Source organism: Salminus brasiliensis, chromosome 20 (genome assembly GCF_030463535.1).
Source record: "Salminus brasiliensis chromosome 20, fSalBra1.hap2, whole genome shotgun sequence".
Classification (NCBI taxonomy): domain Eukaryota; kingdom Metazoa; phylum Chordata; class Actinopteri; order Characiformes; family Bryconidae; genus Salminus; species Salminus brasiliensis.
The window spans coordinates 12,050,304-12,192,829 of NC_132897.1; the positions used below are offsets into that span (position 1 = coordinate 12,050,304).

The window sequence follows — 142,526 nt, forward strand, 5'->3', positions numbered from 1 at the left end:
TCAATTATGTAAAAAAATTGACCTGATGGCAACAGTGACGTAACTACAATCTAATGGACCATCTTTGACAATTAACTCCAATAAATGAAAATATGTCATTTGCATGTTTATATGCTATTGGGTAACGCTTTAGTATGGGGGCATTATAAAGCACTTGTAAACCTCTCATTAGGCCTGAACAGGCCAGTGGCTGCTAATTACTACCTTTGTTAAACAGTAGCTTGCGTAAATTGCATTTTCCTGAGCACATTTATTTGTGTTTTATATAGTCCTCAAGACCACAAATTCTCAGAGTATTTTCTTGAACCCAGTCGAGTGCACGACCTCCTTCATTTAGGCTTTCATTTAGTTCTTTTTTTCCATGACAGCACAGCACTGTAAACTCAATTACATCTTAAACCTATAGCAGCTACAGAGTCGTGTGCTGTGTGCTCCTGTGTTAGTCAGCATGGCCCTTTACTTCGTGCCTCTAACAGTGTGTACAAAACACACTCCTATGACATGTAACTCACAGGTATCTGGTGGGAAAAGCCTCACAGAATCACTCTCCTCTGGTAAAAAGCAAGCTAGCCTTAGCCCAACTTTGTACTGTGAAATATTTTTTGTTATAATATACCAAAATGGACACTAAAATGTTATCTAATGAGCAGCCTGCTAGTTAGCTGCCTGCTAATTAGTGATTACTAACTTGTTAAAGCAACACTATGTGTAGCATTGTGACCTTAGAAAAACAGCTTTAAAATTATTACTGACCTGTAATAAGGAGAATAGTGTTGCCGTCGTTGCTATTCAGGGCTCCGGATGGGTTCTAAATGCACAATGTAACTTTGGAGAAGCAGGCAGGACAACGCTCGTGAGAACTGTGTAACGATTCGTAACCCGAGTCAAGTAAAATTTGGTAATATTACACTACAGCCTCTCCTTCAATGAGGGTTCAGTATCTCTCAGCTCATCTAGAAAATTGTGTCCTTCAGTACAAATTACACTTCCCGACTATAGTGGGAGCCCTGAGCAAGAAGTACCAATTCTCCATAGTGTTGCTTTAAGGCTAAATAAGGGCTTCCAAACAGGGTTGTATATTGCCATCGTATGCAAGTGTTACATTATATGACTACATCTTAAAGCAGCATGATGTGAGAATTGGTATCTTTTGCTCCTGAGCTCTCCCTACAGTTACAGAGCTCACTTTTACCCCACTGATTGTGGGGATTGTGCCACCCCCTCATGAATTGCTGTACTCATGCATTTGTTGATAAGAGATACAAAACCAGCATCTGAAGTGAAAGAAGCTGTACTGAAGCTGCAGAGTAATAGTACAGTATTTTACACGAACATGTCTCGGGTCTTGTGCTGCGTTACCAAAGTTGAATAGTGCAACTTGGAAATGCTGCAAAATGTTGCTTTAACAAGGTTGTTGCTGTAATGTTGGCTAAACTACATTCGTAAGTCATGGTAGCTACTCATGTCATGAGTTATGGGTGTAACATGAGATAATTACGGAAACTCCACAGTCCACAGTGCTCATACTGTTTGTGGTTGTGGTGATTGGAACCATACATTAAAAAAATGTAAGGTCTCTGAAAGCTACAGCACAGAAAACTATGAAAATAAATGAAGGGTAGGCCATTTAAGGCAAAAATAGTCCACAAATCTTTAAATATTTTGGACTTGCTAATTTATATTACTAATACAACATTACTAATACAAGAACCATTGTGCAGTGCTTAATTTATAGTGTACATTTCTCTACAATAAACAATTTCACACCAAACCACTTTCAGTGGTACAATTGATTTTATCTACATGTCAACAAAATTTTAAAACACTGGTGGAATTTCCCTTTAAAGGGCTTAGTCATTACAGCACCCCACCCCTCTTACCACAGACCCCAATGTTATTATTCCACTTGTCCAGCAGGTGGTTAAGGACACTGGATACTGACCCTATATCATTATATTATTATAATATATGCTACTATCCACTTTTTTACTAACATGGCCGTCTCAGCAGGCCTGTTGTGGTGAATTCTTTTGCAGGAAGAAAGCGAGAGGCGCTCTTATAGACGCAGGCCGATAACATCGGTACACTTTCCAAGCAGTCAACTCCAGTCATTGTCCCAGGTAATTGAGTCTTGCTTCATGCTTGTTATCTGCTAAGCTTGACCAGTCAGGAGGCATTTGAGCTCAGAAAGGGGGGGGGTTGGGTGGAGGTGGGGGGTTGAACAGCAGGGGTCAGTTCCCATGCAAAATCAATAGGTCACAGTCAGGCAGTCTGGGCCGAAACCCTTCACCTTTAACATACCCCTACCATTCTGCAAAGGCAATGCTAATTTCTCCCACATATTGTGTGAAAAGTCTCAGGCAACGTGGCTTGGGAAAGAAACCTGTTCTTAAACTGAACGGCTACTATATATTAGTTTATACTTTATTTATATATATATATATATATATATATATATATATATATATATATATATATATATATATATATATATATATATATAATGTATATATTAGTTCATACTTTATTTTAAAATACATCATTTTAAAATGGGAATATTTTAGATATATAAGTTATGAGTTTAATTTTGTTCTAAAACTATTAGATTACACATATATTAATATGTAATATCCACAAACATATATATATGGGTGTAGAGGGGTATAAAGCCCCCCAGCATTGAGCTGTGTTCTCTGCAATGATGGTGCTCAGTCCAATACTTTTGGGATGAATTAGGGAGATGGAGATGAGATGGGGTTGTGATCATCCAACATCCTTACCTCACTAATGCTCATGGTAGAGACAGAGACAGCAGGAGATACTCTTTTTTTAATAACCTTGATTTTGTGAAAAAAAAACAATGAATGAGCAGGTGTCCCAATAATTTTGTCCATATCGTGCATGCTGTTTTTAACACATAACCCAAAAAGGTTGTATGCTATTAGGCCTTATTAGCCTTTCAGTGTTTGTGATTCTGTATCTGTCGACGTTTCTGTTAACCAACGCGAGGTTATCAAACCTCCACACAGCCTCTGGTATCCTTTACCACATGCCAACTTTCCACAGGCAACTGTTTTTTACCTAGTCTACTCTCTCTCTCCCTCTCTCTCTCTCAAACTGTGCATACGCCTATGCTGGGAAGAAAGACTCAACTCTTTCCCACGGTCCTAGAGCACGTGGTTTAAAATTGGATCCCGGCTGACCCACCCTCGCTATTGAAACGTCACTGAAACTCGACCACTGAGATCCTGTCACCCTGCCAGAGATTTTTTAAGGCATTTGAATGAAGCCTATTGAAACAGGAGGGAAGAGAGCACGATAAATTCAAAGAAAGTGCAGGATCTGCATACGAGTTTAGTCAAGTTTCTTTTTTTGCTTTAGATTTTTTTTTCGCAGGAAAGATTTTTTTTAAAGACATTATATTTCACAGCAGATTTTTATTTAAGGGATTAAAAGTGGGGTAAAGAAAGGGTTGAGAGTGAAGGCTGAGACTGAGAAATTGTATCTTATTGATTCTCCCAATGATATTATGTGAGTTGAGGATTTGGGAATGAAGTGAGGTGGTGATCATCCAACAGTCTGACCTCACTAACATGCAACTCGCTGAATGCAATTAAATCCTCAGAGCAATGCTCCAAACTCTAGTAGGGAACCTTCCTTGGACAGAGGAGACAGTTCCTCCAGCATATAGTGTATGTAAATAACCTGTGTTCCGATTGGCTGCCCTGTATTGTACCTCATTCTGAACAGTGGTAGGCTGAATAGGCTGATATATTGTGTCGAAGTGTGTTGGTTTTCGTGACATCACTGTATCAACAAATTTACATTAGCTGTTTTTGAAGCTTATTTTTCACCTATGGACTCTATAAACTGGGGAATTATTCATATGTTTTATACAGAAACACGTTTCCATACTAGATCAAACTCTTGCATTTTAAAAATTAGGAAAATTCCATATAAAACAAGAACCTAAAAGGTAACATAAAAAATCTGCATCTCAATAAAAGTTTGGGGAAATTCTTAATCTTAATTTACTCCTGAACTTGTTGACAGTTTTTTTTATTTTTTTTATTTTTTTACAAATTCTTCCACTAAAAGGGCCCATGTTACACATTTTCTTTTTTTTATCATTTGTTTTCGTTTTATATTGGGTCTGTTTGCATTCTGTTTGTATAGGTTAATTTATCATAAATAAATTAATTTGTCACTGCTAATCATTTATTTTTACACAGCCTCTCTTTATCCCTTACCATTAAACAAGCTGTTTTTGTTACTGTACCTTTAAGACTGATTTATGTAAATGACCTCTGTTGTTGCTGCCCTACATTGTGCCTCTTTTTAAAAAGCAATCTGGGCCCAGAAACTCCTTAGAATGGGTAAGGCTGTTGTAGGGTGAATAGGTGGAAATATGTAAATCAGGTGGTTTTTGTGACATTGCAAAACAATGCATTCAAAACCAGGCTGAAGTGACTCAAATCAGATTTTTTTGCATCTGATTTTTTCAGGGCTGTGTGGACATGTCAAATCCAATATTTTCCAGATCAGATTTGAGTCACTTTCATATATGGTCCTACACCGGATATGTATTCAATTTGTGTGAATGTGGCATGAATGAAACGGTCAGATCGGACTTGGCTATCTGGATGGTTCATGCTAATAAATGTAAGTGAGCTCTATCTGTCCATAATATGAACAAATCTGTCCCTGAAATGGCACCCATGCGCACACTGATTCATTTATGCCTAAGTCAACTGCCAGTACTGGCTGAATACTGCAGCACTAAGCGCATGTGTACTAGCAAAACAATGCATGAAATCCAATCTGACCGTTCAAATTCATGTTGGATTCCCACAAATACACAGATACGTATCTGATCTAGGACCACATATGAAAGTGACTGAAATCTGATTTGAAAAGATTTTGACATGTCCACACATGCCCTGAAAAAAAATCAGATGTGTCACATTGAAAGTTTAAAATTGAAACAATATTCACGCACTTTCAACCTTTTTATTTACCGTAAAAACAAGGAAGTGTCCGTTTTAATTGATATGGGCTCTTCAATGTGGCGTGCAAATTCCACTTCCGTTTTCTTAACGTTTTTGCTTTTGCCCTCACTTTTGTGTGAGACTGCATTGCTAACATACTGCACTCCACTGCTCTATATGTAGTCTATGTCTTTCCGACCTGTAGTGTGGTCTGTAAACACAGGCCATGTGTTTCGGTTGCACTGAAGCCCTGGAGGAACGTTCCACTGTGTTCTTGTATGTGGTTGGGACGGCTGTTCTCTTGATCTTCTTGATTTATGTGAGAAGAACTGAGCAAAGCCCATTCCTAATTAAGTTCTCATCTTTATGCTTTAAGTCTCTGTGTGTGTTCTTCTGCAGTGCGTGGATCCATATCGCTAATGAAGCAGTTGCCTCCTTAGCTCCTCCACTAGCCTACTTTGAGCTTCTCTCATTGTGCCAAATTAAGTCTGCGGGCCGAAACAAACCCAGCGTGCAGTAGCCCAGTTCCCATGGCGACGCTGGATTCTGTGTCACTTTATGAGAGCTCCCACTGTTGCCAAAAAGACGTGGCCAGCGACTTGCCACCAACACCAGAGCCAAACAAATGGACTTGCTGCTTAACACAAATGCTCCGGGTGCAGTTTTCTGAAACAGGCCGTAGAGTGCATCTGTAAAAGGGAAGCTTGCATTTTGTTCTTATTTTTGTTTTCTATAGCTGAAACCGTGAATATAAAAAGGGAAGTGGGTGTGTAAAGAAACGTGGAACCTGCAAAATCTCAAACAGAAATGGAGCAATAACCCCTGTGCAACCGCCCCGCCGCACAACCCAAAGGGTGTTGAGAAACTGGTGGCACTTATGAAAACTGGCCCACCGTGCAAAGCTTCGGACCTCGAATCCTTATTCCTTAACTCGTCTGAGACTTGTTTCTACCATTACACACATACATACACACACAATCATACAAACAAGCCTTGTATTGATTTGCTTTTTGGATTATTCTAGAGAAACATGTGATGTGGTCTAGTCTACCGCGCTCTTTCTGCAGGCTATAAAAAACCTCTAATTTGGTTAAAAAAAAAAAATCTTGTGAGAACGAATGGAATAAAATTCCAGGAAACCAAAATGCATATCCAAAAAGCTTCATGGCCCAACATAATTAGTTTTTTTTTTTTTGACTAAAATTAGCTGTGTTTGTTCCCATTTCAAAAAGTCAAAGTCCAAAATCTTAACTTCAAGGCCCTTTTGGCTTGCAGTGGGAACTTATTGAACTATTCCCTTTGGACCAAGAAAAAACACAGAAATAAACTGTATCCCTGTCAGAACTGCATGTTATAAGAGCTCTTTGCAAAATATGGTCTAATTATAACCGCTAAACACAACAATTAAACCATTTAGGAATTACTTAGGAATTAGTCATTATTAAGATAAGATAAGATAAGATAAGATAGTCCTTTATTAGTCCCGCAGTGGGGAAATTCACAGTGTAACAGCAGAAAGGGATAGCAGGACACTCAGTTACAAAAATTTAGATAAATAAATAATTTACACTATATACACACAATATAGATAAGACTTAAAAAAGCAATAAACAATATTATTTACAGCAAAAGACTCTTAATTGCACATGGGGGTGGGATATTACACATAGTATTCCCTGAACATGAACATGTGTGTGTAGTTAAGTGTGTGTGTATGTGGTCCGCTGGGAGCAGTGTTGGTTGTGTAGTCTGACGGCAGCAGGAAGGAAGGACCTGCGATACCGCTCCTTCACACACTTGGGGTGAAGCAGCCTGTCGCTAAAGGAGCTGCCCAGTGCTGCCCAGTGCTGCCAGAGTCTCATGCATGGGGTGGGAGCTGTTCTCCAGCATGGATGCCAGCTTAGTTGTCATCCTCCTGTCTCCCACCACCTGCACTGGGTCTAAGAAGCACCCCAGGACAGAGCCGGCCCTCTTTATGAGTTTGTCCAGTCTCTTCTTATCTGCCGTCGAGATGCTACTGCCCCAGCAGACCACTCCATAAAAGATGGCAGATGCCACCACTGTGTCGAAGAACGTCCTCAGGAGCGCTCCCTGCACTCCAAAGGACCTCAATCTCATTATTATTTTCATAGCCCCTCCATTTTCACAGGTTTAAAAGTAATCGGACAAACAAATGATTATAACATAATCATTTTAATACATGGATTCAAATCTTTTGCTCCTGTACTGTGAATCAGTTTTGCAGCATTTGACAGAATCTGAGCAGATTACCGCTCCATACACTCCACAATTCATCCTGCTACTTCTATCAACAGTCATAAAACACCAGGGACCCACTTCCATTGACGGCCATACACATCCATGCCATTACAGTGCCTCCACCATGTTTGACAGATGATATGGTACACTTCAGATCAGGAACCCTTCCTTTCCTTCTCCACACTCCTTCACCATACTTTCTGGATTCCAGAATTGATCAGGTTTATAAAGACATTTTCTAGCAGTCTAATCTGGCCTTTTTGTTCTATAGTGTTACCAGTGGTTCACATCTTAAAGTAAACCTTAATGATGGTCTCCATCACTTGCATCATCACCTCTTCGCATATTAAGAGTGACCAGCTACCAAGGGCAAATTCAACCCTTGCAATAAACTCCTTAATCTCCATTTAGCTCCTTAATTTCTCACGAAATAATGAGGGAACAGACCATTGCCTGGTCATGAAACCGCTTATCAGTTAATTGTCCAATTACTTTTGAGCATGTGAAAGTGAAGGGATTGTGTAAAACATGGTGCCACTGTCTAAATACTGATGGACCTGACTGTGTGTGTGGACACTGACCGATTCTAAATTACAGCTGCTATGAAAAACATACTCTCCTGTATCGAAACAGGGTGAATCTGGAGAAATAATTGACAAAATATATCATAGATGTTAGCCTAAATATGTCAAAACTGTCTCACTGTCGTTGCAGTGAGAATACGAGACCACCAAAAGCATGTTCGAGACCACCAGAAGCATGTTATATATAAACTACAACTATATACAACATTGAACTAGTTGATCTACATAACAAGTCAGTGTTTAAGATGTTAGAGGGAACCTTGACTGTTAAAACCTTACAACATGTAGACCTCAGGACATCTGCAACACATTTCTGTGGACTCTAGGCATCAAAATCACCCAATCATTACCTTTTCTGATTTTCTTCTGCGCGATGTGGCTCTCATTGTTTACAGTTGTTTACTCATTGTAATTGTCAAACTAAGCCCACTGTGTAGATGATGCTTTTTAGCCTGGCTAGCTCACACTGTGAGTTTCAGTTGGGTCCATAAGTGATCCATCCTGCCCCGGCTTAGTTTCTGCCCTGCTCTCTGCTACATCACATGTTAATAGCACAGTAATAGGACGCAATTAGTTTTTTGTTTTTTTTTTACTTTTAATTAAGACAAATATGTTCCTTTACTTTTAAACGTGTAATAAGTGTAATATGTTCACATCATTTAGTAAAATACGTAAAAAAAAAATTATAATAAATTAATATTTCTTTTTTTTTTTTTACAGTTCTCTGCGGTCCGGACAGGCCACGCCCCTCTATTCCTGCCCATTGTTATTGAGAGGAGCGGAGTGGACTAGAGGAGGAGCACAGCTTCGAGCACACACACACGCGCGCGCACACACACACACACACATTCACACACGCTGCAGCTCCCAGTGGTCAACAGCAGCTCGTGGGAACCACCAAGGTAACTCACACACACACTCTGTAACCGTTTCTTTCTTTCAACCAAGGCTCACTACACTTAGTCTGGAGACCGTAGCTGACCCCACCTCAGCTTCACCCATCAGCTCTAACCCTCTCCTTCTTCCTATCTTTTACCTGAAACAGCTCGAGCCCGGGAAAGGACGCTGTGGAGAGCACGTGAACGCGCACGCACGCACGCACACACGCACTCACGCGAGGACAAGCGCCCACGTACGAAAGTGCTTCTTGATCCATTCGACCCCCAAAATTAGCCTTCGGCTATCCGCGACCACTCGACCACCTTCCCCAACGTGGATTACGGTATCCCTCAGTTTTTTTTGGCTTCGGTTAAAAACGCACCCCTCCGTTTTAGCACGAAGCACGGTGGTCTGGAGGAGGAGGAGGAGGCTGAAGACCAGCCAGCCACCCCGCTGCAGGCATGAGTCAGGCGGACGCGGGCCAGAGGGTCTTCCAGGAGGCGCTGCGCAAGGGCGACACGGAGGGGCTGCGCTCGCTGCTGCAGGGCATGAGCAGCTGCGAGTTCAACGTCAACTCGTTCGGGCCCGAGGGCCAGACGGCGCTGCACCAGTCCGTCATCGACGGCAACCTCGAGCTCGTCAAGCTGCTCGTGAAGTTCGGCGCCGACGTGCGCCTGGCCAACCGCGACGGCTGGAGCGCGCTGCACATCGCAGCCTTCGGGGGCCACCAAGACATCGCGCTCTACCTCATCACGAGGGCCAAGTACTCGTCGAGCGCGCTCTGACTGCTTGGGCGCGCGGACCCCTCGCTGTCGGACCACCGGTGTGCCAAAGTAAGAATTGTGAGAGTTGTAAGAGGGACGGCTTGTTGGCTGGAGCGCTCCAGAAGAAGACTGAAGCAGCGTATAGAAACACATTCACGTAATGATGGGTTGGTACAGTGTTAACATCTGGCCAACGATCAAGAACCTATTTCTACAGATTGCCCAAGAAAACCTTCTGAAGATACTGCACACAGTGTTGGGTCGGTACCGTGTCAGTGCCACCAAACCATATAGGGACGATATCGGAAACTACCCAATAATACCTTCTGAAGATACTTTACATTGTGTTGGGTTGGTACAGTGTCAAAGATGATTGCCAGCAACCCGCAGGGTCTACACTGCAGATCACTCCTGCAGGTTAGCTTCTGAACATACTGCAGATAATACTGGGTGGGTTGGTACAGTGTGAAAAGATGAGCAACAGTCTATATATGACGAATGTAGTGCATGATTGTAGTTTTCCCTAGATGACCTTCGAAACATCCTGCAGATGGTGTTGGATTGGTACAGTGTAAAAGCTGACTATCCATAGGGTTTGTATTAATAATGTAATCGAGATCATGGCGACTGCCTTCTGGAAATAATACACATAGGGTTGGGTTGTGAATTGTCCGTAAACAATGCTTTGTCAGTTCAGCCTAAAATTGTTCTTTACCCACTACCAACAAATCAAACCCATTGGCTCTGTATATTTAGCTTTATACGAACTTGAAGGTTGCCCAAGATTACTTTCTGAAAAGGTTGGTGCATCAAAAGTTGGCCAGCAATACAAAGCGTCTGTGTTGGAATTTTCCCAAGCCTAAAGATACCTTCAGTGTTTGGGTGGTAGACAAGTTTACCAGCAAACCGTTGTAGATTGCCCTAGACAACCTTCTGAATACTGCAGACAGTATTGGCTTAGTACAAAATCAAAGTGTCCAACAATCTATAGGCCCTATATTGAAGATCCAGGATTACTTTCTGAAGATACTATAGATGGGGTGACGGGGTGGTAGGCTGTCAGAAGATTACCATCAGATTATCAGGTCTGTTTTGGTAAATGCCCTTGACCACCTTCTGAAAAAGTGTTGGCTTGGTACAAAATCAAAATATTGCCAACAAACCATATTGTCTGTATTGATGAATTTCCAAGACTATCTTCTGAAGATACTGCAGATGATGTTGAGGTGGTAGAGTTTCAAAAGATGGCCAGTAAGCCATAGAATTTCTTTTTTTGATTACTCAAGGCTGCCTGCTGAAGTGACTGCAGATGGTGTTGGCATCACCATCTGAACATCTAAAGGCTGAGTTTATCATAATGTCAAATAATGGCCAAGAACCCACTACTCTATGTGCTGACCATAATCAGTGCATGGTTGTTTTGAGGTGTCTCTAGATTACCATCTGCATTAGACTCATATATGATGCATATGAAGCATTCATGGTGATGACTTTGCCAGGACGTTTACCTCAAGATTGGTGTGAAATTGTTGACACAGTCAAAGATCAGGATCTCCAGCACTATATGTATTAGTTCCAGACCTTCCGATGAGCTGCATGCTGCGAATGGGTGTTTCGAATGGAAACCTTAGCTTGTAAAACACCACCAGTTAAGAGAGTTACCGCTGAGTTACCACTTTGCCTGCCACATGTTTTTATGTGAACAACTTTATTGTCTTTTAAAAAGAATGTTCACACAATTTCCTTCTGAGCAAACGTTCAAACGGCTCACCACTGGCCAACCAGGAATGTGGGTCACACTTTAGCTGTTTGTGAGACAATGGCTGGTTTTTGTAAGACCATGCCAGTCACTGTTATTATTTTAAGCTGTAGTCATTTCAAAATCCAGGCTGCTCACTCCAAATCACACGAGTTCCAACCTTTTCAAAGAAGTTGAGTAAATTCACAGTGCAATCATGATGTATTACAAATGCTTGTACAGTGCGCTGCATAGGCCTGTATTCCCCAGTCTGACTGCCAATGCTGGAAAACGTCATGATTGTACACTGATGATGTATCATTCAAAGCCAGTGTAGAAATATGCATCATTTATACTTGAGAATGTTTGAAATATTGCACTGATGGCTGTTTTATGAACAGTTGGTGTCCAACCAACTTTTAAAGATACTATTTTTTCTAAATGGAAAGAAATATCATATTGTATGGAAGCTCCATGGTAGGCTAGACTTCTCTCACTTTCTGCAAAGGCATTTAAATGTCTGTCTGTCTTTTTTATTATTTTTATTTTAGACTTTTGTAAAAGCGCTTTACTTGATGTTCCTCCATGCATAACGTCAAACACTGTTGTCACAGACAAGTACACACAGACAAGTTGGTTTAATACTCAACACTGAAAAACCAATGTCCAATTCTGTTCATGGGTGAACATTCAAGTAAAGTGTTCAGAAAATCTTGGAGCACTTCCTCATAGAAGTCCCATCCTCCTCTTTTTAAGGGGGATGTTACATGGTAAAATCAGTGTAACGAGCGGTTACACGATGCACGAGTCTTTACTTGATAATGCCATAACATTTATGACATGAGAGTAAAAATACCTTCTTTGGTTGAGATAAATGTCAAATGACTGTGATTTTATTGGACCAACTTTTGAAATCGTATTTTCTTCAAAGAGAAGTTCAGAAAAGGGACCAAACCACTGGTCTCTCGTTGTCATGCTTTGTGAATTGTTGATCTGTTTTTGTTGTCATTGTTTTATATCTGTTTAGCAGGTCTTTTTGAATGTTTTAAATGTTATATGTGGTCATATTTTGAAATATATTACATGCTGTATTTTGTATCTTTGTACAAAAGCCTTTTTAAATATTAAATTCTGCAGTTTTAACAGAATTATGAGTTCAGTAAGTGTATGGGATGCTTAATAATGGTATGCTGCAAAGCTAATTTACCACAGTTAACAGTTAAAAAAAAAATGTGTCCATACATTACACAATACACAATGTTCTCCTTACTCTAAACACAGTTGGTCAGTCTAGCCATGCTTGGTGTCAAGCAATTTCTGTGACTTCTGTTATTTTAGTGTCTTGACTTCACCGCAGAAGAGTAAAAAAAATCAAGAATCAAACTTTAGACAGCAGTCGTACCCAGGCTGACCAACTGTGACTGGGGTAAAGTTCCCAGCCATTCCCATTTTAAGCTACACTGAAGTTTATATAGATTTATATAGATTATATAGATCATAATGTTGCTAATATATTATTTACCTTCATTTGTGTTCAAGCCATTGCATTAGCATCTGGCTAAGTGGTGTCTCTGCTAACACCCAGCCATTTAAAACTGGTTGTGATGTTGTTATATCTGGTTATATTGTTTAATTATCTAAGCTCAAATTGAGGGGCATGCACTAAAGCACTCCAATCAGAAAATATGGAGTTTTCTCTTTGTGTAAAGCCATAACTGCAGTCCCTAGTCTGGTGACACATTTCGGTTGATTTGACAGTGAAAATAGCCTTTATATTAGTGTATAGTCAACAGACAATGACAGAATTGTAAAACTAGCCACACAACTTTGTGGGGATATGCCTGTTGGTCACAAAAGTGAGCCAGGACTGTTTTAATGGTAATTATTAAAGCTAATTCAAACGTAAACATAGGTAACATAGATAACCTTACAATAAAAGGTGTGTTTGATATGCTGTTAGGGACATTAAGCAAAGTCTTTTTTACTCCATCCTCCATTCACTACATCCTGCTTTGATACCAGTGAGTCTAGATATGGAAATTCAAATACTGCAGAACGCTAAAATGTTGGCTTACGTTTCCTTATAACATTTTTTTGTTTGTTTGTTTGTTTGTTTTTGCACATGAGTGGTGTCTGTATAACACCTGTCTAACCAGTACATGCCTCAGCTTCTTTGCTTGGCTTGCAGTTGGTGAGATTTAAAAAGAGATTGCCATGACTCACTTCTGATCAGCATTTGAGAGCGACAGCTTGTGAAATGTCCCATGAAACAGTTCCTGGAAAAAAGTGAGGTTTTGTTGAGTACATTTACACTTGGGAATTACCAGGAGCAACAACAAGGCTGTACAGGCCACACACCCCTGAACAGTTCAGGTGCTGTAAAGGGTTCTCTGGAGCGATGCCACAGAAGAACCACTGTTGGTTCATTAACACACTAAACCCAAGGTTTATTATTCGGTTATTAGTCCTAATGCAGAAGCCATTAGGAATGATTTGAAGAATTTTGTAATGCACACTTGGCATCCCACAGGGTTCCGTTTTAGGGTTCAGGAGGTTGATGCTAATTGTGGCAGTAATGTGGTTGTAAAAGTGAAGAACTGAAGTGTTTAAGGAGTTAAATAATCTTTCATTGGATGGTGCTTCAATATAACATTAAGGTTCTAGATACTTTAAGCAAACATGGTCTCTTTTTGTCTCTGTGTACAAGCATTATTTATAGGTTTCTATACAGAAATATCTACTAATGGTTTGCCACCAATATGAAGAACCCAGTAACCAGGCAAGAAACCACTGAATTATCCACAATGTTCTTTGAGTTAACGGAACCATTGTAAAATAAAGAATTCTTGAGGAATGTTTTTAATGAGTGTATCATTTAAAGCAGGGGTTCCCAAACATTTTGGCCCCACTTTGGGAAGCCCTGATTTAAAGAACCCTATATCCAGACTAGAGACCATTTGGAAACATACTGGAATAGTATCTGTTGTTTTAACAAGCATGGAAAGCATTGCACACTTTAAACCAAACGTTCCAAAAAGGGTTCTTTGGAGCAGTACCATGATAGAAATGACTGGTTTCATTAACTCCTTTAACACTGCAAGGCTTATTACACACGAAGGCCTACTCTTAACTACAGGGACTTCTGTAGAAACCGGTGGGGCTATTTTTTGGTAACAGAAGTTATGTTGTAATAACACTTTCGGCCCATCGGCCGGTCATTGGCTGTTTAAGGGGTTAAAAACCTTTGGATGGATCATACTTTAGTTTTCAGCCATTTAAAGTAGGGGTGGCCATAATTTTTGTCATGAGGGGCCAAATTAAAACGTGCCCTGAGGGCCAAAAAATGACCAGGAAAAGGTCAGGAAAGTTTGACATGGAGTTTTTTTTTTAAATAAAGATAAATTAAAGGCAAATTGAGGTATTTTACTACACTGTGTGTTTCTTACTAAAACACTCCAAAAATGCAAAAGTAAGAGAAAAGGAAGAATTTAATATGTTTAAATTGTTCTGTTCTTTGATTAAATGACTCTTTATATACACAGACAATCTCTTGTAGATGGTTCTTTATAGAACCTTTTGGAAAATGGTTCTAAGTAGTACCAAAAATGTTTCCACTGTTGTAATGAGACTATATAGATCCCCATTTGCTTAGAATATGCCTTTCTGTCAGGCTAAATCAAGTGTCCTGACAGGCCGGCTTTGGCCTGCGGTCCACATTTTGGACAGCCCTGATTTAAAGGCTTTTCCTGAACCATGTATCCAATAACCTTTTAAGAGTGACCAGTATATGACCAGTTTCAACAGCACACAACAACCACTTTTTGGTTTCCCCAAGAGCCTTTTTGAGCATGGTTCATTTTTGTCAGTGAGGCTAAGATTAAGAACCACAGGGCAACCTTTATTGATTAAGAGTGCAGGTCCAAAAAACTGAAGCTTCAAATAGCTACATAACGATACACAAACTTTTGCCTACTATGGCTTAAGTGATTCTCAGCGCTGTTTTTTTTTTTTTAAACCACAGCTGTTTTTCAAGCCACCAACAAAGAGTTTTTGTGTTCAACACCCCTATACCCCCCGAGCCCAACCACCCCACCCAACGCAACCCCACCCCAACATACAGTGCATTTTCTACAACCAAATTTTTTAAACGCAAATCAGTCTCTCTCATAACTCTAACCTTTGGTCCCCTGCATTGACAGAAGGGGCAGAGACGGAGGGAGACGGAGGGAGAGAGACAGGTGGCCAGGCCAATCCTCACATGCCCTCTGCTCTTCTAGTTTTTTTTTTTTTTTTTTTTTTTTGCTTCCTTTCTTTCACTATTTCGCTTCGTTTTGCGTGCTCTAGCTCGCAGTGACAAGCCGGCCCATTCACTCCTTCATTCTCCTCCTCTCTCTCTCTCGCTTTTGTTCGGCCAGCCTGGCTCTCCGCTCTCCCTATTCAAGTTCCAGACGGCCCACCATTGACGGGAGCCCCTGCCCAAGTCACACTGCCCTACCCTAACCCCCCCTCTACACACACATACACACACACACACACACACACACATACGCATACTAGCACATAGACAGCTCTGCAGCTGCTATGGTAATGAGAGAGGGAGACGAGAGAGAGGTAGAAGGCTGCAGAGAGAAGAGAAGGAGGGGTCGGGGGGGTTAGAAGAGAAAAAAAAAGAGAGGGGGGATCCTTCTCATGCAACTCAATAACCAGTGGCCCCAGTTTTTTTTTTTTTTTTTTTACAAATGGAAAATCCCTCTACCCCATGCACACCTCCTTTTCTTTTCCCCTCCTGTCGGCTTCCCACCCTTCTCTCCCCCCACCCTTCGTTTCGCCTCCGCACCTCCTCTCCTGACCTCCCCTTTCTCATTGAAATCCATTTTACTCTGAACCCTGAAAAATGCATGTTCAAAGGTGTGTAAAGCATCCCGGCGCAGTGCTCCAAGCCTGAGAAAATCACGTGTTTATGTGTTTACAGGCCCTTCACGCAAAAGTGGAGTTTTGTGCTTGGGCCCGGCGACCTGAAGGTTTAAAAGTGACCCTCGCTTTACCATCTGTTGAGCGTCCTGTTGTATGATTCAATATTTTGAATCCCCCCATGCGCACACACACACACACACATGAGCAGAGCATGAAAATTAGCTAGCAGTGAATGAGTACCATTTAACTAAACCACAAAGTTGTTCCTTACTTACAGACTAGTCTCTGTCTGTCTCGTCTGTCGAGAAGACGAAAAGCTTCCACAGACAAAAATGTGTATAATATAATAATAACCTGCACACTGGATTCTAAAATAACCATCTTTCATAACTGATGATACAACCTCAGAAGAAGAACTAAGGTCCTATGTACTCGAGGTACTAGGTACTAAACTTTAAAAACAATTGTGTGTGTAAAAGCGCTTCACTGGGGTGGTACCCTTAATGGTACCTTTACTTAGGGAACCTATTCTGTTGTGTCTCTTAGCTTTAAGTGTTTTTAAGTTCTTAGTGTCATGATGACCAATAGAAATACTCCAAAATAATAACCTGGATTTAAATATTTTTACATAGATTTTCTTTGAAAGTACAGTGTTGTAACAATTTCAGGAGAAATAAAAAAAAGAGGAAAAACATCTTAATAAAAAGTCTAAATGATAGAAGAAGATTTAGGATCTTTTTAATTGGTCCATTCATTGGGAGTTGCTAACACAATGTCAAGAGCTGCTGACATGAATGTACTGGACACCCTCTAGACTCTACAGGGTTACCCTTAAAAGCGATCCTGGGTGCTAAAGGTGTATAGTTAAATAGTTCATGACTGTATTCAGAACATTGTTGATTAGGAAGCCTAAAAGGTACAATTCATTCACCCCATATTTTGCTCTTTGTTTGAATTTGAATGCCTTATAAATATATTAAAATGTTGATCACAAAAAATAACTGCTGACATTTTTAACTGCCATGAATAAACCTGAAAAAAGATCAAAAGAATCATCTGTTGACAGAGTGAAGCTCTTTGCGTTTTCAATGAAAAGGTATCTAAAACATAAAGAGGAACACTTAAAGTGGGGAACCGACACATGCATATGGATGTGTGTGTGCGTGTGTGCATGTGTGCATGCATGGGAGCTGGAGGATGGGGTGAAGCAGGGGCCTGTGCTGGCAGACGGTGATGGGGCCCCATGCAGTCTCTGCTGTACAGCTATTCGTCTTACGTCTGTGCACGGTGACCTGCAGGATCATGTGACATCTGCCCGCCTGCCAGATCTAGAAAAGAGATGCAGGAGCGTCCATATGGAGCCCCTGGCTCTCCAAATACTGAGACATAGCTGGGCCTATGTGTGTGCGTGCGTGGTTGCGTGTGTCTGTTTGATTAATAAGTGCAGACACACAGTGTGGAGTTAAACATCTGTGAGCTAACAGGTGGAAGGGCCGTGACCTCAGAGCCACATTTCACACACTGAGGATGCTCCAGAGCACGCGATTTCAGTTCGCCTCTTTCTGTTTGCTTGAACCCGCCCCGAGATGTGTGTCTTATAGCATGGGAAGCGTGTATGTGACCGGTCAAGGTTGTGAATGAGCTTCATGCTGCGTATTTTAGTAATTGTGATGACGCACGTTTGGATTCAGCCTTGAACTTGAACACATTTGAATGTAACATCCAGTGTTCCCTCAATAAACCCCCTTATGGCGACACAGATACACCCCCTAACCCAGATCTCTGGCCGAATACATATATCCACACATGTACATAGACACACACATGCATATATCCATGCATATTTTAAGACTGGCTGCATGCATACGAGCCACTGATCTCTCAAGGACAGGCATAACATTTTCTTAGCGGCGGTGAGACCAACCCATAGGATATGTCTCTGTTTCAAAGATAGGTCTAAGGAAGAGTCGTCATTAAGTAATAATAGGTCTGTTTATTAATAATAACAGCAATAAACAATTCTGTAACCAAGCAATGTGGTTTGTTACCAGTTGGCAATGGTTGCCAAGCAACATAACAGTCCAAGATTATTCCATGAACAGCGTACTGTCTGTTTATTCACAATTTGCTCCCTAATTTAATCATCTCCAATCCTGAAGTCCCATTATCAAACTGTGCTAGCACCTCAATGCACTTGGAGGTGAATGTGAAATGCTAGTTCTGTTGCATTAAAGAACAGTTGTTTAGGACTGCGCTGAGTGACAGTGGAAAGAGGTGACCACCCAGACAGAGTGAGGTCAGCTGTGCAGTTTTTTAAATCATATATAGTCATAGGTCTGTTTCTAAGTTAAAATAAGTTCCTCTTTAGAAAACAAACTTGAAAATGGCGTCTTTGCTGCACATTTTATAAAAACAAACACGTGCCATGTGCCATAACCCTTGTATATGACATGTATTACATGAAATACATACACAGTCCTTCTGCAAAAACTAAAACAAGCAATAAACTATTATTCTACTAAGCAATAGAGTTTGTTACCAGTAGGCAACAGTTGCCAAACAACAAAACTGCCAAAGATTATTCCATGAATAGTTTGTACCCCTTTTTTTTTTTATCCCCGGTTTAGTTCTTTTCCAAATCCTTAACTTGACGTCCCACTATCACATGCTGCTAGGAGGAGAATGTAAAATGTTAGTCCTGTTGCATTAAATAACAGATGACCTCGCTGAGTGTTGGTTGAAAGAAAGAACCACCCAGAGAGAGCGAGGTCAATTGCGCTATTCTTAAGATCAGATCAAAGGTTTGAACAGCCCTGTTAAAATGACATGATTTGTTGACTTTCAGAATCAAAACAAGTTAATAATCCTCTACAAATGTGAATATGGTGTCCTTACTGCACATTTTGGACTGTAATTTATTTTACAGTTCAAAAGAGCAAACAGTAAATGTGCCATAATCTTGCATATGCTACATTTCACATTAAATAATTAAACAGGAATTGTGCAATAAAGTAAAACAAGCTAGAAACTATTCTTCTACCCAGCAATGGGGTTTGTTACCAGCAGGCAACAGTTGCCAAAGATTATTCCATCTTTTAGTTCTAATTTTCTTCTCAGTTTACCCCTAACCGCATGCTTTCTTTATCTGCGTTGTATTATGTGGTCACATTCACATATGTATATGATACAGTAGTACCGGGCTGATTAGTGGATACATTATATTGATAGAAATAATAGGCCTAACCCTCACAAATGAGACTAAATAAGATGTTCTGAAACCTTTTAACTGAGCATTTATCAGCTTCATTCCACCACTATGTTGTCTCTGTGGTGTCTATATTAAAAATTCGATATTAAAATTCACATTGGCTTTATTTTTAACTTGACTGTGGGGTTATGTTAAAGAGACTTTTGACGCAACACTCAACACAAAGTGAGTGAAGTGATCACACAGATACTTGGTCTCAAATCTGTCTAAAAATAAAGCCATTTACAGATTTTAGAGTGTGTGTGTGTGTGCATGGCTGCTTGCTCACGCATGAACATATGTATGTATGTATATGCTAGCACGTAATTATGGAGGATAAAGGCACAGTTGTACTATGTGAAACTTTGGGCTTTGGGAGTGCTTTTCTCTTTGGCTGGTTTGGCTGAATGGAGCCATTCACAAGGCCCTAACCGCATGCTTTCTTTATCTGCATTGTTATGCCCCCTCCCCTTCACCCACTGCTGCATAATGGCACTCCGTAATGGGTGTAGGGTTTTGGAAGGGGGTGGGGGGTGGTTGGAGGGGCAGCCTGGAGGGTAGGAGGGGGGGAGCAGAGGGAGTATTTGGGTGAAAGTGAAGAGCAGGGTGGGGGTGGAGGGGACACAAAAAGGGGCAAAGAGGGGGTATAGGATAGCCTAACAAACCAAAAGTTCCTCATCCACCAACCCATCCTTTGTTCACGTTTACAGGGCCAGTCAAAAGTTTGGACACACCTAACTGGATGTATGCTTCTCCTAAGCTTAAAGACATCTGATGTGCTTAAATGCTTTGAACGTTTAACTGCAAACAGTTCATTTGATCCTCCAAAGCAACACATGGTTTTTAAGCACTTCTTAGTAGTCAGGAATATTTCAGCATCTAGTTATTTTCCCCAGGCCTGGTGGAAAAGCAAACCAGGTGGCTCTTCCTGAAGCTCCTTGAAAGAAAGATACAGAGTGTGTAAAGCTGTATCAAGGCAATGGTGGGCTGTTCCAAAGAACATCAACTATAAGATCTAATATGAAGATGTTTACCACTTTACACTTTACACACTTTGCATAAATCCATCAAGAGGTTCCAGAAGACACGTCATCCAGCGTTTCTTCTGAAATCAAAGGTATTAACAGGGAGTTTGTCCCCCTTCATGCAGTAACAGCCTCTATTCTTCTGGAAAGGCTTCACACAAGATGCAAGAGCACTGATGTGTGGATGTAATTGCATTCAACCAGGAGAGCATCAGTTAGGTCAGGCAGTGATGTTGGACGATTCATTGGATGATTAGTTCTGATCTCCAGCCAGAACCCAGAAATCCAGCTCTCCCCCAAAAGTATTGGATGGACTTCCATCACACCAGCAAACACAGTTCCTTTCCTTTAAAGCCCGATGCTGTTAAGGAATACACCCCTTTAGGCAAGCCTAGGCCCTGGGCATGGTGACCTTCAGCTCTTTTTTGGCTGCTCCAGAACATCCCATTTCATTGGTTGCTTTTCAATGGAGATTATACTGTACAAGCTTTATCTGTGCACAACTAAACACCTGCAGCGGCAGTAGGGTCACCCTAAAGTAGCTGATTTTCTCTTATTAGTACAAATATCTGTCCAAACATATGACTTGTATTGTATCTTCCTTGGAAGGTAGGTAGCTGGTGCAGAGATGCTAAGATGATAATGGTGAAGTCAACTTTCTGTAGATCAGGGCAAAACCCTGAGATACGTGCTCTGTGTACCCCTGAAATATAAGGTAAAGGTGCACGTATTTGTCACTGTACAGTGTACAGCGAAATGTGTCCTCCGCATTTAACCCATCTGGTAGTGAACACACACTCACACACACACATATGTGTTAGGGGCAGTGAGTACACACACACACCCAGAGCGGTGGGCAGCCAACTCCAGCGCCCGGGGAGCAGAGAGGGTAAAGGGCCTTGCTCAAGGGCCCAACAGTGGCAGCTTGCCGAGCCCGGGAATCGAACCCACAACCCTGTTATCGACAGCCCGGAGCTCTAACCGCTGAGCCACCACTGCCCAGAATATACACCAGGCCTCAAATGATGAAGCTGATTTTGCCTTGGATTTTTAGCATTCACAATTGTGTCCTGTGACCTCAAGAGGTTCTATAGATCTCCATTAAGCTCAGGACCCTGGTTTGATTGCATGGCTACAGGTTCAGAGTATAAAGAACATCTTGAGTAATAGTACTTGAGCAATGTTACCTGTGGTTACATAGCAGCTGCACCCCCCATAGCTGTCTTGAGGATGGTGCAATGTCGTTGGTAGTATTGACGCAACAGTGTGTGTAACCATATGTGTGTGTCACTTTCAGAAGTGGTTTGAAGAATTACCAGAGTGGTTTCATTAAAACGTCCATGTGTTCATTTGTGATTGCGACTGATCTTCTGAAATATTTCTACATATTAAAACACAAGTGTATTTACAAAACCTATTAAGAGCTCTAATCAAGTTCCTCTTGAGTTAGAAAAGCCAACAGTAATACAAAAAACATTCTTTATTTCTGGACATTTCTTCATGCATATTTAAGATGCATGCATCGCTCCAAGTCTCTGAAGCTTTATGATAGAGGCTGTTAAAATAACAGTGCAGTCACTAAAACCTACAAAGGGTGCAGTATGTTAGTAAACTCAGCCCCAGGCCTGGGAAGGACCTCTTGCAGTATAAAGCTTCAACAACTCCTCAAGGGCAATTTAGTCAAGTTTCGTACTGTTGTCAGGTTCTGGACAGAAAGTAGCCTCTGTGTTGGAACAAGACGCTCTAGCTCCCTCTAGTGGCTAATAATAAACCCATAATCATATTAATGAAAGCAAAGCAGCCCTGCTAATAACTGTGGGCCAGTGAGTTAAAGGTTTTATGTGAAAGAGAATGGGAGAAGGGTTAATGAGTTAATGAATAAGTGTTCCACGACAGTTATTATGTTTTTAACACTGTATGGACAAAAGCATTTGGACACCTGCTCATTCATTCTTCCCATTCTTCCCTTTTCTACTGAAAATGAGTTGATCCTGCTTTTGTTGAAGTAACTGTCTCTACTGTCCAGGGAAGGCTTTCTACTAGATTGTGGAGCATTGCTGTGAGACTCAGAGTGTTACTAAGGTCAGGATGTTGGATGATGACCACCCTGCCTCATCCCCCAACTTATCCCCGAGAAGGAGAACTGTATATAGTACAGTACTGTATACCATCATTCCAGAGACCACCGTTCCACTGCTCTGGTCGGAATTTCCAAATAGTGTAAAATGTCGATCTAGAGTATGGATCTTTACAGCTTTTAACACATTAGTAATAATTACTTTACCAACCTTCTCACCACAATACCTGCTCTACATGTACCTGTATCTACACAACCACTGCTCAAACTGCTTGAGAGAGAGAGAGACAGACAGAGAGAGAGAGTTTGACTGCAAAATGACTAAATGTAAAATATCACTGTGTTGCAAAAACCTCCAAAACTTTTACAAAACACAAGAGAAACAAAAACCTTCTTAACTTTTAATGGAAGTCAATGTAAGATTTTTTATTCCAAGTAATATTGGAACATTTATACTGGTCCATTTATTGTGGAAATCTACCACAACATACAGTCAAATGTTGTCAGAAAGATTAATAAAAAAGAGCACAAATACAAGGTTTTAGAACAGTGGCAAAATGCACAAATGGTCCAATTTTTTTTTAACTGCCCAAATCAATAATCAGATCAATCACTCAGTTACACACAGTCGCACATGGTTATAGCCTGTTGCTCTGACCAGGAGGACTGAAAAGTGTCCATTTTATGTATGTTATGCATATTGTCATGAAAATGAAAACTGAAAGGAGGTGATTTGGCCATATAGGCTGTTGGGTTTATCTACTGGTCTTGGAAAATGTATTCATGTAGTTAATACCCACCACCACAACATCCTCTTTTTATTCAAACTAAATATGATCAGCTGGACAGAAACACCTGTGGATGTTTTCAGATCTGAAGCAAGATGTTAATATGAGGGGGACAGTTTTAGTGGTCTTTCGGGAAATGAATTAAATAAAGGGTGGGCTTTGGCTTTCATGCCATACTGTACATGTCTTTCCATCCATCCATCTATCTGCCCATCTATTTTCAATACTAATATTAAGCACACATTCAGCCCCTCGTGACCAGTCAAGTGGATGTGTTTGCAAGTGGCAATTTACTGGTTTTGTACAACCCAGATCTATTTATTAATAACTATAAAAATAATAGTAATATATTTACATGTGCATGTTGTTAATAGGTCTGCAGGTCTTCTGTATGCGATGGGTTAATTGTCTCTTTAGTGTTTGTGGGTGTGTTATAGTGCTGTCTACTGGGGTCCAGTGTTTTGAGTGAGGTACGTTAGGGGTACACATCAGACATGCTTCAAGTGCTTTCAGTGGAATTTGGCACACTTTCACTCTAGCATGCTTTTTAGGATTTGGGAGTGTAGAGGGGTCTTGTATATGCTTTATTCATACACATACACCATGTGGATATTAGAATTGGGACACACATCTTAATCATTGAATTCAGGTGTTTCATTCATTCAGTCTCACTGACACGTGTGTATAAAATCAAGCATCTAGCCATGCAGTCTGCCTTTACACACATTAATGAAAGAATGGTGGTTCTGAAGAGCTCACTGAACTGAGCCATAAACTGTGAGTGGTATTATTGGAAAGTGGAGGTGTTCAGGAATCACAGCAACTGAATATATCTATTTACATTAGTTCAAAAAAGTACAGTAAAGATGTAAAGTACAGTATGCTCACTTGTGATCACATCTACGCTACAGTTATTAGACACCCTCATGCATTAAATGTACTTAAAAAGGTGGACTGCGCCATATTGCCGAGCATCAACAGACGATGTTACAACAGCGCCATCTTGCGGCCGCCCTGCTGTTCCCTCATTACCGGCCTCGCTGCGAGTTCTCTGATTAACGGCTTCTAGTCGTTGCTAGGTTACATCTTTCGGCGCGCCGTTATCGGAAATTGACACAGGAGACCTCTCAACCAATCAGACTGCGAGGTCCGGACTACCTGTAGCACACCGTTAAAACCACCTCACTAACATTGTGTACGTCCCAGTTCTACCGCCAAAACAGCTGAGACTCGTTAATAATTCCTTTCATTAAAAGTATTACCTTACTGAAAATATTGGACATGCTACTATCTGACCTTTACTTTAGATTAAAACTGCATAAAAAGAAGAGATTAGAGTTAAACAGGTTTCCCTTCCTAAATCATTCCATCAAGTTAATAAATACTTCCATTAATTTAATAAATAGTTCCCTCAATTTAACAATTTGTTCTCTTAATGTAATAAATCGTTCCCTCAGTTTAATCATTTGTTCCCTAACTAAACCATTACCTGTACTAAACCATTAATTAACCTCCATTTAAAACATTGTTCCTTTAAATTTAATAAATTGTTCCCTCAATTTAATCATTTGTTCCCTACATTGACTAAACCATTGCCTCTATTTAATACATTATTCCCCCAATTTAATAAATTGTTCCTTCAATTTAATCAATTGTTCCTTAAATTTACTAAACCATTACCTCCATTTAATACATTGTTACCCCAACTTTATCAAATAATTTAATATATCGTCCCCTCAATGTAATAAATCGTTTCCTCAATTCTGGCTAATTATTTAATACATTGTCCCCTCAATGTAATAAGTCATTCTCTTAATTTTAGCAAATTATTTAGTACATTGTTCCCTCAATTTAATAAGTCATTCTCTTAATTTTAGCAAATTATTTAGTACATTGTTCCCTCAATTTAATAAGTCATTCTCTTAATTTTAGCAAATTATTTAGTACATTGTTCCCTCAATTTAATAAGTCGTTCCCATGTTTGTAGCTAATTATTTAACTTTTATTAGCTTTTTGTAGCTTTTATTATTTTATTGTTTATCTAAACTGAGGGAATGATTTATTATTAAAACTTTTTTACATGGAGCAATTAATTAAATCTAGGGAACGCTTCACATCTCTAAATATTAAATTATATTAAATATAATACCCTGATGCTTTAGGGGCTCTGTGTCGTAGGCATGTTATCCAGCAATCAGTCATTTATTTCCGTGATATTTGATCAGTTTACGCAGTTTTTAAGGGTACTTTTATTTCTCGAGTCATTATTGGAGTATGTGTTCAGGCCACTCTCCCCACACTGCAGATATTTTGTATAGCCTACAGGTGGTAGTGTGGACCGTGCCTAAAGGTCTGCTTCATGTGTCCGCCCATACAGCCCTAAGTGTGGCCGCCGGATCCCCATCGTGTGTCGGACTGAAGCGCTAGCAGTGGCGCGGTAACCTGCGCAGCTCTCGAGACGGCCACGGGGACATTAACAGTGCTTGCTGGAAATGAATAACTGCAGCTTCCTCGCCGCAGTAGAAAAGGTCTCGCCTGAAATCGTGTTGTGAGGGCGAGCGTTGACTGAGTTGGGAACTGTCTGTCTGTCGCTCGCTCGCTCGCTCGCTGCTGGCGAATCAGTGAGTTAGCTAGCTATTAGCATGTTGAGCTAAAGCCAGCTCGCTGTTACTTTGCTTGACGAGCGGTTCTTTGAGAGACAGAGGTTAGCCAGCATTAAAGTTCGTTTTCGGGCCAGCGTCTGACATCTCGGCGTGCTCGACTTGGCGACCACGCAGTTAGGTTAGGGGGCAACTGTAGTCCGAGCTGTCACGTTTATCTAACGCAGTATCCAGCCTGTAACCCGTTTAATCGGCGAGTTCGGACTGACTGTCAGATTTGCGGAGCGTAGCTAAAGGTGAACGCCAGAACTGACTGGCTACCCAGCTAGCTAGCTAGCCAGCAGCTAAGTCACCACACAGTGTTTGAGCAGGCTGTCTCTCCTCGGCAACTCAGATGTCACGAAGGTGGCAGGTACGAGCACAGTTGGACTACGAGTCAACATTTCAGTCTGGAAGTTCGTGGTGTTGAGGTGCGCTGGGCAGCACAGCGAGCAAGTTGGCTAGCCCTGCTAGCTGGCTGGCTAGCTTAGCGACGGCAGACGACCAAGTAAGTTTGCAGCTCTGTCTGACTCTGACTGTTTTGTCTTTGCCAGCTTCCACCTCGTTCATATTACTGCTGACCTCAGACCTTTTTTAGCTTGCTGGCTGCTTGATAAGACATATCGCATGTAGCTAGCTATCCTTCTTTTCCTATTTAGCTAGCTAGCTATGTAAATATCTGTGTTTAAGAAGCTACCGTAAAGAGACACTGTGCTGTGGATCATAGCAGATGAAACTGGAGCTGGATGCATTAATAAAAAAAGAATTGCCATGATGTGAAATTTCTGCCTAAATATATTAGCTAGTGGTCTTTAGGTATCTTACAAGTTCAGAAATGTGTAGCTAGCTATGAAAATCTGGCTCTCCGAGGCTCTCTGTCCGCTAGCTGTCAGGACCTAGCTAACGTTTGTTGTCCATGCGAACTTTATACATGACATGAAGGCCTCGGACCTTCTCTGCGGTTCAGTCTGTGTAGAGGCTTGCACTGTGTAGCAGTTAGCTGGTTGTCTGTTGGAAAATACAGTGTTTAGCTCGTTAATCTAGATATCTGCCACCCTAATGCAGACACGCAGTATTTTAGGTCTGTTGTTTTGAAAGTCTCCCCTAGCGGAAACGAGGCGTAGCCCTGCTGGAGCTCACAAGAGTGGCTTGGCTTTAAGAAAAAGGAGCTCATGTAGTTCTTGAATGAATTGAAATCTCATACATGATCAAATGACCTCAACCTTGGTGTGCTGGTCAGTGTATTTCTGTTCAGATCAGCTCAACTTAGGCCTGGACGTGTGGCAGCAATGGAGCTGTCTTAGGTTTTAGTTTTTGCTTAGAAAAAATATTTATAAAACTTGTGAAATAATATTAATATTAAGAATGAAATTCTTAATAATAATCATTCATCTGTTTGTGATTTGCTTTGCTGCATGTTTGTATGTTGTAGCAGTGCATTAATCCATGTCTCCGTCTCAGTCACGTCTGATTCGATTGAACTGCAAAGCCAGCCTTATATTGCATTGGTGTAAAATGCAAGAGTTAGGTTGCACCTTTTAATGATGTATGAGATTAGCTGACCATGAACACACTGCACTCCTCAAGTCAGGGCTTGATGTTTTGGTACATCTACAGTTGTCATGTCATTGTAATATTGGACTGTCAATGATTTCTTTGAACTGTTCCTTTTCTATGTCAGGATAAAGGTTCTTCTCTTTATAAAGGGGGGGGGGCGTGGTGTGCAAGTTATTATTTATTTGTTTATTTATTTTCCTCGGAAATAACACCAGGTCAATAATATACATACACACCAAATATTTGGTTAACTGCTCCTTGGCAAGTGGCACCTTGACTAGATGCTTTTGGTAGCCAACCAACAAGCTTCATTCAGAATTCAGGTTGGATGTTTGATCACTCGTCTTGGCAGAATTGGTAGAGTTCGGTTAAATTTGTTGGTGTTCTGCAAAAGACTAAACTTTCAATCAGAGTCCACATATTTTTGACCGAGTTGAGATCAGGACTTCGGGAAGATCAATCTAAAAGTTTAACGTTAGCCTGCTTTATCCATTCCACAAGCACCTCTGATGTGCGTTTGGGGTCATTGTCCAAGTTTCAACAGTCTAGCTAAAGAAGGATTGTGAGGTAGACTTCCTTGGAACAGCCTCAGACCATGATGCTACCACCGCCATGCTTAACAGTTGGTACAGTGTTTATTGTTGAGTGACGTTGAGTGGTTCCAGTTAAAATTTGCTACTTGGAACCAACTAGCAAAAACCAAAAATCCAACTTTTCAGAAATCCTTGGTTTGACTGCAGACAGTGACACTGCTGTTCATTGGTGGTTCTTGGGTTGTTTTTGACCATCTGAACAAATTTCCTCTCAGCTGATATTTGTTCCTGTAGGCTTTCAGATTAGGTACAGTTAATAAAATGCAAAAACATTTTTCTGTTGTTGTCCAGCCTCACCTGTATGATCTGCTCTTCAGGAGTACAGTTACTTTATCAAATATTGTTTTTAAATATGAGTTAAATCTAAACTTCTGACTGATGTCAGGAACTTCTTTTTAAAGCAGTTGTGTCCAAAACAAATCTGAAAAAAATTATCTAAAAAGAGTTGGATGTTGGGTGTTTAGGCTTTAGGCATAATAATGATCAATATAATAATAATAATAATAATAATAATAATAGTAGTAATAATAATGAAGTGTAAAAAAGTAGTAAGTATAAATAAGTGAAAGTGTCCTCACAGTCAGATCACTAAACGTGTTGGGTACATCTGAACAACTACTGGCCTTGTTGGCTGAGAGATCAGAGTTGGTGTGGTTAGTGTCTATAACCACCGAGAAGAGTTTGCTGTGGTAAGAAAGATCTCATTGACCCAAAGTGAGTTATTCACAAACGCTTGCTGAATTTGACAACAGTGGCGGAGGGCAGCCATCTTTCCTTCAGCACTTTGCACAGTGCCTGTAACGTCTGGCTTGTTTGGAGAGGCAGTTTGCAGTCTGCAGAGTGCATTTAAAGTTTGGAAGGGTTTGGGCCCTCTCTGACCCAGTTAGCCTGTAATTGAACTCTGATTAAAGCTACTAAAGCTCCTCATCACTGCTAATCTGTAATGGCATATTTTGTTCCGTTTGTTTTGCAGCTTTGATGTTTATTATTTACGTCATGCTCTTGTGCATTTTACTCACCCAGGACACATTCTCCAAGCCTCCTGCCCTCCCTTTTTTTCCTCGCTTCTAAATAACGTCTCGTGCTCTGCCTGGTAATTACATTACGAGCCAATGACCTGTGGCGGCTTTTTTGTTATTTATACTATTCGTTCTCGAGAGAGTGGATTGTTTTATCTTTGCTCCCAAAGGCCAAATGAATGTTTCAGCTGGTCTTCAGCAGCGTTGTTAGGAGCTGCTAGTATCAAGGCCCTTCAGGCGGTGTCAGGAGTTTGTGACTACACCACGGAGGTGTCTCGTCACTAAAAGAAATTGAAGCAGAACTAAGGACGTGCACAGATGGTTTGGTGCTCAGTCAGCCGTTTTTTCTGTAACTTTTAATGGCATGTATCTCAAGAATTATTGACAAATAGAGCTGTTTAATTGCGCCATTTCAAAACATTGAATCAGACTAAACCAACAAAGCATCAGTGGAAATTTTGCGGTTGACTTCAGAGTACACTGCTTCTGGTAACTTATCACACTCTTCTTTGTGGTGAGCGTCGTCACAGTTGAAGGGAAACCCAGATAAAGAATGAGTAATGTTGTGGCGAGAAGAATATGGACACTGATCTGAAAAAGGGTAATTGGTGCAAGTCTGGCTTTTCATGAACACTAAATAACATAATTTTTATTTATTTATTTATTTAATTTTTTTAAAGAAATATTTCTTTTAAATCCATCATCCTGGACTAATGCTACTCTGCACCTTTTAACAGTGTTTTTTACACCTACAGTTGGTTTGCTCTGGCCTGATCAGTTAACACATTTGTGAACTTGGAGAGTTTCCCCCACTTGGGTTTTTTCCCCCCCACACAGAGAAAAAAAAAGTCAAGTGCACCAAAAGGCCTCACAGAAAAACACTTGAGACGGTTCTCTTTGCTTATTGGTCAGACCTGTCTGGGGCGGGAACAAGAAAGGACCTTCTTCCTGTATTTACTGTGTTCTGGACTAGAGCATATTTCTGTGCAGTTTAACATGGAGCAACGGCAGGTTAACACTGGCTGTGGGAGCCGTTTAGCTCAAACTTGCGGAGTACACCTGATAGTTGAGTAGAATCCAGGTTCTCAAATCACGTTCTCATGGTCACTTGAGAGCGGACCAAGACCACCCCTTCTTAAGGGTCTCGATGCAGTTACTTTGGTCTGCATTTGAGTGCAGTGACTGTGTTCACACCTGCCTAATTAATAACCCTTTTTTGTAAATAGAAGTCTTAACATTCTTTACACTCGCAGAGCTTTTAGAAAAATAGTTCATTGGGTCGGGTGGTTTCCTTTTCTCCTCCACAGTTTGATACTGTCAATTAACCCACCCGGTTGTACCTCCCCCTGCCACCAGCAATGCTCTCGATACTAGGAAATTAAAGATCTTAACACACGTCTCTTCCGATACATGCAGAGCCAGCCTCTTTGTTGCTGATGTCACCAAGGCCTTGAAGGGTGTATGTGTACATCTGCAGTGGATTTACTATATCCATTAATTAAAATATACATTTCTTAATCAAGGAAAGACAATTCTAAGGTTTTAAATCATCCATACTGCCTGCAACTATGTTCGAATGCAGTCTGCACTTCAACACATTGGACAAAGAGCCCAAGTGTAAATGGAGAAGGTAAATTGCCTGTGAATTTACAGTGGGCGTGTTGATGATATCATTATGTCGGTAGCCTCGTTTCACACCTTTAATGAAAACACTTGTATTTCAACAGTGTACTTTTTGCGTTCTGCCGTGCTTCCTGCATACCCCTTGCCTAAACCACACAGAATATTTCCTGTAGTGAGAACGCGTCTGACATGGAAAATATTCAGCTGTATGCTACATGTGTGAAAAGGTAACTCTGGATAATGCCCAGGACTGATTCCCCAGACATTTTCTGGAGTTCATATATGAAAACGGTTGTTCTTTGTTTTGCTCCTCTATAGTCTCCTCTCCTCTCATCTCCTCTTAACACCAGGACATCTGTTTAGCTGGTTGAACATCTACTCTGCTGTGATTTGCAAGAATAGGAAAATAACAAAAAACTTTTTTTACTAATGGTGTTTATAATTGATCTTTTTACCTTTTTCAGTTTTGAAGTGGTGCAGTCATATGTACAACTATTTGTTTGGCCAAAATAACAAGTGTATAAAAATGTATGTGTTTTTATTGTTTTTCATTATTATGTAATATTTAATGTATTTTTAAATATTAGTCGTAAATAAAAAAAAAACTGAATTGTGGTAAAATGAGACTTTATGCCACCTTGATCTGTTTTCTACAGAACTGTTAATATAGCTACCACTGTGTCCCTCTCTCTCTCCCTCTCTCTCTCTTTACAGGTGAATGTTGCCTTTTGACCCCCAGCCACTTATGTGTCTGTAACAGACATGGAGTTAGCGGCTTGCCCCCCAGCACACCAGAATGGTGACGTTCATCGGCAAGAGCGTGTCCCGAAGCCGTCAACCACTGCTCTGAAGATTCAACTCTACCACAGCAGCCAAAGTGAGGCTGAATGCACCCCCCTCTGTTATCCACCAGGGGAGTATGTGGCTGAACAGTTGGCCATCGACGCAGCCAAGGAGTGTGGTGAGTCATTGGCGGAGGCTGAAGCCGAGAGGAATTGGACGATCAGAGATCAATACGTTTCTAAAAATAACAGAACAGCTGATTGGCTGATGGCAGTCTAGTGGCAAACATTCAGAATTAATATTTGAAAGTGTTGAAAGTAACGAAGCACAGTAAATGTTTCATTGCTCATTTCATTTAAGAGGAGCAGGAAAAACTGCTTTATTTATAATCATGGTCTTTCTCCACATCATGATTAGCCTGGTTTTTGGAGAGTGTCCCAGTAGGCATTGCAGTTTGGAATCGTGCTGTTCATGTCGTTCAAAGTGCTTCTCTGCTTGTACAGCGTAAGGAAATTGGACTGAATGGTCACCAATCGAATTGCAGCATGCCAAAGTAAACCAATCGCAACCCTGAAAAGACTGCACTGTCCAGCTATTTTGTGGCCTTGCAATTAGTGGATCAGTTATTGACAATAGAAAAAGGACATTGGCACCCATCCATCATCTGGCTCCAATGTTGGTTGAAGGCAGTGGCATTAACCTGTCAGTCTACCTCTATTTACTGTCCATCAACATAAACATGTGGCACGTCAGCCAGTCGTTCATCACAAAGTGGGAGATGGATGACTGACGATCACTGACACACAGAACTACTGTTCATATGTTAGAATTGAGTGACTGTCACTATGAAGTAGTACTACTGCGAATCTGCAGTCTAATCAATTAATCTACACTTGACCAAATTTCAACAACTTTTCTTGTTGTTTACTAACAAAGCCTCTGTAGCTAGTCAAACATAAAACATGGTATTTTCAGCAAACCCTTATGCACAGTCAGTCTTTCATAATTTAAAAAGTGAAAAGTTTGGTTACCTTATAGAATCAGGACGTAGTAAGAAAAATCACAGCTTGCAGATACTTTTTGTAGCCAGCTAAAAGTGTTTCAGTTCTTGTAGTGGAATTGTATCCCACTGTTCTAAATAGAATGCCCTTTATTTTAGGAATGGTGTATTTTGATGCATCAGCTTGTTTAAGGTCTATTCAGTAATTTGCTATGGTGTTTAGTGAGGACCGTGTGGACCATTATAAAAGCTCCAGTTTTTGTCTATTCGGGTAGTAAATGGTGGATTTGAGGTATGTTTTGAATCCTTAACCTGTTGTAGAACCCATACTTGTTTCAGCTTTAGTCTTTTAAAACATGGTTGTAACTGCCTCCAGGAGTTTGTGGAATCTATTCCTTCCTCAACCCAATGCCTCTGGCAACAACACAACATGAGTTCTATGAGTTTTCTGAGTCTTCCAGATCTCATCCTGACCTCCATGGTTCTCCTGATCAACTGTTTCTTAACATTCCAAACTGTAGGATCTGCAATATGCTATACCTGAAAACGTCCAACTTCCAGCTTCTCTAAAAATGTGGCTATTTGAATAGCTTAAAATTGTTAAAAACAGACCCAAGAATGAACCGTCCTAAGGAACAGTCTCATGTGCACTCTCTACAAAGATGGCTTCGGTGTGTAGTTAGAAAACGATGAAACTGTCAGTCCAGTTTCTAAGAGTTAAGAGTTGGACATGAATATAGAAATAACACCTCAGCCTTTTAAGCTTGAGTGGATGCAGTGTGACCAGTATTGGACAAAATTCTGTTATGTAATTTGATCTGTTTTATTAATGTGTTCTCCTCTTGTTCCATCTTTGACAGGGGTGTCGCCAGTCTACTTTAGCCTGTTCAGCCTTTACAGAGAGAGCGACCAGATCTGGTTATCACCCAATCACGTCCTTCAGTTGGACGAATCGGCCAAAGAGAATTTGATCTTCAGAATTAGGTATTATAACACTTTGTCAGAATCAGCACTGTCTGTAAATGTCTGTAAATTGTTTTGTCTTATGCAGATACATGATTAATCTGTTTAGAAAACAAACTGGCCTGCATCCTGTTGTGTAAATAAATCAGGGTATTTCGGAAATTTCGGTATTTAATTTTCACATTTTATCCTTTTGTGTTTCACTTGACAATCTCTTTGGAAGATTACGCTGTTATTGTTTGATCCTTTTTTTCCCTGTAACAATGCCTGCAAATCTCTGTTAACATAAAACAGATATTTGTTAATGCTTTCACTATTTTTCGCAACACTAAGTTTCAATGTTTGTCAAAGTGCTGTCCTTGGTCTGAAGTAGGGGTTGACGATTATAGTAAAAAAAAAAAATAATAATAATCATAGTATTTGTACTTTCAGTATTTTCAATATTTGTAGAAAAGCATGTTGTGTTACGATAATAAAATTGATCACAATATGATAAAATCTTGCCATAATGTCCAATGTTTAGATATTGTCTTAAATTATTGACTGACTGTTCTTTTGCAAACTGATGTTAATCACATTACATTTGAAGGGATAATTATATGTTGCAGGTGGCAATTACATATACCGCTTTATGTGAAAGAGCCACAGTTATGTCTTTTATATACAGCCTCTTTCACCCTGTTGTTCACAGGTACTATTTTCCTGGCTGGTATAGCTGTGAAGCCTCTCGAGCTTACCGATGTGGTGTTACAAAGGGATCTGAGAGTCCTGTCCTTGATGACCATGTTATGGCTTATCTTTTTGCCCAGGTAGGGCCACTTTGCAGTTATGTTCAACATATAGGTCTGTTGTTCCATATTTCATATCTGGTCTGTTCTGTAATTAGCATAGTAAATAATGGGCTGATCTTAAATGTGAAGGGGATTCTTTTTTTTCACAGGCGAAACAAGGCTTTTAAAACCACTAACGCAAATCCCTAAAATGTTTTCTTTGAGATGCATTAGTAGCTAAGGTAACTGATTAGTTTAATACACACTGTTCCATTTTTTTCAACTCAGATCCTCATTTTTCACTGAGAAAAAAACTAAAATGCATTTAAATAAAATAATACAATTATAATGTCCCAATACTGAAAACAACAGGATCCACCAGAAGTAAATGGTCCAACATGTATTGATATTAATAATGCACTCTCTGTCCAAGATTGGAGTAAAATGCATATTGTGCAGAAATAAGCATGGAAAATGATGCAATCTGTGCAAATGTCTTTTTCTTTTTTTTTTTAACAAGCAGCAAAAAAGAATGACATGTTTGACTATATATTTTATTTGATTAAAAATCAACTAGCAGTTACAAACAGAGCTAAAATAACTACATACTAATTAAGTAAAAATGTTAAATGGAGGACCTGTGGTGTAAAATCACATTTACATTTTATGGCATTTAGCAGACGCTCTTATCCAGAGCGACATACAAGGTTATTCATATGACAGAGGTATATACAGAGGACTCTTATTGGTGTAGCGCAGCATAGTCACCCAGACAGGGAATCGAACCCTGGTCTCCCACATGGTGTTGTAACTCAGTAACTGTTGGCTTTCAGACTCGAAGTCCCCAACTTTAAGCTGTGTATAGTTGCTTTGACATTCTTCCAACTGCGGTGATTCAGAGACTCATCAGTGCTGTTTGAAGCATGCTTGGAAAGTTGAGGAGGCAGGCTTACCAAAAACAGGCTGATCCTCAGCAAGCTTACAGACGTGCTAGTGTCATAGTCCCTGCTATCTACCCAGACTGATGTTGCTGATGCATGATGGGGACAGTTCTGTTGCTTTGGATAAGTGGATAAGAGAACAAATATTAAAGCTCCTCTTTTTAGGGTTGGTTGGTTTAAAAATGTTCAGTTAATATACAGATACCAAGATCTTTATTTTGATAGAAAACAAATTGAGAGTTGATGTGGCTTAAATGAGTACAAATGAGTGTTGGGTGTCAGAAGTGAGTATATTTGGCTGGCTGCAATGGACTGCAGACAAGAAGTGCTAATTGAGTGCTGACGTAAATGTTTAAAAAAATGTTAGCTGTTGGCTCACAAGTAAGATTATTAAAAAATTTTTAATGACAATTCATTGAGAATTAGCACTAGTACATGAAGTACTTTGGTCGGTACTCTAGTCCTTATTTTAGTAGAGATCTGTACCTGAGAGCCTCTTTCAAAGTTTTGACTGCTTGTTGTACATGTAATGGGTTTAAGGCATTGATCTTCGTTATCATAATGCTCGCCAGGTATTGGACGTCTTGCATTAATGGCCTTTATTTACAAAACAAAACACCAATAACGGAAACCCACACTGGCTGACTCCAGTGAGAGGGTTGTCTTCTTTGGCGGCTGCTTTGTTCTCCGCCAGTATTTTGGAATGTGCTGTTTACCCTAAGGAAGGAAAGTTGATGTTGAGTTTTTCACCTTAGAAATGAACCCTTTCAGAGACAGTGTTTTTAAACATGTGCATTTTGGAAACAGTGTGTAAATCACTCAATTAAATAAACTCAAAAACATTGTTTGATTTATTGTCATTTGACCTTTTATCTTGGCTTTTTAAACAGAATCTAGAAACCCTTTACTTCATAGCTTTATAGGGATTTCATAATGCATACATAAACACTGACTAATGAATTAAAAAATTAGTACTTGATATTTATATATAAGCTTATAGAATATATACAGTCATGTGAACAACAAAGTACACCTTCTTTAAATTCTTTGATTTCACTTATCAGGACATGATATAAAATTATCTGGTCATTAGCAGGTCTTAATATTAGGTAAATACAACCTCAGTTGAAAATCTTCCCAGGAGTGGACGTCCCAGCAAATTCACCCCAAGGTCCGATTTGTACAATGCTCAGAGAAATTGCAAAAACCCCAAAAGCTACATCTTTGACTCTACAGCCCTTAGCTAACATGTTCAAGAAATTTACAACAGTTAAAAAGCAGTGGTGGAACCTTAAAAGGGCTGTGCATAACAAATGCCAACAAAACTTCAGTGAACTGAAAGCATGCTATACTGTAGAGTGGGCCAAAATTCCTCCAGACTGACAGAGCTGGAAAACAAGCCCGAAATGTATTGTTGTTTATTATTAATATTTATTCTTATTAATATGTTTATTCACATATTTTAAAGTCCAGTATAAGTGTCCAATCTTATCTCAGGCTTTATCCCAAGCTACCTGTTTTGCATGTTTGGCCAAAGATCAGAGATCACAGAGAACTCCTAGAGCACATGCATTTTGACACACTGTTTCAGCTGTTACAGAGTTTCCTGTGGGGTAGACATCTGCTGTCATGCCTGCTCGCTACATCACTCGCTGAAACTGGCCCACTAACTAGCCTACGCACAGTCCTGTGGGCTTTCTGTGCTCGTCTGTGCCTGTTCAAGATGTTTAGATGTAATCAGGGGAGCCAGTAACTTTGAGTAAAATGAGCTGCATAGCATGGCTGCTCACAAAAGCTCTATGAGCAGCTGTGATTTTGAAGTTTAACGTGGGGGACTGTCCTGTGGAGTTCACGCTGGGTTAAAGAAGGTTAGAATTAAGCTGCATTGTGCCAGAGAATGAACTCGGTTTGAACTGCTCGGATTAGGTGGAACCTGGGAATGAGCCACTGTGTGATTCCAGTCTCGCATAGCCAGATGCTGTCGTCTTGCCATTTGAAACGTTTGGTTATTTCTGCAAAGCTGTATGCAGATGTGCAAACCCTGTCAATTTGCTGGAAAATGTTGTTTTTTTGCTCTTGCACCAAAACCTACTTCCTAAATATGACCGGAAGCAACTGTAACTCCTCATCAGTTTCCCAGGAAAGTAGCTTAGACCTCAAGTGTACAACCATACAGCTAGTTGATTGTAAGGTTAGGCTAAGCTTTTACCATCACACAGTCTGACAGCAAGCTCAGATAAAGTGACTGTAGGTGTTAAAACCAATTGGATACCACAATATTCCAATTCCAAAGTACAGTTTTCTGGAAACTACATGTTGTTTTGAGACTCGAGGCATCTGGTGTAAAGACGGTTTGTGTGACCTCTGTTCTATTTCTGCAAATCAAGCGTGAAAACCCTAAATTCAGAACGTTCCTCCCTCTGATTATATAATTGCCGATCGTGATCTTGCCAGGTAACAGTATCCCAGGACCCTGCAGGGAAGGTTAGTGCGCCTGTGTCGCCAGCAGGGTCATTTTACGACTCCAACGAGGCCGCTGCTCTCTCGTCACCTCATTACACAGCCTGCCAGGCATAGTCAACCTTGCAGAGTCATTCAGTCCAGTGCACAAATGCGCATGAAGGTTTACAAATGGTCGTTTACATATTTTCTGAGTGCTTGCGCCACTTCTAAGTCTCTGTTCTTCCCTGTTTTGACTTCCCCTGCAGTGGAGGAGTGACTTTGTGAATGGTTGGGTGACGCTCTCTAGCAGCCATGAGACCCAAGAAGAGTGCCTTGGCATGGCTGTCTTGGATATGATGAGGATAGCCAAGGAGAAGCAGCGCTCGCCACTAGATATTTACAATGCCATGAGGTATGAATTATTGAGAACCTGTTTAAGCATTCAGCACTCAGTGGGTGCAGCTGTTGCGCTGCGCTTACACAGTCCTTGTGATGACCTCGTTTGTTCTTAGATCTTGAACTCTTTCGCTCCCCTGCTCTATGATACCGTGGTGACTGACCTAATTTCAGTTGCTAATATCCTGTTTGGTTGTTATCAGGAGTTCCTATTTTGCATCTACGTACTTCTTAAAGTTTCAGAATGATTATAGCATGGTTCTTTGCTTTCATCTGCTTGCAAGATGAAAATATGTTGTGCAAAATGTCTTCTAATCGCAGAAGCAAGCTGCACGTTCAGTCTTCTCTGTTTTTTTTTCTTGACTTTTCTCTCTGCAGCTACAAGTCCTTCCTTCCCAAGGACATGCGAAAGCAGATCCAGGACTACCACTTTGTGACTCGAAAGCGGATCCGCTACCGTTTCCGGAAGGTGGTGCAGCAGTTCAGCCAGTGTCGGGCCACAGCGCGTGACCTGAAGCTCAAATACCTGATAAACCTGGAGGCGCTGGACTCTGGTTTCTACACTGAGCACTTCCAGGTTAAAGAGCCCTCAGCTGGCCAGGTCACCATCATTGTCTCTGCTGAGCAAGGCATCCAGTGGTGCCGCGATAGGCACAAAGATGCCCAGTTAGAGGTGAGCAGGTTGAGTCAGCTTGCTGTTGGTCTCTATTGACGTGGTCATCAGCAGTTGCTGAGCAATGTCCAACTGCCTTTGATTCGCTAGGATTTCACTTACAGAGCCAAAGCACTGCTGTGAGTTTGAGTTGAATTCGGAGCTTTAGAAGTTGGAAAGCACTAATCTCGCTTCAGGGCCTGAGTTTGACCCTGCAAAAGTGCCTGTTGGTGTACGAAACACACTTTCTCTTCCTCAAACTGTATTTTATCAGTGTCATAAGAAAACAGAAACTATTTTATTTTGATGGAAAAGAACATAACAGTTCCTTATAGTTTTATGAATTTCATAACAAATGGACCGGTACAGGTTTAGTTACGTTACATGAGGATGAAAACAATATTCTTAAAATCTTTACAGTTCCTGTTTCAGAGATTTTAGAGGTTTTCTTACAGCAGCAGTGATGTGCAGTGTTTCTGTGTTCAGGCAAAAGTCAGCTGGGAACTGAGGCTAGCTTGTTGCTGACCTTGCATAATGGCACTTGTTTAAAATTATGACAGCAGCAGCTCTATTTTGCCTCCACTTAAAGGCATATGGGGAGCTTGTGCACGATTATTATTACTTACAACCACCTTCAGCAAATGTGGGCATAGCAGAACCCCTGCAGGGGCCACACATATACTGTCAGGTCTATTAGTATTTGGACAGTGACGCAGTTGTTTTAGTTTTGCCTGTGTACACCACCTCAGTTGACATGATGTAATCAAGATATGATTGAAGACCCATATACTTTAGCTTTAATTTAAAGGGAATTTACATAATTACAGAAATTTTACATCATGCCTCCATTCCCACAGGTTAAAAAGTAATTAAAATGGCATAAATGAGTTTCATCCTTGAGATTTTTTTTGCTAGGCCTTTACTGCAGTTGGCGCTTGTTTGTAGAACTTGCTGCCTTCAGTTTGGCCTTCAGAAAGTGAAAAGCATACTCACTTGGGCTAAGGTCAGATGACTGACCATCCATTAAAAAAAAAAATTCTATTAGCAATCACATTATTAATACAGACCAGTGAAAATTTCATTTCAAAGTTGCCAACCCAAAATGTGATCAGCCTCTGCGTAAACGACCTGTAGTGACTGAATGAATGGTGGCTTTCTTCATTTGCTGTATTACCATAGAGCTTACCCTTGTTTAGCTCTGTATTGGAACATATCGGACCCTTAATGCCTGTATTAGCATTACTTAATGTAACCGCAGCCAAGCCTATGTTCTCATAGGGATTAATTCAGTAATCCCATTCAACTGAAAGAGTTGGCAGCTGTGTTTTATCGTGTATTGGCATGATTATCACCCCTGTTACTGAATGATCTAACCTGGTGGATAAGTAAAATGACTTAAGTAATGTATTTCTTAAATACATGTGGGCAAACTGTGGGTTTAGCCATTATTAAAAGCCTAGATAACAAAGAACAAAGCAACCTATTTGCTCTTCATTTAGCTGTATTTCTTGTGCAGGACCGGCAGACGTATTGTGATTTTCCTCACGTCATTGATATCAGTATCAGACAAGCCAGCAAGGAAGGTTCCAACAAGAGCCGAGTCGTCTCCATCAATAAACAAGATGGAAAAACCCTGGTAAGCATGTTTGAGTCGTTTGAGTCGGGTTTAGTTTGCTTAAAGATTGAAGATCAGAAGATTGCTTTAGTCAAAAATGGTGCCGTTAAATAGTAAAAAACATTTACAAAACACTGGCTGAGTAATAAGTCAAAGAAGCCTAAATGATTGGGTAATTGTATAAATGGTCAAGTTTGAGAGTATGTTTTTTAACACATTATTATGTGAGTTAAAGATAATTTAAAGTGGCAAATATACAGACCTGGACATTACAGTTGAGATACTGTGGATGCTTCAGAGGTGATAATGTGATTACATGGCATGCAGTAGTTCTAATTAATTAAGTTAGTTTCACACTATTGGGTTTAAATAAGCGGTAAGGCTACTGTGGAGTAATTCCCCCCTGCTGTCTCTGCCGGGGCTTTCCCATTGTGTGGCACCCTATGAGGAAAGTTCTCAACAGTTTCTGTACAGAGTACAGTAAGTGTCTCAGGGAGTTAGATGGGTTGTACAGTGACCAAAATCAGAATCACTGTATTTCACCAGATATGTTGTGTGCCTTTTAGCATGTCTTGTTGTGCTGATTTTGATGTTCTGAGTTTTCTACCCTGAGTGAAGTGGTAGGAAGGGGTGTCAATACTAGATACAGTATCTATGGTTTCACCTAGAGGATAACCATTTAAAAATAGTTCTTTTTAATATATAAAACATGAAAATGTGGCTTTGGAAGTCTAGCACATGAGCTCACCCCAGCAGGAAATTTTATTCAGATTTTATGCATATGGTGGTGTTTGTAAAACTATGACTGTGTCCCTAAAATTAGATATAAAAAAAAAAATACAATATATATTTTTAGCTTACAACATATCGCAATATTTCAAATGGTAACCCCTGTATTGTGATACACATCCTATCGCCAGGTTTTTGTCCTGTTACGCAACCCTTCTTTTCATACTTTCCAGAATTAATCAATTAAGTAAGAGATTATATTGAAGATAACCCAGAGTGCTGATTAAGGGGTGGAGGCGGTGATCTAGTTCATAAAACTTATGGAGCCCTGTAGTAAACACACTTACTAAACATCTTGCTTGTCTGTGGTATATTTTGCAACAGGAACTGGAGTTCTCCTCCCATGCCGAGGCTCTGTCCTTTGTTTCTCTGATCGATGGTTACTACAGACTTACCGTGGATGCCCATTACTACCTCTGCAAAGACATTGCGCCACCTCGACTACTAGAGGCCATTGAGAATTACTGCCATGGGCCAATATCGTAAGACTTCATTTCGAACTATGGAGCCCTGAGTATTGTTTGAGTTTGAATTATCTAGCTGACCCAAGATTAATTCCCAGAAAATTCATATAGAGTGGTATACCCTTTTCTAGAGTTGTCTCTTAAATTTCATTTCATTTCAAACAGAAATCTTTTTTAATGAATTATTGTTTATTTAATTTCTAATAGGTTATTGTTATGTATATACTATGTAATACTTATTCAAGATCAGTACTTAATAAAGTAATTCATTAATTATCAGACTGATTTTGCAGGTTGAGGTTTAAAAAAGCTCAAATATTTATCAAATATGATACTCCGCTTTAAAGGGTTAAGTTAGTAGTATTATTGCAGATATTTATTTATTGGCTTCTTTCTTCTTCTTCTTCTTCTTCTTATTATTCATGGATTCTTGACAACACATTTAGGGAATAACTGACGTTCTCTGTGTGTGCATGTGTAGAATGGAGTTTGCCATCAGTAAACTGCGCAAGACTGGAAACCAGCGAGGTCTCTTCGTGCTCCGCTATAGCCCCAAAGACTACAACAAATTCTTCCTAACATTCGCTGTTGGGGTATGTTCGCTGTTCATATCGGGCATATTTCAGAACTGACTTTGCATTTGTCAGGCCTCCTAACATAAGAACTTCGTAAGACCTATTTTATTTAATACTGCAGTGTAGTCCAAAGTTCAGTGCCTGTTTTGTGGATGTGTGCTTATGAGGACTGCAAACCCTAAAGTTAATATCAGTTAGAGGCCTTAATTAGCTTGGAACTCAGATCTTTTTCTAAAGTGGTTTTACTGCTAAATCTGCTTCATTGACAGTGTAAACTAGTTCATTTAATGAATTTGTTTATTTTCTTTTATACCCCAATTGATTATGTGTCCATCTGTTTAACTTTCTTGTAATCTGGTGTTGTTCTTTTAGATGTATGATGAGGTGGAATACAAGCATTGTTTAATCAGCAGATCAGACAGTGGGGATTATGTCTTAAGTGGGACTAAGAGGGCCTTCAGAAGCATGCAGGAGCTGCTCAAATGCTACCAAAAAGAGACAGTGAGGTCAGATGGCATCGCCTTTCAGTTCAGCAAGTGCTGCCCTCCCAAGGCCAAAGGTTAGTCAGACAGCAGAAACGTTTTAAAAGAAACGTTTCTAAAGAAATCTCTTTCTAAAAAAAAAAAAAAAAGTTTCTGTCCTCACAAATAATCAGTACACAAGATTGTAATTAGACATTGCTAATATGGAATTTCTTTAATGTTTTTGTTGCAGAAAAGTCAAGTCTACTTGTTTGTCGGAGTAATAAGGGCTCTGAGGTTCCTGTGTCACCCTCTCTACACAGACAGAACATCAGCCAGATGGTTTTTCACAAAATCAGGAAAGAAGACCTGGAATTTGTGAGCATTCTTTCTATAATGTAAAATATGAGATGATATTTGCTGCATAATTGTGTATCAACACACTGTGTCAGAGAGTTTTGGCACATGTCCTACTGTGTTTTTTTTTTTTTTTTTTTTGTGGTTTTTCTAAGGGTTACTTTGAGAGTACTCAGCTTGTTGTGTTCAACACATCATGTTAAAGAAATGCTTTGATAGTCAGATGCACAGTATTTTGATATTACTATGGTAATCTGCTAAACAAGACTTTATATCTCTTAAAATTACATTTCTGGCAGTGTCCGATATAGCAGAGCATTTATGGTCATCTGAGCATGTACATGTTCGGTAAGCTAATATCTTTATTACAGGGGGAGAATCAAGGCCAGGGAACGTTCACAAAGATCTTTAGAGGGATTCGGAAAGAACTGGGAGACTACGGAGAGATGCACAAGACTGACGTCATCATTAAAGTCCTAGATAAAGCACACAGAAATTACTCAGAGGTATGCAGCAGGCTGCCAGTTCGTTTACCCCTTAAAGCTGAAGCAAGAAGCCACTGGCTTTCCTCTTCTCTGTTATTATTGAGGTTTATGAGAGTGTTTTCATGTGTAAATACAATGATATAACAAAGCCATCATTTCTATGTTGTTAATCATAATCTAGTATCTAGATCAGGAAAACAAATGCAAGGACATGCAAAAATTCGGGCACCCCTGGTAAAAATTCAGTTACTGTGAAGAGTTGAACTGATCTCCAAAATAAAGATAGAAGAAACGAAAAGAAGAAACCTTTTTCCAGCATTTTAAACTTTGTGTTTAAGGGCTGTCTCTGAGCTTAATTGGCAAAAATGAAAACTCTGGAGTGGTGGTGCACTGTTCTACTGTGCAGCGACATCTGCACAAATAGGACCTTCAAGAAAGAGTCTTAGATGATCAATTTTCCTGCAGCATCAGGCGTTTGTAAAGGAACATCTAAACAAGCCTGGAGCATTTTGGAAATACGTTCAAGAGATTGATGTTCGAACCTTTTAATTATTTGTTACCTTCACAGTTAATTATGTTTTATGTTGGCTCTGATGATTCTTAATAAGCCCATAGTAATCTGACTTCCAGTGCAGCATTTCCCAACCCTGGTCCTGAAGGCAACCTTGTGCCATGCACATTTATTGCTTACCATTCTCCCAACACACCTGATTTAATGAACAGTTTTTTTCAGAGTTGCAGCGGGTGAGTTAAAACAGGAAAACCGCTAAAACTTACAGGGCAATGTGCCTCCAGGACCAGAGTTAAGAAACATTGTTCCAGTGTAAATGTGTGTGGTTTTGCACAGTCTAAATGTAAAACTTTCTTCGTGCATTCAACAGTAAGGGCAGTGTTATGCTTCTTTTGTGCTGTAAAGTGATTGAAAATAAGGAAGCATTAAAAAGCAACTCAGTATTTCTTTTGTAAGTTTTACTGTGGCCACTGTAGACATGAGCAGCTGCTCTAGGGCAAATTGAACAAGTTAAAGTGGGCACAGCTAAAACCTCTGAAGGAATTACTGACAGAAAATAACGATATGAACTTTTGACATTATCTTGGTTTCAGTCCCTCTGCTTTTCAGCGAGTTATTAACATTGATCTTTAAGGCACTTTGCAAGCAAACACTGTCTTTTTACTGTTTTTACTGTTTGTTTATATTTCTTTCTGTTTTTCTTTGGGACAGTCCTTCTTTGAGGCAGCCAGCATGATGAGCCAGCTCTCCCACAAGCATCTGGCACTCACCTACGGCATCTGTGTGTGTGGCGAGGAGAGTAAGTGTGTGTCACATTTCTTCCCAACCTGTTATGCCAGACATTTTAAACTTGTGCCCTCTACCCAACCTTCTCCATTACCCCTCTAGCAGTGTGCGTCCTCTGGCCAACTTTAGTCGCCGCTTTTCTTTCTGGGTCAGTGGTGACGGATGCTTAACTTGTGTAATGTGCCATTGCAGACATTATGGTGCAGGAGTATGTGAAGTTTGGCTCTCTGGACACCTACTTGAAGAAAAACAAGAACTCTGTCAATATCTTGTGGAAACTGGAAGTGGCCAAGCAGCTTGCATGGGCCATGCTCTTTCTTGTAAGTGTTTTGCATGCTGCTGTAAAAGGTTTAAATGTCCCTTAAAGCAAAAGACAAAGCTGGAATTCACTTCCCTCTGCTCATTGCACACACAGGAAGAGAAGAACCTGGCCCACGGGAACGTGTGTGCAAAAAATGTTCTTCTGATCCGTGAGGAGGATAGAAAAACGGGCAACCCTCCCTTCATCAAACTCAGTGACCCAGGCATTAGCATCACAGTGCTGCCCAAAGAGAGTGAGTGAGCCTTATTATGTGTTGTGTAGGCAGTTTACCACCCTGTGCTGGGGTGAACCAATCCCTTCAAGTTTTACAAATCTGTCTGTCCAGAGTAAAGTGTAGCTTAAACCTGTCCAGTAGAGGGCATATTGGACATATTGGGAGGTTGTCCATTACAATTCTTAAATTTGTTTAGGATCAGAAACTAACATGGCTTTTTAAAAAAAAGTAAATTTATAATACACATTGTAAACAGCAGATGATGTTAATTCATTCATAATCTAACTTACCTCAAACCTGAAAATGACTATTCCAGTTTTGGTGGAGCGAATCCCATGGGTGCCTCCTGAATGTATTGTGGACCCCAAGAACCTCAGCCTTGCTACGGACAAGTGGAGCTTTGGTACGACACTCTGGGAAATTTGTAGCGGAGGAGAGAAGCCTCTTGCCAAAATGGACAGCTCTAAGGTGAGACAGTGTCTCGTGATGAAATCTTCAGTTTGTGCAGTCCAGTTATTGCAAAGGATACAATTTCTGTCCTGCAAAAAGCTGGTACCTACATTTTTGTTTTCCACTTTGATGTGATTATTTATATTTTTTTATATATATATATATATATATATATATATATATATATATATATATATATATATATATATTTTATTTTATTTTATTTTATTTTATTTATTTTTTTTTTTTTTACTTTGACTTCCATTGAAGGTTATGAAAGTTCTTTTCTTCAGCTGTAAATTTGCTCTTTTGAAGATGCAGTGTTTTTAGGTGACAATGACCGTAGTATAAAAATGTATCTTAGAGACCTTTGATTGATCTTAGACTGTAGATGACCTCAACATATTGTTGACCTTCCTCTTTTGCTTCCCTACAGAAACATTTGTTCTATGAAAATCGCCATCAGCTGCCTGTCCCCAAGTGGACCGAACTGGCCAACCTGATCAACAGTTGCATGGACTATGAGCCAGCGTTCAGGTCATCCTTCAGAGCAGTTATTCGTGACCTCAGCAGTCTGTCCTGCCCAGGTCTGTGGTTTTCTCTGCTTATCTCAAATACATAAATACACACACATGCATATACATACGTGTACTTTCCCCACTGAGTTTTGCTGAACTGGCTAAAAAGATCAACTGTGCACAGTAGACAGAATGGGATGTCTGAACTTTACTCCTCAGTCTCCATTAGTCTCCAAAGCCATAAATATGGAAAATGATTAATATTTCTCTACAGACTATGAGATGATGATGATGGAGAGTGACCTGCTTCCCAGTAGAACGGGAGGTCTTGCATTTGCCACAGGAGCCTTTGAGGACCAGGAGCCAGTGCAGTTTGAGGAAAGGCATCTGATTTTCTTACAGCTGCTGGGCAAGGTAATGCAATCATGTCTGAATTTCTGAACAGGTCAATGAAGTGCTTTTTCAATAGTAGTGAAATAACCGCATCCCATTCTCTGACTAACGTGAATGAAAAGACACCATTTATACTCATGGTTGTACTATATTGTGTGGACTGGCATTCGCCCTGGCTAATGAACCAATAATGACTGGTTGTGTTCTATAGGGAAACTTCGGCAGTGTGGAGATGTGCCGCTATGACCCCCTGCAGGACAACACTGGTGAGGTGGTGGCAGTAAAGAAGCTGCAGCACAGCACCACTGAGCACATGCTGGACTTTGAACGAGAAATCGAGATCCTGAAGTCGCTCCAGCACGAGAACATTGTGAAGTACAAAGGCGTGTGCTATGGCGCAGGTGGGACAAGAAGATGATTTGTTGTGATTTTTTTTTTCCGTCACAACGCTGCTGGTATAATAATGAAAGAATAATGATGATTCCGTCTCATAAATTGAAGTATAGTATATTACCTTACAGGGTGATTTATCTGTAAGGAAGAGTTATTACATTAGTTAGTCTTCCATGAACGTAACTACAAGTGTTCTTTTGTTCCAGGGAGGCGAAACCTGCGGCTGGTAATGGAGTATCTGCCTTATGGCAGCCTCCGAGATTACCTTAACAAGAACCGTGACAGGATTGACCACAAAAAGCTTGTCCATTACGCCTCTCAAATATGCAAGGTATTAAAGAAAATTTGTTGAGTATTAATAAAGTTCTTCTAAAATACAAGACACAGTAAACAAAAATGTTGCACTTATGAATTGTGTTGATAATTGTGTAGGGTATGGAGTATCTTGCAAACAAACGGTACATTCATCGAGATCTGGCTACTCGGAACATCTTGGTGGAGAGTGAGTTTCGGGTAAAAATCGGTGACTTTGGCTTAACCAAGATGTTGCCTCAGGGCAAAGAATACTACAAGGTCAAGGAGCCTGGAGAAAGTCCAATCTTCTGGTAAGACTTTTTTTTTATATACATAAATGTGTATTTTATAGTTTGAGCTTTACATTCAGCCAGTCATTTCAGCCTGCTTTTATTTTTGCCACACTGCCATGTAGCGTTCAGACAGGTTGTTAAAATGGGCTGTGTGGTTTTTCAGGTATGCCCCCGAGTCCCTCACAGAGAGCAAATTCTCTGTGGCTTCGGACGTCTGGAGTTTCGGGGTTGTTCTATATGAACTCTTCACCCACAGTGACAAGCTCTGCAGCCCCCCTACCGTATGTAGCTCTGTTTCACTCTTTACTGCATTTCTTTCATCTTTTCACATCTTTTTACATTTTGTCATGGTTTATTAAACAAGAAATATTTGCTCTCATTATCTGAGCAGCATCTGACTGGAGGGAAATTCCCTGAAAGTAACCGCACCAAACAAAAACAACTCAACCTATCACAGTGCAGGAGTTTGTTGTTCTTATATGATATTGCCACATCTCTGGCATTGGATGCCCCCCTACCTTTCTAAAAACATTTTGGCAGTTTAGCTTTGCATGTCTTCACTCACTCTGCTGCTTTTGTTTTGGCTTATAATGACACAATATATCATGGGGTGAGTTCATGAATCAGTAGTGCTGTGGCCGCAGACACGACATAGGGCTTGTAGCTAAAGTGGTGTAATTGCAAACAGAACGACAGGGCATGGAGGCCACACACACCACTCGAAAATGTAAACAACACGGCCAATCGTGCGTCGATCGTTCATTGACTAAATTCAGCCTTTCACAATGTACATGCCACCACCTTTTCCGTCTGTTAGACAACTTCAACAAAAGCTCCTCTTATTTATTGACAACAACAACCAGCTATGTAGTGTTCGACTATGTGAGAGATTTCAGTGTTCAGTTTCGTTTGGGGTCAGTTTTATTTTCTTTGTTATTTAAAAAAAAATGTATGGGTTATCAAACTAAATCTAATTCACATAATTCTATACCAGTACCAGAGTTATTGTGATCTCCAGAGAAAAGGGAATCATGTTGACAGGGTTATCATACCATGAACACATTTAAACCTTGAACCCAATTCCTCTCTGTTCAGGTCTTCATGAGCATAATGGGAGGAGACAAGCAGAGTCAGACTATAGTCTATCATCTCATTGAGCTCTTGAAGCGAGGGAACCGCTTACCCGAGCCAGTGGGCTGCCCCTCAGAGGTAAGTTGTTCAGAATGTGTCCAACAGGTGTCGCTGGAAGTCCTTGCAGAGTTGCATATTGTAACAAATCATCGCTATCATAAAAAAAAGATTGCTTGTGAAATGAAGGAACACCTTTAATTTAATTTCCATATTTTTTAATCTCTCAGATGTACGAGATAATGCAGGAATGTTGGGACAACGACCCCAGCCTGCGGCCGCCCTTTAAGGAGCTCGCTCTGCGGGTGGACTTGTTTCGAGACAGCGGTGACACGGACAGATACACTCAAGTGCCTGCCTTTTAAGAGACTTTGTGCCGGGTTGTGAATCAAGGCCTGAATTCTCAGGCTCATGTTTTTCAGCGTGCCATCTCGCCAGATCTCAGTTAGGACTTGCAGCCTTGAACTTCTGCCAGCTTTTTAAGGACAGTTTTGGGAAAAATGTTTTGTTTTGCTTCTTCTTTTTTTTTTTTTTTTTGTATTTGCTAGCAGTGCTGGCATGCGTCCTTACTCCCACCCCCAACACACACACACATACACACCCACGCACACCCTCAACCGCCTACCAGGAAAGAAAGAACTGTGAACAGAAGAATGCACTAGCACTGCATTCTTTTTATATCTTAAAAAGGTTTTTATGTACATATAAAGATTTTATAATTTTATATAAAATGAGAAATGAATGCACTGCTGGCTATATTTGAACTGTTGCAAAGCAGTGAAATGCAAATGAAGAATTTAAAAAACAGAGATATAAATATAATTGTTTATAGGTTGTTTTTTTTTCCCGGACGTCGTACAGGTAGTGTCTAATGATTAAATCATATATTAATGAAACTGTGTCTAGAAACATTATTTTAAAATCTAAGGAATTTGTAAGTGGGAGGTTTGTATTTTCCAAATACAAGTCCACACCCAGGACCGATTCTGGGCTTGTTTGGGAGATCAGTAGATCAGAGCTTTTCTGCAGTCTTGCCATTTCACCGTGCTGGAACACCTGCTGTTCTGGTGGCAGAAGGTTTTTAGCCATGCAGGCGAAAGGTTGAAGCTGTCACATGAAAAAATAACCACTCATGCAACCCCACACATGGCGCCAGGAGCAGATAGGTTCCACAAGCGTAGTGGACTGTGACCAAGTCAGCTTGAAGCGAACCACAGACCATGCATTTCAGGAGGAGTAAAGATTGGTTCTGTGGATTACTCCTGGGCTCGAAAACAGCAAGCAGACCTGGGCCCATAAAAAGAACACCCTTAAACCTTGTTTCCACCTGGTAGCTTCATACGACTAGCATGTGGATTGTATCCTGATAAGATTTTAGCGGCCTCCAATTACTCAAACTGAAATCTGATCACTGTGTGGCTGGGGATGTGCAAATTTGCTTGTTTGCTTGGCAATTATTACAGGTGTTTGGGTTGTACTAGGAGACGTTTACGAGATGGATGTGTTAACGCTGCTGTAACGGGGTTCAAATTTGTGTCAGACCACCTCCTGAAGTGATTGGAGCTTATATCTTGGCCTTTTCTAGATACTAATCCTGATACCCAAGAAGTCAGCAGGTGTCACTCAATCAACTCCTAGAGGTGCGGGTCCTAATCTGAGTCCTTGGAGCCCTTAACAGTTTGATCTTATAGACCTTTACCACTACAGGGATTTACATTTGGATCCCATTGTCCTACAGAGTCTTAACCTGGTGTGATTATAGTGTCTTGTAAGTTTCTCACAGCTGCTTGAGCTACTAAAAAGCACTAGATCTGAATTGGTACTGTTTCTGGGATGAGGGCGGTTTACCTGCCAGCTCAAGCTTAAAGAGATTTTCTACAAACACAAGCAGAGACGCTTTGGCACCTTCACTTAGGAGACTGCTCTGTTTACAAATCAAACCGCAAAGGCCTTTAGGATGAACACTTAGTTTTTACTGAAGTACTGAGCTTTAACAAAAACCCAGCTTTTCCTCAAAGCAACACTGTTGTCAGCAGCGTGGCTGTGCTGGCAGGGAGCGTTACCATGTTGTCAGAAGACCCCGTTTAGGTGATCAAACCAACCACTCGAAACAGGCCAAACCAGCTGCAGCACCAGCGCCATCTAGTGTACAGAGTTTAACACTGCAGGTAAAGTGACGTTCCACAAAACAGCATTACTGCTAAGTAGGCCCCAAATGACATGTCCTAGATATAGATCCTTCCGTTTTTTCCCCACCTTTGCTACAGTCATGTATCCTCTACCTTTTTAAATATACATATATTCCAAATAATATCATTGACTGGGGGCAAAAGCATGTTCAAAACATCACGCAGGACTTGTGGGGTTTTTCTGGTATACAGGGGTGAGCACCTAAAAAAAAAAAGTGGTCCAAGAAGGGACGACCAGTGAAAACCTGAATGGTCAGACCTGTTTTGGTGGCACAAGGGCTTAGTTTAATGCTAGCTTAATACAAGGGCTAACTTTTGGTCCTAATGTTATGGCTGATTGGCTCATCAAAAGGGGGGTGGGGGGAAGTGCCAAGGGGGACATGGTACATGGTTATACTTGCTGCTTTATTACAGTGTCCAATCAACCCCCTGCCATGTCGAACAAGCCCACTTTTAGAACAGCCTGCCTGTATGAAACCTTATCACTGCGAGTGCCACAGTCATCTATATATATATATATATATATGTATGTATGTATGTATGTATGTATGTGTGTGTGTGTGTATGTATGTATGTGTATGTATGTATGTATGTGTGTGTATGTATGTATGTGTGTGTGTGTGTGTGTATATATATATATATATATATTCTGCAGCATAATAACTGAAACTTTACTTCATTTAACATCCCAAAAAAGAAACATTAAACGTGCCGTGCAAGAGCAATAGTACATTAAATTATTTTGTTTATATAATGCTCATGATTTCTTTTACAGTACCTACATTAAAAACAATAAAATATGATTCTGTGTATATTTAAGGAGAATGTAGTCAAAAAAGTTTTTTAAAACATAGTAACACAAACATGTCATGTGATTTAACCTTAATTAAAATGCAGTGACGTCAATCAGAATAGAGGGTATTTCCAAGCCTAATTACGCGTGGGCCAGAGGCTATATAAGGTGTTAAAAAAGCATAGTAACAAAAAAAACTGTTCATTTCTAAGTGGGCTTGTAAACATGAGTGATTGTTTTCGGTACATAAAACTCTACAGACACTTTAAAATAAACGAAATACAGAAAAAAGGTTTAACTTTTACCATTCACAAAGAGCAAATTCTGATATCCCTGCTCTTCAATCCTAAACTCTTCCTAAAGACCCTGAAGGACAGTCTTTGCCTTTTTAACTGATCTTCATTTTATTTTCTTTATTTGTGTGTGTGTGTGTGTGTGAGAGTGTGTGTGAGAACATTGTTGTTAAATATCTCTAAAGAAAAGAAGACACATTGAGTGTTAAGCATTCCAGCCTGGAGGTTGACAGCAGAGACCAAAGAAACATGCCTTATGTAACCAGCTCATGTTCCAAAGAAGGGCAAGAGGAGGGAAAGGGAGGCAGGAAACCGGCCTTTAAAACCTGCAATGACAAAGCTCGTAGGAAAGTCACAAATTGCGATGTGGTGCTCAGCTCCTCAAAGGTAAGACAAAACTTTATTAAGTTGTTTTAGATTTGAAATAAAATGTGTCCCTTTAGTTCTTCAAGTATGACCTGAAAAGTCCACTGTCCAGGTGATTTCTAGTACACTGAGAGTATGACACACATGACAACAGTGTTTTCTTTATTTGGAGGTCCTGCTGTTGTGTCCCTGAGTATACACAGGTGTCAAGTTCAGTGGGTGGTCAGCATTGTGGAGCTTGTGGTCAGGAAAAGAGTCTGCGGTGTATTGTGGTTAGAAATAGAAATGGACTGTTTGCATTTCGCAGCTCTGTACTAAGGTCAGTACAGCATGTGGTCTTGCATGTGTGTCTCGCATGTGTGTCTCGCATGTGTGTCTCGCATGTGTGTCTCGCATGTGGTTAATGTGAACAAGAGGACAAGAGGGAGAGGGAGAGGTGGCCACAGACCTACTTGTAGGGCCAAAAGACTGAGGTTTGTCAATAGCACTAAGTAGACAATTAGAGACACATTAACCAACCCCCCTGCCACCGCTATAGCTACAGTTTCCAACCTTAATTATAAGTCTTCGTTGGGCTTGAACGAATGATCGTTATTCATTGAAGCAGAAAAACTTGTTTTTGTTTTTTATTGTTTTGTTGATGAGTGTTTAGGCAATTAGTGTGGCGGATAACACCACTGCCTGCCCTCTGACAAATTAAGGTTTGAGTCCCTGGCTGGGAAAACGCACCACTTCAGACCAATAAGAGTCCCTGGACAAGACTAGCCATCTCGACACGATTCACATGCAAGTCACTACGGACACTATGACATAAATGTAAGTGTAAACTTGCCTGTTTATGATCTGTTGCTGGTTTAGGTAATCATAGTTACTATATTAGTTGCATTATGTTTTACATTTGTTCACATGTGATTCATGTATTCATATTCATTTATATATGATTGATGATATAAGTATATTGGTTCATGATTTGTCCTTGGGTAGTTACTAGATTACTAATTGTAGTACTTCTAGTACTAAAGTTACATTTCCTATACCAGTTACTACACCAATCAGCCATAACATTAACACCACTGCCAGGTGAGGTGAAAAACCTCTACAGTGGTGTCTGTCAGACATGGATATATTAGGCAGAAAGTGAACAGTCAGTTCTTGAAAGTGAAAAATGTGAAAAATAGGCAAGCATAAGACTCTGAGACCAAGGTTTTGTGGGATTTTTTTCTGGTATGCAATGTACCTTCCTTCCAAGAAAGAAACACCACCAGTGAGCTGGTGATGGTGTCATGGGCACCAAAGGCTCATAGATGGCATGTGGGTGTACGTTCGGTGTATTTCACAATAAATGAAGATGTCTCCACGGTAGCCATGGTGAATGTTTGCCGTCCACAGTGTGTGTTGCAACTATGAATAATTAAGATGAGTAGTTCGTTAGAAATGAGTGGGAAGTGCTGATTGAGCAATTGAGAAAACCTCAGATGAACCTTTACTTACCTATGGAGCAAATGTGACAATGAAACCTTGCTAAATAAAATGTACCAACCATTGACTGTGAGGTTTGCTATTCTGTGGTGGCTTATGGGTATCAGCATACATTTCAGACCAGAGGGATAGGCCTTGGCAGACACACCATGGAGGAGTGCGTGGAGCCGCCAGATGGCGGGTACGGCTGGGTGGTGGTCACTTCTGCCTTCTTCACCATGGGCCTCACCACATCCGTCCTGAGGAACTTCGGCCTATTCTTCTTACATATCCAAAACTACTACAGTGTTCCCACCAGCACTGTGTCATGGGTCACCTCCACGAGCATTGCAATGTTTCATCTGGGAGGTAAGCAGGGCCAGGAGCGCCCTGGACAGCTGTACTTAGCTCGCCATTTTATCATCCGTGTGATGCTTTTTATTTTTAGCAAAGAGAAGCATCAGGGTGTTTACTAGTTAAAGAATTTTAAGTTGACTGGGGCACAGGTCACTTTGGAGAACTATTCAGCAGTGGACGATTTACTGCCCTCTGTTGGTGTCATTTTTGAATGTCCTGCACTGGTTATTCTTAAGCTAAAGTCTTTCAGAATATTTCTGTTCAATGAAATGGTTAGGATGTAAAGAAATGTCTGTGTGGCGTGGCGTGGTGCGAAGAGTGTGTGTGTGCGAAGAGTGTGTGTGTGCGAAGAGTGTGTGTGTGTGAAGAGTGTGTGTGAGGAGGTTCCTTTTCAGTCAATGAATTTCTTTTTCTAATGCTATACATTCTTTGTGTAATGCTATGCATTTATTAGTCTAATGCTAAACAGTCTTGGTCATATGCCTTACATTCTTTTTCTAGGGCTATACATTATTAGATTACTTCTGTACAGTCAGTTTAATGCTATACATTTAATTGTCTAATGCTATACACTCTTAGATAACTGCGGTACAGTCTTAGTTTAACGCTATACATTTTAATGCTTTACAGTCTTAGTTTAACCCTATACATTTTAATGCTTTACAGTCTTGGTCTAATGCTTTGAATTGATGTCTAATGCTATACATTCTTAGATTACTGCTGTACAGTCTCAGTTTGAAATGCTATATTTTGTTTTCTAATGCGTCGTAGATCTTCTGAATAGTCTTAGTTCAATGCTATAGATTTAGTTGTCTAATGCTTGACAGTCTTGGTCTAATGCTACGAATTTCTGTCTAATGCTATACACTCTTAGATTACTTCTGAACGGTCTTAGATTAATGCTATATGTTTCTTTGTCTAATGCTATACAGGCTTAGGTTACTTCTGTATAGTCTTTGTTTAAAAAGCTATACATTTAATTTTCTAATGCTTCCCAGTCTTGGTATAATGCTATGGATTTCTGTCTAATGCTATACATTCTTAGATTACTGTTGTACAGTCTTAGTTTAATGCTAGATACTTAGATTATTGCTATACATTTAGTAGTTAGATATTATACATTCTTAGATGAATGCTAAACAGTCCCTGTTTAATACTCTTCATTTCTTAGTCTAATGCTATAAAAGATATGCAATAAAATTTAAAAAACTTTAAAAATACCAAATAATAACCAACAAAAAGGAAAGACAGAATTAAGTTTTTCACAAAGAAACTGAGAGCCTGAAAAGAAGGTCTTAATGTAAGGGTTTTTGGGTTGGATCACATGTCGGACAGTGATTTGCATAGAGCTGATGGAAGGCTAAATTGCTATAGAGCAATATTCACCTGTCTTTGGTAATAGCAAATAGCGTTGATTGAGATAAATAAACAAAACTGACCAATTGTACTTGAGTTGAATTGGACTTGAGTGCCTTCACTACAGATGTTAGACTGTGGTCATTTTTTTTTTCTCTGCAGCTCCAGTTGCTGGAGCTCTCAGTGTCTACCTCTCCCAGCGTGGTGTAATTTTGATCGGTGCAACGCTGGCCGCCTCAGGGATGATCATTGCCTCATTGGGTCTGAGCCTACCATGGATGTACCTGTCTATGGGAGCTCTGCAAGGTACTGGCAGATATTGTGAAATGTTTTTATTGCATGTGCAATGCTTTATTTTGCACTACAGTCAGCCCAGCCTCTCACTTACGCCGCATTGAACCCTGCCATGAACATGGTGGTCATTTTTACACTCTTAAAAACCAAATGGTTCTTTGAGTCATGCCATAGAAGATTCCATAAAGGACCATGTTAGTTACATATAAGAACCTCTTAGAGGTCTACAGAACCATGAATCGTGAAGGTTCCTCATCTCTTTTTTTTATCAGCATAATTGTTCATGGAACCAAGAGTGTTTTTTTTTTTTTTTCGATGGCATCCCTCAAATTACCATTTGAAGCACCTTCATTTATAAGAGTGTAACCTACAAAAAAAATATGAGACCAGAAGGAATGTTAATTAAATGGCAAAGGAATTCTAGATTTGTAGATCACATGACCTCTCTATAAGAGGTCAAGCAGCATAAAAGGAATTAACTTGTTCATCTGTCGGGACACATTTATCACTTAATTACATAATGTATTTTGGTGCAGGTCTAGTCTCATTGTTTCTCAGGCTAGATACTGACGTTCATGTTTTTTGTCATGATCCCTAGGACTCGGAGTCTCCTTCTGTTGGATTCCCACCAATAGCATGGTCAGTCACTACTTCAAACGCTGGCGTCCAGTCGCCTTTTCCATCTCCAGCTCAGGGGAATGCGTCTTCTCAATGCTTTTCAGCCTTTTTTTCCAGTGGCTCATTGAGACCTACTCATGGCGAGGAGCTCTGCTCATAATCGGAGGTCTTCAGCTCAACCTTTGGGTGTGTGGAGCTTTAATGAGGCCACTTAAACCACAAGTATGTTCTCTAGGCAAGCTCATAGTGCGTAGAACTTCCAAAAAGGCACCTTTCCAGTGGTCTCTAATCCGAAGACCTGAACTGTTGCTCTACATCATGTTCGCCACTTTGGCCACTGCTGGCTTTTTCATCCCCCCTCTCTTCTTGGTCCCACATGCTAGCCACCTGGGCTTGGAGCAGTACTGGACTGCCTCGCTTCTGTCTGTGCTGTCCTTGGCTGACCTGCTGGGCAGGCTGGCGTGTGGATGGTTAGCCAACTTGCGGCTGCTGAGGAACCTTCAGTTGCTGGCCATGGCAGGCACTATGCTGGGTGTGGTGCTGTTGCTGCTGCCCATTGGACAAAGCTACTGGCCAATTGTGGTCTTTACTGCGCTCTACGGCTTCCTGTTTGGCAGCGTGGTGGCCGTCCACATCATCAGCATAGTGGACATAGTGGGGTTGGGGGGTTTCGACAGTGCGCTAGGACTTTTTATGCTGGTTAGAAGCTCCGGGGCACTCCTTGCGCTGCCTGCTGCAGGTAAGTGTGTACTTACTTACAAATTTGCACTTTTTCAGCCATAACAGCACCTCCTTGTTTCATCACTCATTGTCCATTATAAATTGATAAAGAACCATTACATTCTCTTCAACCTTTTCTTATGAAATAAAAAAATATATATATTTTATGGTATTGTTTAAAGAACCTTTAGAACCTTTCCATCTCTTTTCAGAAAGAATTATTGTCCGATGTTACTCACATACTCTAACACAAACTCTTTTGGTAAATGGGTAATGTCTGAGAGCCATAATGATTTTACCCTGATTTGTGGTGTTTCCCACTATGACATTTAGCTTTAATAGTAAAATGCTGCTGTGAGAGTGGTCGGGCGTATTCAGTGTCCAATAGTTCTTTGCAATTAGCTCCCATTATTTGATAGGTCACTATCTGTGTTAGCTAGTGACCCTCAGTACATGTTACATAGTGTATGATGTACACTTCTCTGAGGAGATTCGGCCAAAGCTTTACTTTACTGAACTTTCTAAGAGATAAAGATCTGTCTACTCCATTTGTTATATGTAAGTCTGTCACTTACACTGTTCCACATGTTATACAGATTCACAGCACTTTACAGACCCGTAACATAGCTAATTCTGCATGCAACCTTCTTCTCCTCCATGTGTAATAATTCTCTCATATCTCCCCTTCCAATGATAAACTCTCGTTTAACACGATTTTATCGTTTTATATTTTTTTTGTTTTGTTTTTTGGTTGTTGTTGTTTGTTTTTTTTGGCCACAGAGATATAGGACTAACTTTTTCCTTATGCTAGTCAGACCGAGATGGGGTGGAGGAATGGGGAGTTTTTCCATATAGGTGTTCTCTGGCACCTAATACACTTTTATTATGTTTACCATAATTAGCATTTTTGAAAAGGAGAGAATATCGGCTAATGAATGTGTGTGTGTGTGTGTGTGTGTGTGTGTGTGTGTGTGTGTGTGTGTGTGTGTGTGTGTGTGTTTGTGTTTGTGTTTGTGTGTGTGTGTGTGTCTCACAGGCTGGGTGGCAGACAGATTTGATGGCTTTAGCGCTGCGTTCTACCTGGCTGGTTTCTGCATCATACTGTCAGCCATATTTGTGGTGTTGGTGGACAGGTTGGTGGAGAGGAAGAATGCCGCTGTAATAAACATTCCTGATCCTGCCACTGACATTTTGTAGAGAGACTCAAAATGCCTTGAGCTCTTTATCTCAACAAAGTAAAAAAATAAAAGGTGGCATTGTATTTCGAACAGTGCACTATGTAAACACCACAGATTTGCATATTGCAGCAGGGCAGGTCTTCTCATGTTCTTGTCTGGTTTCACTGACAAACATCTGATTGGAGTGTTTGATAGAAGGGCTGTCTCATTGAGCAGGTGAGAATTTGATGCCAAACTTCCGCATCACCATCATCGAGAAGCCTAATGAAGCATAGTGATGGCCGTATTAAGTGTGAGTATTAAATATGGGTCTATGTGGTTGTAAAAATTAATTTGCAGTGGTAGTTGTGATTGAGTATACCGATCAGCCCCCAACGTTAAAACCACCTGCTTAATATCATGTAGCCCCCATCATGTCACCAGCACAGCTCTGACCCCTTAAGTCCTAAGATGTTAGCAACACTCTTTTAAGACCTGTGAGTTGTGAGGTGGGTCCTGTTACTGGTTCACCGGTTGTCCTGCAGTGGGCCACCTTTGGTAGGTACGGACCGCTGGGTACCAGGAACACCCCACAAGACTTGCCTGATGTTTTGGAGCTAGCCATTACAATATGCCTCTAGTTGCTTCCAACACATCAAGTTCAAGAACTGACTAATCACGCGATACTTGATATATCCAACCTCCTGACAGGTACCATTATAATGGGATCGTCACTCATCACTGTAATTGGTTTTAATGTTAGGGCTAATCATAACAAGGTACATATTCATGAGAATGATTCACCCACGAAACCTTGATGGTGAACTTCTCACTAAGGTGTGCCTGTGTTTGCTGTAACTGGTACACAGCACTAGCAGTCCCATTATTTTTGCAATTGTAAACAATCCTCAGGCAAGAATCTCAATGGATTGAGTATACCGATCAGCCTTAACGTTAAAACCACCTGCTTGATATCGTGTTGGCCCCCCTCATGTCACCAGCACAGCTCTGACCCTTTAAGTCCTAAGATGTTAGCAACACTCCTTTAAGACCTGTGATTTGTGAGTTGAGTGCTGTACTGATTGCATCAGTAAACCTTGAGCACCCATGACCCGGACCACTGGGTACCAGGAACACCCCACAAGACTTGCCTGATGTTTTGGAGCTGTTCTGACCCAGTCTAGCCATTACAATATGCCCCTAGTTGCTCCAACACATCAAGTTCAAGAACTGACTATTCACTCGATACAACAGGTACCATTATAATGAGATCATCACTCATCACTGTCAGTGGTTTTAATATTAGGGCTGATTGGTGTATTCTGTAATATGTAGGTACTGTCAACTGTTTCAGTTGTACTGAAGTTGTTCGCAGTTCCTGCTGAACTCCATGCATGAGGGATAAAAATAAGTATAAAAGGACTGGTAACTGTTTTGATGGCCTCTGACCACTAGATGGCAATGGCTGGCTGAATATCACTGGCTTACCATCTGGAAGGTTAAAAACCATCACCACTTTGAAAGAGTATGCAGTGTATAGATAATTAAGATTCTGATATGGTCATGAAGGGGGCTTTGTGGAAAGATTACAAATAAACCTTTTTAATAAATCAGACATCACTAGCTAATAATTGCAATCTAATTGACTCGCTAGCTCAACATTTCCAACTTGTTCATGATGCAAGTGTTTTCTCACTGTGTTTTTCATGACTGGGAAAGTGCTCTCAAGAATTTCCAAGGAAATGTGGGAACCATGTTTATTACAAAAAATGTAAGATTGGAGCTGCTGTAATGACTTTAATATAACAGATTTTACATAAAAATGTATAATCTGATAAAAGGTTGCATTCAAATCATTCAGACTACAATAAAACAACTACATTCATTTTTCATTTCCTTATTACACCTATACATGATGCATTTCACCCACAGACATTAAAACATAGTGAGAACAGCTGCAGTGGTTCATGCGCTGTGATATTATAGTACAAACAGAATCACAACACTTGCCAATGGAACCACAGCAACACGTGTTGCACAAAGCAACATCACTGCCTCAAAACTTTGAAGCTCGGTGGCACACACCACACAAGCAATGACAATTTGAGTGTAGGCCCAGCTCAGGCATGCATATAACCCTTTCGTCCAGGTTCTTGTGAGCCTTGGTTGAAGATATGAATGGAGCTTATAGTCTCCTTTCACAGCTACAGCCCATCCTAAAAACCCTACAACCTGACCTGGGTACAAGCCATGCCACAAAGCTGAGAAGCCAAATGTCACAAACAGTGGAGCCCTGCCGCACCTCTGAAACACCAGCCTGCGAAGCCAGGCAGATGTTGTGCCGTTCCAGCGACGCGCGAACACCGAAATACGTGTGGACGACTCGATTTTCCTTGGATCGCCATCAGAAAGTCCATCCCAGAGCACACCTCCATTTGATCTGCACCCCCAGAAACCTAGTCCAGCTGCATTGTTGAGACATTCACTCATTTTCCAGTGAGCATAATAGTTCAGTCTGAGGACCAGGGAGAAGATCCAGATCCATAAAAAACCTGGAGACTCATGAGGGCTGCTCAGCCCGACTATGCTCGACTGTAGGAAGCTTGAGAGGAGATATTTGAGGGTTAGAAGAACTACCACTTGAAATATCTTCCAAAGCATAATGGCAACAGGAGAAGGTGGTGGCCAGGTGTTTATCTGCTCCATGAAGTTCACGTAACTCTTGAATGGGCAAAGTGGTCCTCCAAGAAGAGCAGGGAAGTAGAGAGTGTAGCTGAGGAAAGGAATGAGAGAACAGACCTGGCTCTTAAAGGTTCTTCCAAAAGGCTTGGAGACTTTTCTGTCTTGGAGGTCCATTGACACAGAGGTGACTCTCTGGCTGAGGAGCATTAAAGCAGATGTAGCCAACAGAAGCCTGAGGGAGAAAGAAGCAAAGCTTAAAAGAATGTCCCAGCATCATGAAGCATGAGCCCATTGAGTTTTATTATGAATACGTCTTGAGTAGATGGGCTTTCCTTGTCAGAAATGTGTTGACAGTGTTGTTCTTGGAAATATGGGCAATCTTTATACAACAGATGCAGCAGAAGTTCGGCTCAAAGATGCTGGAGGACTTCTTTAAAGACTTAAAGTTGGAACACCACAGATTTTTCCTATTCTAGTTTTTACAGACGCTGAATAGGTAGTGATATAAAACAATGGATGCACCATCAAACCACATCTAAAGCTACTTTATGGCTCATTTTGGAAAGTAATCAAAATGTATAGTAGACCTCTGGTTTCAGTCTTCTCCACATTTCACATCAAACTACTTTGAGTTTGTTCACATCTCACATCAAATAAATTCAATTTGAATTGAAGTAGATCATGTTTATGCGATAACACCTGAAATCTGCTGGTTCTTGGAGCCAGTATTGCTGGTACTGCACGTAGAAGTGCCACAACGTTTGCCAACACATCTGCAGCCCAAAGATCCAGTGGTGAACATGGACTGGTTCCACAAAGTGCACCAGCAGCACGAACGCAGTAGCAGTGATGAACAGTACAATGCTATATGGACCCATTGTCAGAAGAGCAAGGATGAATCCTCCCAACATCAGAAAGAGATACCTTACACACAAGAGACACTTCAGTTACTTATGATATACAAATGACATACAGCCAACATATCATCGTATGACTTCAGAATATTTGCCAATTATGCTTACCTGTTCATCAAATTGAGATGTCCTTGTGTAGCCAAGCCATAGAATAACAAAGCAAAGGGTATCATGAACAGCTGATATGCCAGCTGAAGATTTTGTTGAAAAATGATCCACAGAAAGTTCATGATAGAAACTGGAAGGTGAGTAGCGTTTAAGTGTTGAGCTGCACTGAGCGTTTAAGTGTCAAGAACACCCATCTACTGTGCAATGCTTTGTTTCTTGTTCGTGAAGCAGAGAGGAGTTTATTATTAACTCCAGGAGAGCAAACAACTGCTATGGATTCCCATGATTTCTATTTTCCTCTGTAAAAAAAACCCCCTCAGAATTCCATATCTGCACAGATAGACAGATATGCAGTAGTCACATCCATTTAACGATTCACTTCAAGAAGTTGGAAACATGGCAATGCAATCACGAGTAAACAGCACTTTCATACAGTTGTGCTGAATGAGGCTTAAATTAGGATGGTTCAAATTTGACAGATAAATGGAAACATTAAGGCATAGAAAATGTAATATAATGGTATTCTTTTGTCCAAAAAAACACACTGATGCAAATTATTCACAAGAGCTTCTTTTTACAGTGTGTAAACCTTGATGATCATGGTCAATGGACCAATTAAATGGCTTAAAATAAAGTATGACATTAACTTGCTTTTCAAAAGTTTTTTTTTTTTATAAAATCCTAAAATTATTTATGCTTAGTGCATCTACACCTACTATTAATTTTATTCATCAAAGTCATGATAAATGGTTGATGGTAAAGGGTAGATGGTTGTTGGTAAGTGGTAGATTTTAGTAGAGGTGTAATGGTCATTGTATTATAATATAACAGTGTTTAATGGGGAGAGAGTAGCCTTAATGGTAGTGTGGTAATGCTAATGACAATGTGGTGTTTTGGTGCCTGGTCACTTTTTGTATTAATACTTAATTGGTTTTGACCAGAGGAGGGTGGCTCCCCTTGCAAGTTGTGATTCCTCCCAAGGTTTCTTTGCCACTGTTACCTATGGCTTGCTTACCTGGGATTTCATCTATGCAGGAAAAAACAGCAAGGCCAGTTCAAGCTGGACAAGCTGTTTGATCTGCATTTGGTATTGGTGGGCATTGGTATTTGATGGTTTAGGTGGTCTACCAGCATGACCAACCTGACCAAGCTAGACAGCCAGTATCACCAAGATTGACTTTGCTGGTTGATCAGCATGATATGTATCACCAAGCTGGTTGACCCGCATGACCAGCAAGACCAAGCATGACCAAAATTAAATGCAACATTGACTATGCTGGTCAGGAGCTGCTTAACCTAGCTACCAGGGTGTGTTTCCACCACTGTACCCATTAAAGACCTGCTTAGACCATCCAACTAATGACCTACAGCTTGTGTGCAGCAATATTTCTATTGGACCAGGGAACGAAATAATAGTAGAGTTCTTTGTTTAAGGTTAATGGTAAATAATGAAGGACTGGTGTAAATGTCGTTGGGTTGATGAAGGAGGATTGATGTTAGAGGATAAGGCATTAATGCAAATGTGGTGATTGTTTTAATAGTGGAGTGATAGTAAAGGGGTGATAGTAGAAAGTAGGATGGATGTAAATGCTGTTGGGTTGATGGAGGAGGATTGATGTTTTTGAGCTGATGGTGGTAAGATGGTAACGGGTTAATATTAGAAAGTTCATGTTGAAGGGTTAATTGTAAATAGTGAAGGATTGATGTAAATGCCGTTGGGTTGTTGGTTGGTGATGGATGGATGGTAAAGGATGGTGGAGAGATGGTAAAGGGCTATTAGTATAGAGTTCTTGGTTTAAGGTGGATGGTGAACAATGAAACATTGGTGTAAATGCTGTTGGGTTGTTGGTTGGTGGAGGCAGGATATTAGAAAATATATTACACTGGGCCCCACAACAATTCTGCATTCTGCCAAAATACTTAATTACTATATTTTTAGGGCCCCTGTCAGTCACAGGTCCTTAAGTAGGACCTCAAATACAGCGGGCCTGGGTGGAGGACTGATGACAAAGGACTGATTGGAGAGATGGTAAAGGGTTAACAGTAGAGAATTCTTGGTGAAAGGCTGGTGATAAATGCTGCTGGGTTGTTGGTGGAGGGTGATGGTGAAGGTTGATGGTGAAGAATTCATAGCGGAGGGAGGATCCTCAGAGGGGTTTCTCTCCTCAGAAATCGGCACGTGAGGAAAGTTGGAGACGGCGTCACAGCGCTCGCGCTCAGAGATTGGCTGCTCTCCCCGCCCCCCGCAGAGGAGTAGGTGCCGGACACTTTTAAGGAGTTTGCTGGAGCGGCGCTCTGCAGCATCGCGGAGTTTCTCTACTTTTCCCTCCGGTTAGTGCTGTCTTCACCACCACCACCACCACCACCACCCTCCTCCTCCTCCTCCTCAGTCTTTTTCGGCGCCTCGAGACTCCAGCATGCAGAGCTGCGCGAGAGCGTGGCGCGCCGTCACGAGGACGGTGAGCGTCCGCGAGAGACGCCGCGTGTGTGAGAAGCTCAGCGGCGGAGCGGCGTTTCCGAACGCGTCCCTTAGGGTTCAGGTCCGCGCGCTTAGGACCACCGCGGCTGTGGGGTCCAGGAAGATTGAAAGGATCCTGCCGAGGCACGATGACTTCGCGGAGAGGCACATCGGACCCGGAGACAAGGAGAAGCGGGAGATGCTCAACACACTGGGACTCGGGGTGAGCTGAGGAGATAGATACATAGCCTAACTACTGAAACCCACAACACACACCTCCCCAGAGAGCAGGCTGTGATCAAACACACCACCCAGGATCTCTCTGCATCTCTATTTCTCTCATACTTTACTTCAGTATATATTTTTTTAAAATGATTTATGCATTATATTTTAATCATTTTGCGTGAGACTGAATTTGAAGAATATGCAGATAAACAGGTGTAATTTATGGCATTTCTTTCAGTCCATCTCAGAGATGATAGAAAACACAATTCCTTCATCAATTCGCCTTCAGAGGAGTCTGAAAATGGACGACCCTGTGTGTAAGTTCATGCCGCTATCACCCAAAGTGTGTGTGTGTGTGTGTGTGTGTAAGAAGGCGAGTACACGTGTTGTCTGTTGATGTGATTTCATAGCTTATTCAGGTCGACTCGCCTCATACCAGTTTCTGCTAGCACTAGTTTTCCCGGCGCATTTGTGCTCTTTTAGTGGATATTCATTCAAACCAGTCCCCACACTGTCTGCTTTCCATCGACGAACCAATAATCCTGTCCCGATTTGAATCAATATATTTGGTGTGAATTTTATCTGTAGCCCGTCAGAAACCCTGTCCGACGAACCACGACTGGGAACAAAAGAGACGGAATGTGGGTTGCACGCTCATTGTGTGCCAATAGACCTTTAGTGGAGTGGAGGGCTTTTTTTTCCGCCGTGAAAAGTCTTCCTTTGAACATATTTGGAGTTGTTTTTGCCCTCGGCCCATGCCAGCAGGGCGAGCAGTAGAGTGTAAAGTTCAGCCCTGAGCTCCCGTCACACGGCCAGTTTGATCTGGTTGGCGTTGCCATTACATCACGCCCTCTGCACTTCACCGACGGGCTCCTTCTCTTTTTTCCCCTCTTTTCTTTAGGGAACGAAAGCCCATTTCCTGTTAAACTGCACCCACTTTCAAACAGCCTGGTCTGGAGAAATCAGTCTTTTCTTCTGGGAAATGTTTGATGCAGGTTATGGTTGGCTTAACCATTCATTCAGAGCTGATCTGCATTAAATGAGCCTTTCTTAAAAGCATTCAAGTGTTTGCCTGTTCTGTGGCTCTTGGTGTAGATGCTGGAGATATAATGCAACACAGTGCAGTTCATATGAGGCACTTGTATTTCGTACTGCAGACCTGCATTTAACATTCAGTTGCAAAAAAAGAAAATATATAATCTAAAGGAATAATCTGATAACCCAATCAGTGATGTATTTGCATTAAGTAGAAAATGGCTCCTGATGATGATGATGATGATGATGATCATGAAGATCTTATGGATGGCAGAGGTGCTCTGATGACAGTTGCTGCTGCCTGTGTGTGTGTCTGCTTCTGTAATGAAGCAAGCCATGCTGAAGAACCCGATGGGGGGCCATACTGGATTTTGCTGGTTCAGCTGCCTAGAGCTTCGTTTTGCAAATCCAGCGAGGGATTCGCGTCTCAACAATAGATGTTGCACCCTCCCACCCCTTCGCACAAAACAAGCGCTTTTGTGCTTGGACTGATTTAAGGGGTTGACCATGAAACACTTGCACTAGTTTAACCAATTATAATGGAAGAAAATGCATTCATCACATGTTTCCCATTCCTTCCCTTTTTTCTTTTTTTAATTTGTGCTAAATTTAGGCTACATAAGAAATAAAATGCTGCATTCTGTTAAGTTGTGCTCAGTTAAAATAAGCTGGAAGCAACTGAACAGTTTAGTAGAGTCTATATATATTTAAGAATGAAGCTTTTGCCATCACAGCATGGTTTGTTTTGAATCCTGCCCTACTGGATTGTCTTTGCCCAGCTGAGTTGCTGTGTTACTGAGCTGCGGTACAATGCCTGGGGAATTCCAGTGTCTCGGTATGCACTGGCTCCAATGCGCCTGAGCAACGGGAATTAAACTAGTTACTTAGCCATCAGGAAATGGCCCATATGTGCCCATCATCCACATATATACACTTGCACATGTGGTGATCTGATCGATTAAAGTTGTTGTTCTGTATGAAGATTAGTCAACAATGTTTGCTGTGCCGAGAATCGCTAAGGCTCTTAAAGTAGCTCTGCATAATTATTCAAATGAGTTTAGCGAGAACCTAGTTCTCCTAACCAGATTTGAGTCACAATGCTAGTCACTCGTTAATTATAAATGGATGGGTTGCTGCTTTTAATTTTATGCTGCATCACGAAAGGGTTTTCATGGCATGAAAGGAGGTCGATCCCAAAGGCCTTATTCTTCTGTTTTCTAGTATGTCAGTTTGAATTAGATTGACAGTAAGTTGTGGCCACACTGAAAACACGTGATGGGGGGGGGGGGGGCAAATCGCCTTCAACAAAGCACATAGGTGCCCAGTGCAACCATCCGTTGTGAGGTTCTGTATATCTGTCAAATGAGCTGGTTTATACTGTTTGACAGCTCATAGTCAAGAAAGTGTAATGTCTTATTTTTTAATGTGAAAATATTGGTGAAATATTGCAATCATTGCCATCGTTCTTCACAGGTGAGAATGAAATTCTTGAGACACTTCAGAAGATCGCTTCCAAGAACAAGCTGTGGAGATCCTACATCGGAATGGGCTACTATAACTGCTCTGTGCCCCCTGTCATACAGAGAAATCTTCTGGAGAATTCAGGCTGGTTTGTGTCTTTCTCCTTTGTCTGTGCCTGATGTGACCCCATAATCCAAATCCATGCCATGAGGATGACTTTAATAGTCCCCTCAGGAATGCATTCAAAAGCTGTCGTTCTTCTTGCACTAAATCTTTCCACATGGTTTTACAAAGCCATTTCAATTACGAGCTAAAATTGGGCCGATCTGCTGAAGAAGTAACGTTTGCATTTAATTAGCATGCCAGGCACTAGATAAATCTTATGACTCAAGCGTAAGGTCCTGAGTTTTCTCCCATTTAAAATGTTCCTGATCTTTAATCTGATTTATAATTAATTTGCCCATTATAGTTCATTAAGGAAATGGCTCTTTAATGCTTGTGAATTCACCAGCTCCAATGAAAATCAATAGTATTATAGAATATTTAAGTATGTGCTTTAGTTTGCTCCTAACTGTCTGAACCTCTCTGCCTGACAGGGTAACCCAGTACACTCCCTATCAGCCTGAGGTTGCACAGGGTCGTTTGGAGAGCCTGCTTAACTACCAGACCATGGTGTGTGACATTACTGGTATGGCAGTGGCTAATGCTTCACTGCTGGATGAAGGCACCGCAGCTGCTGAGGCCATGCAGCTTTGTCACAGGTTAGCACACCCCTTGGAAGACTCTTGAACATTTTATTAAAAATGATTTTCTCCATCTGATTTGTGATGTTTTATGTCCTCAGGCAAAATAAGAGAAGAACTTTCTATATTGATCCCCGTTGTCATCCACAGACCATTGCAGTGGTACAGACCAGAGCAAAGTATGTCACTTAGATTTGTTTCTTTTGATTAAATATTGAGATGCACTTAATGTTTGTTGTACTGGCCAATAGATTTTATATACCACTACACCAGTATCGAGGTCATGCAAGAATATTAATTTATACATAGCAGTGTATATTTTTTATGTTTGAGCAAATCTGCCCGTAAATGCATACTACGGTCATTAATTTCTGATAAATATGTGTACGCTCAGCTACATCGGGGTGAAGACTGTGCTAAAGTTGCCACATGAGATGGACTTTAGTGGGAAGGATGTAAGTGGGGTGCTCTTCCAGTACCCTGATACTGAAGGAAGAGTGGAGGACCTTTCTGCACTTGTGGATCGAGCCCACAAGGGTGGTGTAAGTACCAATAGTACTGTAAAATTATGAGTTTATTCAACTGTTCCATCTAGGTCTAAAATTCAACAAAAAAACCTCACTATGTTTGGCTGTCTGCTTAAACTTGCTTTTAAGTCTACTAAACCTTCCCTGTGTTACATTTCAATCAAAGGCACTGGCTTGCTGTGCTACCGATTTGCTGGCCCTTTGTGTCTTGCGTCCACCTGGGGAGTTCGGCGTGGACATCGCCTTGGGCAGCTCTCAGCGCTTTGGCGTGCCTCTTTGTTATGGTGGCCCTCATGCTGCTTTTTTCTCTGTGAAAGAAAACCTGGTCCGGATGATGCCAGGAAGGATGGTTGGAGTCACTAGGTGAGCTTCCATTATATGTATGTCAGTATGTGTATGTATGTCTTATCACTGCAATCTAGAAATTGAAACCTGTTGAAATCACAGGTTCATTGAGACACCCCTGACAATTATTTACCAATAAATAATTATTAAAAAAAAAAAATATTAAATAAATTATGTAGTTTCTTTACAACATGAATAAAATATCTAATTCAGACTGATCCTGAACACAGTATCCAATAAATGTAATTAACAAGGATATTAATGTATATATTTAGTGTATGTGACATTTCTTTTTGACAGCTGTTCAATTTGCCACATCTTTCCTTCTCTTTTCCAGGGATGCTGCTGGCAAAGAGGTGTACCGTCTAGCTCTACAGACTAGAGAGCAGCACATCCGGCGAGACAAAGCCACCAGCAACATCTGCACTGCTCAGGTGCTAAACTGTAACGGAACAGAATTACTTGCCTTTTCATGTCCTGGATATTGTGGTTGGTGACTCATCTCTTTTAATGTCTTTTAGGCTCTCCTGGCCAACATGGCTGCTATGTACGCACTGTACCATGGCCCCCAAGGCCTGAGGCACATTGCTGAGAGGACTCACAACGCCACCCTGATTCTTGCTGAAGGTATGTCTTAGATTTTTCATCACACAATGTTCTCAATCTTGAGTAATTGTGTTCCCCATATGACAAGTATGAGCATGCCTGACTTCCTTGCCATCACAGGACTCATTAGAGCTGGACACAAGCTCCAGCATGAAACCTTCTTTGACACACTAAAGATTCACTGTGGCGTGGCTTCCAAGGACATATTGGAGAAGGCTGTGCAGCGTGAGATTAACCTACGGGTTTATAGTGAAGGAGTGGTAAGTCCTCTCCAGCATTACTTTCAGCATGTTAGCTTAAGTTATGACATATGCAACACTTAATAGGAATGCAGAAGCACCCAAATGTGTTTTTTGAATGGTTTCAGCTTGGGGTGTCTCTGGATGAGACTGTTACAGAGCGGGACCTGGATGACCTGCTCTGGGTTTTTGGATGTGAATCCTCTGCTGTAAGTGTGCTTGAGTCTTGCATGAGAAACTGTTATAATGACTACCAGGTATCTGTATCTGTTTCCATGCTAGGAAATTAAGAACTGTGAAATTAAATAAATATTTAGAGAAATATTAATTTGCTGCTCAATCTGTTTGTGGCCTTTATAACTGATGTCTGTGATGCTGCTTTTTGTTTCAGGAGCTCATTGCTGAGAAAATGAGTGAGAGAACAAAAGGCCTGCTAGCAAGTCCATTTAAGAGGACCAGCAAGTTCCTTACTCACCCAGTGTTCAACAGGTCTGTTATACGGTCATGGTAAATTGTGGTAGTCCTTTTAAAATGTTGACTGAGCGTTTATCCTCCCCTAACCTTCAGTTGACCTAATCAGTTCACCATATAGGGTTATAAAAATTATGGTATGTTCATAATCATCAATCATGTATTAATTTGAGTGGGGGCAGAGAAGAATGACTAACAGCCAGTAACTTATGGAGAATCTGCAAAAGCCCACATCTTCTATTCACCTGTCCTTGATTTACCACAGTGTTTACAAAGCATGAACATCTAGGACAAGACAAAACACTAAAATGCTGCTCTGCTTGAAACTAGAAATACTTGATTTTGCAATCTGTCATCTTGGGGAGATTATAACTGTGCATTAGATGTCTCATAAGAGTTGTCTTGTACTTCATGGGGAACTACCAGTTTTCATGTAATCATATTGTACTCTTATACTTTCTGTAATCCAGATTTATTCTAAATGAATTGGGTTCTGTTTTGCCTTATAGTTATCACTCAGAGACCAACATTGTGCGATACATGAAGAGACTGGAGAATAAAGACATTTCACTTGTACACAGTATGATTCCTTTGGTAAGTAACAAAATGATGTGAAGTGTTATTTTACGAAGAGGGAATGACCCAATATAAACGTTACACTAAAACTGTGCTTCAATGTAGGGTTCCTGCACCATGAAGCTAAACAGCTCCTCAGAACTCATGGTGAGTCATTGTGTGGCCATCCTTCGCATGTGTGCTGACCCATCTAGACCCTACAACCTACATGCCTTGGAATGTGTAGTCCTACCCATCTTTGTTTCTCCAAATGGCAGATTTATGCTTACTTTGTTCCTCTATTAACCCTTACTCTGCCGCATCCATTCATGTGAATGCTTTTCTCACTCGTTGACAGCCAATTACCTGGCAAGAATTTGCCAACATCCACCCCTTTGTACCGCTGGACCAGGCAGAGGGTTATCAGCAGCTCTTCCGCCAGCTGGAGAAGGATCTTTGCGAGATTACAGGATACGACAAGATCTCCTTCCAACCAAATAGGCAAGCAATGCACCTACTGCTACACTGTGTGTACTGTTGGCATAAGATTTTTCTCAGAGTATAAGGATTTCAACGCTGTATAAAAACAAATAGCTAAAATGTCAGGAAATTTTAACCATCACTGTACTTCTCAGTCTTTGCAATGCATCTCTCATTAGAAAGCATGGTCAGTAATCATAATGAGGCATCTAGGCGCATCTTATTGGAGTAAAGTCGGTGGGGAGTGGAAGGAGCTAATTCTGTTCACCAACTTTCAAATGACTGGGGTTGTTCTCCGAAGTTACTTATACATCCATGGGGTTTCTTTGGCTAATTTTACATACAATTTGTAAGATAGACAATGCCAAGAGTTCTGGATCAAGACATTAACATAGTAAAACAAAACACACCAGAAGATATAGATATATAGATAGACACAGATGGAGGCATAGACAGTGTGAGTGAGGCAGTTTCTGTTCAGAAGTTGTCTCAAACTAATTTTCATGCTTTGTGGGCCATTAGAAGATGGGTAAATTCTGACAATGAAGAAATTCACAAGGTCAACAGCACCACTGTTGCCACAGCAATAACATTTATAAATAAATCATGACTCACTCAATTGTTCCCTATTCTGATAGCTGATGAGAACATTACCTGAAGCTGCTGGCCTATATCTGTATGATGATCTGCGACCACACGATTACTCTTTACCTAAAGTCCTCATCAGCATAACAGGTTTCCATAAACAGTTTCACAATCACTTAATTGAACATTGTATTGGCAATGCTGATGTCCAAATTGTCAATGGAACACTCGTTCTTCCTGTAGACTGATAAGCTCTTTAACAACTGTTAATGTTTGAAGCTGCTCAGATAACCCTAACATAGGCTGCTTAATTGCCTGTAGAAGTCTGTTGTTTGGTTATTTAACACTTACCACAGTATCTTTTTCCATGCTGTACTTTATCCTCATTGTCCCAAGCTAATGTTCTTATGAAGGACCCTATGTAGTAATCTTTGAACTAGGATTTGCTGAGGCAGAGGTTTTCTTCTGGTACCAAACAGTGTTTTTGTTTTTTGCTTTATAGTGGTGCCCAGGGGGAGTATGCTGGCCTGGCTGCCATCAAAGCTTACCTGAATTCCAAAGGGGAGTCTCACAGAACAGTGAGTATCTATGCTGTGCGTAGAAGAAACTTATCAAAAGCAAAGCCCACTCAAATCAATCCACAGAGAAACATTAAGCCATGACCGAATGGAGTAAACTGAACTCCAGATAAACTCTCTTGCAGATTGCTCCTTTATAGCAGTGATCTAGATGTCTGTCTGTTTGCACTTTAAACAGATAAGGACCATCAAACCACTCAGTGGTCAGTGCCAAATAACAGAGCGTCTGGAATACCAGTTGATTAGAATGGTGTTGGGAGCATCTGATACTGTTCGTGGAAAAGGCCGTATTCGTAACTGAAGCTTATGTTGCAATTGAGAGTGGACATGAAGCTGCAGTAGTGCTCGTGAATTTGCTGGGCTAATTAGTGGTAGAAAAGGATAACTGAAGGTGAGAAGGTTAAAATTGCTGAACAGATGCAACTCGCTGGTGATAGTAGTGTGATGCATGATGAAGGGAAAAGAAAAAACAAAAAAACAAAAGATATCCAGGATAAGGTCACTTGTTCAAGTTGTTCCAACATTTTGCAACCTGGCCTTTGTTTTAACAACTCCCTTATAAGCACATCTTAGATAGCCGGCAAGCTCCTGAAACAGTCAAGGTCCAAACTGCCATAGTTGAGTAAATAAGAGATAGAACACAAGCACCCTGTTTCAGGTTAGTACCCTTTACTTGAATGCAAGATTCCATATTTGGTGATTTTGGGACCTCTGGGACCTCACTGGCATCGGCTGATTAGTTTGGTTACCAAATATGGTTTCTGTGCCACAGTGTCCTTGTTTGTGAAGTTTAGTGGATACGGTGTTTGGGATTAGTCTGAATTTTAAATTTTATTCATGTTTTATAGAAACTACCCAGTTTATTTAATAATTATTGGTAAATAATTGTCAGGGTTGTCTCATTGAACCTGTGACTTTAACGTGTTTCTATTTTAAGATTGCAATGATGAGACATTATCACCATAACAATATTGTTTAATATTGTTTAATACAGATGAGCGCTGACCTGTTTTAACCTACTCTGTATTGTGCAATTTTTTTTGTGTGTGCGTGTTTAACAATGCAATAACTACACAGCCCTGAAACTGCCTAAGCTGCCTGTCCCTGTATTAATCCCAGGTGTGTCTGATTCCTAAGTCTGCTCATGGTACCAACCCTGCCAGTGCTCAGATGGCTGGTATGAAAGTCCAGGTGGTGGAGGTAGACAAAGATGGCAATATCGACGTGGTTCATCTGAAAGCAATGGTACAATATACTGTGATATTTTATTATATTGATAGTAATTGCATTGGTCCGAATTTTTTTAGAGCTATATAATAACCTCAATTTGAGGAGAAAAAAGTCCCAACAAAAGTCTACCTTCAATTCTTTTATCCAGGTGGACAAGCACAAGGAAAACTTGGCTGCCATAATGATCACATATCCCTCAACTAACGGTGTGTTTGAGGAGAATGTCAGTGAAGTATGTGATCTTATTCACCAGAATGGTGGACAGGTGTATCTCGATGGGGCCAACATGAATGCACAGGTAATGTAAATTACAAACTTCAGTCAGTGTTTGAGGATTTTATCAAACTGAATTCTTACCTACTGTCTGTATGTGTTTATATTTTGTGTCATTAGGTGGGATTATGTCGGCCAGGGGATTACGGCTCAGATGTTTCTCATTTGAATCTGCATAAAACCTTCTGCATTCCCCATGGAGGCGGCGGTCCAGGCATGGGTCCAATTGGAGTGTACGTTTTGTTTTTCATGGTGCAGAGGTGCATGGTGGATGAAGCGTTCATTCATTGTGACCTTTTAAGACTGAGAGGATTTCGGCTATAACATTGGACTGTTTTGTTCCAGAAAGCAGCATCTTGCGCCATTCCTACCAAGCCATCCAGTGGTGAACATGCAGTCTAGCAACACTGTTAGCTCTTTAGGCACCATCAGTGCTGCCCCCTGGGGTTCCAGTGCCATCTTGCCCATCTCTTGGGCCTACATAAAGGTAATGAGATTTTTTTTAACCTTGAACAATCCTGTCTGCAATGCTGATTCAGTGCTGCAGAATTCATGTTCTTTTCCATGTCATGTAGATGATGGGCTCGAAGGGGCTTAGGCATGCAACAGAAGTAGCCATTCTTAATGCAAACTATATGGCTAAGAGACTGGAAAACCACTACAAAGTCCTGTTTAGAGGCACCAAAGGTAAGTAGCAGTGATTTGTGTCTTGACTGTGCAAATCCTTTTTCATTTTGATGTACTGGTTTACTTAAAATCCAGACTTTCTTCACAGGGTTTGTTGCACATGAATTTATTTTGGATGTTCGACCGTTTAAGAAGACTGCAAACATCGAGGCAGTGGATGTTGCCAAAAGACTGCAGGATTATGGTACAGATTATAAACTCCTGTGAAAACCACACTCAGTTTTTTCCTCTAGTGCACTTTTTTTGTACAACTAATTTCTGACACATTTACTAGGCTTCCATGCCCCCACCATGTCATGGCCTGTGGCTGGGACACTGATGATCGAGCCCACAGAATCAGAAGACAAGGGTGAGCTGGATCGTTTCTGCGACGCCCTGGTGGCCATTCGGCAGGAAATTGCAGACATTGAGGAAGGCCGTATGGACTCAAGAGTAAACCCACTAAAGGTAGGCAGTTTGCTGAGTTTTTGTGCCAACTGGCCTGTCAGTGCAGAAATGCATTATTTGGTAGCCTGTTACCAGGTTGAACAAGCTGTACAGAAACATGTTTTCAGTTTATAATGCTAGTAACTGACATGAAATATGGATGTGAAGAAAATAAGTTATATAAGTTTACCACCATACATACTTTACTTATTTACATGACCACAAAATGAACCCATCCTTTTCTAAATGACTACTTTTATTTATTTGTATGCATCTGAATAAAGATATTTGGACATAAACCTATGCTTTGTTCTGTAAAGCTTGTCCAATCCTGTAGTTAACCAGCAACTACAACTCAGAACATTTGTCAGTAGAGCATAGATGGTTTACCTGGCCAACTAGGAACTGAATTTTGAGCACTGTACAATGAGGAGGGAAAACAACTAAACCCAAGTCTTCTTGTACATAGATGGCTCCCCATTCTCTGGCATGTATTGCCTCATCCACATGGGACAGACCCTACTCCAGGGAATATGCTGCTTTCCCCATGGTATGTGGCTTATGCCCTTCAATATAATGTTTTCAGTACAGGATACACATGTTCCAAACTGAAATCTATGTGCATATCACTTTCTGTTTGTTTGCTGATTTATGTTTGTACCATTTCAGCCTTTCGTGAGACCTGAGACCAAGTTTTGGCCCACAATTTCAAGGATTGACGACATCTATGGCGACCAGCACCTTGTGTGCACCTGTCCACCGATGGAGGTCTACGAATCTCCGTATGAAGAACGAGCCTCCTCGTGACCATTTCTCCACAATGTCACAGTCTTCCAAATGATCCATCTCCAGCAAACCTGATTCATCTTTCCTTTGGTTATGCTTGTGGTCCCTCACTGCGTACACTATACATAGAGTTGGTTTGACCTGTCCTCACCTCGCTACAAGCTCTCTGCTGCGCTACTAAGAAATATGAATCCTGCTCATCCGGCTCAGATTTAGTGATCATCTTGTATAGGTTTTGGTTTTTATATCTGGTCAACCCGTGTATGAAGATGTTTGTTTTAAATGTATGGATTTCTTTTTTTTCACATGTATGTAGTTACTTACTGCCACGGTTCTCTTTGACATTAATTTTATAGATGTAACCTTTTCTAATTATTTAAGAAATTCTTAGACCAAACCTGTTTTGTAGAAATTTAATAAATGTTTTAAAGGAACATTTGTGAGTGTGCACTACTTGGTAAAACTGTTACCGAAATAAATACTGTTTGAATTTAAATGATAAACCACTGTTTTTAATTGGGAATAGAGTTTAAATGTGTTTCATATTGGCTGTCATTTCGTTTCTTCCACAAATTGCCAACCACTATTCCCAAGAATAAGAGAAGTCCCACATTACGATTGGAGGCAAATTTCTTCCAGCAGTCATCAGGCTTGTAAATGTCCAAAGAGTAGATCTGTGGATTGCAACATTAAAAATGTCACTGCTTCTTTTATATAATATTTGTGTACCAATCAGCCATAACATTAACAAAACCTGCCTAATACTCAATAGGTCCCTCTTGTGCCACCTCAACAGATCTGACCGTTGAAGGCATGGACACACCGCCGCTGAAGCTGTCCTGGGGTATCTGGCACCAAGATGTTAGAAGAAGATCCTTTAGGTCATGTAAACTGTGGGCCTGCATGGATTGAAACAATGAGCCTTTGATGCCCATAACCCTGTCACCAGTTCACTGTTTTGGACCACTTTTGGTAGGTACTGACCACTACATACATACAGATAATGTTTATCTAGCCATTACAATTGGGCAATTTGGTTCATACGTTCTACCATTTTTCCTGCTTTTAACACATTCCCTTCAAGAACTCCCTGTGCACAACCCACTGTAGATGAAGAAAATCAATATTTTCACACTTCACCTGTCAGTGGTACTAATGTTGTGGCTGATTGGTGGGAACAACAATATACAAATATACTGTGTGTGTGTATGTCACTAACCTGGTGTGCTAAATGAACAGCCACTGTGGACACTCCTGCATAGTAAGGAAGAGTCTGGTTTGCATTAACTCCTGCTAGTACCAATCCAGAGAGCATAGCCACAGTAAAAGCACTCAGCCATGGCTTGGTCTGTTCCTGGAATCGGAGAGCTGTGGACTTCACGCCCAACTTGATATCGTCATCTTTGTCCTATTCAACATGAGAGCGTGAGAACAACACAAGCTTGTGAACTGGTTCTACATGAAGCAGATACTGCCATTCAAAACGAGCTCTAATACGCCATAGCGCTTTTTTTAATATGTTAAGCTAGAAGGTAGTACTTGATGTGCGTAGATAGTGTCGTATATCAACGTCCACATGATTCCTGAAAAGTACAGTGGTAGACAGACAGACCAATCGCATGATCCCATTACAGCAGACCAGCCCAGCAAAGCACCCCAGTTAAATGTAAGACCTGGTGGAAAATAGAAGTTGATATTTAAGCCATCTCACTTAGTACTGTAAAATGAGTCAATGTATATAAAAAAACATGAACCTGCTTTATGATTTATGGATTTTCAACCTAATGCATACCTAAAACAAGCTGAGGCCAGTATGTTATTCTCTTCATTAGAGGGTAAGTGACAACCAGGGATAAGGAAGCAGCACCAAGGGCTATGCTGAAAAAAAGAAGGCAAATAAACTCTTTTTACTGATATCAGATAATGGACATATGATGACAAAAACACAGCAACTGCAGCAAATGATTAAGAGATAACAATGCTATACGCTGTATGTCCAAATGTTTGTGGACACCCCTTCTAATGGGTGCCACTTAAAGTGCATTCAGCTACTTTAGGTTGCACCCATTGCTGACACAGATGTGCAAATGCCCCCGCACAGAGCTTGTCTAGTCCATGTACAGAAGTACTGCCAATAGAATAGGACTCTAGAGCAGATAAACATGAACCTACTGGCCCCATGCCTAATGCCAGACGTGAGCTGAGGAACAGTAGAACTGTGTTCTCTGGAATGATGGTTGGCATTCCATCCAATACTTTTGGGATGGTTTGGGGAGTTGAGGATGAGGTGGGGTAGCGATCATCCGACATCCTGACCTCATTAAGGCTTTTGTTGCTGAATGCAATCAAATTCTCAAAGCAAATCTCAAAGCTTCAAAATCTAGCAGAAAGCCATCCAAGGGCAGTAGCAGCAACAAAAGCAAGATAAGCTCTTTTTTGATACTTTTAATGTCGGAATAAACAATGAACGAGCAGGTGTCCTAATACTTTTGCCCATACAGCATGTAAAACCACAATAAAAACACAACTGTAAGGAGCAGGAGACAAAGAGAGATACAGAATTAAAGAAAAGGTTTAAAAATATATACTACCTGTAATAGTTGAGACAAAGCAAGACCCCCAGTGCTAAACTCAGTTGACCCCCCAAGAAGACCAGAGCCTGGAATCGAGAGATCTGCCCTGCAGCTATTGGCCGCATGGCGGTCCGGGACACCTAAAAGGGGAAAGATCTTGTATGACAGGATTTTCTCTCCCACAGAATCAAAAACATAAACGCCAAACATTTTAAGGTTATCAGAATCACAACTGCTTGCTTTTATCAGATTAAAGCTTTTGTGACACTAAGGTACTACAGGAGAGAAGCTTTATGAGCCTGTTTGTAACAGAGTAGACTAGACAAGTAGGTAACACTTTTCACTTGATATGGAATCAAGGGAACCTTACTCAGAAATGTCAGCATCAACCTGACAGAAAATAAATGTCCAAAGACGAATCAGATTATTTTACTTTCACCTTCTTCACTTACTGTAAGGTCCTGGATGCCATGAGTAAAATGAGCTAAATGACTTTAAATTGCTTAAAACAAACTTCTTTGCAACAGGGACACTGATGTTTAACGAATAAAATAAACATACTACTCGTTATCTACCGGACAGGTAATGTCATGGTATACAGAAAAAGACAAAAAAATAAGGTCATGACAGCAATACCTTCTTATCAAAGTCTTTGTCCCACATGTCATTTATGGTGCAACCAGCTCCTCTCATTAGCAGAGCACCAGTGCCAAACAGTGCAAGCATGCGCAGGTCAGGAAGACAGCCTGGATCTGCAGCCAGCCCAATACTCCATGTACATGGCAGGTAGAGCAACCACGTCCCTGTCAACACAAAATCCACAAGGCCAACAGAGACAGAACACATCAGACAGACATCAGGCAAAAAATCTAAGAAATCAGCATCTGCCAACAATAACCATATTGCTGTATGCCTGAAGATACATAGGTTCCTCCCACTGTACTGTATTCAGGGGGCTGCATAGTGGATAACAACACCTCCCTTCCTGTTTGGTTTGATTCCCCAGCTGAGTAAGCACACACATTACACCAAAATAAGTCCTTGGAGAACGCTACATTTGTCTGCCTGTTTATCTGGAGACTGAACTTTATGTCTCTCTGGATAAGCATTAGCCAAATGCCATAAATGTAAACAGAAAATCCCCCCTATTATATGCATATTATCCTATGTTTATTTTATTACTTCTATGGATATTGTTGTTGCTAATGTTTTCTAATGGTAGTTATCGTCAATTGTTTTAATGAGTTTTTAACATTATCCTTTTTATTCTACACTAATCTTTGCTATACGTTGTTGTTTATATTGTTCTATGATAATAGGTGGTCTGGTGGCAACAGTACAATATAAATTGCTATTATTAATGATCATTAATGAAAATGTTAAGAACTGACATCCAAATTTCACATGATCTCACCAATGGGTTTGTCCAGTCTCATTAACCGGAGGTACGGCTGCACGGATGATGGGGCTGCGTTTACTATTCCAGCAGGAGTGAGGCTAAAAGACCTCTTGCTCGAAACCTTCTGAAAGTCTCTCTTTACAAAACAGAATCCTGATGGAAACACAGCTGCAGTGTCGTCATTCTTGTACCTCTGGATACTTGACAGACAGGAGTAGCAGGTCTGTGGTGAGATTCTCCTTATTTGATGAGAGTTCAGCAGTGTGAACAGCCTGACAGACATCATCTTGTCTAAGCGGAATGCGAAGGCTACCTGCGTGTCAGGCACATCTGGTAAAGAAACCAAAACAGGCATTATGCTTTTCTTCATTCATATGCAAACGGTCACTATAATGCTCAAAAAGGACTGACAACAGAAACACTGACTTCAGTGAATACTATTCTGTCTATTGTATGACTGCTGCTATGGAAACCAGAGTTTACCATATATTAACTTCCATCTCCAAGTTTGTAATTCAATAAAATGTAGAAACATCTTTAACAGAAAAGAAATATGTAATACTGCATAGTCTATATTCGTCTCTGTAGCACGGAGATTATACTAATCTATAATCTAAATTTACTATAGACCTTCTGCTTAACGTTTTGACACATATGAAATTAAAACATGCCAAGAAGTTTATAAAGAAATGCCATCATTTAAAAAACTATTATTTTCACAGTCTACGAATGAGAGACCAATTATCTTATTACTTATCGAGGGTTACCAGGCCAGGTTTGTTGACTCTAAATACGACATTTTGGTAAACAGAATAAAACAATTAAACACCTAAAATTACGACAGAGTTAGTAGAATTGTAATGATTGCTTAATGTTGGGAATTTTCACTTACATCTGACAGAGCTGCGGAGAAACTCACTTCAAGGTGTTTTCGGTGCAGTAGTGTTTATTGTCCCCCCGGAAACATTGCACTGCTAGTGGATTCCGTTGGACTGGAGTGAAATTGAAAGAGGTTTTCGGTTTATTTACTGGTAAAATTTTGACTTTTTTACTTTTACAATATTTTCCTAATACCTGATATTTTACAAGCAGTTTAATTTTGCTAGTATCTTCTGCGTTTTACCTCAGTAGTCTATTTAAGTTGACTGTCGCCCTTCAGCTGTACTATGCAAGTGTTTAGCGACATCCTGTGGTGATTTACAAACGTTACACACAGATACTTTATAATAATCATGTAAAAACTTATAACTTATAAAAATCACGTTATTATAAGCTTTCCACACGTATCATGCAGATTTCAGCAACACTGAGGCAGTTTAAAAAACATTTGTCTATAGACCCCTGAGAATCACCCTGATTCTGGCTTAATAATTGTCCCTCTTGAATTTAGGATTAAGATGACTGTAAATGAGTGGCATCTTAAGTTCCCAAAAAATACCTAGACACAGGCTTTAGTTGGACGGTTCCTCTACTGTAGAGCACATACAGGCTTTAGTTTGACTGTCCATCTATTGTAGAACTGATACAGGCTTTAGTTTGACCCTTCCTCTATTGTAGAGCTCATACAGGCTTAAGTTGGACTCTTTTTTCCTCTACTGGGGTGCTTATACAGGCTTTAGTTAGACTGTTCCTCTACTGTGAAGCTCATACAGGTTTTAGTTTGACTGTTCCTCTACTGTGAAGCTCATACAGGCTTTAGTTTGACTGTTCCTCTACTGTGAAGCTCATACAGGTTTTAGTTTGACTATTCTTCTACTGTGAAGCTCATACACACTTTAGTTTGACTGTTCCTCTACTGTTCTCATACCTGCTTTAGTTTGACTGTTCTTGTACTGTACAGCTCATACACACTTTAGTTTGACTGTTCTTCTACTGTTCTCATACATGCTTTAGTTTGATGTTTCATCTACTGTAGCGCACATACAGGCTTTAGTTTGACATGTTCTTCTACTGTTCTCATACAGGCTTTAGTTTGACATGTTCTTCTACTGTTCTCATACATGCTTTAGTTTGATTGTTCCTCTACTGTAGAGCACATACAGGCTTTAGTTTGACTGTTCTTCTACTGTTCTCATACAGGCTTTAGTTTGACATGTTCTTCTACTGTTCTCATACAGGCTTTAGTTTGACATGTTCTTCTACTGTTCTCATACAGGCTTTAGTTTGACATGTTCTTCTACTGTTCTCATACATGCTTTAGTTTGATTGTTCCTCTACTGTAGAGCACATACAGGCTTTAGTTTGACTGTTCTTCTACTGTTCTTATACAGGGTTTAGTTTGACATGCTCTTCTACTGTTTTTTTATGCAGGCTTTACTGTTCTACTGTAGAGCACATACAGGTTTTAGTTTGACTGTTTCTCTACTGTAGAGCTCATACATGCTTTAGTTTGACTGTTCCTCTACTGTAGAGCTCATACAGACTTTAATTTGACTGTTCTTCTACTGTTCTCATGCAGGCTTTAGTTTTACTGTTCTATTGTAGAGCACATACAGGCTTTAATTTGACTGTTCTTCTACTGTAGAGCACATACAGGCTTTAATTTGACTGTTCTTCTACTGTTCTCATACAGGCTTTAATTTGACTGTTCTACTGTAGAGCACATACAGGCTTTAATTTGACTGTTCTTCTACTGTTCTCATAAAGGCTTTAGTTCGACTGTTCTACTGTAGAGCACATACAGACTTTAATTTGACTGTTATACTGTTCTCATACATGCTTTAGTTTAACTGTTCTTCTACTGTAGAGCACATACAGGCTTTAGTTTGACTGTTCCTCTACTGTAGAGCTCATACAGGCTTTAGTTTGACTGTTCCTCTACTGTAGAGCACATACAGGCTTTAGTTTGACTGTTCCTCCACTGTAGAGCACATACAGGCTTTAGTTTGACTGTTCCTCTACTGTAGAGCTCATACAGGCTTTAGTTTGACTGTTCCTCTACTGTAGAGCTCATACAGGCTTTAATTTGACTGTTCCTCTACTGTTGAGCTCATGCAGGCTTTAGTTTGACTGTCCCTCTACTGTAGAGCTCATACAGGCTTTAGTTTGACTGTTCCTCTACTGTAGAGCTCATACTGGCTTTAATTTGACTGTTCCTCTACTGTAGAGCTCATGCAGGTTTTAATTTGACTTTTCCTCTACTGTAGAGCACATACTGGCTTTAATTTGAATGTTCCTCTACTGTAGAGCTCATACAGGCTTTAATTTGACTGTTCCTCTACTGTTGAGCTCATGCAGGCTTTAGTTTGACTGTTCCTCTACTGTAAAGCTCATACAGGCTTTAGTTTGACTGTTCCTCCACTGTAGAGCACATACAGGCTTTAGTTTGACTGTTCATCTACTGTTGAGCTCATACAGGCTTTAGTTTGACTGTTCCTCCACTGTAGAGCACATACAGGCTTTAGTTTGACTGTTCATCTACTGTAAAGCTCATACAGGCTTTAGTTTGACTGTTCCTCCACTGTAGAGCACATACAGGCTTTAGTTTGACTGTTCATCTACTGTTGAGCTCATACAGGCTTTAGTTTGACTGTTCCTCTACTGTTCCTCTACTGTAGAGCTCATACAGGCTTTAGTTTGACTGTTCCTCTACTGTAAAGCTCATACAGGCTTTAGTTTCACTGTTCCTCTACTGTTCCTCTACTGTAGAGCTCATACAGGCTCCTAGTTTGACTGTTCCTGTACTGTTCCTCTGCTGTAGAGCTCATACAGGCTAAGTTTGACTGTTCCTCTACTGTAGAGCTCATACTGGCTTTAGTTTCCTAATCGCGGCTCCTCTTTTCTCCTCGCTGCGTCACTCCTCTAGAGTCTTCTTCCTGGTTGAGACACTGCCCCTGTGTGTGTGTATGTGGGAGTGTGTGTGAGACTGTGAATCAAAGCGCATCCATTCAAACGAGCACGAAGAGAGAGGGACCTAAGGTACAGTAACTGCTTCAAATCTCTCATTCTAATCTTATCACATCTGCTGTGGTCCTGCCTGGCCCGCAGTGGTTCACTGTCTGAGAGCTGCTCTGTGGTCGCAGTTAAGGGGCAGATTGTTGTCTGCAGAGAAACTTCCACCACAAGTTATTTAGCTTACCGACCGCCTTTAAACAGATCTGTACGTGTGTCAGATTTTGCAGACTAGCTAGTTTAATGTCAGACACGATCAAGCAAACATTTTCGACGTGTTTTGTGATGGATTCCGTGTTTTACCAACGAAGCTGGAGTTTCCTTGTTCGCTAATTCGAACTTTCCGTTCCACCTTAAATGTCGCCTCAGTTACACGCTGCCTGCACAGTTACACGCCAGTGTCGGCTACAGCATATCGCTGCAGGGGCATTTAAGGTGGAACGGGAAATTAGAATAAACCTACAAATTCAGACTTGTGAACATGGGAGCTTTACAAGGTTGTTTAATATGACCTGTAAATTGAAAAATCCATATTACAAGAAAAGTCATGTTTGAGTAACATCACAATTTTTACTCTACCACTACATTCTGTGGTGATACATTTCTAGAACTAGAACCAACTTTGGTCCATTTTTATTTATCTCACACCTTAAAGTTGTCGTAGTTATACATCATAAAACATTTCCTGTTAGTATTGTGCAAGGCACTAAATACTAACTTCCTTACAGCATCAGTACAGCCAATCTGTAATTTATTAACCACTAAATTCATTAAGTAATTAATGGTAACAGTTTATATGTGTACAAGTTTGTAGACACCTACGTATCCAACATTTCTTCTGAAACCAATGATACTAATAGGGAATTTGTTCCCCTGTGCTACAGCCTTCTTGAAAGGCTTTACATTAGATGCTAGAAGGGGTGTCTGGATACTTCTGTCCATTTCAGATTATTTCCATCATTCATGTTTTCATCACGTTTTTCCACTGCAGAAAGAACGTACAGGCCTAGGAGGTTATTTCGTCTCAGCGAGCACAGGAGATGCTTTGAGGATCACCCGTGGCTGTTCAGACTTGTAAGAAGACCAGTGAAGGGGAGGAGTTATGGCAGGGGATAAGAGTCCTCCAGAGGACAGAAACTCTTCCCGAGTCATTCGGGTGGTGTTTTTGGCCCTCCTGCTGGACCTGCTGGGCTTTACTTTAATACTCCCCCTCCTCCCCTCCATATTGGACCACTACAGTCAAACAGGGGTGAGATATCACTCTTATTCTTAATCTTAAATTTTGCACAAAATTGTAGTTTTTCATTTTTTCTGGCAGTTGTTCTTTACATTTTGTCAATCAGTTTTCATAATAAATGAACCAATAGAAATTCTTAATAGAAAGGTCTTTGCGTAAAATCTTTTTGCATTAACCTTCATTAAAAGTAAAGAAGACACTTATAATATTATATATGCATAGTATATATTTATAATACTTAGAATTAATCAGTAAATTGCTACATGTTGTAATTTGGTGTTCAGAATATGTGATAAAGAACTGAAAATCTGCATTCATAGGTTTTCTTCAAAGATTTTACTTTCATTTTTGGCCTCTTTCCTGTTGAAACAGGATAGTGTATACCAGTCACTGCAAAGCATTGTGGACTGGTTCAGAGAGATTGTAGGAGTTCCTATGGAAACAAAATACAACAGTGTTCTGTTTGGGGGTAAACGCTTTTTTAGCATCTGAATTTATTCTTACTTTGGAGTGTTTCCAATAGGGATGATAATCGTCTCCATGTTCTGCTTCTTAGGTCTGATAGGCTCGCTCTACTCTCTGCTACAGTTCCTGTCTTCTCCTGTGATAGGAGCTGCATCAGATAAACATGGAAGAAGACCACTGCTGCTTTTAACTACTGTGAGTACAGTGGACTAGTATTTAGTGCATCATCCATTTCAACATGTTTGAGTGTAATTAGAAAAGGAAACTGTTTGCACAGTTAGAAGAATGCTGAAGATGTTGAGGATAGAAGTTACCTTTAATAGGCCTTTAGGGTGCTTATCATTCAGAATCAATTGCTCTCTGTGTGTTTCCAGATGGGGCTGATTTTGTCCTACATTCTGTGGGCGGTTTCCCACAACTTCAGTATTTTCCTCCTGTCTCGTGTTGTGGGAGGAATATGTAAGGGCAATGTCAGTCTCTGCACTGCTGTTGTGGCTGACCTGCCTTGCCCTAAAGCAAGAAGCAGAGGAATGGTGAGTCATGTTTACTGTCTGATTACGAGAACACCAGTGAAGTACTGTAATTGTAATTATTAGTGCCATTATTATTATACTACATTATACCACAGTAAGTTCTGTCCTGACAATCTAAATGGCTTGGCTTGTGAGTGCCAGTATCTAATGATGACAGCACTCTGCACCAGTCTCGATCAGTTTCCTTACATATCCTTACAAGAGCTGCGAGTAATAGGAACTTGTTAAAAAGAATGAACTTATAAGAAACTAATGCCATGGTCTAACACCAATCAGTTGCAGCAATCACAAACCCAAACGCTTTCATTATAAACAGCAGAGGTCTCTCTCTGCACATCACCAGCTGCAGAGCAGTAGTTTCGTTGGACAGCACGCTTCTGTGTTTGAAACGTTGCACTGATGTTCCAACTTAACCAAACACTGCAGCAGACATCTTTCATCAGAACACGGTTATGTTAAGTAGAAACTGATCCATGAGATGGAGAACAGGGAGCTGTATGTTATTAGATTTGAATCAAGTAAATAAGAAGTTGATTCATCAGCCTTGTTGATTTGTGTGTGCTCAATATGGTGGCTGATTTGTTCTTGTATTTTTCTCAATAGGCAATGATTGGTGTCGCCTTCTCTTTGGGCTTCACTCTGGGTCCGATAATGGGAGCTTACTTTGTGCTGAAACTGGCGAATACTGAGCATTTCTACCAGGGCCCTGCTCTGCTGGCAGTTCTCTTCTCCATCGCTGACCTGCTCTTCATCTTTCTCATGCTGCCAGAGACTTTGCACAAGGACAGCAAGGTATGAAAGCAGACACATGATAGAGAATGATTAATATTATTATTATTATTATGTATTTTTTTTATCATCAAAGCTTTGTTATTTGAATTGTAAAATAATCTGTTCTGTGTATAATCTGGTCATTTATGAAATTGCAATACAATGTTATTAATTATTAATATGAATTATTTATAGAACTACATTTAAATGCCACATTTAAATAGGAAAGCATGTAAAAAGAACTCTGGACTTCTATGGGTTCCAAATAGGTCAATATTTGATACACTGATTTTATTATTAAGGCTTCCTCAAACACCTCAGATGTTCAGGAGGTAGGGGACCTGCTCAGTCCAGTGGCCCTTTTCAATTTCTCTGCAGTCACAAGAACAAAAGAACCACCATCAAAACAACGTAGGTTTGTTTTTATTAATGCAGTTGTGATTCAGAATGCACATGGATCCTTCTGTTACAGAACACGGCTAGAAACCTGTAGAGCTACTTTAGTGGTCTCCAGCCCTGCTCTTGAAGAGTTTCCTTTCTGCAGACTATGGTTCCACCCCTAAGGGTTGAAGGTGTGTTAGATTTGGTTTGGAGGCTTCCAGGAGGATGGTTGGAGACCACTGGGCTACCTTATATGACATTTGCTGCATTTCCACCAAAATGCACACCTAATGTTTTGCTGCTTACGAACTGTTTGCTTTTTATCTCATTACTGCGTCACCAGGGATGCACAATCTTAAAGTTCTTGGCTGGGTGTACTTCGCATACCTCTTTCTTTTCTCTGGGCTGGAATTCACTCTGAGCTTCTTGACCCATCAGCGCTTTCAATTCTCCAGGTTTGTATATCAAGGATGCATTTAGTGTATTCGCCTTACGTATCACATCACACAATAGATTAAAAGCCAGAAATATCCACTTTTTTGCCATTTCCGTGGGTTAAAGGTGTTGATTCAGTGTAATGGGTAGTTCTGGTGAGAAACTGACTGCCACTCCCTCATCATTGCTGTTGTACATTATTCTTTCTTATTATTAAAAGTTTTTATTTTTATTTATTTCAGTGTCAAGTTAAATATGTAAGGTTATCTTAGGAGTGTTCTACTAATGACCTGCTTTAATGGGGTAAAATTCTAATTTTGTTTACCAGCATGCAACAGGGGAAGATGTTCTTCTTCATTGGCATCACCATGGCAGCGTTTCAGGGTGGATACGCCCGCAGGATCCAACCAGGCCGCCAGATCCAGACAGTTCGAGTGGTATAATACAGTTTCCAGATAATGGTCATGTTTAAGAATAGGCAGTCACCCCGTTCCAGGGGCCTAAGATAATAAAACATACAAGCATCAAAACGTATTAGCAGTTCTGCTTTCCTCTGGTTGTTATTACATCTGAATCCTAAATTAAAGCTAATGAACAAAAAACTGTACTGAACTAGCAATTTTATCACTAATCATTAACACCTTCAATCAAGTCTGATTGTTGTTGGTTTGTTTTCAGGCAATTATATTACTTATTCCAGCTTTCCTGCTCATTGGCCTGGCACAGAGTTTGACAGTGCTCTATGTTGGCCTATTTTTGTATTCCTTTGGTAAGCATATGTTTATTATAATTATGGCTGATTTCTAACAGAAGGGTTTTAATTGTAACAGTTTTTGTTGTTGTAAAGAACTGTCTGTGTGCTTTCCTCTTGTGCAGCGGCTGCCATCGTTGTGCCATGTCTATCAGCACAAGTCTCTGGACACGGTGAGCAGCAAGGCTTATAACACACTAAGGTGTATTATTCAGTAACTATTGGGACTTCTTCAGAAACTGCTGGGGCTATTCTTTGTTATAGAAGTTTATAATAACATTTTCGGCCAGCTGACGGTCAATATGCTGTTTAAGTAGGTGGGTTAAATTAATAACAATAACTTTGCTGCTTTATTTGCACAGCACCTTCTACACATGCAATGCAGAAACCCCATTAACTAGAAACTTCAAATACAAGCCAATGGGCAGGTGCTGAAGGTGCTGACACTTATTTTTATTTTATATGTAACTTATTTATTTCTTATTTGACATTTAAATGTATATATTAAATGATTACAGTGGGGAGAACAAGTATTTGATACACTGCTGATTTTTCAGGTTTTCCCACTTGCAAAGCATGTGGAAGACTGTAATTTTTATCATAGGTACTCTTCAACTGTGAGTGATGGAATCTAAAACAAAAATCCAGAAAAATACATTGTATGATTTTTAAATAATTAATTTCCATTTTATTGTGGGAAATAAGTATTTGATCATCTATCAACCAGTAAGAATTTTGGCTCTCACAGACATGTTACTTCTTCTTTAAGAAGCCCTCCTGTTCTCCACTCATTACCTGTATTAACTGCACCTGTTTGAACTCGTTACCTGTATAAAAGACACCTGTCCACACACTCAATCAGTCAGACTCCAGCATCTCCACAATGCCCAAGACCAGAGAGCTTTGTAAGGACATCAGGGATAAAATTGTAGACCTGCACAAGGCTGGGATGGGCTACAGGACAATAGGCAAGCAGCTTGGTGAGAAGGCAACAACTGTTGGTGCAATTATTAGAAAATGGAAGAAATGCAAAATAACGGATAATCTCCCTCTGTCTGGGGCGCCATGCAAGATCTCACCTCGTGGAGCATCAATGATCTTGAGGAAGGTGAGGAATGAGCCCAGAATTACACGGCAGGACCTGGTCAATGACCTGAATAGAGCTGGGACCACAGTCTCAAAGAAAACAATCAGTAACACTCTACGCCGTCAAGGATTAAAATCCTGCAGTGCACGCAAGGTGCCCTTCCTCAAGCCAACGCATGTCAAAGCCCGTCTGAAGTTTGCAAATGACCATCTGAATGATCCAGAGGAGGAATGGGAGAAGGTCATGTGGTCTGATGAGACAAAAATAGAACTTTTTGGTTTAAACTCCACTCGTCATGTTTGGAGGAAGAAGAATGATGAGTACAACCCCAAGAACACCATCCCAACCGTGAAGCATGGCGGTGGAAACATCATTCTTTGGGGATGCTTTTCTGCAAAGGGGACAGGACGACTGCACCGTATTGTGGGAAGGATGGATGGGGCCATGTATCGTGAGATTTTGGCCAACAACCTCCTTCCCTCAGTAAGAGCACTGAAGATGGGTCGTGGCTGGGTCTTCCAGCATGATAACGACCCAAAACACACAGCCAGGGCAACTAAAGAGTGGCTCCGTAGGAAACATCTTAAGGTCCTGGAGTGGCCTAGCCAGTCTCCAGACCTGAATCCAATAGAAAATCTTTGGAGGGAGCTTAAAGTCCGTGTGGCCCAGCGACAGCCACGAAACCTGAAGGCTCTGGAGGAGATCTGTATGGAGGAGTGGGCCAAAATCCCTGCTGCAGTGTGTGCAAACCTTGTCAAGAACTACAGGAAACGTCTCATCTCTGTAATTGCAAACAAAGGTTTCTGTACCAAATATTAAGTTTCTTTTTCTGGTGTATCAAATACTTATTTCCCACAATAAAATGGAAATTAATTATTTAAAAATCATACAATGTATTTTTCTGGATTTTTGTTTTAGATTCCATCACTCACAGTTGAAGAGTACCTATGATAAAAATTACAGTCTTCTACATGCTTTGCAAGTGGGAAAACCTGAAAAATCAGCAGTGTATCAAATACTTGTTCTCCCCACTGTATATGTATCTTAGTAGCAAATTATTGTGTAATATTATAAAATGAATGTCTAAAGACCTTATTTGGTGATGTTGTCTGAAATGGTGTTTGTGAGTCGTGTTTTCCATGAATACAAAAACTCACACTGGGTCACACTGCAGTCGGAGATATTCCAGTTTATTGTCCTGGGAGCAGACTAGCAGTACATCAGAATGGGCAGGCTTAGCTTAGCTTTTAGCCTACCACTGACCCCCGCTTCTGTTTCTTGGCACATCACACAACGTTTGACTATTTTGCAAGTTTAGGTTGTAGCAGTGTCTGCCATTGGTAGATTATCAGCTGTGGTTCCTCAAGACTCAAATGTGCCAAGAATACTGAGGTGTTAGAGCGGTTACTGGACATATGTAACAGAAGCAGCTACAGTTAAAAAAATGTTTATGTCTTTAAGATGTTAGTGATCCTTATTCTTGGTATTTGTGTCCTACATGGCATCTGTCAGTTGTATGAACAACTATATTGATAATATTTTCACTGCATTAGGCACTGCCACTCAGAAGGGCACAGTGATGGGCATCCTTCGCAGCCTGGGAGCACTGGCCCGAGCACTGGGGCCAATTCTGGCCTCCTCAGGTGACTAATCTTTTATCTGGGTAAAGACCAGAGGCACTCCTATTACTGTTGCCTGTTATATTAGCAATAGCACTCAAGGAAGTGACTGGCCTATTTCCACACGTTACTGAAAGTTTGATTAATGCTTTACCTTTTTAGCTGAATTCTTCCTGTTCTAGATAACAGGCCATTTAGAAGAGATGTTTGGCTAACTACAGAGCCCATATCTTGTATCTAATATATATAATGTTACAGTGACCTTTTCCTTCTTGTTAAAGTTACTATTTCCTTGTTTGTGTTTAAGTGTTGAGTGTTCACAAGAACTCATTGCAATATTTCCTTTGCAGTGTACTGGCTGGCTGGAGCTCAGATGTGTTTCATCATCAGTTCAGCCTTCTTCATCGCTCCGTTGCTCTTACTGAGCAGACTAGAGAGACAGAAAGAGGACTAAGAACAAACACAGTGCTTTTATTTACATTCCTAGAAACACCTTTCATTTTATTCACCTCTCATTATGGCATTATTATGGGATTTGTACACGTTTTTACTGATTGTTTTTATACAAAGGTTTGTTCATTATAAGGTACTCTTAATAAGACAGTATGATGTGAGAAGCATGTTCAACACTGAGGTACCTAAAGGCCAACAAAGCCAACAGTAACACACTATCATGCTGCCATCTCAGGCAAAGCATATTTAAGTCTACTGATTAAAGCAGCGAGTATATAAATAGATTGTACTGCAGTGTGTTTTGGCACAGATGTGAATGAGGATGTTACAACACTGTGATTTTATACATTGTCTTTTATAAATGTCCAGAAAGTGTTTTTAAAAAGAAATAAAGATGACTGTATGTGTCATTTTACATTTATGGCATTTAGCTGATGCTCTTATCCAGAGCGACTTACAAGGTAACTCATATTACAGAGGTGGGTCAGTGTAGTGTTAGGAGTCTTGCCCAAGGACTCTTATTGGTGTAGCACAGCATAGTCACCCAGACCGGGAATCGAACCCCAGCCTCCCACATGGTGTGGTAGCTCAGTGGCAGGTAGTGGTGTTATCTGTTGCACCACACCAACCACACATCATTATGTAGTGTTTAAATATACACCAGTCTTAACATTAAAACCATGTTGTGAAGTAAGTGAATAACCCTGATCATGTGGTTACAATGGCATTGGTCAAGAATGAGAAACATAAGGCAGCAAGTGGAGCTTCTTGAATCGGATGTGTTTGAGACAGGAAAAATGGGCAAGTGTAAAGTGACAAGCCAAAGTGTAACAGCTTTAGATGCATCAGAGCTTCTCCAAAATAGTCTGTGAGATGTTCCCTGTAAGCAGTGGCCAGTACCTAACAAATGTGCTCCAAGGAAAACCAGTGAACCAGTGAGAGGGTCATGGGCTCACACTGCTCATTGATTCACATGGGGAAGGAAGGATAGCCCATTTGGTCTCAGTCCGGGCTCCAGCAAGTCAGAGCTGTTACAGCGGCATAAGGCAGGGATATGCATTATTAGACAGGTGGTTGCAATGTTATGGCAGTGCCAATCAGTAATTAATTTAATAATTAGAAAGGTATATGCTGTATTAGTCTATTACTCCTTCGAGTAATTTCACTCAATGTTATTGCATTGTACTTGCCATGGTAAAGTGTTGGGATTTGGGGGACAGTTATCATTTTGCAGAGACTTTTTTTAGTACAGGCATTAAAGCCAAAATGTCTGAAACACATCCACAGATTTTATTTTTTGCCAAGTACAATGTTATTAATTTGAGTTAATTAGAATTTTAATTGTTGTAAACTCACATTATGTCTTAAACCTATCTTTATCAGCTCAGTTATTTTACTACTGATATTAATTTGATTAAAAGTTGTTTTCTTTGAAACTAAAAGCAGAGATTTAATCAGGCCTCGCCAGTAGATGGCGCTCAAAGAGAACCTTAAAAGAGTCGATTCTCCAATTCAAGTCATTTGGGAATCGAGAGTCGACCCTAAAGCTTCGAGCTAAATTCCACACGGAGACCCGCACTCACGATGGTCTGTCCGACCCCCTCCTCGCGCTGATCTGACACTGAAGGTGTGTGTGGCTTTACACACAGGACTGAGTGTGCTGATTTGCTGCTAGCTGTGATTAAACTATTACATGATAGAACTAAGATTAAGATAATCATCAAAGCAGAAGATGCTGACTACCTGTTCCCATAGTGACAAACAGAGCGTTTGCTCTGAACGAATGTTAACGTGATGCTCTAACGTGATGCTCAAGACTTCATGTTGATGGTAAGTCAGATAATTAGCATATTACCTCCCTACCCGATCAGAAACAGTAAAAGTAACCATCACTGTGAAACCCTGCTTTAAAATAGTCACAGCTCAGATTCTCGGGCGGTCAATATTGTATGCCTTTCATTTCTTTATATAATGAGAGCAAATAAACAAGTGAGTAAGTTTGGATGATTTCCGGCTCATTCTCTATTCACTGTCTGAAATATCTGCAGGTGTTTCTGGTCCTGTGAAGGTGCAAGTCTGCTCCAGCTCTGGTTGAGAATAATAGATTTTTAGGGCTAGAGACGTTGTACCGTCTTTTGTTCTGAAGACAGTTCACCCACCCAATTTAAAAAGTCTTGATGGGAAATTATCACATCAGTCTAAGGCTCCGGTCTTCTTGACTGTGGAGGAAACACGGTAGAAAGACTGCTTTCTCATTAAATATGAAAATATAGACAAAAATGGTGGTGGCTTTGTCTTGTGGGAGGCAATCACATTTTGGACTGACAGAAGCTCAGATAAATGAATCCTCAGGCTGATCTTCTAGACTGGACTCTTTCTCCTCATGATCTTTGTGCTGTGATATATTGCCTAGAACCTATCTAGAACCTATTTAGAATTTCAGCAGTTCTAGATTTACCACTTTTCTACTGAGAACTGAGACGATTCTGTTCATTTACTGTCAGTCTGCAGAATAATGAGCTGAATAATTCTCAGAGTTATGTAGGAACACAATCTGCAGATAAGAACATTAACAGGTTCTATAGAGAACCCCTCAGTGTGAAGTGTCTCTTAATGTTGACATGTCCTACTATGATTTAACAAGACTCTCAGAATCATCACAGCTGACAGTGGAAAAGTACAGGATTATCCAAGTAGGCCACATAAGGAGTTAGCTCTCCTGATAGCAACTCAGTTTTACATTCCAACAAACAGAAAGGTGTGCTGAAGCCTTTCCCACCGTTGCCTGTCTTAGTCTGAGATAAGACTATTAATCATCTCAGAATCTCGTTCATTTACCATGAGCGTGTATTAGCAGTTTTATATCACATATATTTGTATATTGGCACTGGGCCATCAGTAAATACAGAATTTCCATGCACACAGCTTAGATGCATGTGTGCAGATAAGTGGGGATATAGATATATGATATATAAGCAGAAGTAAGTCCAGCATAAGAATAAGGGGCATGAAAAAAAATCTGGTGCAGTGGATCCATATTCCCCCAGTGTTTCATATCTGCAGACTGTCTGAACACACTCAGCAGTTATGTGGGTGAGTCTCATCCAGGCAGGAAGACTTTCTCTAATACTAAGGAGCTACACTATGTGGAGAATAATAATGGGACACCTGCACATTTACTGTTTCTTCAGAAATCAAGTGTATTATATGCTTTTGTTGGAGTAACTGTTTCTACTGTCCAGTGAAGAAAGCTTTCTACTAGATTCTGGTGCAGAATGCTGGATTGTCACCACCCCACCTCATCATTCCCAACCCATCCCAAAAGTTTTAGATGGAGCCTCACCATCATTCTAGAGAACGCAGTTCTACTGCTCAATGCTGGGGGGCTGTATACCCTTCTAGCTCATGTATGTCACTAATAGGTCCATGTTTATCTGCTTCAGAGAGTCCTATTCTTTTGGCAGTACTATTTCTCTACAGGGACTTGAAATGCTGTGTCTAGTCAGAGAGTGGAAGCTCCAGGTAGGGGTCTCAACAATATTATAAACTAGAGCCTGAACAGCATTTCTATAAAGTAATTGGCAGACATTTCTGAACTGCAGCTGCAAGAAATTAAATGATAAAGCAACAAAGGACAAACCTTCTACAGTCATTCTAAAAACCCAGCATTAGGTGGAGTCTCCTGACAACTCACCCCAAAGCTACTTCATTGGGTAGGCTATTGAGAAAGGGTGTCCACAAACCTTTGAACATTTATTAAAATTTATCTTCAGCAGTGTCAGTTCCCCAAAAATCCTGTTTTTCTTCTGATATTCCAGTTACCATCATTGTGAAAACTAGTCTCACAATGCTCATAATCCTAAAGTAGACCAGTGAAAAAGAAAGCTTTTTCCTCTAAAATAAGGATTTCTGCTCTTAACTGCTCTTTTAATAAACTCAGGAACTCTTGATTTATTGTGGAATTTTACATCTAATTATCAGAACAGCTGATTATAATGATCTGGGACTCTAGAGCACTTACCATGAACTTGAAAACCAGCTCTGAACTACATACAATTTCAGAAAGCAACTGACTTGCAGCTGTGGTTCAGTGTGTGTGGGTGGGGCTTTACACACAGAACGGAGCCACAGTGTGTTGATTTACTGCTAGCTATGATTAAAACACATGACAGAACTGAGATTGAGATGATCATCAAAGCAGAAGATGGTGACTATCTGTTCCCATAGTGACAAACGAGGTGTATTACCTGTCCGGTCAATCTTAGCCTGATGCTGTAGACTTCACGTTGATGGTAAGTCAGATAATTAGCATATTACCGCCTTACCCAATCAGGAACTGAGTAAAAGTAACCATCAGTGTGAAACCTTGCTTTAAAGTAGTCACTGCTCTGCATCTTGCATGTGTTATATATCCCTGTCTGCCTTGTTCTCCACTCAGTGTGGGTGGGTGTGTTCAAGAATGGGACTGCTGGCATGTCTTTGTCTTCTCTACTCATCCACTGAGTGAGGAAAAGCAGTGTTGGTAGGCCCAGGTGAACCCAACCTCATCCTCTGTTTTCTCTGGGTAGGGCCTAAGGGTGCTCCAGACCAGATAGAGAATGAGATCCTGTGGCTGGGGGCACTATGCTGCCCCTATCCAAAAAGCCAAAAGTAACCCATACCATCTGTTTTTCTAGTTAAAGAGAAACAGCTATCTGATGCTTAATCTGATAATTAGCATATTACTGCCTTACCCAATCAGGAACAGGAGTAAAAGTAACCATCACTGTGAAACCCTGCTTTAAAATAGTCACTGCTCTGAATCTTGTATATGTTATATGTCTGGGTTGGCCCAGTCTACTTTGTTCTCTGCTCAGTGTGGGTGGGTTCAGGGATGGGACTGCCTGTAAGGCATGCCTTCTGCTTCTCCACCCACTGAAAGGGAAGGAGCCGTAGTTGGGCAGGCCCAGATATACCCAATCTCATTCTCTGCCCACTGTGGGTAGGACCTGAGGGTTTTCCTGATCCTGTGTGGGTCAGAGAGTGCTCCAGGCCAGCCAAGGGTCATCCTGATCCTGGGTGGGCTAGAGAGTGCTCCAGGCCAGCCAAGGATCCTCCTGATCCTGGGTGGGCCAGAGAGTGCTCCAGGCCAGCTGGAGAATGAGATCCTAAGGCTGGGGACACAACTCTGCCCCTGGCTGAAAGGCTAAGAGAAATCCACACAATCAGATCATCCAGGTTGAGGGGGGGAAAAAAAAATCTACCACATTTTGCACATAGTATCAAATGAGTTTCTCCATTACGCTGCTGTGACTTAGTCTGCGGCTCCAGTCTTCTCGATCGCGGTGGAAATTTCTCTGATTTTACACTTTTTCTCGTCCTCACCGCGATCAAGAACACTGGTCACATCACGCGCTATATAAAGACTCATCTTAATTGTTGATTCTGATTGGTTGCTTGCTCATTAAATATGCAAAAGTATTCAAAAAAAGGTGTGTTATGTGGGAGAAAGTGGACGAGGTAGTGGAGGCTTTGCATTGTGGGAATCAATCACAAAGGCAATGTGGGCTGACAGAAGCTCAGAGAAATGAGCCTGGACTGGACTCTTTGGAGCAGATGAAGATCCGGAAGCCCAGATCCAGCCGAGAACCAGGTTCCTGAAACAGAACTGCAGCGTTAGAATCATTAAAACTGCTGGAAAGAGTGAAGATCTCAATCACCACACCCAGTGATCTCATGATTGTTGTGCTGACATATGTTTACCTTGAACCTATCTGGAACATTTCAGCAGTCCTAGACACAATTCCCACTTTACTACTGAGAACTGAGAGGCTGCTGTTCACTTACTGTCAGCTCACTCAAGTCATTTGCAGTTATGTTGACGCTCCAGCATCAACAACTAGGCAGGAACACAATCTGCAGAAAAGAACATTAACTGGTTCAACCGCAGTGATAATGAACATAGTGTAATATGCTCAGTTAGAGGGTCTTACAGTAACTGGAAAAAGAGGAGAACTTTGCTTGAACAGCGCCGTTATTAACACAATACAAAGAGATCAGAGTGCTGTGTTAGCTTTTAGGCTAACATCTTACCTGAGAGTCTCACAAATACCCAACACATCTACTTCAGCAGAGCCTCATGATTGAGTTTCTGCTCCAGCATCTGAACGTTTGGGTTTTTGTGTTGTGAGGGAAATGCTAGGAATCTATGCTCTAAATCAGTGTTTCTCAACCCTGGTCCTGGAGGCTCCTTACCCTGCACATTCTAGATCTTTCCCTGCTCCCAACACATTGATTAAGCTAATCAGTTCATTATCAAGCCCTTTTAGAGTTGCAGTGGTGTTAAAGCACAGAGGTGGAAGAAGCAAATTCTTGAAAGTGGGCATGGTGGAATAGGGTGGACACTTGACTATCACACTATCAGCTAACGTTACCCTGGGTTAAACTTCTTAGCTAGGGTTAGCCTGAGTTAAATCTGGCAGCAAAGAGTAGCCTGTCTTAGTCCGAGTTAGACCTGTTAGCTAGTCTTAGACTGTCTTAGCTTAAGGCAAGGAGCTTAAGGTAACAGAGTTAAAACTGTCTGCAGACTGTCTGAACACACTCAGCAGTTATGTGGACGAGTCTCATCCAGGCAGAAAGACTATCTCTCATGCTAATGAGCTACACTATATGCACTATATGGATTCATTGTTTCTTTAGAAATCAGGAGTATTAAGAAGAGCTTATCCTGCTTTTGTTGGAGGAACTGTCTCTACTGTCTTGGGAAGATTTTCTACTAGATTCTGGTGAACTGCTGTGAGGATTTAATTGCATTCAGCAAAAAGAGCGTAACTGAGGTCAGGATGCTGGATGATACCTCCTCATCCCCAACACATCCCAAAAACACAGGATCATCATTGCCACACAATGCAGTTTCACTGCTCCACAGCTCAATGCTGGACTAGACAAGCTGTGTGTGCATTTGCACATCTGTGTCAGCAATGGGTGCCAATTAAAGTAGCTGAGCGCATTCATTTGAAGGTGTGTCCACAAACATTTGGACTAGTATAGCTAGCTAATCTGATACAGTTGAGCAGAGCCACGTGTCTCACTATTAATGGGCGTGTCATGTTGGAAACGTCACAAGCAGCAGGTGAGCTTCATCACCAATAAAACACCTTTAGCTGCAGAAAACACTGCTGAGCTTCAACTGCTGGACTGAAATAAAGCTTTCACAGGCCTCAGGTGGAAGACAGAGTGTTGATGGTTCTGGAGAAATGAAGTCCTCTCCTCTTTGTCTGGAGCACCAACACAAGAACCACAGCATTTAAAGAGGGGCTGGTCTTCAACTCCAGACCTTCAGGAGGCAGTGATGGATGATTTGGATGGAAAACTAAACATTTCCACTACAAACCAGGAGTGTTTATCTCACAGACAGCTAAGATGCTAATGCTAACACTGCTAACATGTTTGCTAGCAGATATGGTGTTGCTTTGCTCAAATTTAAATGATTAACAGTTGCACCTCCAGAGGTTTAGAAATGAAGCTGTGAGCGACTCTAGTGCTAAAGGTCTTGTATCTTTATAATTTCCCAGGTTTGATAATGTAGGAGCAGCCTACCTGAACATGGAGCCATTCTTCTTCCTCTTCCTCTTTAGAGTTACTCGCCCTCCAACACCTCTCCTGATTGGCTAATTAGCTAACTAGGTAACATGATTGGCTGTTTGGTCAATGACGTCTGTAGCACAGCTGGTTTGGATGGAGTTTGGATGGTGTTAGTGTTGAATGGGTTTGGAATCCAGAGTGGGGAAACACCGCAGGTGGAAGAGCTTCAGTTTTCATGGTTTAGTGAATAATTTGAGGTATGACGTTAACCTAAAAGCTCATTCTGGTGTTTGTGCACCACAAAATGGTAAGAGCAGGCATTTGGGTAGATGTTTTAACCACCAAGGCAGGTCTTCATCTCTAGAAGGTGTTGGATAGTTATATGGCATCACACAGAACTCTCCTTATCTTCCAGTTACTGTAAGACCCTCTAACTAAGCATATTACACTACCCTACTGTATGTTCATTATCACTGTGGTTGTACTCCATCAGTGGATCTGCTGTAGCACCGGGCGTTCTAAAACGAAATAAACAAAGATCACCCCTCATGGTTTCATGGAAAATAGGTTAGCAGAGTGTGCAGTACCTTCCAGAGTGTGTAAACCCCATACTTCTCCACTGTCAGCTGTGATGATTCTGAGAGTCTTGTTAAATTATAGTAGGACATGTCAACATTAAGAGACACTTCACACTGAGGGGTTCTCTATAGAACCTATTAATGTTTTTATCTGCAGATTGTGTTCCTGCCTATTAATTAATGCTGGAATGTCAACATAGCTCAGAGAATGACCATCTTATTCATCTGCTGTGATGCCATACACAGTAATTGAACAGCAGTGTCTCAGTTCTCAGTAATAAAGTGGGAATTGTCTAGAACTGCTAACATGTTCTAGATGGTTCAACGTAAATATATTCCAGCACATCAATCATGAGATCACTGGGTGTGGTGTTTGAGATCTTCACTCTTTCCAGCAGTTTTGATGATTCTAACGCTGCAGTTCTGTTCCAGGAACCTGGTTCTCGGCTGGATCTGGGCTTCTGGATTTTCATCTGCTCCAAAGAGTCCAGTCTAGAAGATCAGCCTGAGGGCTCATTTATCTGATCTTCTATCAGCTCACACTGCTTTTGTAGTTAATTTCCACAATGCAAAGCCTCCACTACTTCCTCCACTTTTTCCTCACACTTTTTTGAAAATACATTTGCATATGTAATGAGCAAGCAGCCAATCAGCCAGTTTCCTAAATCTGGTAAAAAAAAAAAAAAAAAAAAAAAAATATTTCCACAAACTTTAAAATTTATCCTCAGCATGGGTCCAGCAGTGTAAGCTTTAATCATTCCTGACTGCAAGCAGACACCTCAATGTGCTCATCCTGATTCATTCATCAAATTATTCACTAAACCATGAAAACTGAAGCTCTTCCACCTGCAGTGTTTCTCCACTCTGGATTCCAAACCCATTCAACACTAACACCATTAAAACATCATCCAAAACAGCTGTGCTACAGACGTCATTGACCAACCAGCCAATCATGTTAGCTAATTAGCTAATTAGCTAATCAGCCAATCAGGAGAGCTGTTGGAAGGAGAGCAATTCTAAAGAGGAAGAGGAAGAAGAATGGCTCCATGTTCAGGTAGGCTGCTCCTACATTGTCAAACCTGTAAAATTATAAAGATACAAGACCTTTAGCACTAGAGTCGCTCACAGCTTCATTTCTAAACCTCTGGAGGTGCAACTGTTAATCATTTAAATTTGAGCAAAGCAACACCATAGCTGCTAACAAACATGTTAGCAGTGTTAGCATTAGCATCTTAGCTGTCTGTAAGATGAACAACAAACTCCTGGTTTGTAGTGGAAATTTTCAGTTCCCTCCAAATCATCCATCGCTGCCTCCTGGAGGCCTGGAGTTGAAGATCAGCTCATCTTTAAATGCTGTGGTTCTTGTGTTGGTGCTCCAGACAAAGAGAAGACTTCATTTCTCCAGATTAGAACCAGCAACACTGTGTCTTCCACCTGAGGCCTGTGGAAGCTCTACTTCAGTCCAGCAGTTGAAGCTCAGCAGTGGTTCTTGCAGCTAAAGGTGTTTTATTGGTGATGAAGCTCACCTGCTGCTTGTGACGTTTCCAACATGACACGCCCATTAATAGTGAGACACGCAGCTCTGGTCAACTGCACCAGGTTAGAGTCACCAACAACAGTGTTAGCATTAGCAAGGGAGCTAGCTATATTATATGTCTAAATGTTTGTGGACACACCTTCTAGTGAATGCGCTCAGCTACTTTAATTTGCACCCATTGCTGACACAGATGTGCAAATGCACACACAGCTTATCTAGTCCAGCATTGAGCTGTGGAGCAGTGAAACTGCATTGTGTGGAATGATGATCCAGTGTTTTTGGGATGAGTTGGGGAGTTGGGGATGAGGAGGTAGGGTGGTGATCATCCAGCATCCTGACCTCAGTTACGCTCTTTTTGCTTCTGACAGCAATGCACTAGAATCTAGTAGAAAATCTTCCCAGGACAGTAGAGACAGTTCCTCCAACAAAAGCAGGATAAGCTCTTCTTAATACTCTTGATTTCTTGATATAGTGTAGCTCATTAGCATTAGAGAGCATTAGAGTCTTTCTGCCTGGATGAGACTTGTCCACATAACTGCTGACTGTGTGTTCAGACAGACTGCAGACAGTTTTAACTCAAGCAATGACCAGGTAACCCTATCCAACAGGTTTACCTTAGGCTAAGACAGGCTAACACTTGCTAACAGGTCTAACTCGGACTAAGACAGGCTACTCTTTGCTGCCAGATTTAACCCAGGCTAACCCTAGCTAAGAAGTTTAACCCAGGCTAACGTTATCTGATAGTGTGATAGTCAAAAAGGATAAAGGTGCACGTATTCGTCACTGTACAGTGTGGACTGTACAGCGAAATGTGTCCTCCGCATTTAACCCATCTGGTAGTGAACACACACTCACACACACACACGTGTTAGGGGCAGTGAGTACACACACACACCCAGAGCGGTGGGCAGCCAACTCCAGCGCCCGGGGAGCAGAGAGGGTAAAGGGCCTTGCTCAAGGGCCCAACAGTGGCAGCTTGCCGAGCCCGGGAATCGAACCCACAACCCTGTTATCGATATCCCGGCGCTCTAACCGCTGAGCCACCACTGCCCCTCCACCATGCCCACTTTCAAGAGTTTGCTTCTTCCACCTCTGTGTTGGAATTCCCGGTCATTTAGTTTCTAGTGGTTTACGGTCATATTGGATTATAAGTGAATGCAGTCTGAAGCAGCTACTGCTGTGGACACTAATCATAAAGGGCCATACTATGGCTGGCTGTGCCAACCCAACATTCAAACAGGCTATCAAATGTTATTTAGAGCTTTTTAGAGCAGTGTTTTTGAACCCTGGTTCTGACAAAACTGCTCTGCACATTTAGTAGTTAATAGTATAATGTGTTGGGAGCAGGGAAAGATCTAGAATGTGCAGGGTAAGGAGCCTCCAGGACCAGGGTTGAGAAACACTGATTTAGAGCATAGCTTACTAGCATTTCTCTCACAACACAAAAACCCAAACGTTCAGATGCTGGAGCAGAATCTCAGTCATGAGGCTCTGCTGAAGTAGATGTGTTAGGTATTTGTTAGACTATCAGGTTTGATGTTAGCCTAAAATCTGATTCAGTACCTCATTACAACCTCACTTTGCTACTCATAAGAGCAGATGTTCAGGCCTTTGGGTAGATGTTTCAACCACAGAGGCAGGTCTTCTTCTCTAGAAGGTGTTGGATAGTTATATGGCATCACACAGCACTCTGATCTCTTTGTGTTGTGTTAATAAGGGCGCTGTTCAAGCAAAGTTCTCCTCTTCTTCCAGTTACTGTAAGACCCTCTAACAGCATATTACACTACCCTACTGTATGTTCATTATCACTTCGGTTGAACCAGTTAATGTTCTTTTCTGCAGATTATGTTTCTGCCTATTCACTGATGCTGGAGTGTCAACATAACTCAGAGAATGACTTCAGCTCATTAATTTGCTGACTGACAGTAAGTGAACTGCAGTGTCTCAGTTCTCAGTAGTAAAGTGAAAATTGTGTGTAGAACTGCTGAAATGTTCTAGATAAATATATTCCAGCACAACAATCATGAGATCACAGGGTGTGGTGATTGAGATCTTCACTCTTTCCAGCAGTTTTGATGATTCTAACGCTGCAGTTCTGTTCCAGGAACCTGGTTCTCGGCTGGATCTGGGATTCCGGATCTTCATCTGCTCCAAAGAGTCCAGTCCAGGCTCATTTCTCTGAGCTTCTGTCAGCCCACATTGCCTTTGTGATTGATTCCCACAATGCAAAGCCTTCAGTACCTTGTCCACATTCTTCCACATGACACACCTTTTTAGAATACATTTGCATATTTAATGAGCAAACAACCAATCAGAATCAACAATTAAGATGAGTCTTTATAAGGCGCGCGTTGTGACCAGTGTTCTCGATCGCGGTGAGGACGAGAAAAAGTGTAAAATCAGAGAAATTTCCACCGCAATCGAGAAAACTGGAGCCGCAGACTAAGTCACAGCAGCGTAATGAAGAAACTCACTTTAAACTGTTTCCAAAATTTGGTAGATTTTTTCCCCCTCGTTAACTGGATTATTTGTTGGTATTGATTCCTTTTCACCTTTCTGACAGGGGCAGTGTTGTGCCCCCAGAGATAGGATCTCATTCTCCATCAGCCCTCAGGCACTCTTTGACCCACACAGGATTAGGAGGACCCTCAGGCCCCACCCACAGTGGGCAGAGAATGAGTTTGGGTACATCTGGGCCAGCTCAACTACTGCTCCTCCCCTCTCAGAGGGGGTGGAGAATCAGAAGGCATGCCATACAGGCAGTCCTGTCCCTGAACCCACCCACACAGAGTGGAGAACAAAGCAGACTGGGCCAACCCAGACATATAACATATACAAGCTTCAGAGCAGTGACTATTTTAAAGCAGGGTTTCACAGTGATGGTTACTTTTATTCCTGTTCCTGATTGGGTAAGACAGTAATATGCTAATTATCAGATTAAGCATCAGATATTTTTCCCTCTTTAACCAGAAAAACAGATGGTATGGGTTACTTTTGGCCCTTTGGATAGGGGCAGCATAGTGCCCCCAGACACAGGATCTCATTCTCTATCTGGCCTGGAGCACTCTCAGACCCAACCCAGAGAAGGCAGAGAATGAGGTTGGGTTGTATCTGGGGCAGCCAACCCACCTACCACTACTGCTACTACTGCTGCTGCTTTTCCCCACTCAGCAGGTGGAGAAGCAAAAGGCACACCATACCAGCAGTACTGTTCTTAAACCCACCCATACTGAGTGGAGAACAAGGCAGACTGGGCCAACCCAGACATATAACATATTCAAGATGCAGAGCAGTGACTATTTTAAAGCAGGGTTTCACAGTGATGGTAACTTTTACTCAGTTCCTGATTGGGTAAGGCGGTAATATGCTAATTATCTGACTTACCATCAACATGAAGTCTAGAGCACCAGGCTAAGATTGACCAGGTTTTACACCTCGGTTCTGTCACGTGTTTTAATCACAGTGTGTTTCAACACACTGTGGCTCAGTTCTGTGTGTAAAGCTCCACCCACACACTACAAATTACTCTCTACACACACACTGAACCATAGCTGCATGTCTGATGCTTTCTGAAGTAGTATGTAGTTCAGTGCTGGTTTTCAAGTTGATGGTAAGTGCTTTCAGAGTTCCAGGTCATTACAAACACCTGTTCTGAAATTAGAAGTAAAAAAAAAAAAGCAGTTAAGAGCAGAAATCCTTATTTTCAAAAATTGAGAACATGAGCTTCTCTACACTGGCATATGTTAAGTGTATGAGCATTGTGAGACTAGTTTTCACAATGATAACTGAGATACCCTGACCCTGAGGCCTGGAATATCAGAAAAAACCCAGACCGGACTTTTTATAGATCATTGAAAATCTAGTTTTCCTCCATAAAAGAGTGTGATCCTTATCATTATCAAAACAGACTGTTACATCCTCACTCCATTTAGTTCAGTATGAGGAAAATACTCTGGGGTTTCAAATAAACTGGTCAGTGAAAGAATTCACAGGGTAGGTGTTTCTAATAAAGTGGCCAGTAAGTGGAAGCGCAAGGTTGGGGTTTCCACAAACTTTCCAACAAGTAGTTAAATTTATCTTCAGCGTGGGTCCAGCAGTGTAAGCTTTAATCATTCCTGACTGCAAGCAGACACCTCAATGTCCTCATCCTTACTCATTCATCAAATTGTTCACTAAACCATGAAAACTGAAGCTCTTCCACCTGCAGTGTTTCTCCACTCTGGATTCCAAACCCATTCAACACTAACACCATTAAAACATCATCCAAAACAGCTGTGCTACAGACGTCATTGACCAAACAGCCAATCATGTTAGCTAATTAGCTAATCAGCCAATCAGAAGAGGTGTTGGAGGGCGAGTGACTCTAAAGAGGAAGAGGAAGAAGAATGGCTCCATGTTCAGGTAGGCTGCTCCTACATTATCAAACCTGGGAAAATATAAAGATACAAAACCTTTAGCACTAGAGTCGCTCACAGCTTCATTTCTAAACCTCTGGAGGTGCAACTGTTAATGATCTAAATTTTACTCTGGAAACTATGAGCAAAGCGACACCATAGCTGCTAGCAAACATGTTAACAGTGTTAGTATTAGCATCTTAGCTGTCTGTAAAATAAACCCCAAACTCCTGGTTTGCAGTGGAAATTTTCAGTTCCCTCCAAAGCATCAATTGCTGCTCTCTGGAGGTCTGGAGTTGAAGACCAGCCCCTCTTTAAATGCTGTAATTCTTGTGTTGGTGCTCCAGACAAAGAGGAGATGACTTCATTTCTCCAGAACCAGCAACACTTTGTCTTCCACCTGAGGCCTGTGGAAGCTCTACTTCAGTCCAGCAGTTGAAGCTCAGCAGTGTTTTCTGCAGCTAAAGGTGTTTTATTGGTGATGAAGCTCATCTGCTGCTTGTGACGTTTCCAACATGACACGCCCATTAATAGTGAGACACGCAGCTCTGGTCAACTGCACCAGGTTAGAGTCACCAACAACAGTGTTAGCATTAGCAAAGAAGCTAGCTGGAAATGTTCATCCCAAAGCTAGCTATACTATATGTCCAAATGTTTGTGGACACACCTCCTAGTGAATGCGCTCAGCTACTTTAATTTGCACCCATTGCTGACACAGATGTGCAAATGCACACACAGCTTGTCTAGTCCAGCACTGAGCTGTGGAGCAGTGAAACTGCATTGTGTGGAATGATGAACCAGTGTATTTGGGATGAGGAGGTAGGGTGGTGATCATCCAGCATCCTGACCTCAGTTACGCTCTTTTTGCTGAATGCAATTAAATCCTCACAGCAGTTCACCAGAATCTAGTAGAAAATCTTCCCAGGACAGTAGAGACAGTTCCTCCAACAAAAGCAGGATAAGCTCTTCTTAATACTCTTGATTTCTTGATATAGTGTAGCTCATTAGCATTAGAGAGCATTAGAGTCTTTCTGCCTGGATGAGACTCGTCCACATAACTGCTGACTGTGTGTTCAGACAGACTGCAGACAGTTTTAACTCAAGCAATGACCAGGTAACCCTATCCAACAGGTTTACCTTAGGCTAAGACAGGCTAACACTTGCTAACAGGTCTAACTCGGACTAAGACAGGCTACTCTTTGCTGCCAGATTTAACCCAGGCTAACCCTAGCTAAGAAGTTTAACCCAGGCTAACGTTATCTGATAGTGTGATAGTCAAAAGAGTGTCCACCCTATTCCACCATGCCCACTTTCAAGAGTTTGCTTCTTCCACCTCTGTGTTGGAATTCCCGGTCATTTAGTTTCTAGTGGTTTACGGTCGTATTGGATTATAAGTGAATGCAGTCTGAAGCAGCTACTGCTGTGGACACTAATCATAAAGGGCCATACTATGGCTGGCTGTGCCAACCCAACATTCAAACAGGCTATCAAATGTTATTTAGAGCTTTTTAGAGCAGTGTTTTTGAACCCTGGTTCTGACAAAACTGCTCTGCACATTTAGTAGTTAATAGTATAATGTGTTGGGAGCAGGGAAAGATCTAGAATGTGCAGGGTAAGGAGCCTCCAGGACCAGGGTTGAGAAACACTGATTTAGAGCATAGCTTACTAGCATTTCTCTCACAACACAAAAACCCAAACGTTCAGATGCTGGAGCAGAAACTCAGTCATGAGGCTCTGCTGAAGTAGATGTGTTAGGTATTTGTTAGACTATCAGGTTTGATGTTAGCCTAAAATCTGATTCAGTACCTCATTACAACCTCACTTTGCTACTCATAAGAGCAGATGTTCAGGCCTTTGGGTAGATGTTTCAACCACAGAGGCAGGTCTTCTTCTCTAGAAGGTGTTGGATAGTTATATGGCATCACACAGCACTCTGATCTCTTTGTGTTGTGTTAATAACAACACTGTTCAAGTTCTCCTTATCTTCCATTTATTGTAAGACCCTCTAACTGAGCATATTACACTACCCTACTGTATGTTCATTATCACTGCGGTTGAACCAGCTAATGTTCTTTTCTGCAGATTATGTTTCTGCCTATTCACTGATGCTGGAGCATCAACATAACTCAGAGAATGACTTCAGCTCATTAATTTGCTGACTGACAGTAAGTGAACTGCAGTGTCTCAGTTCTCAGTAGTAAAGTGAAAATTGTATCTAGAACTGCTGAAATGGTCTAGATAAATATATGTCAGCACAACAATCATGAGATCACAGGGTGTGGTGATTGAGATCTTCACTCTTTCCAGCAGTTTTGATGATTCTAACGCTGCAGTTCTGTTCCAGGAACCTGGTCATTGGCTGGATCTGCTTCTGGATCTGCATCTGCTCCAAAGATCAGCCTGAGGGCTCATTTCTCTGAGCTTCTGTCAGCCCACATTGCCTTTGTGATTGATTCCCACAATGCAAAGCCTTCACTACCTTGTCCACATTCTTCCACATGACACACCTTTTTAGAATACATTTGCATATTTAATGAGCAAGCAGCCAATCAGAATCAACAATTAAGATGAGTCTTTATATAGCGTGTGATGTGACCAGTGTTCTCGATCGCGGTGAGGACAAAAAAAAAAGTGTAAAATCAGAGAAAAATCAACCGCGATTGAGGAAACCGGAGCTGCAGACTAAGTCACAGCAGCGTAATGAAGAAATTTGTTTGACACTGTTTGCAAAATGTGGTAGATTTTTTTTCTTTCTCTTTCTGATGGTGTGGAGTTCTCTCTTAGCCTTTCAGACAGAGGCAGTTGTGCATTCAGCTGGCCTGGAGCACTCTCTGGCCCACCCAGGATCAGGGGGACCCTCGGCTGGCCCGGAGCACTCTCTGGCCCACCCAGGATCAGGAGGACCCTCGGCTGGCCCGGAGCACTCTCAGGCCCTACCCGCAGTGGGCAGAGAATGAGTTTGGGTATATCTGGGCCAGCCCAACTACAGCTCCTCCCCTCTCAGTGGGTGGAGAAGCAGAAGGCATGCCATACAGGCAGTCCCATCCCTGAACCCACCCGCACAGAGTGGAGAACAAAGCAGACTGGGCCAACCCAGACATATAACATATACAATATTGAGAGCAGTGACTATTTTAAAGCAGGGTTTTACAGTGATGGTTACTTTTACTCCTGTTTCTGATTGGGTAAGGCAGTAATATGCTAATTATCAGATTAAGCATCAGATATTTTTTCCTCTTTAACTGGGAAAACAGATGGTGTGGGTTACTTTTGGCCCTTCGGATAGGGGCAGTATAGCGCCCCCAGCCACAGGATCTATTTCCTGCTGGCCTGGAGCACCCTCAGGCCCAACCCAGAGAAGACAGAGAATGAGGTTGGGTTTATCTGGGCCAGCCAGTGCTGCTCACTCAGTGGGTGGAAAAGCTGAACCCACCCACCCACCCACACTGAGTGGAAAACAAGGCAGACTGGACCAGCCCAGACATACACCATATACAGAATACAGACCAGTGACTATTTTAAAGCAGGGTTTCACAGTGATGGTTACTTTTACTCAGTTCCTGATTGGGTAAGGCGGTAATATGCTAATTATCTGACTTACCATCAACGTAAAGTCTAAAGCATCAGGCTAAGATTGATCGGAAAGGTATTACACCTTGTTTGTCACTATGGGAGCAGATAGTCGCTATCTTCAGCTTTGATGATCATCTCAATCTCAGTTCTGTCATGTGTTTTAATCATAGCTAGCAGTAAATCAACACACTGTGGCTCAGTGTTGCCCACACTATAAAAAACACTCTCTATACACACACTGAACCACAGCTGCAAGTCTGCTGCTTTCTGAAGTTGTATGTAGTTCAGTGCCGGTTTTCAAGTTCATGGTAAGTGCTCTAGAGTCCCAGATCATTACAATCAGCTGCTCTGATACTTAGATGTAAAATTCCACAATAAAACAAGAGTTCCTGTGTTTATTAAAAGAGCAGTTAAGAGCAGAAATCCTTATTTTAGAAGAAAAAGCTTTCTTTTTCACCGTTCTACTTTGGGATTATGAGCATTGTGAGACTAGTTTTTACAATGACGGTAACTGGAATATTAGAAAAAACAGGATTTTTGGGGAACTGACACTGCTTGACCCATGCTGAAGATAAATTTGAATAAATGTTCAAAAGTTTGTGGACACCCTTTCTCAATAGCCTAGCCAATTAAGTAGCTTTGGGATGAGTTGTCTAAAAGGAGACTCCACCTAATGCTTGGTTTTTAGAATGGCTGTAGGAGGTTTGTCCTTCTGTGTTTTATCATCAACTTCCTACAGCTGCAGTTCAGAAATGTCTGCCAGTTACTTTATAGTAATGCTGTTCAGGTTCTAGTTTATAATATTGTTGAGAGCCCTACCTGGAGCTTCCAGTCTCTGACTAGACACAGCGTTTCAAGTCCCTGTAGAGAAATAGTACTGCCAAAAGAATAGGACTCTGTGAAGTAGATAAACCTATTGATGCCATACATGAGCTAGAAGGGTATAAAGCACCCCAGCACTTAGCAGTAGAACTGCGTTCTCTAGAATGATGATGCCATCCATCTAAAACTTTTGGGATGGGGTGGGGATGATGAGGTGGGAGCAGGATTTTTTAAATACACTTGATTTCTGAAGAAACAGTGAATGTGCAGGTGTCCCAATATTATTCTCCACATAGTGTAGCTCCTTAGTATTAGAAAATGTTTTCCTGCCTGGATGAGACTCGCCCACATAACTGCTGAGTGTGTTCAGACAGTCTGCAGATATAAAACACTGGGGGAATATGGATCCACTGCACCAGCATTTTTTTCATGCCCCATGCTGGACTTACTTCTGCTTATATATCATATAACTATATCCCTACTTATCTGCACACATGCATAGGTCTAAGCTGTGTGCATGGAAATGCTGTATGTACTCATGGCCCAGTGCCAATAAACATATATTTGTAATATAAAACTGCTAATACATGATAATGGTAAATTAACGAGATTCTGAGATGATTAATAGTGTTAATTCAGGCTAAGACAGGCAACATTTTTAACCCAGACTCAAAGGTCTGTGATGTGTTTTCTTTGTCACAAAGAAAAAGAGGAAAAGGATAAAAAGTGTATTTCTACTGTAATTGAGAAGACTAAAAGTGATACATTTCAGAAAGCAACAAAACTTTTTTCATTATAGAAGAAGCAATAGTAGAAATGAACTTCTGTGTCTTGCACATTTATTAAACATAAAAAAGAGAAGTGAAAGGCATGCTGTGCTAGCAAGCTCCTCAATATATTCAGTAACAGCTTGCTTGTTCTAAACACTCCCACACTGTGGAAAACAAAACAAATAAAACTCAGATTTAGATCTTTTGCGGATCAGAGCAGTGGCTTTTTTAAAGCAGGATTTCACACTGATGGTTACTTTTACTCAGTTTCTGATTGGGTAGGGTGGTAATATGCTAATTATATGACTTACCATCAATGTGAAGTCTAGAGCATCAGGCTAAGACTGACTGAACAGGCCATCCTTAAAACTGGCCACTATTCAATCTCAGTTCTGTCATGTGTTTTAATCACAGTGAGCAGCAACTTAACACACTGCGGCTAAGTTTTGCGTATAAAGCCACACCAAGCAGCTTTACAGAGATCCAAGTCCGAGTCACTTTTGAGCAAGACAGTGGTGAAAATCTCCCTTAGATCAAGAAACAGAAACCTTGAGAAAATTAAGAGAACATAGCAAATTTTTACTTTCAGTAGAAAACATCCAAAACACATAAATAATACAGAGCAGTGCTTTATTAATGCTCTTTCTCTCTCTCACACACACACACACCAAATTACTCGCGATCACTTCAGCTCTTCCCTCACTGCTCCAGGCTCAGCTTTACCCTCACAAACTTGTCTTGACTACTCAAGGGTTATTCCTTCAGACTAAGCTCTTTTTGCTGACGTGTCGTTAAGAAACGTACAGAGTCAGAATTGTTCAGTGATTGTGTTTAGAAGCAGACTTCTGAGTTATTACTCAAAATGGTTATGTAGACTGCCCTCCATAGAATTCCACCTCAAACCAATCAGACAAAATTAAATGACACATTCCAGACTTTCATTTCAGAGCACTGTAATGTTTTGGGACATTGGGCTTCACAGGTGTTTTTGCTTCATTAGTGCAGGTATAAGGTAATTAGGCTTGCTTCTAAGCTTTCAAACACCTGTGTAATGTAGGTGCCATTGTTTAATGTGAGGTGTGTCAAAGAAGAGAAGCTATTATGAGGCTGAAGAACTAATAAATCCACTAAAGACATTAATCAAACCTTTGGATTACCAAAATCATCTTAAACTATCATTAATAACAAAGAATGAAATGGTGAAAAAGTATGAAACCACGCTTACAGTAAAGTCAGGAATGTGTGGTTTCATCACATCTGGTTGGTTTGATTTGAAATGTTAAACTGTGGAGCAGAGGGGCTTATCAAGAAAAGACACTTTGATTAAGATTCACTTTAAGAACATTAAATGGTAAAGAAACACATGCAGGGTTTAATGAGTCAAAGTAGTTCCCAAAGCAAACCTCTTTATTCAGATTTACAACTATTAGCATTATCAGAACTACATATCCCAGCTACCCCCCTGAATGCTATCCCCACCACTTTAAAGAAGCCAGAGTCAGCTTCTTTATAGTCAACCATTTAACACTAATTTACTCTGAATGACTTTGTTCAGGTAAAGAAAACAACAAGATCAGTACCTGCAGCTCTCCACATGTGTGAACAGAGAACAAATGACAAGTGAAAAATTCCTGCATTTCGTTTATTGAGACAAAGATACAGTGCTCTGAAAAGTGTTCTCTGATTTTCTCTGTTATTGCAAATCTATTAAATGTTGCTAATTTTTTACTAAATGGAATATTAAAAAAAGAACCTCATCAACACAAACTGTCTGAAAAAACCTAAACAGTGTTCGTCTCACTGGACACTGTCAGCATCACAGCATCAGGGTTTACATTTAAGGCTCTGCCCTGTGCTCCACTGACTGTGTGTCTGGCTCCAAGGTCGACCCCGTGCTCAGGCGAGCACTGGGGTTCCTTGACTTATCTGTGAGGATCCGCTCTGTGCTCTGGTGAGTGTGGGTGCAGCTTGAAGGTCCACCCCGTGCTCAGGAGAGCACTGGGGCGTCAGGAGCTACTTCTGAATCTCTGTCCTGCACTGAGGAGTGTAGTGGGAATCAAGACTGCTACATACAAAACGTACTGGTGTCTGAGCCAGTGTGAGAAAGAACCTACATTCAGAAGGGGGGTTTCTGAGCTTTTCTGAGGTTTCGGGCCATAGATTTTAAAGAACCGAAGAACCTGAAGAGCTTTGATAATATTAAAGAGGTAGTCAAACCGGGATATTAAAGAGGTGGTTAAACTGGCCCAGACGATGTCTGATGACATAATTTGCTCTGGCCCCATCCCAATGAGGCGCGGCGCTGAGTCTTACAGCCGACTCACAGCGCTGAACCGCTGGATGTCCAAGTGGTGTTCGGAAAATCATGTGGGCTTCATAGACAATTGGTTAAAGTTTGAGGGCAAGCCTGTTTTTTTAGGTAGGGATGGTGTCCACCCCACGCAGGAGGGTGCTGCCCAACTTTCGTGCAGCATAGCGCATAGTCTGCTAGTTAGTCGGCAGAGGAGTGTAAAAGAGGAGCTGACAATCCAGAGCCAGGTCCAGGCCGCAGACAGACAGGCTAAACCTCTGCGAGTCTCTAAAGTCTGTGAGCTGCTTTGAGGCGTCACCCAGGTTTCACTGTATTGAGACTGTGTCTGTGCCCCGAATTAAACCCAAACGTAGAACATCTAGATTAGCTCGTATTAATAATTTAATCAATGTAAAATTCTCGCAATCAAACGATAACAGCACCACCTCAGACCTAAAAAGTACTACTTACTACTTAAAATTAGATCATTAACCTCGAAAGCAGTGATCGTAAATTAAATTATATGTGATCAGAAACTGCTTTACTGAAACCTGGATTAGACCTGATCAATAAATGAAGCTACCCCTGCAGGTTATAAATATGTACATAGCCCTAGATTATCAGGCAGAGGAGGTGGAGTATGCATAATCTACCAGAATGCACTAGACATTATTCAAAAACACTGTAACACCTTCACTTCTTTTGAGATTATCTATATTAATATATCAAATCCAGCCACAAATAAAAATGCCTTCAAACTAATTAATATATATAAGCCTCCAGGGCCATATACTGTATTTTAAAAAGAATTTAGTAATTTTGCTGCAGACTTGGCAGCGTGCAGCGACAAAGTTATAATGGTAGGGGACTTTAATATTCATTTTGAAAAACCAGACGATCCATTAACAAAGGCGTTTGTATCAGTTTTAGATTCTGTCAGAATCACACAAAACATAACTGGACCCACACATTACTGTAACCATACCCTAGATTTAGTCCTGACCCTGGGTGTTAGCATTGATCATCTAAATATCATACCTCAAAGCTCATTAATATCAGACCATTATCTAATCTCCTTTGAGCTACATCGTAGGCAAAATGTGAATTTGTCCCCCCAACACTGTCTTAAGCGTGCAATAACCCCAATGACAGCTGTACAGTTAACTGAAAACCTCCCACCCCTATCGACCTTAGCTTACACTCTGTCAGACCAAACGGAGCTAGTTAAATTAACAAACGATCTAGAGAATACCCTTCGATCAACCCTAGACAAAGTAGCACCATTTAAAAGTAAAATGACAAGGCAGAAAAGGCTCGCACCGTGGTACAGTGATCAAACTTGTACCTTAAAACAAACAGTGCGGAAACTAGAGCGTAAATGGCGGACGACCAAACTAGAGGTGTTCCACTCTGCGTGGAAGGACAGCCTTAGTCAATATAGAAAGGCACTCATTAGAGCTCGCTCAGTGCATTTGGCCTTGCTGATCAAGAAAAACAAAAACAAAACCAATCCCAGAGTTCTTTTTACTGAGATCTCTAAACTTACTAAAAGCCAGGCAGATACTCAACCCCAGATTCCAACATCTTTAACCAGTCATGTTTTTATGAACTATTTTAATAATAAAATAGAAAATATTAGACAACAAATCCAACCCTGCTTATTAAATCAAACATGGCCGTCACCTGGTGTAGCTGTTTTAGAACATAACTTAGTTGTAGAACAAAGGCTGGAAGCCTTCTACCCACTTCCACAGCCAGAACTAGAAAAAGTTATTTCCTCATCAAATTGTACAACCTGTACACTCGACCCGATTCCCTCTAAATTGCTAAAAGAAATTCTCCCAATCACAATCAGACCTCTTTTAACAATTGTAAATTTATCCCTTAGCCTTGGGCATGTACCCCAAACCCTTAAATTAGCAGTCATAAAACCTTTAATCAAGAAACCAAATCTTGACCCCAGTGTATTGTCTAATTACAGACCCATCTCCAACTTAACATTCATATCCAAGATACTAAAAAAAGCTGTGGCCCAACAACTCTGCTTATACCTGAGTAAGAATGACATGTATGAGAAATTCCAATCTGGAATTAGACCCAATCACAGCACAGAGACAGCCCTAGTGAAGATTACAAATGATCTCCTTCTTGCCTCTGATCAAGGCCATGTATCTTTATTAGCCCTACTAGACCTTAGTGCAGCCTTTGATACAATAGATCATACTATATTACTAGAAAGATTAGAGAAAATGGTTGGAATCACAGGAACAGCCCTATCGTGGTTCAAATCATATCTAACGGAACACTATCAGTTCGTAAAGATAAAAGATTTATCTTCAAATTACACAGAAGTAAGATATGGAGTTCCGCAAGGCTCAATTTTAGGACCGCTACTATTTACATTATACATGTTACCACTGGGCTCAGTTATAAGCAGACATGGCGTTAAATTCCATTTTTATGCAGATGACACACAGCTCTATATATCAGCCAAACCTGACGATAAATTTAGATTACAGAAAATGGAGCACTGTGTAAAGGAAATAAAACTCTGGATGTCACATAACTTCCTTCTCCTCAACAGTGACAAAACTGAGGTTCTCCTTTTAGGTCCAAAAGACACTAGAAATAAACTATCCGACTTAATGTTAGACTTGGCTGATGCTTCCATTGTTCCTGGTTTAGCAGCTAAAAATCTTGCCGTCATATTTGAATCAGATTTATAATTTGAGCAGCATATAGCCAATAATAGTAGGACAGCTTTTATGCAGCTTAGGAACATTGCCAAACTAAGAAACTCCTTATCTCTACAGGATGCAGAAAAGCTAGTACACGCTTTTATTACCTCAAGGCTAGATTACTGTAATGCACTACTGTCAGATTGTTCCAGCAGGAACCTCAATAAACTTCAGCTGGTGCAAAATGCTGCAGCCAGGGTCCTTACTAAAACTAGAAAATTTGACCATATCAGTCCAGTTCTATCAGCACTTCATTGGCTCCCAGTTAAATTCCGTATTGATTACAAAATTCTTCTATTAACATATAAAGCCCTACATGGCCTCGCTCCTGAGTACATGATCTTATTACATGTTACGAACCATCAAGACTACTTAGATCTCAGGGTGCTCTTACTCGTTCCCAAAATTCAGAAAACCTCAGCAGGGGGAAGAGCCTTTTCTTATAAAGCCCCCCCAACTCTGGAATAACCTTCCAGATAATGTTCGGGACTCAGACACAGTCTCAATCTTTAAATCCAAGCTGAAAACTCATCTGTTTAGTTTAGCTTTTGGTAATTAATGTTTCTTAGATAAAGGTTGCAGGCCCAGGGGTTCGCGGACACAGGGAATTGTAGTACACTGAGATGCTGGAGCTGTTGTCTCGCTGCTTACACGCGATCACTCAGGTTTGTTGACGGTGGAGCAGATAGACACGGGAGCACCCTGAAAACACCTGCATCTGTGTTACCTTCTGGTTCTCTCCTTTTAATTAGGCTGTTATAGTCAGACCTGCCGGAGTCGTCAGAAACATTCTGATACTGCCCAACATTCTCTGCTCTCCTTAAAATTCCTCTCAGAACTAACCCTCTCTTTTTACCTTCTCCGAGTAAACGGCCACCCAGCCCGACCTGCTGGAAGATTGCCCGCTGAGGTCCCCTCTACCTGCGTCAAACCAGCTGCCACTTACCGGTCCAACCAGCAGTGACCATGTTAAAACCATCTTTAACTATCTGGCCAGAAGTGTATAGAAGTCTGGCCTTTCAATTAAGCTTAAGGTAAGAAATGCAACTTGGCCACAGGTACAAAAACACAATCCGGGTCAAAAACTAAACCAGAAGGTCACAGGAAGAACTAGAAAAGATTGTGTTACTGATGCAATTTTCAAATACAAGTACTATTACTTCTTTTAAACTGTTTTTGGTGAGAAATCAAGCATCATTTAACAATTATTTCAGTTCAGACATGTGCGCAGAGTAAAGAGAGCAAAGAATGGTAAGCTAAATCTAAGACTTATCTTCAGGACATTCCACAGCAATCGCTCCGCAGTGATCCAGCTGAGGTGATCCAGCTACCGGTGCCCAGTAGCCCTGATCCGAGCGCAGTGATCCGGCTGCAGTAATCAACTGTAGTCGTCTGCTGAGGCGCTCAACCTTGTAAGAGATCCAATCGCAGTGATTCGCTGAGGTGATCCTGCTACTGGTGTCCGCCAGTGAATAGTGTCCATGATCTGGCGCAGTGACCCAGCTGCATCGATCGCGGCTGCTGTGTTCTTGCCCAGGGATCCGATGCAGTAATCCACTGTGGTGATCAGGCTGCCAGTGCCCAGCAGCCTTGATCCGGCACAGTGACCCGGCCATACTCCTCCGACTGCAGGGATATGGGCCTAGTTTTAGCTAGCTGTCCGGCTGTTGGATTGGTCTGCTGTGATCTGGGCCAGATTGCTTTGCAGGGCTTTGCACCTGGACTCATATGTATAAAGCATGAAATGTGTTCACTAAAGAAAACAAAAAGTGCCATACACCGCCACCAGTAGTTTGCTTGATTCGACTGAAGATGTCTATCTATCGAGCAGTTTGAAGCAATGGGATAGCTTAGTTTTACAGTTGCAGTGGCCGCACCTATCCAAAATTAGTGTCCAGAAAAGCATTCAGGAGACAATCCACATTTACATTTATATTTAAGGTATTTAGCAGACGCTCTTCTCCAGAGCGACTTACAAACGTGCTTTGCTATTTACCCAAGGAAAAACCTCAGCTAGTGTAAAAAGGCTTAAACACAAGTCAATAAGGTGACCACTCTGCGTTTGTGTTTGAAGACAGCGAGCGACTCTGCCGTTCGGACACCCTGGGGAAGTTCGTCCCACCACTCCGGTGCCAGGACAGAAAAAAGCCTGGACGCTTGTCTTCCGTGGATTTTGAGGGATGGCGGGTTGAGCAGAGCCGTACTTGAAGCTCGAAGGGCTCTTGGTGCGGATCGGCTTTTGTAGGTCAGAGTCAGGGTTTTGAATCTGATGCGGGCAGCTAGTGAAGAGAACGCAGCAGTGGAGTGACATGGCTGAATTTAGAAACGTTGAAGACGACCCATGCCGCTGCATTTTAGATAAGGGGCCTGATGGTGTGCAGAGGGAGACCAGCCAGAAGAGAGTTGCAGTAGTCAAGTCTTGAATTGACGAGAGACTACACCAAGGCTTCGAGCTTCTGTAGAAGGAGTGACCAGTAAGTTCTCAAATGAGATGGCAAGATAATTTTTGGTCCAGCAGTTCCCGGGATGTACAGCAGCTCTGTCTTGCTGGGGTTAAGTTTGAGGTGGTGAGCCGCCATCCAAGAGACGTCAGCGAGGCATGATAAGATGTGGGTAGAAACCTATGTGTCAGATGGTGGGAAAGAAAGCATGAGTTGAGTGTCATCGGTGTAGCAGTGGTAAGAAAATCCATGAGAGGATATCACTTTACCAAGAGGGCCAGTGTAGAGTGAGAAAAGAAGAGGACCAAGAACCAAGCCTTGTGGAACGCCAGTGGAGAGACTACAAGGAGCGGACGCGTCGCCCTGCCATGTTACCTGGTATGAGCGTCCCTGCAGGTACGATGCAAACTATCACCATGCAGAGCCGATAATTCCAAGGCCGGCAAGGATAGACAGGAGGATCTTGTGGTCCACTGTGTCAAAAGCTGCAGAGAGGTCGAGGAGGATCAGGAGTGATGACAGTTTGGCAGCTTTAGCTGCATGGAGCTTCTCTGTAACTGCAATGAGAGCAGTTTCAGTAGAGTGTGCTGGTTTGAAGCCAGACTGGTTAGGGTCCTGTAGATTGTTTAGAATGAGAAAGAGAGACAGTTGGTTGTTGACGGAACGTTTGAGAATCTTTGAGAGTAAAGAGAGAGAAGAGAAATCTGTCTGTATCGGTCTGTAGTTTCTTTAGGATAGGCACAACTCTGGCAGACTTGAAGGCGGATGGTACATGACCTGACGAAAAAGAGCTGTTTATGATAAAGGAGATGAAAGGAAGGAGGGTTTGGAACAGAGTGGATGGAACAGGGTCTAGCGGACAGGTGGTAGGATTATTAGAGGTGAGAAGATGTAGTAGGTCATCTGTGGAAAGCAGGACAGAGAAGAGGGAGGAGGAGGATCATGTCTAGAGAGGAGGGTAGAGGCAGGGGGAAGGATCATCGGATCTTGTCAACCTTTTCTTCAAAGGAGACAAACTCTTCTGCAGACAGGGTAGTGGGTGGTGGGGGAGTAGGGGGGTTGAGGAGAGAGAAAAAGATTGTGAAAAGCATGCGTGGGTCAGATGCAGATGTTTCCAGTTTCCCCATGTAGAAAGATGCTTTAGCAGCAGCAAAATCCGTTTTAAACCTGGAGAGAAGAGACTGATAGGAGTGGAGGTCAGAGTCATGTTGTGACTTCCTCCACTTCCTCAGCACATCTTTTGATCACATCAGACAAGCGTTCACTGAACCACTTGGCGGTCATGGGAAGGCCACTTGGTAAAACAAAAAAAAAAAACAGGTGCGGAGTTGAAGATATTTAAGCATAGACGTGTAAGGACAGACAGTGTGATCAATTCTGAATATTTAATTGAGACACCAGACCGGTCTGTTTTTGAGTACTGTAATAGAATGGTATAATAGCCTGGAGAAACTGTATGTTGTGAACAATGAAAGTGGTGGCAGTAGATAGAAGAATGGGAAATAAGGACAACAAAATGCAAAAAAAGGTGAAGAGTGACCAAGTGGAACTGTAAGCTTTGAGAGTGGACAGGGTTAAGCCTTTTGCCATGTAACGTTTTACAGAGTCTAATAGTGAGTTATAATAACTCTTTACTTCAGGATTAAAAGAAGTTGGCGGGGCATGAAGTTGGATGCTGATGTGCTGACGGTCGGAGACACCTGAAATCCTGCAACCGAAAACGGGAAAGAGCATCAACCACAGAATTGCAATATCCCGCGATATGTTCAGCAGTCAATATGAAATTATGAATAACTGATTGCCAAGTTAAATGCCTCAGTAAGAACATAATTGAAGGGCACGAGGATCTTCCTTTATTAATAACGGACACAACAGCTTCATTGGAACAAAATAATTTAATCCTTCTCCGAGTCCAACTTTCACCCCAGAGGACTCTAGCCAGAACTCGTGAAGCGTTGAGGATGTAGACCCAATGGCCAGTTGAGTAAACTCATTTCTCAGCCAACCATTGCCTTTGGAAATACCCCTAAAAAACAACCGAAGGGGCAGCATCACCGCATATCAGACCAGCAGCCTTCATCCAAAACAACGGGATTGCGCAATCCAACCACCCTGCAACGACCCTGCGGAACGATACGCATAGCGAAATTCAAGTGCCAAAGGAGGGACAACATATTGCATTTAGAGTCGAGAAAAGACAATAGGGACTGGAGCCGAGGCAGTTTATCCACAGGCAGAGACGCCATCATGTGGGCCGAATCCAACTGGACGTTCAAAAATTCCAGAGAAGTGGAAGGACCAAAGGTCTTTCCTTCAAACAGAGGGACCCCCAACACATAAAATACTCCAACGAAAACATCCATTACAGAATCACGGGAAGACGGGAAATCTACTAGCAATCGTCCAATTGATGCAAAATGAAGGGCAAGCAACAGGCGTTCAGCAAAATCCAACACAGAGCCTCCACAAAACTATCAAAAATGCAAGGGCTGCTTCGGCAGCCAAATGTCAGCCTGACAGCAAAATAGATAGATAGATAGATTGATAGATAGATCACTTTATTTATCCCACGGGGAAAGTCAGTTTTTACAGCAGCAAAATCTAACAAGAGAGCAGCATAATAAAGGCACTTAAAATAGTAGGAAACAGTAAACCTGACTATAAATACAGCTATATTAATAAATACAGCTATAATATACATAATATAACCCAATTATAGAAATAAGAAATAAGAAGTACTAGAAAAAATAGAACTGAGAAGCCCACTTAACACCGAATAATGGCCATTTGGAAGGGTGGAGATGAAGGATCTTAAAAGTATCAGCTATAGCGGCCTTAGCCAGCAGTGCACCACAACCTGACACCTTAATACAACAAGAATAGACATAAACATACATATTTATATTTAGCTCCACTCTCTCTCAGACTATACCTGTCTCATAAATGTACATATCAAAGAATTTCTACAGATTCCTCCTGTCTTTGTATATTCTGTATTTTGTGTATATTTTGTTTGTATTTTGTATTTATTTAATATAATTTTTAATAATAACTTTATCATATTTATTTATTTTAATATGTTTAGTATGTATATAGTTTTGTCCTCCTGTAGAGCATCAACCTGAGCCTCACCACAAGCATTTCAATGCATAAATGTCCTGACATGTTGTGCAAATGACAAATAAACCTGAAACTTGAAACTTAATGGACCTGATAGCATCTTCCACAGAAGCGTAGAACAAGGAAAAAAGGTGGGAGCGGAATGCAGACATTAACACTAGCAGACTAGAGACATAGGAAGAGGATAGAGGGGACAGGACCCCAACCCGAAACCCCTGAGAAAGCCCAGTGAGCAATTAAACAACAAAACAACATTCAGGGTGCAAGGAAAGAAAAGAGGAAAGGACAGGAACGGCCACAGGGGTGGACGGATGACCACTCAAAAGGTCTTTGAAGGATGAACTTTGCCATGCCTTGTGGGACGACAGGGCTGAGGGCACACAGATAGGTAGAAGGTACAAACAGTTGTTAATTTATTATACAGAGGAATACCCCCATGGGAAAGGTACGGGCGCCTGTCCAGAGGGGCTCTTACAGATTCAGCACCAGGGAGAGCACCCGGGACGACACCAAGGCAAACCTTGGGGCAGAGTACAGGCACGTGGCCGTAAGACCCACACACAGAATGGCATGCACTCGATGACCGCAGAAATGGCGGACCAACAGCTCCGTGTCGACTACAGACCAATCCAGACGAGAGTTGAACAGTGCAATAAAAGACGTTGACTTTGCGGAGAACCACTTATGATACTCAAACCAACGAGCCCCCATAGCATTGACTAAAATTCGCCATCATGGACAAGTAGAGACCCAGCTCCGCTCGACTGTCCGGAAAAAAACAGCAAAGAATATCCTTATACACGCCAAAGGCAATGGTGGAATCCCTAAACGAGAGATTACGCTACAAACGGGGGTCCGAAGTCTTCAGAAAAACTGAGACATCACCGCAATCAACCATTTGCTGATCAATCGCAGGAGAAGGGAGCAGCAAAGATGCCAAATTCGATGTCAGCTCTAAGATCTGATTCGCCGTCCACGAAGACCAGGCCGGGCCTGGGCAAGCAGTCGAAAACTTCGCCAGATGGACGGGGCAGAAGGCAAAATCATTACCAGAAACGGAATTCCGAGACAGGGAAAAACCCAGCCGAGACATGACGACCGCGTACACAGAGAGACATGACGTTACTTCTGAAAGCAGCGAAAAAACGTGTGATTAGAGGACTTTTTAACACAGGTGGCGGCTGGTGATTAGCTGAAGAACGACGATGCTGCATTGGAGTTTCGCTAGAGCTTTCATTTCTACTTAAAGCACAGGGCTGGTATAGTTGTCTGACGCTAGTTCTGTAGCGGGGGCTTTGTATTGTGGGAAGTAATCACAAAAGCAACGTGGGCTAACAGAAGCTCAGATAAATGAGCCCTCAGACTGATCTTCTAGACCAGATGCTTTGGAGCAGATGAAGATCCAGAAGCCAGGTTCCTGAAACATAACTGTAGCGTTAAAATCATCAATAGAAGCCAATTTTCACTTTACTACTGAGAACTGAGACGCTGCTGTTAACTTACTGTCAGTCAGCAGATTAATGAGCCGAAGTCATTCTCTGAGTTATGTTGACATTCCAGCATCAGTGAATAGGCAGGAACACAATCTACAGATAAGAGCATTAACAGGTTCAATGGAGAACCCCTCAGTGTGTAGTGTCACATAATGTTAAAACTATTAGCAAAGGCATCTCTTCTTCTGAAGTAAACTTGTTACCTAGTGTTAGTTTGTCTTAGCCTGAGTTAAAACTGTTAGCTAGAGTCACCCTGTGTTAGCCTGAATTAAGTTTGTCAGCTAAGAATAGTCTGTCTTAGTCTGAGGAAACACAGCATATATTAGCAGTTTTATATTTTAGGCACTAGGCCATCAATAAATCCAGAATTTGCACTCACAAAACTTGTATGTGCAGACAAGTAGGGATATAGGTAAATAATATAGAAGCAGAAGTAAGTCCAGCATAAGAATAATGGGCATGAATCACCGGTGCAGTAGATTCATATTCCACCAGCGTTTCATATCTGCAGACTGTCTGAACACACTCAGCAGTTATGTGGGCGAGTCTCATCCAGGCAGGAAGACTGTCTCTAATGGTAAGGAGTGACACTATATGAACAAAAGTATTGAGACAATTGCACATTCATTGTTTCTTCTGGAATTAAGCATTTATTTATTTTTTTAAAGTATCCTCTTTATGTTGAAGTAACTGTCTCTACTGACCAGGGAAGGCTTTCTACTACATTTGGGTGCATTCCACTGCTCCACAGTTCAATGCTAGGATGCTTTACACCCTTCTAGCCCACACCTGGCATTAGTCATGGTGCCAATAGGTTCATCAGCTCTAGAGAGTCCTATTTTATTGGCAATACTTCTCTACATTCACTGGACAAGCTGAGCTGTGTGTGCATTTGCACATCTGTGTCAGCAATAGATGCAACTTAAAATAGCTAAACAGCTTTCATTAGAGACATGTCTTCGCTACCATTTGGAGATCTAGTGTAGTTACATTTGGAATAAACACTTCCAGCTAGCTTCCTTGCTAATCTGGTGCAGATGGCCAGACAGCTAAGAAGCTAATGCTAACACTGCTAACATGTATGCTAGCAGCTATGGTGTTGATTTGCTTGTATTTTTTTCACAGTTACATTTAAAACAATTAACAGTTGCACCTTCAGAGGTTTAGAAATGAAGCTGTGATCAACTAGAGCTAAAGTTCTTGTAGATATTTCCCCATGGTTTAATAACCTAGCTAGCTACCTGAACGCGCAGCCAGTCTTCTTCCTCTTCTTTAGACTCACGGTCCTCCCAACACCTCTCCTGATTGGCTGATTAGTTAATTAGCTAACATGATTGGTCGTTCGGCCAATTACTTGTGTAGCACAGTTTGGTGAATAATTTGATTAGTGAGGACATTAAGTCTGCTTGCAGTCAGGAATGATTAAAGTTTGCACTGCTGGAGCCACGCTGAAATGTTGGAGCATTTGTGGAAACACCTACCTTGTGCTTCCACCTACTGGTAAATGACTGAGTATTTTCCACACCCTGTCCTGGTGATCTTTAGGTTTATTAGCAAATATAACGAGTTCTGTCTCACAATCCAATCAACCTTAATAGCAATGGGGGTTGAGTAATGCCTCTGAAACCTTACAAGTGCAAAAATAGAACAGATGCACCATTTAAGGTGGAACAGGTCAATTCTGATGAGAAAGCAATTTCAGCAGTGCACCAGTCTTAGCACGCTTCTCTAACCCTCTTCCAGTAAAACACAACTATAACAATGAACATGTGATGCTTATTATAATACATAAACGGAAAATGTCATTTAAATTCACCAAGTAGTTCAAAACAACGCCCAACCTAATTGTTCTCCCTGTTCTCATCACCCAGTTAATAAAGGTAGATCAGCACCTTTAGCTACTTCCGTGCTGCCTACAGGCCGTGTGTAAGGTTTGCATAGCGCCCCTCGAACCTACGAAGTTTACAACAAGGGAAGAAAAAAGGGAGAGACGCATGATTATTTTATAAGACCAGCGTTGTCCCGCCCATCGATGCAGAAGTGTTTTGATATCGAGTCCAGATTCAACGAAGCTACGGGAGAAGATCTTAAAAAATATCTTTAAAAATATATCTTTATAGTTCACAACAGCGGAGTTGTTACAGAAGGCAATGAAATGATGTGTATGACTGATCCTTTTTTATATTCAAAAAGTCGCTTGAAACTTCACAACCTGCTTGAACGATTATAGGATGGAACCCATCCCTCTGCTATGGGTGTGTTCATCGGCATCATGTCAGCTGAAAAAGTACATGCGGGTTGAAATCATGGGAGTTTAGAAGAAAATTTATGGAATATTTCCCATTGCTGTTTTTGAAAGAGATGGAAGGGAGGGCTGTGAGAGTGAGTGTAGAGGACTGGAAAAAAGGGGTTACATTATTTTCAGTAAAAATAAATATAACATTTAACATAACATTACATAACATAACATTTATTTTATTTTTCTTTATTTAATTTGTTAGGATTACATTTAGGCTGTTTTAAATCTTAGAATCTGTAGAATTATCATTATACTATTATTATTTGTTTGAACTAACTTACAGCCTCTGGCTAGGTTAGTGAGTTCAGAATAAACCTTTTGCTGACGACACATTAACCTGTGTGTTGGTTTCTTCCTTGTCATGTAGAGAGAGAGAGAGAGAGAGAGAGTCACAGCCATCATACAGCCATCTATTGCAATGTCATTTTGTGCACGGCCCAGGTACCCCTAGGCCTTGAGGCCGGCAACATGAGCTTTGGGCCTTTCTGCTAGATGTGTATGAATATGAACGGATCTTTTGGTAGAGGACTGTGAAAAACAAAAGTGTAAATTAGGAATTGACGTTTGTAACGGTCAGATTTTCTTTCAAAAGGTTCAGCATGTGGTAGGCATTCACGAGTTGGAGCGAAGTCAGCGTTCATCAAGGCATCACCTGATTGTAGAATCATTTCACAAAGAGTTCTGTTCTGAGTTTTGTTTCAGATGTAACGAAGAGAGACAGTTTCAACGTGTGGCAGTTCCATCACTGCAGATGTATCCAATCAGAAACAAGCTAGAGTGATGACAGTCATACTGCTCATGTTTATTTGTCTTCTAATATTTCTTTTTTTCTGTCTTTTACTTATTACTTTGTGTAAAGCTGCTTTGTGACAACAGTTGTACAAAGCGCTATACAAATACATTTGACTTGACGTGTTGTTGCAACTTTCCCTTATGACAATTATAATGACAATTAGATAAGAATATAAATAAAATGCAGTTTTATTGGCTTGATAATGAATACATTTCAATAGTCAGACATTCAATCCTATATAGCAATAACATGCTCTTTGAAAAAGTTAGACTTGCAATACCTTACAAAAGAAACATTTTTTTTTTTCAGTATGCCTGTAGCTGGAGCCAGGTGCAACTCATGAACAGTGAATGAACACAAATGAACAGGAATCAACACAAACAACCAGGAAGTTGCTACACGACGACTTCTCTGCCTTATGGATTTTAACGCTGACTTGAGATTACAGCCGTCTTTCGGATGTATCCCGCCGATACCGAAACGCTGCAGAAAAGACTTATTATGTGAATTATGCTAGTTATATCTGGTTTATGACGTTGGCAAAAGATTTATGATGATCGGCTTAAAATGTAGTTTCACAATGACTTTCCCTAATTCGAATTTAAAGTTTTAGTTTTTGATCTCTATTAGGATTTTATCAAAAGAGCTTGAGAGTGACAAAACACAAATGGTTTAGGGGTATTTGTATGCTGTGCAAAAGTGGCTTGTGTATAGCTTACTATGTCTGAATATACATAAAAATAAAACTGCCTCCTTCAATACAGGCGTGATGTTTACCTCTGGTGGCCGTGATCCACTTGTGGACCAGGATGTGAGCCAACGGTCTGAACACTCTAACAAATATGGTCCACTTCTTTTTCCGAAACCAAACGTTTCGACTCTTCTTATTAATGTTCAGGTTCACGAGTCTAGTAAGTGTATCTAATGTAAAATGGCACGGTAGGTCTTTTTTCTTAAAATACTTTGCTCGATGGTCGCATGCTATGATTTGACTCAAGCCGACTCTGAAACAAAACTGAATGTCTTCTTTATTTTGACCTACTTCGGATCTAGACACAATATACCATATGTGATAAAGTTGTTCCAAAAGACTCAGACTAAAGGCCAACCTGGACATCAGACTGAAGGTATGAAACTAATCACATCCTGAAGCTCAGAATGGAGGTCAGTACGACTCGCATCCTGAAAAGCAGACTGAACATCAGACTGTGGGTTTCTTACCCTGCTATCACATGATTACCAAGTGTCTCATACGCTCGTAGCAAACTGCAGTGGAACCATCAGGAGGACCATCAGCAGCTTTCAGTTAAGTGAGCAGTAGAAGCTGATTATTCTTTTTCCTGACGCTGTTGCGGTCTCATGGGATCACCAGGTTCTTCTTCTGCCGCTCCTATCCCTTGTCTATTTCTGGGCCTCTGGACACGTCTCAACAACAGGGGAAGGACCAGTGGCAAACATGCCTTCCGAGAATTACACCAAGAACCAGCGCTACAATCCCAAAGCTCACTGCTCCGATCCCTAACCCCTTCAGATATCCAGCGCTGTTCCCCCTCAGATATCCATCGTTTCCTTTCTCAAATCCCTTCTTCCAGATCCAGCTCTGCTGCACATCTGAAAACACACACAGAATAGAGCAGCTCTGTCTGATCAACACTGTTTAGGAAAGTCTTCAGGAAAGGTCAGGACATCCCCTATCCAGAACAGATCCAGATCATATTCTGATGAAGTGTTTAAAACATGAGATCAAACACAAACCTGGACTGAAAACATTAACAAATGAAAAGATTAGAAGTTAAGTAGACAAGCATCTCCGGGTTTCCACACAGCGTTAACGCTCTATTAATGACTATTTAAAAACCGGATTCCAAAAAAGTTGGGACACTAAACAAATTGTGAATAAAAACTGAATGCAATGATGTGGAGATGGCAAATGTCAATATTATATTTGTAATAGAACATAGATGACAGATCAAAAGTTTAATCTGAGTAAATGTAACATTTTATAGGAGAAATATGTTGATTCAAAATTTGAATCAGTGTTTGAGGTATGGGGATTTGTCTCTTCTATGTACTGAGCTTGCAATATTCATCTACGATAACAGTGTAACACTCAAGAGCACCTTTAGTTCAAAACCTTTATACCTCGGACGCTCACTGTGTAGATATAAAGGGCCTCATCGTTCGTGGTTTCCTTCACAGTGTAGACTCCACTATCAGATGGCTTCATATCTCTCAGCTCTAGAGCAGGTGTGAGTGAGGTTCTCTACATGTATTCAGGGTTACTCTCCATTGACTGTCCCTCCACTGTACAGATCTGAACACTCGGTGATCCAGCTTCACCACCGCTGTTATAAACCAGCTGCACTGGATCTGATATCTTCAACTCCAGCAGCAGAGATTCATCAGGCTGTATCTCCACTGAAGATCTCACAGCTGAGGAGACACATGACCAGAACCTTCATTAACCTACTATCAGGTTCTACCAGCAGCAGTAAGTCAGCAGAACCAGCACTTACGCTCAATCCGAAGCCGCACATCACACGCGTCTTTACGATCACACTCACAGGTGTACCAGCCTCGCTTACTGAAATCGACTCTAGCGATGATGAGGGAGAGGTTCCCTTTCAGGTACTCTTCATGGATCATCTGATATCCCTTCTTCATTGATCTGCATGAAGTCTGATTACACTTCCCTGCGTAGGTGTGAGACGGTCCATCCAACCAAACCAGGACATCTCAGAGCAGGGGAGAACAGCAAAGTCATAAAGCTACACCTGCACTGTAGGAAAATCTGCATCAAATCCTGAAAAAAGTAAAAGAAAATCCCAAATGATTAAGTTAAACAATACACAGTCAGTCATCCATCAAACCCAACCATCAAACGGCATCTTTAAATAGTAAAAGACCAACACAGCTCAATCCAGCTTCATCATAGCAACATTACTTAGAGAATAACCCGTTTATGCACACCCAGGAACCGGTGAAGATAAATCACAGAAGTAAAGTCTGTAAAAACACCAAACACTGTGCATACTTACCAGCAGGGATGGTCAGTAAGAGCAGGACACAGACAGTAGAGCTGAGTGACTGCATGACTGACCCACAGTACTGACCAGTTTAGGATATGTTGGTGTAGCAAGTATTGGGTGATGCACAGTTCCAGGGATCTGTCTGTGAGGAGTTTGGTTCTCCTCATGTCTGAGTGGGTTTCCTGTAAAACCCCTTTAGTTCACATTAAAACACCATCTGAGGAGAAGAATCAGAAAGCACACTTCCAGTTTAACTGATAGAGGCTTAGTTTCACTTGCCTGCACCATTTCGCCAACAACTACTGACTGTCCCTATTAATTACTTATTTATTCACTGACTATAGAAGATTCTGTTTCATATCTCTATATAGAATTCACTTTAGATCGTTTATATCTGGCTCCTGATACGTTTCTAGTTCTAATGCTGCTGTATATTTTTAATGTAATGCCTTAAACTGCCTTAAAGCGTCATAATATTTTTCTTGTATTTTTAGACTTGACATGTTCTGAACCTCAAAAGCTATTTATCACATACAAAACAGTATATCTTATGACAGAGCACCTGCTCCAGTCTAAAAAATATAAATGATGGAATTCCTTAAGGGTCAATACTGGGACACCCATTATTTCAAATATACAGCCTCATCCACAATAATTTGCACCCCTAGTTAAGATTTGTTGTTAATTTATATTTGTTAAAATAAATTAATCTTTTATTACAGAAGCATAATCATCTGAAAATTGTAGAGTAGAGTAATTGTAGAGTAACCCTTAACTCAAGAGAATAATAAAAATAAAACTGACTAAGAAATAATGATTTGTTTCATAAAAAATCACCCGTTCCAAAATTATTGGCACAAAATAAATGTGATTGAAGCATTTCTGTCATTTCTACTGTAGATTATAAAGTTGATCAGAGTATCTAGGAACCTTTAATTAGTAATTCATCACTTCCTGATTCCCTGGGGTATAAATATGACATGACACAGAGGCCTATTTCTCTTATCCACTCTTCAAAATGGAAAAGACAAGAGAACACATCATTCAGGCAGGGCAGATGTGTGTCGACCTTCATAAGTCAGGCAAGGGCTACACGAAAATAGCCATTCGCCTCCACCTGCCCATATCTACAGTCATAGGAATCATTAGGAAGATTAAACAACTGAAACAGTGGCAAACCAGCCTGAACAAGGATGCAAGTTTATCTTGCCACCACGCGAGGAGGAGTAAAAGAGAAGTAAAAAAAAAATCCAAAGCTCATCAAACAGTAGCATCTTGGGGTCAACAAAGTCTTCATAACATCCATCAGGCGCTGTCTACATGCCAACAAGCAGTTTGGGAGGCAGGCACGGAAAAGCCTTTTCTGACTGTGTGCTTTAGTCAGATGAGACCAAGATAGAGCTTTTTGGCAACAAACACTTTAAGTGGGTCTAGCGTAACAAAAGAGGAGGATGTGGAAAAGCAGCACATGCCCTCTGTTAAGTAAGCGGACGATCTGTGATGCTGTGGGCCTGTGTTTCTTCCAAAGGCCCCGGGAACCTTGTTAGGGTGCATGGCATCATGAACTCTTTGAAATACCAGGAAATTTTATACCGTAAATCTGGTGGCATCTACTCAAAAGCTGCAGAGGGATCATCACTGGATCTTTCAGCAAGATAATTACACTAAACATGTGGCCAATTCTGGTTCAGGTCAAAAAGCACTCTAGATCGCCCCAGAAACACCATAGCAACAGTGACAACGAAGGTGGGAACATCATGGTGCAGGGCTGTTTTTCAGCATATGGCACTGGCACGCTTCATATAACTGAAGGAAGGACAGATGTACCGAGACATTCTTGATAAAATCTGGCCCCTTAGTTCCAGTGAAAGGAACTCTTAATGCTTTCAGCAGACCAAGAGATTTTGCTCAACTTCATGCTCCCAACGTTGCCAGAACAGTTTGGGGATGGCCCCTTTCTTGTTCCAACATGACTGTGTACCAGTGCACAAAGCAAGGTCCAAATAAACATGGATGAGCGGGTTTGATGTAGGAGAACTTGACTTGACTTGAAATACCAGGACATTTTATACCGTAAATCTGGTGGCATCTGCCCAAAGCTGCAGAGGGATCATCACTGGATCTTTCAGCAAGATCATTACACTAAACATGTGACCAATTCTGGTTCACCAGACACAAAATCAATCTCCTCCTATGGCCGTCTCAGTCTTCAGACCTCAACCCGATTAAAAAAACCTGTGGGGTGAGCTTTAGAGAGATTGTGCATAGAGGAATGGTCTAGCTGTATTCTCCCATCTTATTATATGTTATAGGAAAAGGTTAGGTGCTGTCTTGTTGGCAAAAGGGGTTTGTACAAAGGATTAACATCATTAACATGATTTCATGTAAAATAATATTTCTTAATGTGGGATTTTTTCTCACTGAATAAATGCAATAATAATAATAATAAATGCACTGGAATTAAAGCTTGGATATTTACATTTAAGGCATTTAGTAGATGCTCTTATCCAGAGCGACTTACAAAAGTGCTTTGCTATTTACCCAAGAAAAACCTCAGCTAGTTTGAATAGACTAATAATTCAAAGATACCTCTAAGCTTAAACACTACTAAACACAAGTCAGTAAGGTGATCACTCTGCTATCGGCCCAAGTACTCTCGGAAGAGGTGGGTCTTCAATCTGCAGTTGAAGACAGTGAGCGACTCTGCCGTTCGGACACCCAGTGGAAGCTCGTTTCACCACTTTGGTGCCAGGACAGAAAAAAGCCTGGATGCTTGTCTTCCGTAGAGTACAGATACAGGTGGTCATAAACTCATTTCTACAGATACAGATGGTCATAAACTAATTTCTAGTAGGAATTATCAAACGTTGATCACTGGTTTAAAACAAACACACTATCCTTTAAATAATTAATTAATACAGGCTTTTCAGGTCAAACACAATTAAAAAGCTATTGATACTCCTCTACCTATCTGTATGTCTAGTCACATATTAGCTAAAGTTCACTGTACTAAAGAAGACATTCCTTAATTTCTAATGAAACAAATTAAATATATCAGTGTCATCAGAAACTGACCCCTAAAAAATCTTAAATTGTATTCTACTTTGATTCATCCTTACCTCTCATACTGTAACATTATTTGGGGTAGTATTTAAAAAGTTAGCATCAGTTGTTTATGTATGTTTCAGAAGTGCTTTGTTACAATGTGTATCTTCAGATGCTCAGTATGTATGAAATGACTTGCAAATATACTGGTTCATCTTTTCTTTTACTCTCTTTTAATCTTCTTCATTATGAAACCAGTTCAAGTTCATCATTACTCCACAAGATCTTCCAATGACCGCCATGCTGCCTTCTTTTGGACATCAAATTTACACAATGACCTTCCCTTTTCTCTAGCTCATGTTTACTACACCTTCTTGTGCAAATAATTGTAACATATATATAAAAGTACTATTGACATGAAATTTGGTAACAATCCATCCTGTCCACACATGCAAAACATCTAACCATACATGTCCATAAATAGTTATGTGTAATAATAAGAAATAACACAGGGAAAAAGTATTGAGCACAAAGAAAGTGAAGTGCAAAAAGCCATGGAAAGTCACAATTAGAAAGCAGAGTTGACCAAGACCACCTGTGAGAGCTACAGAAAGACCTGGAATCAGCAGGTACAATTGTAAAAAAAAAAAAATACCCATAAGTAATGCACTCAACTGCCATGGCCTGTCTGCACGCTCACCAAGAAGAAGCAGCCTGTTGATTTCAGCACATGGCTGTTGATTTCAGCATATGACACTGGCGCGCTTTATATAACTGAAGGAAGGACCGACATTCTTGATGATAAAATCTACTGTCATCTACCAGGATGACAACAAGGGTGAACATTTGAGCAAGACAATGATCCCAAACACAGCCACAATGCATGCGACTAGTTTCACCATACAGGAGGCGTCTTAAAGCGGCATCATCAACAAAGGCTTTCATAACTTTTCGGTTGCCAGGAGAACGGTTCTTGTCTGACTGCATTGTGCCAAGTGTAAAGTTTAGGGAAGGGGGGATTATGGTGTGGGGTTGTTTTTCCGGGGTTGGGTTTGGCCCCTTAGTTCCAGTGAAAGCAACTCTTAATGCTTCAGCAGACCAAGAGATTTTGCTCAATTTCATGCTCCTAACTTTGCCAGAACAGTTTGGGGATGGCCAAACTGGTTCTCTCATTAGTTTCCAGTTTACACTATCCATAGAACAGTTGAACTTTATGCTGATGGCTGCCCAGTATCTCTCCAATGCCTACTTAAGAACCACACAATTTCTATATCCTAGACTGTATCATAAGAATCACCTGGGATGCATTACCTACCACCTACAAAAGATACATTCTGCCAAATCTGTGCCATTTCTGTCCCCAGGAAATTACATGTATAAATGTGCACAAACATAATTGTAAAATACATTTTATTATTAAGCACACAAGTTAAGATATATGATTAAAAACATTAATAAAAACTACATATAACACTTAAAAAATAGCATTTGTTACCGGTCCCCACTCTTTAACTATACACTTTACCATGAAATATAGTTAAAATTATTCAGAGATAATTGTTTTTGCATTGTTGTGTGACTACAAATCCCATTTTTGCTTTAAAAATACTTGTCATAAAAAATCCATAAAATGCCATCAATAGAAGGCCAGGGAAGACCAAAAGCAAGTTCCCTCCATTTTTGTTCTGTGTATTTGATCATATTGTAACTATGACTTGTAAACATTCTGTCCTGTTTCCTAAAATAATTCTTAGATAATATATGTATATTTAAGGTATATTTTTAAAATACAAATTTTGGAAAAATCACTAAAATGTGCTCAGTGTCCTCATGCTATCAGCATAACTGCCATGTAGCTATATTTTGTTTTTGCTTGTTCTATGCTAAAAACTGTTACTGTCCTGTTACTTTCGTGAGTGGAGTCCTCTGGTTTATTTTACTTTTTTTTCCTTTTAAAGTTTTTTACAAGTTTTACAGTTAAAATTAGGCAAGCTGTAGATCCATAAACAAGCACTTCCAGGTGTAATACCATAGTTCAAATATATTGAGTTCAGTATTCTGATCCAAACTTGACTGGATGTAGTGTGTGGGCTCAGGATGCAGTATTGAAACACAGGCTGATTATAGAAATGATCTGTGCATGTGGGGAGGAAAGACCAGTACAGGGGAGAAATAAAACTACATATAAGGTCCCTGTTAAAGGCTAATCTGTAAGCAAATTTCTAGTTTATTCTAATTAATTCCCATGGAAATGTCCCAACTTTGAATTTTGCAACCTTAGTTGTGCAATAACCAAATGTTCAAATGTATTTAGAAAGTAGCTAATAGAATTGATGATTGCCTTGCAGTATGAAATCCTGCTTATCAAGTCAGAGATAATGTAACAGTACATTTTGACAACTTTAATGTGTTATTTAATGTGATGGCTGTGTATTTTAGCAACATAATCAAGGGCAGAGAAGACAAAAAAAAAAAAAAAAAAAAAAGACTCAAGAATTCAAGAATTACAGATTCTGTTGAAGAAACAAATCCAAAAACCCAACGTTCATTCCTGTTACCTGATTTAAAAAATATATCCAATTATGTTTGGTCCATCATTTATCCATTTGATTAATTAATTACACAATGGAAAAAAAGTATAAATTTCAGGTTTGGGTCTTGTTGAAAAGATAAAAATGGCGTTGCCTCTTTTAGCTTAGAATATATCTAAAAGCTAAAATGGAGCCACAATGAAAACAGCATACTTTACTAAACTGAGGCTGGTGTGCTGCTGGTTGTCCAGTATAGCAGTATAAACACAGTACATGCTGGTTTTACTGGTCAGATGCTGTTGTGGTACTTCTTGACCAGCGCACCAGTGTTCAGATCACAGCATGTGCTGGTTTTATTGGACACCATTTGATATCTACGGGAATGAACTGGAACAGTTATCTATTTGACTGTGCAGCGATAGAATAATGGAACATCAATCACAACTGGGGTACTCAGTCCAGGACCAGTCCAGGACCTACAGAAGTATATGATAAGTTCAATAGAGCCCTGCAAATTTAAGATGGGGAAAAGAGTTACCTACACCCCACCCGATAACCTACTAAATAAGTAAAAGTTGGGCCAAAAAGTCTCTGGTTAGGCCAGTTAGCTCAAGAACAACCAACTTTAACTGAAAAACAAAAACAAAAAAACAATAGAAACACAAACTCACCTCAACGTCAGCTCCATACAGTCCTCTCTATAAAAGTGTGCAGGGGCTTAAACTGACAACTCACCTGGAGGTGAACATGCTCAGAACTGTGGAGGTGGTTATGAATTTCAGGAGAAAGCTCCATTCCTGCTAACCCAAACATGCCCAAACATGCACTAGGTGAATAGAGCCCTATTCAGATTCTATAAAAGCATAGGGAATGCTGTACTTGTAAATGTCCACCAGGTGGCAGCATAATGCCATAAATGGTACTACTATAGATGAAAAGTACTGTTCCTCAGACTACACTTGTGCACTTGACTACAGGAGTGTCCACATTGCTGAAATGCTGACTTAGTTTACTGCAATAAACAGTGTGTCAGGCTTGGTAATCATACAGCAAAGCAAAACACTGACATCATGATATTTGTTTTGTGGGCCTCTTGTGATCTACTTTTATACGGCCCTTACAGTCCTTACAGTACAGAAAATATTCTGCTCTTTTGGTCCTTTCTAAGTGCCCATTTTATACAAAAACACTTAAGTGTTTAAGTATTTGAACACCCTGCGACTTTGCAAGTTCTCCCACTTAAAAATCATGGAGGGGTCTGAAATTTTCATCTTAGGTGCATGCCCACTGTGAGAGACACAATCTAAAAAAAAATCCGGAAATCACAATGTATGATTTTTTAATAATTTATTTGTGTGTTACTGCTGCAAATAAGTATTTGAACACCTGTGAAAATCAATGTTAATATTTGGTACAGTAGCTATTCTATTTTGGTCTCATCTGACCACAGAACTTTCTCCCATGACTCCTCTGGATCATCCAAATGGTCATGGGCAAACTTAAGACGGGCCTGGATGTGTGCTGATTTAAGTAGGGGAACCTTCCGTGCCATGCATGACTTTAAACTATGACGTATTACCCACAGTAACCTTGGAAACAGTGGTGCCAGCTCTCTTCAGGTCATTGACCAGCTCCTCCCGTGTAGTTCTGGGCTGATTCCTCACCTTTCTTAGGATCATTGATACGCCACGAGGTGAGATCTTGCATGAAGCCCCAGTCCGAGGGAGACCAAGCTTGGCAATTGCCCCGTAGCCCTTTCCAGCTTTGTGGAGGTCTACAACTTTGTCTCTGGTGTCTTTGAACAGCTCTTTGGTCTTAGCCATGTTAGTAGTTGGAGTCTTACTGATTGTGTGGGGTGGACAGGTGTCTGTATGCAGCTAACGACCTCAAACAGGTGCTTCTAATTTAGAATAATAAGTGGAGTGGAGGTGGACTTTTTAGAGGCGGACTAACAGGTCTTTGAGGGCCAGAATTTTTGCTGATTGGCAGGTGTTCAAATACTTATTTGCAGCAGTAACACACAAATAAATTATTAAAAAATCATACATTGTGATTTCCGTGTTCAAATTCTTATTTTCCTCACTGTAAGTTTGGGTTTTGGTTTTGAATAGTAAGAATTTAACTTTGGTTGGGACGAAAAATGCTCAGATATGGTTTAACAAGCTTATTTACCTGGGTTGTATGCACTGCATAAAGAGTGCATGTGAGATTAAGTTGGGCAGTAACAATGAGGTCCCATTTGTGAAGCTTACCGCATGTACAAACCCACTCAGAGCTCAGGCTCAACTGGAACCCACCTAGCCCATGTTCCACCCACTGGAGCCCCACATGAGCATGTTGGTTGGGATCAGGCTTAGTCTACTCTACAGACCCCACTGCTTCTGATACCTGAAGATACCTGAGGCAGCGGATTAAATAAAAAAAGTGAGGAATAATAATTTATAATAGGATTCAGTAGACTAAGACTTTATTGAGTAGATTTGGATTTCGTAGACTGTTGTTTCCAAAGGACACTGTATAAGGGACTGGAACTCTGTGTGATATGTAGGTTTAAAGGCAAAATTTAGAGAACTCTGTTCATCTGCATCACATCAGGGGTTCAAACTCTTGTTTCAGGATTTAATCAAAAATCAATACTTACAATAGAAGGGAAGCTTCCCTTTCCTCAGATAAGTTCCTTGAGTTCCTTTTTTTGAGCAGCCGTGGCACAATACACAACAGAAGTACACTGAGAACCAGCGCACCAATCCCAAAACACACTCCTCCGATCCATAATCCTTTCCAATATCCATCACTGTTTCCCTTTTCATATCCGTCCTTCCAGATCCAGTTCTGCTGCACATCTGAACACAACACACAAAACAGAGGGGCTCCATCTGAGTAACACTCTTTAGGAAAGTCTTCAGGTTCTATATGAACAGTCAAAGAGCAAAGCAGATCATCAGAAGTGAGAGTATCATGAGAGCCAACAACCAAAAGACATTTCATGTATACATACAATGACCCTCATTCACAAAACAAGAGCAGCAGGTCCACTTTACCACGATTTAGTCATATCTACTTTATGTACCTATGAAGGTTTGATGAATAAGAACATTCCATCCATACCTGGGACGTCCACTGTGCAGATATGAATGACCTCTTTAGTCCTGGTGTCCATTACAGTATAAACCCCGTTATCAGACGGCTTCAGTCCTCTCAGCTCAAGAGCAGAGATAACTGAAGCTCTCTTCGTGTATTCAGGCTCACACTGCGATGATCGTCCATCCACTGTACAGATTTGACCACTGGATCCATGAGCCCCTGCACTGTGATAAACCACCTCCACTGGATCCGATACGAACAGGTTCAGCAGCAGCGATTCCCCAGACAGTCTCTGAACTGTGGAATTCACAGCTGAGGAGAAGAACCAATCAGAACCTGCATGAACTCTGTTCGCACACCTGATCCAGAACATCACTGGAGTTCCACCAGCAGCTGGAGTTAACACTCACCCTCAATCTGAAGACGCACATCACAAACGTCTTTACCACCACAGTCAGAGGTGTACAAGCCTCTCTTACTGAAATCAGCTCCAGTGATGGTGAGAGAGAGATCTCCCTTCAGGTACTGATCATGGATCATCCGATATCCCTCCTTCACTGATCTGCATGAAGTCTGATCACACTCAGCCAGAACATCACTGCGTTTGTGGAACACCGTCCATCTGACCACTCCAGAACAGCTCTCAGAGCAGGGCAGAACAGCAGAGTCATGGAGCTTCACTGTTACTAAAGGAAGACCTGATGTGAGATAAAAGTTATAATAGTCATAAGAAACATTTCAGTTTCAGAAATGTTTAAATATTTAATTGTGGTAGTGGAAGATGTACTGATGAATCTGGTGTACCAGTATGCAAGCATAATAAACTGTCCATACAGTGCAAAACATGCTAACATTTGCCCATTTAGCAGAAAGGCTAAAGTCTGTTTGAGCTCAAATGAAAACAGCAGTTCCACAGTCCACAGTCTGTCTCCTACCATATAGTCTGTTATAGCCAAACAGTTCAAGCCAGGGCACACAAAAAAAAGCCTAGCATGAGCATCTTCTGTGTTTTTGCTGCTTTTTTTCTTGTAACAATTGGGCATAAAACAGAGTAAACACGGGGGTATAAGAGCACAAAACACAAACAGGAACACCTGGGGAGGATAACAAGAGGACAGAGCTACAAAAGAGACACAGGAAGAGAAAACACAAAGGCAAGACAGAGGCATGTTACACATCTGAGGTGCAGCCACAGGATCTGCAGCTGTTCCAGCAATGAAACCACTGAACTACCTATTGATTTAGCTTCTTCTTTTGTATTTCCCAACTTCCTGTAAAATTTACTCCACTACATCTGTTCTGTACTTTCAGAGGATCAAAAAGTGAGAGTTCACCCTTACCTGTGTTGAGTGCAGTGGTCAGTAAGAGCAGGACACAGAGACCAGACCTGCTGGACTTCATGACTGACCTACAGAAACACACAGTACCATCAGCACTGAAGCACAGAAGAACCAGGTGTGATAGAAGAGCTGCTGCAAACCTTACTGTTTTCCAATTTCAAACAAATTATATGTAAATTAGACATTTCCATATAACCTCACATTTTCATATAACGCAGAGCAGAGCAGTTAGAACCATTACTGAACAGAGCTGTGGGTTAAGTTCAGCCAATACAGAGAGGGTCCATCATGCATCTCCTTTGTCTTGAAGGTTCCTAATTAACCTCAACAAAGAGTTTCCTGCTTAAATTACTGGCGCCCAGTTGCTCTAGCCCCTTAAACAAGATCTTTGAGAGGCTGGTTAGAGACTTCATCTGCTCCTCACTACCTGCCACTCTGGATTTACTGCAATTTGCATACAGGAGGAACAGATCCACTGATCACTGATAATGCTATTGCCCTTACTGCATACTGCCCTCTCCCACCTGGACAAGAAGAACACTTATGTGAGGAAGCTATTTGTGGACTACAGTTCAGCATTCAACACCATCATTCCCCAAAGGCTTGACACCAAACCCCAGGATGTGGGTCTGAACAGCTCTCTGTGCAGCTGGATCCTGAACTTCTTGACGGAATGACAGCAGGATGGGCAGCATCATGTCCTCCTCACTGACCTTCAACACTAGAGCCCCCAGGACTGTGTGCTCAGCCCACACCTGTACTCCCTCTACACCTATGACACAGCTCCAATGTCACAGCCAGACACAGCTCCAATGTCATCATTAACGTGAACAGAGGCGTGAGCAGAGGAGGGCGGGGCCGCCGAGACAACGTAGGGGATCTTGGGCGTAGTTGTTGGTGTGAGGTGACACACGCCCACCTTTATTGCTTCGATGTCAAGCAGTCCCATCACGGAGGCTGTGGGCTGCGTGGCATGGCTAGGGTACGAGGCATGGCCAGGGTGCGTGGCATGGCTAGGGTACGAGGCATAACTGGGAGCTATGGGATAGGCTGGCTCCTCTCCACCAGCTACCCAGTACCCTGGGGCCTGGTGGAGGTAGGGCGACCTAAGAGCTGGTTGAGCCGAATGGCGGGTTCAACTCAGGTGGCCTGCTCGAGAATGTGGAAGAAGAGCCGAAGCTGATCTAAACGCACTGTGAGCTGTATCAGGAACCTTTCGGGCTTCCTCAAGGTTCCAGACTTGCAATTATCGGCAAGGAGCTCAGCGTCAAAGCTCCTTAAGTAACCCCAGCCTTAGGTGAAACACATGAACATGAAACAAGACACTGAATCGACACAATGAACCAAACATGAACCAAACAGTCCTTATTTGGGCCTGTGGGTGGCTGCTTGGAATCTCCCCAGAAGAGGGTGCGATACAGAGGGGCTGACATTTTTCTGCATTCATTTGTCATTAAATGTGATCTGATCCTCATCCTCATCATATTGGCAAATAGAATGCGCCTAAAATGATAATAACAAAAAAATATATGATCTTGCATGTCTTTATGGAAAAGTGAACCCTTGAAATGAATAGCTGGTTCACCTTCCGGAGCAATAATCTCAATCATGCATCAGCCAACTTCTAGTTTCAGCTGACGTACAAACACTCAAATACATTATCCTATAGTTTGATACACTGAGAATTCATCTTCCCCTCAATTATTGTAAGCTGACCATGAAGCAGCAAAGCAGGCTCAAATCATGACGTTCCCTCCACCACACTTTATGGTTGGGATGATATTTTCGTGGTGATGAGCAGTGCCTTTTTTAAGACAGATGTAGTACTGCGTGTTCTTTCCAACTTAGTTTTATCTGTCCACATAATATAATTTGCCAGTACAGTTGTTGAGTGTCAGTGTGCTCTTTCGCAAACTGCAGCAGAAAGGCTAAAGTCATGCAGCAGCTTCCATCGAGTAGCCACAGTTCCAAATTGTCTTCATTTGTAGACTGTCTGCCTCACTGTAAACTGGTGAAAATCATTGTGTAATCCTTTCCAGCTTAATTTAAATCAACAATTTTTGATTGTAGATCCTTTGAAAGCTCTTTTTGGCGAAGCATGGCTCACATAGGCAGATCCTTTTTGTGCGGAGCAAACTTAAAATTATTGAGTGGTATTTATCAGTCAATGTAGCTCTAGTCCACACCTCCAAACTCATTTTCTTAAGAAAACTCCAGGCATGCTAATACCTGACTCCAACTAGCTTTTTTGAAATTGTTAACTCAAAGGTTCACATACTTTATCCAGTAGCATTATGAGGTTTTTATGGCTGTTCTCAATGAAGACATATATTTTTTTGTGTTATTATTTTAGGCACATTATATTTGTCAATACAAATGACTTGGACAATGACTTGGACTTGGATATATATATATATAGCACAACTAGATGTTAATGCAGTCCCGCTTAACTACTGCTTTCTAGTGCAGAAAAAAAGAGAGTAAAAAGTAGCATTTTTAATATTAATGTTCGTCTCTGTAGAAAAAAAAACGGTTAAAAACACAGATTTTTTCTTTTTCTTTTTTTTTTTTATTAAGGTGGAACTGAGAGTTTCAGTAAACAGCTGGTAAATAAGAAGTTAACTCAAAGAAATACTTGTGCTTAAAACAATCCTCCAAAACAGGGGGATTAAACAGGGGCCCCTAAAACAGAAGCTCCGAGCTTGTAGCACTAGTCCTCCACTGCTGGAGCTATTGGAAGGAGTGCTCGCTTTACTGTCAGTGTGTATCAGTTCAGCAGACTCCATGTTTTCAATGTTTGGTTTACAGAACAGAAGCTGTCCACAGCCTCCCAGCTTACTAAAATACATGTTTAGTCAGTGTGTGGTTAGGGCCTAGTTCAGACTGTAATTATACAGCGCCCCCTGCTGCACATTCTGAATACTTACACACTACAGTTGAGAAGATGTACATGTATAAAAGAGAATACAGAGTGTATATGTTACAGGCCTTAAATCAGACACGTCCAATTTTTGTCCTGGTGTCTGCTACTGACTGTTCTTCACTAGCCACATAAACATACTAGGTAGAACAGCTAGCGCCCCCTTGTGACCTGGTCGAAATGTATTGGACCACAGTAAATACACCAAAGTGCTGAATACACAATATAATGCCCATGAGAACAAAACATAAGGAAGGGGGGTCTTTTCCATATTGTCTAATGAACTTTTATACATTGTAGTAACCTGAACCACTTTTACCTCAGTAGTACTACATAGCAGGATACTTTTAACCAAGTATCTATGGAGAAGAGATGGTGACAGTCCAGTGTTTGTTAACAACGTTAGCTTAACTGTGAACTGAAGAAGCGATATATCAAACATGCTGCTTTTGGGTTGTTCATCAACCTGTTCATCAACTCCATAAGTTATGAACAGAATGATGGACTGGATTTTACAGGAACAGTGACAATGATAGTCTTGCACACCCTGTTAATGTTAAAACTAATATACTAATTTATTAGGAAATTATATACTGTTATATTAAAATTATATTACTACAAAACAAGCTACAATTCTTCAGTTTAGGCCAGGGATGTCTAATTTTTTCTGCAATGGGTCCTTCTTTAGTCACAGCTACTACCAAACATGCTTTACTAACTTAGACTTTCAAATTAAAAAAGAGCAACTTACAATCTAAAATTCTTTTGTCATTAATTTACAAAAACTTGAAAACACGTAGGTTTAATGTTTACCTCAGCTAGCCTGACTGACAACATTCAGGACCTGTGTGATGTTAGCGCTATTCA

The 142,526-nt window shown here is 41.0% G+C and overlaps 8 protein-coding genes across 14 annotated transcripts; 5 read left to right on the forward strand and 3 right to left on the reverse strand.

Moving 5' to 3' along the window:
• Positions 1-8,630: 8,630 nt before the first annotated feature.
• nrarpb (NOTCH regulated ankyrin repeat protein b) lies at positions 8,631-12,360 on the forward strand. The gene is made up of 2 exons (XM_072664635.1): positions 8,631-8,733; positions 8,877-12,360. The coding sequence occupies exon 2, from the start codon at positions 9,172-9,174 to the stop codon at positions 9,493-9,495; it is 324 nt and encodes a 107-aa protein (XP_072520736.1). The 5' UTR covers positions 8,631-8,733; positions 8,877-9,171; the 3' UTR covers positions 9,496-12,360.
• Positions 12,361-25,652: 13,292 nt separating this feature from the next.
• On the forward strand, positions 25,653-49,556 carry jak2b (Janus kinase 2b). 2 transcript variants are annotated; one of them, XM_072664334.1, is made up of 24 exons: positions 25,653-26,410; positions 31,409-31,655; positions 33,338-33,461; positions 34,132-34,249; positions 37,860-38,005; positions 38,368-38,662; positions 40,158-40,277; positions 41,370-41,527; positions 41,991-42,102; positions 42,457-42,643; positions 42,799-42,923; positions 43,274-43,408; positions 44,610-44,697; positions 44,877-45,004; positions 45,100-45,238; positions 45,537-45,688; positions 46,107-46,257; positions 46,463-46,602; positions 46,793-46,982; positions 47,181-47,305; positions 47,407-47,579; positions 47,725-47,842; positions 48,657-48,770; positions 48,920-49,556. In XM_072664334.1, exons 2-24 carry the CDS (start codon positions 31,457-31,459, stop codon positions 49,052-49,054), a joined length of 3,372 nt encoding a protein of 1,123 aa, XP_072520435.1. In that variant the 5' UTR covers positions 25,653-26,410; positions 31,409-31,456; the 3' UTR covers positions 49,055-49,556. The 2 variants fall into 2 exon arrangements, with proteins under 2 accessions (XP_072520435.1, XP_072520436.1); XM_072664335.1 differs by lacking the exon at positions 25,653-26,410 and adding an exon at positions 30,984-31,126.
• Positions 49,557-52,241: 2,685 nt separating this feature from the next.
• LOC140541981 (monocarboxylate transporter 13) lies at positions 52,242-58,423 on the forward strand. 4 transcript variants are annotated; one of them, XM_072664800.1, is made up of 7 exons: positions 52,242-52,351; positions 52,525-52,649; positions 53,032-53,146; positions 53,917-54,157; positions 55,664-55,807; positions 56,394-57,152; positions 58,170-58,423. In XM_072664800.1, exons 4-7 carry the CDS (start codon positions 53,959-53,961, stop codon positions 58,328-58,330), a joined length of 1,263 nt encoding a protein of 420 aa, XP_072520901.1. In that variant the 5' UTR covers positions 52,242-52,351; positions 52,525-52,649; positions 53,032-53,146; positions 53,917-53,958; the 3' UTR covers positions 58,331-58,423. The 4 variants fall into 4 exon arrangements, with proteins under 4 accessions (XP_072520901.1, XP_072520898.1, XP_072520900.1 ...); XM_072664797.1 differs by having other exon boundaries at positions 53,929-54,157; XM_072664799.1 differs by lacking the exon at positions 52,525-52,649 and having other exon boundaries at positions 53,929-54,157.
• A 1,847-nt stretch (positions 58,424-60,270) lies between these two features.
• Positions 60,271-62,116, reverse strand: mboat4 (membrane bound O-acyltransferase domain containing 4). Its single transcript, XM_072665044.1, has 3 exons — positions 61,995-62,116; positions 61,672-61,896; positions 60,271-61,204 (listed from the first exon to the last, which is right to left on the reverse strand). Exons 1-3 carry the CDS (start codon positions 62,114-62,116, stop codon positions 60,271-60,273), a joined length of 1,281 nt encoding a protein of 426 aa, XP_072521145.1.
• A 2,048-nt stretch (positions 62,117-64,164) lies between these two features.
• gldc (glycine dehydrogenase (decarboxylating)) lies at positions 64,165-76,194 on the forward strand. The gene is made up of 25 exons (XM_072664836.1): positions 64,165-64,675; positions 64,916-64,994; positions 67,186-67,321; positions 67,770-67,934; positions 68,018-68,095; positions 68,311-68,458; positions 68,610-68,806; positions 69,126-69,222; positions 69,310-69,415; positions 69,515-69,654; positions 69,762-69,842; positions 70,025-70,122; positions 70,614-70,698; positions 70,786-70,827; positions 71,018-71,160; positions 72,227-72,302; positions 73,422-73,547; positions 73,681-73,830; positions 73,926-74,038; positions 74,151-74,292; positions 74,381-74,492; positions 74,581-74,676; positions 74,767-74,939; positions 75,388-75,468; positions 75,588-76,194. Exons 1-25 carry the CDS (start codon positions 64,412-64,414, stop codon positions 75,723-75,725), a joined length of 3,066 nt encoding a protein of 1,021 aa, XP_072520937.1. The 5' UTR covers positions 64,165-64,411; the 3' UTR covers positions 75,726-76,194.
• Positions 76,113-80,635, reverse strand: coq2 (coenzyme Q2 4-hydroxybenzoate polyprenyltransferase). Of its 2 annotated transcripts, none has more exons than XM_072664837.1 (8): positions 80,569-80,635; positions 79,692-80,006; positions 78,914-79,080; positions 78,296-78,417; positions 77,497-77,582; positions 77,244-77,377; positions 76,924-77,112; positions 76,113-76,378 (listed from the first exon to the last, which is right to left on the reverse strand). In XM_072664837.1, exons 2-8 carry the CDS (start codon positions 79,960-79,962, stop codon positions 76,217-76,219), a joined length of 1,131 nt encoding a protein of 376 aa, XP_072520938.1. In that variant the 5' UTR covers positions 79,963-80,006; positions 80,569-80,635; the 3' UTR covers positions 76,113-76,216. The 2 variants fall into 2 exon arrangements, with proteins under 2 accessions (XP_072520938.1, XP_072520939.1); XM_072664838.1 differs by lacking the exon at positions 80,569-80,635 and adding an exon at positions 80,430-80,447.
• A 2,823-nt stretch (positions 80,636-83,458) lies between these two features.
• Positions 83,459-91,732, forward strand: mfsd10 (major facilitator superfamily domain containing 10). Of its 2 annotated transcripts, XM_072664685.1 has the most exons (13): positions 83,465-83,594; positions 84,559-84,816; positions 85,177-85,273; positions 85,361-85,464; positions 85,644-85,802; positions 86,406-86,594; positions 86,876-86,984; positions 87,298-87,409; positions 87,718-87,826; positions 88,068-88,158; positions 88,266-88,313; positions 90,781-90,870; positions 91,197-91,732. In XM_072664685.1, exons 2-13 carry the CDS (start codon positions 84,670-84,672, stop codon positions 91,298-91,300), a joined length of 1,359 nt encoding a protein of 452 aa, XP_072520786.1. In that variant the 5' UTR covers positions 83,465-83,594; positions 84,559-84,669; the 3' UTR covers positions 91,301-91,732. The 2 variants fall into 2 exon arrangements, with proteins under 2 accessions (XP_072520787.1, XP_072520786.1); XM_072664686.1 differs by lacking the exon at positions 91,197-91,732 and having other exon boundaries at positions 83,459-83,594; positions 88,266-88,342; positions 90,781-90,838.
• Positions 91,733-125,921: 34,189 nt separating this feature from the next.
• LOC140542044 (uncharacterized) lies at positions 125,922-138,801 on the reverse strand. Its single transcript, XM_072664869.1, has 8 exons — positions 138,740-138,801; positions 137,810-138,097; positions 137,424-137,735; positions 136,957-137,158; positions 128,749-128,956; positions 128,227-128,513; positions 127,853-128,143; positions 125,922-127,321 (listed from the first exon to the last, which is right to left on the reverse strand). The coding sequence occupies exons 1-5, from the start codon at positions 138,798-138,800 to the stop codon at positions 128,935-128,937; spliced, it is 885 nt and encodes a 294-aa protein (XP_072520970.1). The 5' UTR covers position 138,801; the 3' UTR covers positions 125,922-127,321; positions 127,853-128,143; positions 128,227-128,513; positions 128,749-128,934.
• Between the last annotated feature and the right edge of the window lie 3,725 nt (positions 138,802-142,526).

Excerpts from the sequence above, each read along its gene's own strand:
- gldc (XM_072664836.1), top strand. The coding sequence starts at position 64,412 with ATGCAGAGCTGCGCGAGAGCGTGGCGCGCCGTCACGAGGACGGTGAGC. Across the intron at positions 67,322-67,769 it reads CTTCTGGAGAATTCAGGCTG|GGTAACCCAGTACACTCCCT; the intron begins GTTTGTGTCTTT and ends TCTGCCTGACAG. Across the intron at positions 69,843-70,024 it reads TTGGATGTGAATCCTCTGCT|GAGCTCATTGCTGAGAAAAT; the intron begins GTAAGTGTGCTT and ends TTTTTGTTTCAG.
- LOC140541981 (XM_072664800.1), top strand. The coding sequence starts at position 53,959 with ATGGAGGAGTGCGTGGAGCCGCCAGATGGCGGGTACGGCTGGGTGGTG. Across the intron at positions 55,808-56,393 it reads GTCTATGGGAGCTCTGCAAG|GACTCGGAGTCTCCTTCTGT; the intron begins GTACTGGCAGAT and ends CATGATCCCTAG. Across the intron at positions 57,153-58,169 it reads CCTTGCGCTGCCTGCTGCAG|GCTGGGTGGCAGACAGATTT; the intron begins GTAAGTGTGTAC and ends TGTGTCTCACAG.
- LOC140542044 (XM_072664869.1), bottom strand. The coding sequence starts at position 138,800 with ATGAAGTCCAGCAGGTCTGGTCTCTGTGTCCTGCTCTTACTGACCACT. Across the intron at positions 137,736-137,809 it reads TGTGCGTCTTCAGATTGAGG|GTTCTGATTGGTTCTTCTCC; the intron begins GTGAGTGTTAAC and ends GAGTTCATGCAG. Across the intron at positions 128,957-136,956 it reads AGGGAAGCTTCCCTTCTATT|ATGGTGTTTTAATGTGAACT; the intron begins GTAAGTATTGAT and ends TCTTCTCCTCAG.
- jak2b (XM_072664334.1), top strand. The coding sequence starts at position 31,457 with ATGGAGTTAGCGGCTTGCCCCCCAGCACACCAGAATGGTGACGTTCAT. Across the intron at positions 33,462-34,131 it reads AATTTGATCTTCAGAATTAG|GTACTATTTTCCTGGCTGGT; the intron begins GTATTATAACAC and ends TGTTGTTCACAG. Across the intron at positions 47,580-47,724 it reads GGAGAAAGTCCAATCTTCTG|GTATGCCCCCGAGTCCCTCA; the intron begins GTAAGACTTTTT and ends GTGGTTTTTCAG.
- mboat4 (XM_072665044.1), bottom strand. The coding sequence starts at position 62,116 with ATGAACTTTCTGTGGATCATTTTTCAACAAAATCTTCAGCTGGCATAT. Across the intron at positions 61,897-61,994 it reads CATCTCAATTTGATGAACAG|GTATCTCTTTCTGATGTTGG; the intron begins GTAAGCATAATT and ends CTTGTGTGTAAG. Across the intron at positions 61,205-61,671 it reads CAAGAACCAGCAGATTTCAG|GCTTCTGTTGGCTACATCTG; the intron begins GTGTTATCGCAT and ends TTTCTCCCTCAG.
- mfsd10 (XM_072664685.1), top strand. The coding sequence starts at position 84,670 with ATGGCAGGGGATAAGAGTCCTCCAGAGGACAGAAACTCTTCCCGAGTC. Across the intron at positions 86,985-87,297 it reads AGAACCACCATCAAAACAAC|GGATGCACAATCTTAAAGTT; the intron begins GTAGGTTTGTTT and ends CTGCGTCACCAG. Across the intron at positions 90,871-91,196 it reads GCCAATTCTGGCCTCCTCAG|TGTACTGGCTGGCTGGAGCT; the intron begins GTGACTAATCTT and ends TTTCCTTTGCAG.
- nrarpb (XM_072664635.1), top strand. The coding sequence starts at position 9,172 with ATGAGTCAGGCGGACGCGGGCCAGAGGGTCTTCCAGGAGGCGCTGCGC.
- coq2 (XM_072664837.1), bottom strand. The coding sequence starts at position 79,962 with ATGATGTCTGTCAGGCTGTTCACACTGCTGAACTCTCATCAAATAAGG. Across the intron at positions 78,418-78,913 it reads ACAAAGACTTTGATAAGAAG|GTGTCCCGGACCGCCATGCG; the intron begins GTATTGCTGTCA and ends TTCCCCTTTTAG. Across the intron at positions 77,113-77,243 it reads ACACTATCTACGCACATCAA|GACAAAGATGACGATATCAA; the intron begins GTACTACCTTCT and ends CATGTTGAATAG.